The sequence below is a fragment of the Hydractinia symbiolongicarpus genome, chromosome 7, assembly GCF_029227915.1.
Source record: "Hydractinia symbiolongicarpus strain clone_291-10 chromosome 7, HSymV2.1, whole genome shotgun sequence".
NCBI lineage: Eukaryota > Metazoa > Cnidaria > Hydrozoa > Anthoathecata > Hydractiniidae > Hydractinia > Hydractinia symbiolongicarpus.
The window spans coordinates 7,095,509-7,239,687 of NC_079881.1; the positions used below are offsets into that span (position 1 = coordinate 7,095,509).

Consider the following 144,179-nt stretch of genomic DNA (forward strand, 5'->3'; position numbering starts at 1 on the left):
TTGGAAAACTGTAAACAATGGATATATATCTGGTATAATCCACAAAGTTGGTGAAAAAAATCAATCAAAATAACTTGTGAATATTCAAGTAAATCATAGAAATGATTTTCACGTAAAACATATACAGATCGAAACAAGAATTGCATGTTAAAAAACGTTCTGTTACAGACTGTAAACTAACAAAATGTCATGTCAACTTATGGGTATGAGTAGGATTTGTATATATGTTGCTTTTTATATGAGAATCTTCATAATTGGCTTATAGTTACTAAAACTTTCTTAAAGATTTTACAGTATTAAAATATTTTTTAAACATAGTTGACAGGGACATGTAAGGGTAAATAATATGAGACATGTTAAATGTTTTGATGTTATTTTTCTAATTTCTAACTCTTTTCTGGCTTAATAAACTGCCTTTCTCTTGTGGGAATTTCATAGCATTAAAATTAATGCTTAATAGAAATTGGTGCAAAACTACACCAGTAACCCTGATGCTAAACTGTATTAACTTCATGAAGAGGTGATTACTATATACTTTTTGTACACGTTTATTATATGTTGCGATCTTACACTGTAAGTCTAACTGGAAATCTTTCATTCTTTTATATGCTGGTTTTCTTTGTGCATTTGCAGGTTCTTAACACAGACTATAATTTTCCAAACAATATTTCTACGTTGCACTACTGTTGACTATCTATTCCTAAAATTGTCTTGTAATGTAATTTTTTGTTGTATTGTTAGTTATTAGACTTATTGCATGTTTTGAAATGAAGCAAATCCCCAACTTATTACTTGTTCTCGTATTATGTGCGTAAAACGAAAAAAGATGCTAAGATACTTAATACCAGTATGTGATTCAAAGAAATTATGGAAACGCTAACCCTGTTTTAAATCGAATTTGCTAACCGGACGCATTTTCCATCCGCATGTTTTAACAAGGATAAAGTGGTAAAACTACGGGGGTTACTGTTATTTGTTTGGCTATAAAGAAACTTTCGTTTCTAATCTAGAAGGATTCTTAATAACTAAAAACCTTACTTTTGGGAAAATTTTAGTTCCTTTTACAGCAAAAACACAAAACGGCCGATTTACCTCGTACAACACCACAACCCTTGACATTACTTTGCCAAAAAATCTATGAAATTTTGCCTAACCAAAAAAAATTCCTAGATCCGCCCCTGCTCGCGCATGTTTAAAAACTATCGCAAAGTTTTGTAACAAATAGCAACTTATCTATGTAAGACAGAAGAAATAATCCCTGGCATTTCACTGGAAAGTCTACGTAAAGTATGTAACGACACACAGAACCACTTGCTTTCCAAGAATGTTTTTGTTAATATTATAAATGATCTCACCGCTTTCAAAATGGAGAGTGTGGACAAATATTTCGACTATTTTTCAAGCCAGATTCCATCAACATCTATTTTGGAACACTTTCACGAAACCTTTACTTCAGCAACATTATTATTACTATCTCACCAAAAGAGTGTCCAAGTAGTTTAAAAGTATCTATTTCCTCTGGAACTTACCAAAACACAAATATCAAGAAAGGAATTCGTTAAACGATTTGTTTACTTTCCCTCAATACATAAAAACGCCTAATAAACCAGGTTAAAATCTGCTAAGATTTAATAAATAAATAATAAATAATAAAGATAGAATAGTATCAAATGAAATATAGGATGGCCTGATGAAATACTCTCTTTTAACAAGCAAATATTGACACAGTGAATACTTGTTTACTTTTAATACTTGGTATCATTTTGCAGGCTATACTTCAACACCTCTTACTAGAACACGATAAAGGTACTTGAAGAAGCTAGTTATGTGGAAACCAACATTACTGTCACCAAGGATCAAGCACTAATTTGTTTTCTTATTGGTTCTGTTATTGAAGAGGCTTCACGAAGGTGATCTACGTTTGAAGCTCCTATTTAAGCTACGAAATCCGTGTAAGCAGAGGAACCGCTCAACTAGACAATCATTTAAGATAATAATCGTACTCACATGCTTAACAGCAATCAATAGGAATCAATTTAAACTTTTGCAGTTTCAGACGGGTAGCGTTTGAACCCACCATAACACTACCAGCCAGGCCAGAATTTGCTTTGTTTTAAATTTATGCAAGGTCGAATTAAATCGAAAGTAAACAAGCAATGCAACTTTAATATTGCCTTCTGAAATTTTAAAGTGGAAATGGAGTAGCACAGACTCTCACAAACGAACTGGTGCACGTTTAAAAAAATAAAACGTCAAGGTTTGTAGCTGAGACGGTGAATTCAATTTCTATAAGCCATGCTAACTCGAAGACGCTTCAAAGTTATCAGAATTTTCATATTTTTTTTTTGCCTCCTTCCACACATAGGATTTCTCCTCTTTCGTCATGCTGCAGCAAGAGAGAGTTATCAAATTTTAGAAGAAACCAAAGAGGACAGGATTTACTTAGACTTGAGTTACACTACCTCGGTAGGAATGTACATAAAATATGCAATGTTTGCCTTGGATATTATTGTTATGGTTTGTTGTTGTTGTTTCTGTTCTACCAACACACGAACTGGATACCAGCTTTTTACCTTCTCCTACCTTGCAGACTTGATTTGTGGTCTTGTGATTATTATTAACGAATTTAAAGTCAGACACTGGCAATCTGGTGATTCTGCTGCAAAATCCTTGGAAGCTGTATTTATTTTTCTTGTATTTGTCATGGCACTTATCGACATAATTGCCATTTGGTTACACGTAACTGCAATAAGAAGAAAATTTTATGGCATTGACATGGATGAAATCACGGAGTTTGTTTTGGCGAATAGATTAACAACAAATCAAACGTTTCAAAAAGACTCGCCGTTACCAGTGTCCTCAGCTTTATCACAATACCGTGAGGTGAGTAGGTTAGAAAATTTTGAGTTAAGTATCGGGGGAGAGGATGATGAATTTCAAGTATTTCAAGATAGCGACGGTGATATATTTGCCGTAAAAAAAACCACAACAAGGCAATTGTGTGCGAATTCCGAGGGTGAAATCAATCTAGAAGGCATCGAACGTACACTAATCATTTTCATCGAAAAAGAAGATTTTGAGAGAAACCCAGAGAATCCTGAATACCGTGTTTTAACTACGACAGAGTCGACAAGAATAAATTTTGGTGCTGATGACGAAGCTATCAAAAGAGCTATCCTCAGCTAAAGCGAATAACTAGATATATGAAAGAACATTCTTTGTTTGTTGTTTTATGTCAGCTGCTTGATTTTTTTTTGTTCTTATTTCATTGTTAGTAATTATTTTTTACTTTATGATTATCTACTCGTTATATTTGTAATTGAATTAGCTAATAGAGGTTCGAGATAGCAGTATATGTATAATTAGGGATTTCGCACAAGTGCTTTGCGCTACTTAGTATACTAAGTATATAGAACTTGGCAAAAAGTTTAAATTATGTGTCAGTATAAGCAATTTTTGATACATGTTAACGTTGTGATTATTTTATAGAAGTTACAAAGTATCTTGGGAGCTGAAATGTTTCATGGAAGCTGTAATGTTTTTATGAAACATGACTAGAAGGTATCACGGAGCTTAACGTTGTCATTGTCACGTGCGTCATTTTTTCTAAAGAATACATATAACTGTTATCATATCATCTTATTATTTGTGATTATTTGTATAACTAATTTGTCGCTTAATAGATAGCTTAATTTCCTTACCTCAAATCACATCTGAAAGGTTATTCATTGTATTGCGATGCACAGTTCGACGAAGTACCAATTTATTCCTGTGTGATATTGCTAGGAAATATTAATTTTCTCTTGTACGATCACCTCTTAGAAGAAGAGCTAGAGGAAATAGAAAAGGGCATATTAAACTTAATAATGTATACCGTATCGAAAAATGTATTGCAGTATTTCATTATAACATTCCATTGTACGATAACGCCTTTCGTATTGTAACGTCTATGGGGGGGGGGGGGTCCACACTAGAATAAAGCATGCTTAGTATAAAAATAAAGCATGCTTTGACTAAAGCAAGTTGCCGGTAATATCAAAGGGAGAGTTGTGAACAAAATTCACTTTCAATACCCGCTCAAAATCTCACTTTTAATACTCATATATTTGCGCATAATTTTTATTCTATTGTTTCATGTACTTATAGCAGCTAAAGCAAAAATAAAGAGTGCCTCGAAGCACTTTTTATTTTTGCTTTATTTAAAGCATGTTTTAAGCAAGCAAACATAATTTGAAGGCATATTAATGAAGCTTGCGTTTACATTATTAAGCACGCTTTAAATCGTGCTTTAAATTTATAGCATGCTTTAAAAATTCTAGTGTGACCCCCCCCCCCTATGTATGGTAATGGCTTTTGCATTATAACGTCTATTGTATGGTAACGCCTTTTTCATTGTAACGCCTTTGGTATTGTAATGTCTGTTGTATGATAATGCCTTGTGCATTGGAACGTCCATTGTATGATAACGCCTTGTGCATTGGAACGTCTATTGTATGATAACGCCTTTTGCATGGTAACGCCTTTTGCATTTTGTATCGTAGTCCACAGTATTGCAAGTTTATTGAATTGTCTATTGCATTTGTAAAGTATAGTGCAATAAAAACAGTATTGCATTGCAAGGCCTCCTGTGTACAATAGTCCATTATAATCACTTTTGGTGGTATAATGTGAAATATTAAACAAGTACAAGCAAAAATTATAATAAGAAAAATTTCTGCGTTATACACTACGCACAAAGCCGATGGTACTGGTGTTATTAGGTTATTGAAAAAAATCTGGTGATTTTCTTTTCTTATTTATTATCTTGTTTTACCCCGAATTTATGTTTCTTCTTTATTTTCTATAGTTTCCAGAAAATAATTCTTAATGAGTCCTGAAATTTTGTTTGTTTTCGCTGGTGGAAAATAAATAATATTTTGCAAAAAAGAAAAACAAAATGTTACAAAGTTAAATCCAAAGTCAGGAGTAGATTTCCGGTTCTTTATTTGACAGAATCTACAATTTTAGACGATATATTATAATATTAGATAATTTTTTGCACACATCTCATTTTTGAGCATAAAAGAGAGGCAAATAAAACAAATAATGGAATTAAAGTCACTGAAGCGTGGAAGGCTAACATCGATATAAACGCTTAATGACAGGTTTAATGGCTCACCTTTATTTTTAAAGTGTTTAAATGACGTTAGCCAAAACAAAGAAAGGAGCTGTTCATATTGGTTATTAAGAAGTAAAGTGAGAAAAAAGTAATTCAGTAGTTAAGTAATTGGCTTTTTTGTATCTTTAATAGCCACTTCATCCTAGGTCGTCCCTGCTTTCCACACGCATGTACAAAGAGCTTCCACCTTTCGTAACCTTCCTGGAAACTATTGCTAAAATCTAAAAGCAACCATGACCACAATTGCGAAACCCTAAAGCAATTCCTCCTATAATGATGCGTATACGGGGGTTAAAATTAAACTTTAGCGGAAATCAATCTTAGCGACATATCTTCATATTATGGAAAGTATATGCACTAGCACATACGTGGTTCAGGCCTTCTTTAGCTAGTTCAAATTCTCGCTTAACAGTGCACACGAGAAATAGCAAACTTTGCTTTATGACACAGCAGCAAACCTCAAAAGCGCTGTTACATATTTCTATAATCCATATCATCCCACGATAATTAAATTTTTCATCTCGTGGGAATAATGTTTTGCCAATAAGATGTTTACAAATTTTCGCAGTTATTATTTTTCGCGTAATACTTGTATTGAAGATGATTAAAAAGAAGTTCGATGGTAACTTCTCATCCCTACCTATTTAAAGAGTAAGTGAAGACAATATTTATTTAATTGAATCTCTACAAAAGCTTGCGATAATCATTTTCGCAAATGGCTGACTTTTTGTGTATTTCGCGATAAATTTTCATGAAGGGAAACAAGAAAAATCCCCTAACTTCGCCAAAACTTCTTTCTGCGAAAATTACTTTTATCCTTACGATGATTGATACATTAGCAACCAACACAGGGTTATAGCTCTTTTATAGTCAAATTTGAGATTTTAGGACTTCTGGTGAGAAGGTTAAGGCTTTCATCACTAACATACTGCTTTGCAGTAAGCGAGATTCGATCCACAGTCGCCAGAACTGAGAGCCGCAGACGATACCACTACACTACGTGCGGCAATATGTTAGTGATGCACGCATATAGATTATCCAATTGGTGTGCACGCGGTAGCGGTAATTTTTTAAAAAAAATTGGAGAAATGGAGAATATTTGAAGGTAACGCCATATTTGAAGAACAAATTATTTCTGTACACATGTAGTATTTCAATGCATTTTGAAAATAAAAACATGGGACGAACCATATAGTTGAGAAAAATTGAGGAAAATTTGGCGCATATCAACGTACTTCGGGAAGTAAACCTTTCGTGCATGCATAGATTTAAAGATGCCGCTTTTTCTAACAAGCGGCATGGCACATCTGAAGTAAGAAATAATGTAGGTACTGTTTTCACGTTCACTTTAAGGTCTGTGCCCATAGTATTATAAAGCATTGTACCCACGTTCTTACAGTGTATATCGCGAAAAAGTTTCCTGGAGTATTTTTTTATCGTCATGCAATCTTGTCAATCAGGAAATATTGAGAGATAAACACAGAATTAAAACAGAACAGGGAACAAACTTTTAGCACTTCAAACCCACATTAGGACATAAATCTAACGGCAGCCGATTGTCATTATCATTTATACTCTGTACTGTGAAGACCAAACCTTCTTCGCAAACTTCTGGAACAAATAAATCAGTCACATAATACGCATCGGTGTATGCTCGTCCGATAAATTGTTCTCTAGATTTCATTGATACGCTTTGGTTATCTTTTTCACTAATTAATATATTTCCTTGACCACACATACCCTTTGAATATATATCATAGCATTTCGGAGCTGTTTCATTTGTTTTTAGTTTATAGTCCCAGGAAAGTGTAAAGCTGATGCATTTGACGGCCCCTTTTGAAAATACGTTAACATTACGGCACCGAGGATTGATGGGTGGTGGAATGGACGCGTTATGTTCGCATGATTTTTCCACCCAAAATATAAAATCCATTTAAAACGTTCCACATGAATACGTATGATGAATATTTTTTGCTTTTTAAACAATATATACCCTTTATAAGAATATCCGGCTGGGTTAAAAAAATATTGTTTTTGACAAAAGATTAGTGACAATTTTTTTGATAAAAAAGGGGTGTATTTGATGCGAATTAACACTGTTAGAATGTAAATATAAAATAATTTTTTATAAATACAAAATATTCTGCGTCTAAAAAATGTAGCAATCTTGCTTTTGACGGATTTATGTTTCAAAAAGACTCGCCGTTACCAGTGTCCTCAGCTTTATCACAAACACGTGAGGTGAGTAGGTTAGAAAATTTTGAGTTAAGTATCGGGGAGAGGATGATGAATTTTAAGTATTTCAAGATAGCAACGGTGATATATTTGCCGTAAAAAAACCACAACAAGGCAATTGTGTGCGAATTCCGAGGGTGAAATCAATCTAGAAGGCATCGAACGTACACTAATCATTTTCATCGAAAAAGAAGAATTTGAGAGAAACCCAGAGAATCCTGAATATCGTGTTTTTACTACGACAGAGTCGACAAGAATAAATTTTGGTGCTGATGACGAAGCTATCAAAAGAGCTATCCTCAGCTAAAGCGAATAATTAGATATATGAAAGCGACATTCTTTGCTTGTTGTTTTATGTCAGCTGCTTGATTTTTTTGTTTTTATTTCATTGTTAGTATTATTATTATTTTTTACTTTATGATTATCTACTCGTTATATTTGTAATTGAATTAGCTAATAGAGGTTCGAGATAGCAGTATATGTATAATTAGGGATTTCGCACAAGTGCTTTGCGCTACTTAGTATACTAAGTATATAGAACTTTGCAAAAAGTTTAAATTATGTATCGGTAGAAGCAATTTTTGATACATGTTAACGTTGCGATTATTTTATAGAAGTTGAAGTATCTTGGGAGTTGCAATGTTTCATGAAAGCTGTAATGTTTTTATGAAACATAAGTGAGTAGAAGGTATCACGGAGCTTAACGTTGTTATTGTCACGTGCACCATTTTTCCTAAAGAATACATATAACTGTTATCATATCATCTTATTATTTGTGATTATTTGTATAACTAATTTGTCGCTTAATAGATAGCTTAATTTCCTTACCTCAAATCACATCTGAAAGGTTATTCATTGTATTGCGATGCACAGTTCGACGAAGTACCAATTTATTCCTGTGTGATATTGCTAGGAAATATTAATTTTCTATTGTACGATCACCTCTTAGAAGAAGAGCTAGAGGAAATAGAAAAGGGCATATTAAACTTAATAATGTATACCGTATCGAAAAATGTATTGCAGTATTTCATTATAACATTCCATTGTACGATAACGGCTTTTGTATTGTAACGTCTATGGGGGGGGGGGCACACTAGAATAAAGCATGCTTAGTATAAAAATAAAGCATGCTTTGACTAAAGCAAGTTGCCGGTAACATCAAAGGGAGAGTTGTGAACAAAATTTAAAACGAAACGTTCATGTTGTTTTTCATATGAATGAACTTTCACTTTCAATACCCGCTCAAAATCTCACTTTTAATACTCATATATTTGCGCATAATTTTTATTCTATTGTTTCATGTACTTATAGCAGCTAAAGCAAAAATAAAGAGTGCCTCGAAGCACTCTTTATTTTTACTTTATTTAAAGCATGTTTTAAGCAAGCAAACATAATATGAAGGCATATTAATGAAGCTTGCGTTTACATTATTAAGCACGCTTTAAATCGTGCTTTAAATTTATAGCATGCTTTAAAAATTCTAGTGTGACCCCCCCCCCCCCCCCCCCCTATGTATGGTAATGGCTTTTGCATTATAACGTCTATTGTATGGTAACGCCTTTTTCATTGTAACGCCTTTGCATGGTAACGCCTTTGGTATTGTAATGTCTGTTGTATGATAACGCCTTGTGCATTGGAACGTCCATTGTATGATAACGCCTTGTGCATTGGAACGTCTATTGTATGATAACGCCTTTTGCATGGTAACGCCTTTTGCATTTTGTATCGTAGTCCACAGTATTGCAAGTTTATTGAATTGTCTATTGCATTTGTAAAGTATAGTGCAATAAAAACAGCATTGCATTGCAAGGCCTCCTGTGTACAATAGTCCATTATAATCACTTTTGGTGGTATAATGTGAAATATTAAACAAGTACAAGCAAAAATGATAATAAGAAAAATGTCTTCGTTTTACACACAAAGCCGATGGTAGTGGTGTTATTAAGGTTATTGAAAAAAAATCTGGTTATTTTCTTTTCTTATTAATTATCTTGTTTTACCCCGAATTTATGTTTCTTCTTTATTTTCTATAGTTTCCAGAAAAATAATTCTTAATGAGTCCTGAAATTTTGTTTGTTTTCGCTGGTGGAAAATAAATAATATTTTGCAAAAAAGAAAAACAAAATGTTACAAAGTTAAATCCAAAGTCAGGACTCTGTAGATTTCCGGTTATTTATTTGACAGAATCTACAATTTTAGACGATATATACAATATTAGATAATTTTTTGCACACATCTCATTTTTGAGCATAAAAGAGAGGCAAATAAAACAAATAATGGAATTAAAGTCACTCAAGCGTGGAAGGTTAACAGCGATATAAAAGTTCAATAACACGTATAATGGCTCACCTTTATTATTAAAGTGTTTAAATGACGTTAGCCATAAAACTGCTGTAAAGCCCAATGTGAAAATTATTTTAAAAGTATACTGGCCGATTTTAGTGTTGTATTGTGAGTCTGAGGTGAAAAGTACAGACCGAGCTTGGCTATTGTTTGTTAGCTATATTATTGGTACAAACATTTTGGCGTGCATTTAATTTGGCGATGGACCAAATTGATTTTTTTGGGGAGCATTTAATTTTGCGATAGCAAGAATATTTTAAATTAGACGTTCCACATTATACGGTAATTTGTTACGTGTTACTAAAGCAATGAACCACAGATTCTTGGTTAACTTGAGCAGAATACAAACAAACTCGTTCCAGGCAAAAAAAAGGAATGTTTAGGACGTCATTGGGATAACACTCTTATGGGATGTCAGCAGTTTTCAAAATACAAAAAAAAAAAATAATAATTAAGAAAAGTCAAGGAGCTGTTCATATTGGTTATTAAGAAGTAAAGTGAGAAAAAAGTAATTCAGTAGTTAAGAAGTAATTGGTATTTTTGTAGCCACTTCATCCTAGGTCGTCCCTGCTTTCCACACGCATGTACAAATAGCTTCCACCTTTCGTAACCTTCCTGGAAACTATTGCTAGAATCTAAAAGGAACCATGACCGCAATTGCGAAACCCTAAAAATAATTCCCCCTATAATGATGCGTATGCCGAGGTAAAATTAAATTTTAGCGAAAATCAATCTTAATGACATATCTTCATATTATGGAAAGTATATGCACTAGCACATACGTAGTTCAGGCCTTCTTTAGCTAGTTCAAATTCTCGCTTAACAGTGCACACGAGAAATAGCAAACTTTGCTTTATGACACAGCAGTAAACCTCAAGAGCGCTGTTACATATTTCTATAATCCATATCATCCCACGATAATTAAATTTTTCATCTCGTGGGAATAATGTTTTGCCAATAAGATGTTTACAAATTTTCGCAGTTATTATTTTTCGCGTAATCAAGTGTATCAGTGCAAATAGCATTTTGCAATTGAAGATGATTAAAAAGAAGTTCGATGGTAACTTCTCATCTCTACCTATTTAAACAGTAAGTGAAGACAATGTTTTATTTAATTGAATCTCTACAAAAGCTTGCGATAATCATTTTCGCAAATGGCTGACTTTTTGTGTATTTCGCGATAAATTTTCATGAAGTGAAACAAAAAAAACCCCTAACTTCGCCAAAATTTTTTTCTGCGAAAATTACTTTCATCATTACGATGATTGATACCTTAGCAACCAAACAGGGTTACTTATAGTCAAATTTGAGATTTTAGGACTTCTGGTGAGAAGTTTCAGGCTTTTATCACTAACGTACTGCCTGGCAGTAAGCGGGATTCGATCCACAGACCCCAGAACTGAGAGCCGCAGACGAAACCACTACACTCTGTGCGGCAATAAGTTAGTGATGCAGGCAGGTAGACTTTCCAATTGGTGTGTAGCGATGAAAATGTCTCTGATTCTTCAGCGCACTCTAATGGCTGGGATTGGTCCTACAGCACAAAATGACTTACATATCTAAATTGTTATATAAAACGCTTCCACAGCGCCTAGTGTAACTGCTGAGTTCAGGCAATCATGTCAAATTAAGAAGAATGCTGTTTCTTGGAGTTCAATGCGGTAGCGATAATTTTAAAAAAAAATTGGACAAATGGAGAGTAACGCCATATTTGAATAACAAATTATTTCTGTACCCATGTAGTATTTCAATGCATTTTGAAAATAAAAACATGGGACGAACCATATAGTATAAAAGAAAAATTAGGAAAATTTGGCGCATATCCCGGTACTTCGGGAAGTAAACCTTTCGTGCATGCATAAATTTAAAAATGCCGCTTTTTCTAACAAGCCGCAGTGCCACATCTGAAGTAAGAAATAATGTAGGTACTGTTTTTATGTTTACTTAAACGTTCGGACTTTTTCTTTTTCGCGATGTACAGTGTACATCGCGAAAAAGTTCCCTGGAGTATTTTTATTGTCATGCAATCAGGAAATATTGAAAGATGAACACAGAATTAGAACAGAACAAGGAACAAAATTTTACCACTTCAAACACACATTAGGGCATAAATCTAACGGCAGGCGATTGTCATTATCACCTATACTCTGTACTGTGAAGACCAAACCTTCTTCGCAAACTTCTGGAACAAATAAATCAGTGACATAATACGCAACGGTGTATGCTCGTCCGATAAATTGTTCTCCAGATTTCATTGATACGCTCTGGTCATCTTTTTCGCTAATTAATATGTTTTCATGGCCACACATACCCTTACAAAATATATCATAGCATTTCGGAGCTGTTTCATTTGTTTTTAGTTTATAGTCCCAGGAAAGTGTAAAGCTGATGCATTTGACGGCCCCTTTTGAAAAGACGTTAACATTACGGCACCGAGGATTGACGGGTGGCGGAATGGACGCGTTACGTTTGCATGATTTTTCCACCTAAAATATAAAATCCATTTAAAAAGTTCGACATGGACGCATATGATGAATATCTTTTGCTTCTATGAGCCTCCTACACGTTTTTGTTAAACACTCTTTATAAGAATATCAGGCTGGGGTAAACAAAATGGGCTTATTGTTTAAAACAATAGAGAAATAAAAATAAAGACCAATTTTTTTCAAAAATAAAAAAGGGTGTATTTCATGCGAATCAACACTCCGTTATATTGTACACATTAAATATTTTTTTATGAATACAAAATATTCTGCGTGTAAAAAATGTAACCATCTTGTTTTTGACAGATTTATCAAGTGGTTATTACGAACACAAAATACACCTTTACACAAGACACACTTACATAGTACACCGTTTTCAAGACCATGTGTTATTTAAGTGAGTACTTACATACGAAAAAATAATTCATAGAACAATAAAACTATTCAAACGTTTTCATCTCGTATTAATGAAGCACGAGGCATCACTTTTTTGATGCAGCGTTTAAAGATTGTACAAAGTAATTCATTTTTGCTAAACGCATCACTTATTCCAAGGACAATCTTTGTGGATGTAATATTATTTGTCGAAGTATGACTACCAACCCGTGAGCTGATGCTCAAATATATGTTTTTTTGTCCATACGAAAAAAACAAAACAAAAAAAAACAATTGAAATCATCCTCACCCTGAGTTCTCCGAATCTCACTGCAAAAGCATGTTTTTCTATCTCTACAACACAAAAATGAAAGTCAACAGAGATGTATATGTGAATTTCGTCACGATAAAAAACAGTTATGTAGGTAGTACAATACCTTCACTATGCCCACCAGTTGTACAAGCCAACCGAATTTCTTGTAGATCACGTAGTTGCTCAACACGAAAAGTAAAATCTCTAAATTAAAGTAATTGAGATTATATTATCTTTACCAAATAAGACATACTCGTATGGTATGTATCGACATATATGATTAACACCAAAAACCTTTTCCTCCTGAAAAAAATTCTGGATCCATCATGTGCTCACTTCCTTTTCAATTTATACTTGAATGGACGCAAAGTTTAACAGCGGATGATCTTGCTTATTCAGCAAAATAAAAAAATAAAAAACAAATAAAAACTTATAGGTGAAACCTTAACTCTTTAGGCTTTACCTTGTGTTCCATTGATCTATATCTTCTTTGCTTACTTCTGAGCATCTACTTTGCTCAACGAATGTGTAATTATCATTTTGATCTTCTGGCACGGTGTACGAATCATTTGAATACTTAATCACTACAGCAAAAAAGAAAATTTGCGGAATTAAATTTCGCGCTTGTTACAGTAGTCAAGATTATGTGAGGGCGAATTCAGAAAAAGTCATGCAAAACTGCGGCACTTTTTTCTTGTGAAAATTCAGACATGGATAAAAGAAACTTTTCTTTTGAAATAGTCGATCTTAGCCGATCACATTTATTTTGTTGCGCCTCTCTAGAAAAAGAAGGGCCTTCATTTTATTTCGTCAGCATTTTTTCTGTCAATATTTTATGAAGAAAGAATAGTAAAAAAAATGTAAATCAAAATTTATTACGGTTAAAGTACGTTGATACGTTTCATAAAAATACTTATTGGTAGACACAGACGTTCCAATAAATATATTCATATATTTATAGAAATTTAAAAAAAAAACAAAAACAGTTCTTCTAACGAACAAACTACTCTCTTTTCACTGCAAACTACATCTTCTGATTTAGCATCTGGGGTAAAGCCTTTATGTAAACATACACCCATCAGTTACAACTATCAAGTCTCTTTCTCAATTTACTTCATTTTTTATAAGCAACTCGTGTATAAGCAACTGAAATAGATTCAGTTCTGTACAAATATAAGCAGAAGCAACAGAAAAGATATATTTGTTGCGAAAAGAGAAAGATGCACACTTTTACCATTAAGTAAGCAAGCATTAACTACAGTGAATAACTACAATAATCTCTTTGTTGCACACTTCCATTTATTTTCAAGAACTTTCTATGTCCAAAAATAAGCCTTCTTTTTTTTTTTTTCCCTTCTTACATAAGGTAGGAAAATTAGTTAAATAAAAATAAGCAACAAAATTAAGCAATTACGGTGGAAGGTTTATCATTTCTTAAACATGATAGTTTAGTAGGCGATCATGTCCAAGAAATGATACACTTTCCACAGTAATATGAATACTGAACAGACAAGCCGAAATAATATCTTCAATAAAATTAAGCAACTTTAGATCTAGAAATCACACATTGCAAATTGTTTTTAGATTTAGAATATAAACCTCTATGATTCTAACTGTATTAAACTTACCATTTTCTTTTTTTGGAGTGAAGACGATATAAATAGGATGATTTTTGCATATCAACAGCAAAAAGACTTGCATATGGGGTGAAGATGTTTTAAATGTATATGAAACAAAATATTCTTCATCAGGTTGAAGAGTGATGGCTGCTTTATATAATCTGTAACATGGAGAATGGAGAAATATAATAAACACGAACAGAAAATAGTTTTATGGAAATGACGAGTACTATTCAAAAAAAAAACAGCTTGACCAGGTTATATATAAAACAGAACAAATTCTAACATCTCAAGAAAATATTGTTAAAAAGCAAAGACCTTGACATTGAGGTTGTTTTCTTGCTGAGAAACAGACAAGTTACTGTGTAAGTCAGTTACAAGAAAGGAGTACGAAACAAATACTTGTTTTTGTACTTGTTTTTATTTTACTGACTTACACGAAAGTCGGAAGTGAAGCGTGTAAAAAATATAAGTGAAATACATTGACAACTTAAAATAAGCAGACTTTAACCGTCGTTTTTCTGCCGAAATGGATAGCAACTATCAATAATTACCTAAACACTGTCCTTGTCTGCTCCTCCTTTGGTGATACAAACCCATTAATTTCGATGCATCCTCCCCCGTTAAAGCCATCTGAAGTACAGTAATTCAGACTTTCTATCGACATTCCTGATTTTGGTCCCAGTTGGTAAAAAGAACTTGAAAAGGTTGGTTGCAAGGATTGTGCACTGAGATTGGTCCAAGGTTTGCTTGACAACTTCTAAAACACAAGTTTGACAACCTAGCTAAAAATCCACATATAAAAAAAAAATTATTAATTGTTATTTATTTTATGATTTGGACCCTAATGCTGAAAAACAGCCTAAATTTTACGTTTAAAGTTAATGTCAGCATTTCTGTGTTAAATCTTCAACATCAAAAACAACAGTTCAATCATTTGAAAAGAAAAGAAAGCTGTTTTTAAATATATACCATATGTAAATATAAACCATAGGTTTTCTATTATGCTATTTGTCGTTATTCCATGTTAAAAAAATGTTAAAAACTTTGCTGAGTTAGTGCATTCTTTTGGCAAGCACCCAACCATTAGGTTCTTGTGACTATGCCCGCAGAAACAAACAAACAAACTAACAAATAAACAAAAAACACATGCTCAAAAGTCATACCATGCCGTCTCGAAAAACGTATGTACCATAGCCACGACAAAACGACGAAACTACCGGTAACGATGAAACATAATGGGGGTAGAGATATGATGATAACACTTCCCAGAATCTAAATAAAAAAATATTAATCTAAACAAGTCCAGCTTGACAAGAAAAAATGTTGGCATTTTTTTGCCAATAATGCAAACGAATGTTGGAAGCAATGAGATCATACAGCTAAATGCATTACAGGTTAATTTGGTTGCAAGGAAGAATATTTTTTAGCTAATGGGAATTCACATTTCCGTGTAACTTTTATAAATTTATTCTATTACAAAAAATTGGAAAAAAATCGACAAAATAAAACGATGGTTGAAAAAAAAAATATTTGTATTGTGCAAAGAAGTAATCCAGGACGTACTTTTGATTATTTTTAGGAAATTCGTCTTCTCCAAATTTCTCCATTACCCAGCCAGGTGCAAAGATAGCCGCAGACAATCTTTTATCTCTGATCACTGGCAGTGCCTAGATCATCAAAAACTTGTAAATTGTGATTGGCATATGGTTAAAAGAGACAACAGGAAAATAAAAAAATTCCGACAGGACAAAACTTTACCCAGACTTTGTTTTTTGTGTTTCTTAATTTATTCTGTCAAAAGAATTCCTTGATTTCTTAAAAGTCCATATTTATAAATAAAAACTGTCGAAAAAATTGGTTCGTAATGTCGACAAATCCTTATTTCTTCATACACGAATTACAATTATGTTTGTTAAATAAAAGTTAATGACCTATACTTCTGACTTTATCTAACCTTGTAAGTGTTCCATCCTCCGCCACCAAAACAACCACGCCCAAAGACATCAACGCCCACATATACATCTAATTGGCGTTCTGCACCACTCAAATATAAAGATTCTTGCAGGTCATGAATTGACCAATTATAATTCAAAAATATTCCGTCACATACATCGAAGAAGATTCTAAACGTAATAAAGATATGATTAAATATATTGAGAATATACACTGGTTTTAATGTGAAAATGTTTTAATTTCGTCACATAGATCGAAGAAGATTCTAAACGTAATAAAGATATGATTAAATATATTGCGAATATACACTGGTTTTAATGTGAAAATTTTTTAATTTCGTCACATAGATCGAAGAAGATTCTAAACGTAATAAAGATATGATTAAATATATTGCGAATATACACTAGCTTTAATGTGAAATATTTTTAGTTTCGACAATATTTCATTTTGGGGCCTGTGTCACGTGGGTGAAGGTTCAAGGGTAGGTAAATTACTGCTAATACTGTACAAATAAAATTAGCAAAATGGCTGCTTAGTTTTCATGATAGACACCCCACTACAAGAATCTCAATGTTAGGATTGCAGTGAGATGTTCTTTGTGTAGAAGCCACGAATTTGAATGCACATCAAATTATTTTATTACAGGAAAAGTATATTGATTCTGCATCGGAATTGGATAAAAAATTACATTTCTTCGAAGATATAATATTTAGTCTAAACACTCCTACGCGGATCTAAATGATCTTTATCGCAGAACTAAAAACATGGAAAAAAATACAAAAAGAACATCGGTATATTACACGCCAACATGGCGTAGTGTGTTCCTGGGCGTAACTAGAAATGCTAAAATTTTACAAAGAAAGAGAAAAGGCATAGAGATGTTTTTTGCGGATAACATATCCTGTATTTTCTCCATCATAGTCAAAAAAAAAATTATTTTTTTTTTACTTTCTTTGTCTTCAAAAAGGGCGTAGCTGATCACCTACTGAGACGATTTTTAAATTTCAACACCTCATTGGTAAAAAAAACGTCTCAAGAATTACAGACAAAAAAACCGTGGGGTGGATCATTCTGTCACCTCAGAAAAAAAAAGAGATGGAAAAGCTTAGGTAACTTGTCAACATCCCGTGGAAAAATCCACGGCGGAACGCCCATCCACGGCAGAACGCCCATCGTCCATATTTCCGGCATCGTTATTTCGTGCATTATGGTTGCCTGTTTACATGAAGTAATGAAATTCACTTGGACGGGGGTTATTACTATGATTATAGGTTAATTATATTGGCGTTTTTGATTACAATACCCCCCCCCCGGTTTTTAAATTAGTTCACAGATAGACAACCAATGTTATAATATAGAAATTTTCATTTCATTTCTAAATAATCAACTTCCACTTCTAACCCCCGTCGGTTAAAACTTAAACCAACATATTCCTACAACATGATTCCCCTGGAGTTTTACTGTATACTCTTTACTATTGTTCAAACATAAGAACTTCAACTTATATTATATCAACAAAAACTCAATCAGTATACCTATTAACCGAACAAAGTTTGTTTTGCCACTTCAATTGACCAGTATTGATAACACTATCATACCAAATCACTTCTGAACCTTTGATCGCCTGGTGCATGGATTCGGTTAGCATTTTCAAGAATAACACAACATTCTGGACTCTGTCTGGCTAAAAAAATTAAATAAAAAATATGTACTAATGATTACATTAATTATACAATAAATAGAAAATATGCAAGCAAAAAGAAAGAAGTAAATAGGCACAGACTTAGAGATGCAACAGAAGGGTTCTTATATTATTTTGCATTGTATGTTGAAGTCAAACAACATGAAAAAATGCACTTTTTTACACAGATAGCGGAAGTCTCTTCAATTAACATCCTGCAAATATGGTAGAAACTTCTTATCCAAAAAACAAAAGAATTTTTGTCCGCGAAATTTAATTACTGCAAAAATTTAATGTTAGTTACATCTACAGCCTTTTCCTACCTGCTTCTTTTCTTAATTTTCTGCCAGTCATGTAAAAGTACAATTGACAAAAACGTAAGCTTATTTTATATAGGTACAGCCAAAAGAGCGTTAATAGCCTTGAAGGGAACCCAAGGTATGAAAAGATGTTGGACTTATATTACAGAGCCTAAAAAGTCAGTTAACAAGTCTTTTTAAATATTTTAAAAAGCTCTTTTTGTTCTCAAGATAATCACATTTAAAGAATTTCAGATTAAATTATGTTGCATAAATTATGATGTCATATTTAAGCAATAGCAAATTTTCACATTTTATGTCATTAGTAATTTTAGACCTGATAAGGGATATGCATTCAAACTTTATCGATCCATAGATATTATAAAGGTGAATATATTAACAAAAACTACTTTGCCAAAATGACACTTGTTTGAGCGTCCCAGGCCTCTTATTTTTTTTGCTGACGATCCAGCAACTTGGGTTCTGCATGTTGTTTTAAATTAATAATTTTGTGACTGAACATATAGAACCTATACATGCTTACAATTCGATTTCAATGCTTTTTATACTTTTTGAGAGGTATGGTATTGCGGTTTGACAATAATTTAATGATTTTGCCGCATAAATTATTACGATTTTGATAATTTTATCAACATTTTCAGAGATCTTTTTCTCAATAATATTTCTTTAAGACTACCCCGGCATATTTCGTATGAAATTTTTACCGTTTCAAAAGACACAAGATTCTTATTCCATTAAACTTAAATAATATACAGTTAAAAGTGAAATTTATTTAATTATTTATTTATTAGTACGGAATACTCTTTTGTGAAAAATGATAAGCTAAAAAAAATTCACGACATGTTACGAATTCATGTTCTGCCGAAACTAAAGTAAACCTGAAGCGACTTGTTTTTACTCCTCGCCGGTGTAAATACAACGTTCTTAGATTACCCCTTTTAGCCCATCATAGACTGGAGCACAAAGGTGAAGCAATTCACTAAATATCAAGCTCTTACTCTAGCAAAAATTTACTTCTTTATAGTTGGATGCGAATGTGTATTTCGCGTGGATTAAAAACTCGCTATTTTACATAATAATTTGCGTCGGATTAATTTATTAAAGAGATTTTTTCGTGGCAGAAAAAAGCGATCATATAAATCTTTTCGAAAGAAATGACATTAAATAGGCAAAAATTGACCCCACGAATGCTATTTTTCACAAAATAAGGAAATAAAAAATTTCTTTGTTATATTTTGTGACATTATAGTGTTTTGGCATTTTTCAATAAACTTTGCGACACAAATTATGGCGGTTTTGAGCAAAAATCGTAATAATTTATCTGACAATAACTTATGCGACAATAATTTATGCGACAATAACTTATGCAACAATAATTTATGCGACAATAATTTTGATGTTTGCAACGGTATGAACATTAGACTTATTTCATGATGAAGATAGAAAACAGGAACCCGAATTCATAAATGATGTCAGACATATCTTAAAGAGCTTAAAATGTTGTTCAACTGGTCGTGAGGTCGTTTTTAAAAAGCTCTGTTTGTTCCAATATATTCACAATTCGAGATTTTCAGATTAAATATGCTGTAAAATTACAATGTCATATTTAATCATGCTGCATGAATTATGTCATTTAAGGAATAATAATTTTTGACCTAGATGAGAATATATTGAAAACGATAAATGCTTTTTTTTTTAAATAAAAAAGACTTGTTATACACCTTTTCAAGCTATTTAATAAAAGTAGGTGCAATACAATTTATCGTCTTGAAACTTCTTTTATGCAATAACGACTTCATGCACTCAAGATTATAAGAGAATTAACGCAATGGTAGACGAAAAAAAATTGAAAATTTGAGTGTAGTCTCCAAGGCTAAAAGTCTTAAATGGGAAATGGCCTTCGTAACTAAAAATAATAATCTCATTAGATTTTTCTCGTATTGTACTTTTTTGAATATTAGGAACAAGTAAGGGATAGAACCTCATTACCAGGACCTTGTTCATAGCGGTAAAAGCCTTCTATTTTTCAGTTGACCATTCAATGTCTTGTTTTATAAGCAAATGGTTGTACCAAGTCGGGTATTTGCTGTATAATCTTAAATCTTTCCGCATTGAGTGGGTCACCACCGGGAGCTGATGTCACAATAAAACGGCACTCGTGCAAACGCGTCATATGATTAAAAGTTAGGCTAAAAAATGATCTTATTATGAACGCTACGAATATGAATAATACGGATTTTGGTGTGATAATGATGTTTTTATTTTTATAGATTTATTTATTCATTTTTTTCTCACTATTTTTCTAATTATTTTTTCAGAGCAAGCGAAACATTAGCTAAAATTATTCCAGGCCTCGAACAGAACTAAACAGATCACGTAATTGTTTATGTGGACAATACTAATGGCTTATAAACCGTTGAGCCGGGCGCACTGCGTTCGGTCCATGACGTCACAACCTCGGTCGCTAAGTCATTTATTACCTGGTAGCTTGATGTAAACATAGAAATTAAGTCTAAGACTTTAACAAAAATAATGACATTTGGACGAAGAATGAAATACATGTTTATGTATGTAGAAACCATGTGTTCTGACATTAGTAACGTTCGATTAACTGAAGGAAAAGAATTCTTTTCGAACACAGTGAAAAAATTCTTGAAGTTCTGTGTTGAAAGTTTTTTCATTTGCCGTTGATGGAGTGGTTGTGTTTGTTGTGAAATTAAACGAGCAATTATTGAAATTACCCAGAAATAAAAGAAAAAAATATAGCTAGATAGAGACATCGCATTGAACTTATTTTTTTATAGAAAGAGTTGATGATAATTCGGGAGTAGTGTTAAGTGGATTTATTTTATCCTTGTTTGAAGAACTAAGATGTGGGACATTCGAAAAAGGTGAGTTATGTGAGCTGGTAGCCAATGAAAGCGTCAGATATAAAGAAGACAATAACTGCCAGGTTCTAACGGAGAATCTTATTCCATGAAATTAACGAGTCATAAAATTAACGTGGTTTTTTAAAATTCGCGTTAATTTAATGACCGTTAATTAAATGCAGTGTTAATAAAATACTGTAAATTTGGTGACTTTTTTATAATATATACATTATACTCCTGATAACTCGAACCCGCAATAACTCGAACTTCCAGTAACTCGAACTGTTTTTGAATTCCCGTTGAACCTTCACAATACTTTCTAACAAAAAACACTTGATAACTCGAAAAATCGTTACGTCGAACCTTTTTTTCTGTCCCATGGACAGAAATTCCCCCGATAACTCCCGATAACTCGAACTACAGAGGAAAAATCTCAGTAAAAAGTGACTACTTTTCTTTCAATAATATAAATTGTTCTTCCAAAGTTGACAAAAACTTTCTTGTTAGAATAGAAAAGAAAAAAACTTTTAATAACTCTAACTATTTTCACTTAACGGCCTAAGTTCGAGCTATTGAATGCCCCGGTAAGTCGAACAATCGATAACTCGGACTATTTTTTTGGTCTCTTGGAGGTTCTAGTTATCGGGAGTATACTGTAAAAGCCTTAAAAACTTTTTTTTGTACAAATTTTCCACTACGTCCTCCTTATCGTACGATAGCTCGACGGTGTTTTTTTTTCAGCGATCTTTTTTAAAATAACATTTGTATCATCTTCATACTCTAATTCAAGTAAAAAATTAACTGAAAGCACTTTTTCTTCCATGATTTTTAAATTTTTCACATTGTCTTTCCAAAAAACGAAAACTTTTAATTCGATTTCCAAACTGCCTTGTAATAAAAAGACCGCTACTATCTAAACTCCGATCGTGACGTGGCAACCATTTGAAGTAGATCTTAGCTTGTCAACTTCAAAAACGGAACATGCGAAACTAATAAAGAGCATCTACGAGTTTTTCCAAACTGAAAAAGGATGTAACCTCATCACTATGGTTGAGGGGCTGCTGGGATAACAGAAACATTAAACAGCGCCAGAGAAACGACCCATTTTTGTAAAATTACAAGTCCATATCATACGAAAAAAGTTACTTACTGTTAAAACTAATTTTTCTGCTTAAAATTTGTTTTTTCTTTTTTCTCAAATTCGCGTTAATTAAAAGCATTTTTGAAAACAACCTTGCTCAACCGCATTAATTCAATGTGTTTTTCAAAATAATTTCATTAAATCGCGTTAATTTAATTCGCGTTAAATTCTGGACTCGTTAATTTTATGGAATAGGTATTGACCGACGTCAAAATACGTCACAATATTCGAAGGTATTGCCCGAAATAAACAGTTATTATCCGAGTACTGCATTTTACGACAAAAATATAACATTATAAGCAGAATGTAGAAATCATTTCCATATGGAACGTACATTTAAACTAAAAATATATTATTTAAAATCGAATATCGTGTAAAATTTTTATTGTAGCTACAATATGGAATTCTTCAAAAACAAAAGTTTAACTCCTGTTTCGCGTTTTTTTTTTACTTTTTTCCGTGTTTATTTACATTTACTGCTACCATAAACTTTAAACACGGTTTCTATGGTAGGGGGCAATATCGTGGAGACAGATTTCCACAATATTGATGCCGCCCTTTTACCAGGGTATTAAGCATCCTTATCTTCCAAGTTAACACATGCGAAAAATCTTTATTTTGTTTTTTTTTTAAAGAAGACGAGCTTTAAAGTGAGAAGAATTAGAACGTTCCAGTCCAGTAAGCTTGTAAAACAATTAATTGCTTTGTTTAGCGTGCAAAAATTAAAAGGTTGTTTTTAACATATAATTCTCACAAGTCGTTCTAGAAAGACGGCCAATTTGCGCGTTGACATTATGATGACAATATTTGACACACCACGTGTGGAATAAATAAAGTTCAAGCAAGGCAGTTAATTGCTATGTTACGGGAGATATATTCCTAATTATACGAATAAAGGGCTAGCAAAGTAATCGTTCAATATTCAAAATTCTATAATTTATCACAATCCCCGTAACACCCACACCAAGTCATCAAATCCCATAACATGTTTTAAGGCTTAGCATTTTCATCATAACCACAATTCGGTGAAAATATTTTACGCAATTAACGAGTAATTAATTAACTGTTTTAATTCTGATTGGTTACATCAATTAATTGTATCAGAAAGTAATTAATGATCTAATGTCACCGCGAGTGATGCGTTCGAAGTGTCGAAAATAGACTTTCATGGCATTGACGAAACAACGCAATGTTACTTGACATTTGTGCGAATGTTAAATATAAAATTCAGTGCGAATGTTAAATATAAAATTCACAAGTGTATACATGTATGCAAGTAGTTGACTTGTGTGTCAACAATGTTATTTCCTCCATCTGAACATAAAGAAATAACATTTACTACGACGGGGGTTATTACTATTATTATAGGTGTGACTATAATGGTCTGTTTGATAAAAAAACCGGGTTTTAAAGAAAAAATTTAATGTAATTTACACGTGTCAATAAATTGCGTTCTTTTTCACAAATTATTGCCTTTTCGTTACTTTTACCGGTAATAATTTTCGTGAATTGTATTTTGAAGAACGGTGCGCGGGTACTTGAATTCGCGAGTTTAATAAAATCAATCAGTAACATTATTATATATACTGTCTTATTTTTCTATTTAAAACATGAAATATATGCTACTAGTAGTATTAATAATAATGACACAATAAAATAAGGGTTATTTTCCAAAAAACTCTTTAGCACTTATATTGGTATACTCTGAATCTAAACTAGACACCGACTCTTCTTTCTTATCTGGCGAAGGTGTAGGCTGCGTCACTTCGATTTGTGGTACACTCTGCTTACGTTTCGTAGAAGGAATTACAAGCTTCGATAGGTCTTTCTTTCTTTTTTTTCTTCGTTTAGGTTTAATAGAGCTAACGTCACTATTATCATCTGTTAGTGCCATTGCTTCAGCAGAGATTTCAAACGCCTGTGGCTGCTGCATACGCACCTCTGTAATACCTATTGGTAAATATTGCTTTTGTTCGTGATCGTACGTTTTTAAAGGACTATGGTAATATGACATTGATTGCTGGTGTTTTCTGATTTCACCATATTCACTTTCTTCGTCACTTACAATATCAAAGAATCTGTCTTCTTCTGATCGAAACAGCATAACAATATCATGTAGCTTGTTGTATCTGAACAATATAAAAACTGAATACACCAACAAATATATGGACAGCATACTGATGAAGTAAACAAAGGACATGACAAATGCAACAATATGATGCTCCCAGTCCTGGAATGAAACAAAGTCTGTGTTTGAGTCTACCGTCATGATCAAATTCAACATGGCTACCAAGCCAGATAAATAGGTATCGTGGTTAAACAGTGTCATTAACGCAAATAAGAACACAATCAACATCAGCATGACTGCAGAGATCGCTACCACTTTTAACTTTTCGTATAAATCTCTTTCATCCATCGTCCAGCCGTTAGATTCTCTTTTAAAGATCGTCACAGCGCAGTATGCGAAAACTTCGAAGAGTTCCACAACGATTACATGACACATGATAAGATAGAGCAGAACACCAATCGGTGCTGTGAAAAAGTAGAACAATTGACCTTTCCATGTTTGTAACTTAAGTCCATAACTTCCTAAACGTAAATTAGATGGAAACACAGTGAATCAAGAAAAGGTGAAACTTTTTAAAAAGTGTATTAAAGCAATTGAATACATTCGCATTAACACGGACTGATTAACCAATTGAGATTTATAAAAGATTTTTCTGATAATTGTACAGTGACAGCGTAAAATACTCTATTTTTAACTCCAATAAGCAACAGAAAATTAAAACATTTATTAATCTTTTTTTCATTAATTAATATTTAGCTAAACGTGCATTGATGCAGAGAATTCTGAACCTGAGTTGTGAGTTTTAAAAGTGACAATACAGTTTAATATGTGATTTAGTTTTTGTGGAGCTTTCGCGTTACTTTTTGCTGTCATTTTTCCTCAATTAACTTAAAATACAGATGATTAGTGAGCACACTAGATTCTCTGAAGAAAATTTTGTAAGAAGGCATTTTCGTACATCCTGTTAGCTTTTATTGATATAATAAAAAATAAAATCAAACAGTAATTAATTTGTAAAAACAAAATAATACTTTGGTAAGTAAGGAAAAAAAATTAATTTTGTAAGACCAATTTAAGCATGTTTTAAGCAATTTTCTCTGATATGCATTAGCTAATGCCACAAGTGAAGAAACACCGCAGCAAAAGTTATACTAAACAACCAACCAACCAACAAACCAGCCATCAAACAAACAAACAAGTCAGCAAACAAACAAATAAACAAACATTCTGTACTTACCAACAGTCGTGTGTGTGGACAATACAAACAAATAAACTTTCGATATATCATTAAATTTCTTTCTATGCTTCCAATATTGAGATTTATCAATTATTTCATTGTATCGTCGTTTAAATTCTTTATATAATTTCGTATTAGATCTTGAAAACCGGTTAGTTTGTTTGGAAAATGTTTTCACAAAAAATTTATCCAGTTCATCGTCACTATAAGTAGATTTGTCGTATCCTTCCAACGTCACATAAATAATGGAACAAGAAATAATCCAGAAGTGAGCGAGACAAATCCATACGGTTATTTTAGCTGCTGTAGGAATGTAACTGTTCATTCTCACGATTTAGAATAAAAATCAAAGCTACAAGTCTACATCAGAAGCCATTAGCGAAAAACAAAACAACATTACATCACACTCCTTTGAACAGAACTGACAAAATACTTTCTATAGCCTTATAAAATATTCTTCCTCTTAACTAAATGTCGTCTCAGATTAAAACTAATCACAACTAATTAGAGAACATAATCAAGACAAAGAATCTGCATAGCAACTATATGAACTTTTGCTTTAAATTGTATAATGATCACCGGTATGTGACAAAATGTTCCTGTTTGAGAATTGATCTCCAGAAACGGAAAAAAAATAAATGTTAACTCGTTATGATCTCTGACGAATGTTTGTTCTTCCCAATCGAATTAAAACAAAATAATCCGATAGAATTGTTGATATAATGTAAAAACTAACAAAACATATTATTTTGTCGGCTAACTTTCTCAGTTTGATTTATCTTGCGCCTTTTTATTTGGATTATTAGAAGACAATATCTTCACCATAAAACAAAATATTGATGTCTAAATACTATCCTCTTTTTAACTCTCGTGATCAGGCACCTAGACAGCTGCAAGCCATCGCTTTGCCTGCAGGAAGATCACATTTGTTCCGGATTCAGTATTATCGATGAAAACTGGGTTTTAGGACATTCAGACTGAGATTTGACGGAAAGTTATTCCTACTCTAAAGCGATATTTTTGTATTTTGTGGAAAATAAAAGTTGTTTATCAAATCACTAAAATATTAACTTATAATGTCATAGCTACGAAAGTTCTGAAAAAAGCTGACAATACATTCCTTAGATGTAATTAAAGATAAGATCATTCTTAAACTACAAAGTTATTTCTGCTTGTATTTTGTGGAGAATAAAAGGTGTTTAGCAAGTCATTTGTAATTTTTTAAAACTTTTTCTTCGTTCTCAAGTATTTAAAATTAAACTAGTCGTTAGCCCGTGGAAAAATCCACGGGTTTGCCCGTCCTTTATATACCGCATTGCGTGCGTCTCGCTACCTGCGCAGCTAAGCTACCATTTTGCGTGACAGACAGACGGACGGACAGACGTATATGGGTATTATAATATAGATATTAACATATGATGTCATAGCTAAGTAAGTTCTGAAAAAATGCTGACAATACATTTCTACATATAATTAAAGATGAGATCATTTTTAAACTACAAAACTTAAAACATATCAAGATATCTCCTAGTCCACACTGCTTAAAAGTTCTACTATTATATCAGTTTCCAAGTATTAATTTATACATTATATCGTCAATAAAGATGACATAAGGTCAGATGGAATCTTTGAAGCTGAATATCTTACGAACGAAAAATAGTTAGGTTTAGGTTTAATTTCTAGCCTTTCAAATTCACATCGGTAAATGGTGAGATGAATGCCGAGGTAATTTGAAAAGAAACAAGTTTACGTAGGCAAAATTTTGCCGAAGCGAATTTGTTCTTCGCAATTTATAGAATTCTGCAATTGTAAATACCTTAAGGGAAGAAATTTTCGCGGGAAGAAAATTTCGCGGTTTTCGCGGTTTTTGGAAAAAACCGCGAAATTTTCTTCCCGCGAAAATTTTAAAAATTCACCGACCGCGAAATTAAATTCCCGCGAAATTTTTCGAAATTTGTTGACCGCGAAATTAAATTCTCGCGAAAATTTTTGATTTTATTTGCATTGGAATTATAAATTCAGTGAAAACTGAGAATGGAGAAATGGCATATACATAAAAGTATCTTTTCTAACATAAGAGATGCTCTAAGAATTACAATAATCAATAAAACTTTCATTAATCAATCAGAGTCAATCGTGATAATCTTTTCCGTTTTCTTCTTGCCATCTCGCCTTTTAGTAGTTGTTTTAATGCTAATGGTCTTGCTAAAAAAACTTCGGATATCTTTCTGATTGCTCGCTTCATCTTTGGACTTGCTCTTCTTCGATTGGGATGAAGTGGAAGGTAAATTGATGCTTTCCTCGGTCACATTATTAGGTTGTAAAAAGGATCCCAGATTTTCCTCATTCTTGGGTTCAATGTACAATTCCTCTATAAGTTGTTTATATTTTTCCATCAACAGAAGGTTAATACAAATACCAGCAATTTTCACTGTGATTTTACATGGAATCTCCATACCGCCTTGAACGATGGGAGAAGTTCAGGTAACACTACTTTTTATTATTAACTTTCATATTGTAATACTTACTTTTTAAGCAAAAATCTTCCGAGTTTAAAGCCTTGTTAGAATTATTAAAATTCTAAAGCAGTTGATATTTATTTGATACAAATGTAATACCCAGATATCCCTTTAATTTTTCAGAATCGTCGCGTAACTTGCAGAGAGAATCAGGTTTAGGACCGTTAGATTTCCAAGCTGCTGCCCAAGCCGCATCTACTCCTCGAAAGACCAACAGAAAGTCCTACCAAAAATGGTCAAACGAAGACAGATTTAATATCGGCAAATATGCTGCAATCCACGGCCCCGCTGCTGCTACGAGGAAATTTTCATCAAGAAGCCAACCATTGAACGAAAGTACTGTTAGAGGGTGGTGTAAACTGTATCAAGACGAGGTAAAAAAGGCGAGTAAGGAGAAGCGTTCTGTCGGACGTGAGTTGGCAGTTCTCAGAAGAGGTCGACCACTTTTACTAGGAACTTTGGACCAAATGGTCCAAAAATTTCTACTGGCGGTGCGAAACAGAGGGGGGATAATTACGTCTGCCATTGCGGTATCAGTTGCCAAAGCTCTAATTGCACGAAACCCACAGTTAAATTTAGCACACATCGATCTCGATTCGTCATCTTGGGCTAAGAGCTTATTTCAAAGAATGGGGTTTGTAAAACGCAGGAGCGAAAAAAGAAGCACAACTACTCTATTTGCATGATATCGTATCCCTTGTCGAAGAACATAACATTCCAGACAGTCTCGTAATGAATTTGGACCAAACTCCACTCAAGTACGTACCAAGCGGCAACCATACATTGGCCAAAAAAGGCACAAAGTCTATCGGAATCGCAGGCTCATCTGATAAACGTTGCATAACAGCTACCTTTGTGGTCACATTGGATGGAAGCTTCCTACCAATCCAACTTATTTACGGCGGAAAGACTACCCAAAGTCTCCCAAGATTCAAATTCCCTGATTCATTTAGCTTGAGTGTTAACCCAAAACACTTCAGTAATACAGCAGAATCAATAAAAGTTATCGATGAGGTTATTCTACCATATGTCAAGGCTCAGCGAGAAGCACTGGGAAAGCCAGACCAAGCAGCTCTCTTGGTATTCGATGTGTTTCGTGGCCAAATCACCGACGAAGTCACGTCTCACTTAACACGAAATAACATATTTTTCATCATGGTACCCAACAATATGACCCATCTATTCCAGCCGCTGGATTTAACAGTAAACGGCCATTGCAAGAAATTCATGAAAAGCAAGTTTTCTGATTGGTACACACAACAGGTTCAGAACGCCCTTGATGCTGGAGTAAAAGTGGAAAACATCAACATTGAGTTCAAACTAACGACTATGAAACCATTACATGCAAGTTGGATTGTGGACTACTACAATCACATCGCCTCAGTAGCTGGTGTTGATGTTATTGTTAAAGGTTGGAAAATTGCTGGAATTTATGATGCGATAAAGAAAGGAAAGTTGAATCTACCAAGCGTCGACCCGTTTAATGAGATAGCGCCGTTGGCTATGTCACCGGATGAGATTGCTAACCAGCCCAGCTTCATCGAAGTATCGGACGAGATACGGGAAGGATACGTAAACGAAATCGTAGAAAATGATGAAGATGACGACGACAATGATGATGATGCAGAATGGGGGTTCGAAGAAGACTTTGATAGAAACGCATTTGACTTCATTATCGATGATGAATGTAACGAGTAATTAACAATTTAGAAAGACTATTTTTTCTCGACCGCGAAAATTATATTTTTTTCTCGACCGCGAAATTAAATTCCGCGAAAAAAATCGTTTTGATCAACCGCGAAATTAAATTCCCGCGAAAATTTCTTCCCTTAAGGTATATAGAAAGTATAAATAGAAAAGCGTAGAAAGTATTCCTTACATACAAAAATTAAATTTGCCGACGTCAGACACCGAAATTAAAGTTCAAGTCACCGTTTTTGCCGACGTGAAATGGTGAATTGCCGACGCGAATCATAAAAACGAAAATTCACTTTGAGATTTATTTGCCGACGTGAAATAGGCTCAGGGCGACCCAAAAAAAATATAATGAAGGTTTGGATTAGAAAGACTGAATTTCTCAAATTTTTTTTACAAGTTAAAGTAAAATGACTTCATCTAAATTTTTCGATATATAATGATATTTAGTTCGTCCGTCCGTCCGAAAACACCATTATAATCGCAATTATATTCATAGATATAACCCCATAGCAAGTAAATTCCATTACTTCTTGAGCTTTTTACAATATTCCGATTCCTCAGACTGTATACCTGCACACGATTTAAAACACTTTAGGGTAAAGTCAGAAATTCTTAACTCTTTTTCTTTTCATTGCGTCAGAATTATGTTAATATTGTAGAATTAAAATGTTAGCTGCAAATTGATATATTGATACAAGACATAAGCAGTGAGATAAGACCTACTCATAAAACATTAGACATTAGGAGATATAATAGCAACCATAATGGCTAAATTTTTTTTTTTTTTTTGACATTTGTAACAATCTTGTAATATTTTTTAAGCTGCTTATTGGTTGATTATTTGCGGTTTCCCCGAAAAAATTATTTTAACACGAAGGTAATATTAACTGTTGACGTGATCTTTTAACTATATATCGTGTTAGCGAAAACATTTAATAGGCAACGTTTCAGGAGATCCTTTTCCAATCAACGCTGGATTTCAAGAACTGGACACAGCTTTTTGTCATATCTATATTCCGTATTTCGAAATATAAATATGCACAGTGACTGTTATTTACCTTATTGGACTTAATAATTATTTAATTGGATGTACATTTTTGTGGCAAAAGGCTATATAAAAGCAACTTCCTAGGCATAGCAGTATAATCAACATTTTACACCTTTTACATCCATTTATTATTGACTAAAAATAATAATAATTATAAAATCTTACCTTAATTTCATTTTCGATGTTAACTAACCATCCATCGAATTGGTAGTATTCTGCAATTCGCACCAACTGGTCAACACTTCTCTTTATTTGCTTCTCACTTTCTAACATTTCTTCACAGATGACAGCACCTTCATTCCATTCGGTAATAACAGTCCCTAAACTTTTAACTCCATGGATATGAGCAGCATTAGTCCAACAGGGAGGCGGTATGGTAATAAAATTGTGGGAAAAATAACAAAAAGTATCAATTAGATTCCAATAATGTAAATGGTAGCATTTGTCTGATTGATAACCTTGACAGAATCTAAACATGAGGTTTTCATTTTTGTTTCATTACATCTATATAGTAAAGTTATAATTTAATTAACAACGTTATTTTATAGGAACACTCCTAGGATTATGTTGCAGTGTGCAGTGAGGAATGATGAAATAACCAAGATGAATAAATAAAATAAAAATAAAAAAGGCTTAGAGAAAAATTACATTGAAGAGATTTGGACAATTTATATAAAATAAACCTTGGTAAAATATTGGTTGAGAATTTTTTAGCGTCAAAAAATATGAGAAAGGACAGAGAAAAAAAACATAACACAAAAAAATTAGGCAAAAGACATATGTGCTATGTACTAAATGCAAGTTATATATATTAAATACAGCCATAAAACTAATAGTTTTCTCCAAATATTTCTATCAAAACTTACCTATCTTCTAAATAACCACCCTTCATATCATGACACACTAGAGTTTTCGGTTTCCCATCATTTTGAACAGAACGAATAGATATCCTCGCAACTGCGAATTCCTCATAGCCAGGTATCCAAGTTAACAATTTCTCAAGAGATGATATAGGCTCTATAACAGGTTGTGAAGCAATGTGTACATCCTTCAACAATGAAGATGAAATATCAACCTAAAGGTTAGAAAATAGGAAAAAATGACTCTTATTGTTTCATAGATAAAATTATAACCATCCTAAAAATGTTTTAAAATGAAATATATAATGTTTTTTGTGTGGTTTAGTTTGGGCGGATTAGTTTGGGCACCCATACCGTTCTAACAGTATCAAAATACGCCTGAGTATGGTGGTGTTAAAATACATATAAGAATAAACTCTTTGAATTTTGTATTGTTTTTAAAGTCACAAAGAACATTATATATAAAAAGGTTCACTTTCTAAAAAAATTATATTCTAGAATAATCAAAAGCTAATTAACTATCACACCATCCTTACAACAAGAGTTGATTTATAGTTAGGTTAACTAGTGTAAATACATCAGTTAGGAATTTGGCTGATGAAAAAAGGTGTCTCTTTAGAAAGCTATGTGTTGCACATTATGAACACATCCGCATGTTACTTTAAAGTCAACAAGAGATATCACCCTCTGTCTTGTTTCAGTTTTCTGGTTCGTTACACATTCTTCAGCACTTAATGCTTTTTCACAGAAACTCATTTTTACAGAAATCCGTTACCCATTTTTCAGCCCCTAATATTTTTTACAGAAATTCAAAATAAGGCTATCATGAGATTTTTCTGGTTTGGGAAAATTTTGCAAGAAAAATATGACCCTCCTATTTATACAAGGATATGTAGTGTGCATGCTAACCACTTCATGCACAAACCCTTTTCATTTTAGTAGTTTTCCAATCACAAAACCATTTCCCATATTTCTTGCCTGTTTAGGGTAACAGCTACCTAAATAGGAAACAGTAAGTTTCCTATAACTAGGAGCTGTTTTTAAAACGAGCTGTTTGCTTAAGAACAGCTCCTTCAGTCTAATCGATATCCAAAACTGGATATGTTTTGAATATATCCACTTTTGGATATAATTATGATGTTCATCCAGGCTCCTTCGCAATGGGCGCCGCAACGCAAGCAGCTAACCGGGCGAAACAGGATAAAACATAATTGGGGAAGATATATAACAGTGTACTTCTGGAGACAACGAAACTTTAATCAATATTTTTTTTTAAAAAAAAGTTGATAAATTAGAAATTTTCAGATATGTGTGTGACGTACAGAGTGTGGTTCCAACATTTGGTTATCCATATACTTCACTGATTTTGGTTTATACCTATACCCAAAGTAATATACACAAGATAGTTTTTGCCCACCTCCAGCTAACGGGCCATCTTTAAATAAAATGTCCTGTATAAAACGCATCAATATTTCATATGTTGCCTGTTTCAATTCCATGTGAAAATAGTTGTGATAAGTAAGCAGGCACTTTGCCAATACACAAATCCCAGCTACTTCTCGAACTATTTTTTGTCCAGGATGGCCCCAGTCTTAAGATCCCATAATTCCCGTCGATTTCATTTAATGAAACAACACAAACTTTTAATATCTGACAATCGTATCTGTTGTCTGGTTCTCTGACCAAATATTAACCAAGTATTAACGCCCTATTAAAGGTATGTTGCGAAAAAAATGGTATCCTGTTATTTTGTACAATACAGTAACAATGTTAGTCCACATAGTTGGTTCCGCAACCGACCACCCTGCGTTTTGAAGTTGTTATTTTGTTGATTAAAAATCATTACGCCCTTGTTGTGACAATATGCAGTAATAATCCATATTTATAAACAATAACCTAATTGAAGAACAAAAAATAAATAAGGGAATTAAATCTTGCGGATTTTGGCCATTTTCCAAAAATAAGTTCTCGCGAAAAATCCAAAGTCATTAATATATAATTTTTTATCAACAAATAAAGATTTTCGCCTAAAAAGGACAATTGTTACTACAAGACTACATATGATTATTATCATTGTAAATTGGATTAATTTTTTGATAAAAATTTTTTCCGCAAAAATAAATTCTTCAACAACGAATCCGCGAAAATAAAATACTTTTTTATCAGCAAAATTCACAAAATAATTTACAACGAAAAAAAAATTCCCTTTAAGGTATTTTTGTCTACGTCTATAAATGTCCAACGCCATTACCATCCTACGCAGAACACGGGAAAATAGACAGATGTTTAGGGCGGTTTGATATTACAAATCTGTTATACTTGATTTTCTAAAAGCGTACCTTGGAGCAAAAAAAGCGTACCTAATACGAATCCAACACTATGTTAAAGAAGAAACTCTTGGCTTAAGTATAGATAGTACATATACCTTCAAAACCACGGAACCAATCTAATTTTTATGAAATACAACTAAAATGACGATTTTTGAAAAATATTACGCTCGCTGTTAACCAACTTGATAATTAATTTCTGTTTGATTGAAACAAGCTACGAACAAGCGGAAAACTGAAAAAAAACCATTGGAAAATATCCTTTTTGGTGGCATATTTTGTAACAATTTTTATCCAGTTTAACATATTATATTAGAGGAAATTGTCAAAAAAAGAAGGTAAAATATGTTTTTTTCATGAAATACGACATATATATATATCCACATCTAGGTATAATTGACAAATCCATTTTTGGATATTGATCAGACTGTGTCAGCTGAGGAAATTGATAAAATTAATGTCAAATGGTTTTATCATGTCAATAAAATATAATTTTTTACACAAATAAATTTTAGTAATAATATGCTCTTTACGTGGGTGCTCAATCCCAGGCAAGCAGTGAACAAAAAGCTGTGATGTAATTTCACTCTTACAGCTGTTTCACTACAGTAAAACAGCAGACAGAGCTCTCTGAAAGTAACAGATCAGAATTTAATTTAACAACGCATAAATAAAGTAGGCAATGCTAGAAAATTACATGCATTATTTATATATTTAAAAGAAAAAATGCTACTTACAACAGCACTGCAGTGCTTATTAGATTCATTTGTTTCATTTTTAGAAATAATTTTAACTTTTAGATCATCACTTTCTACATTTTCTTGAGGTATTATAGCCGCTCCCTTCTTTTGTTTACTTGACTGGTCAGCAAAATACTTCTGCCTGGTATTTAAAAGCTCTCTATGAGATATAACTCTTCTAGGTTTTCGGGATAGTACAGACACAATATAAATTACCAAAAGTCCAAATGCCACAGTTAATAAAATTACTACAACCTCCGCCATTTTTACTTGTTTTGATTATGAGCCTTAAAACATATAACAAAAATGCGGGTGAAGATAAGAACGCTATGAACAGTGTAAAATTTTTATAGAAAACTAAATATTGAATTAAATCTCAAATACAAAAATAACTTAAAAAAGTAATTTTCAGATAATGATCGTAGACTCGTTAAAATATAGAGTTTTAAAGTTAAATGTACAGTTTTACTAGTTCTTGTAACCCCCCGACTTAATATCCACCATCTTGATCACGTTCTGAAAGTATGCCGAGATAAATTTTTTTTAGTGCTGGAGTTGATTGGCTGAAACTTTCGCTTAATCGTGTTTGATTGGTTTTCTATCTCCTTGATGACCTCATTTGTCCATTATTGCATCATACCGGCCGCGGAAAAAGTTTCTACGTACGCTGTTATCAACATTCGAGATATTTCTCAGAGAAAACAAGATGGAGTAATTGTATAGCTACAATTTTTACCTAAGAAAGGCGAGTGCCTTGCACTTGATAAAGACAAAGAATAAAACATGGCGTAAGTTTTTCTTTTGCTTTTTTTGGCTTTGCTTAGCACGTCGTGTTAATTTTTATTACATCTGTTAGCTAAGCTCTAAAGATAGCTAAATAAAAAGATGTTATTTTTTAAAATGATTGTTTTTTGTGACTTTTTAAAATGTTAACTAGCAAAGTAAGTCACTCCCAAATGTGCTTAAGTATGGTTGCCCATTCGTATCAACGTAAATATACGATGGATATGCCAAACTAAAAAGAAAATATAAAAAGATTAAAGCACTTAAAAAAACAATATTAAAAAAAAATAACCTAATTTTTATAATAAAAAATATGATGAACAGTTTATTAAGATTCTTTTTTAAAAAAATCAGTCCTTGTTACTCGCTAAAAATGGAAGAACTTCCCAATCAAGCAATACTTCCCAATTGGAAAGTTTTTTAATTGTCTTATCTGGAAGTAACTTCTCCATAGAGAGGTTAAGAATTATAATAGGATGTGCAACCCCAGTAATACAAACAGGATGATAGTAAGACCCTGCACTTTTCATTAATTATTTTATCAACTGGTCTTGCAAATCCTTTCACTTTCTTTCTATTTTGTTACAGGTTGATTTCCCTTACTCAATAGACTTACTGCTGTCGTCTAGATTGCAGGATTTGCCAACTAAGTATGCATGTATCGATGCCATTACTTCAGTCTTGCTTCCACAATCCATGCGTAAATACATAAACAATTTCTTTGTTTCAGAAGAAGATAGTCAGTGTAGAATTTTTTATTCAAATTTGGGTCAGAGTTTGATGTCCATACTTTAAGAAAAAAAAATTTGGGGAGGAAACATGTCTAGACAACCATACACGAGAAAAAAAATGTGGATTTCTATTAACCCATTATTTTGTCATGCCCATCAAAAGAAAAAGTTCATCTTGGCCCATTGGAAATAAACAGTCTTTTCAGAGGTTTTTTTCTAATAACACATCTCCTACAAGATTTCTAGGTATATGTTGTTCCGTTCTGAGTTTATGATTCATGACGCGATATCTAAGTAATTTGTCTGGTCCTAGAACTTACATTGAACATCCCCAACAACTGTTAAAGGCATTGCATTGTCAACATACTTTATTTCAAAAAATTTCAACTGCCTGCCTAAGGTTGGAACACTCCAGGAAACTTCCTTTAAACAACGTTACCTATTTTTGTCTGTTTCTTGTTCTGTTCCACGTAACATTCAAGTTCTTCATGCGAAGAAATATCTTTGCGCCAATCTGCCATGTTGTTTCATTTAAACAAGCCCTGCATAAAAGTTGACACGTAAAACGCAGACTAGGGATGGACTGGAAATTCCTGGTAATCTAGAGTTTGGTACTCATGGGCAACGTCGACGCTTTTTATAATAAAATAAAAGAAAAACAATACCACAATTTTGTTTTTATTTTATATATAATAAGAAATAATATAGAAAACAATAAAATTAAAATAATATTGAAAAACAAAACTATTAACAACAATTTTTCTTAGCATTTATTCATTTTACTGCTTTGTTTTCACGTTGATACCAATGGGCCACCATACCCAAGACAAGATTTTCTTGTTTTCATAAAATATTGCTTGACACTGAATTATCTTTAAACACCTTTTAGGTTAATTGGCTGGTAAAAACTGAGCATTACCTTCTGTCTATTTTTGTCTTGCTTGCCTGACCTATTTAAAAAGAATACAAGAATCCTGGGGACGATTTTGACACCTTGTTTGTATATTTCTGTACATGGTCACCTGGAGCTTCTGGAACATTGTCTTTTGTGTTGTTTCAATTAACAAACTCTTAGATGACATTTTTTAAAGCATGGCATTTATAAGCATCCATATGTTTAAATTTGATCATTTTCTAAGCATGCCAACAATTTTTAAAGCCTAGGAACATATGTGAAGTTTTTTCGTTTTATTCTTTGCAGTGAAAAATAAAAAGACTTTCAGGAACAAGATTACAGCGATATAAATAACCCCCCCCCCAAAAAAAAAAAACACTAATTTTTTGAAAATTTTGTGAAAAAATAACGCTTTTCGCAGGATTTTAGTTGCGAATTCGCGAAAGTTTCTTCCTTTAAAGTAGATAGACTGTAATATGCGTTCTTTTTGACTAAAAAAAGTTCTGCAATATTAATGCCCGTATTCTGTCTCTGCCTGATTTTTTAACCATGCTAATGGTCACGCGAAATGTATATCTCAAGAGCTGGTGGACCTGTGGATTTTTCCATGGGCTAACGGTTGAAAAGTCTAGCATATAAAAAAGAATTTGTTTTCGTTTTTATACTCACTGTAAAACAATTAATAAAATCCTATGTGCATTATTACTTTTAGGTTTCAAAATGGACTTCAAAATACCTTAGCTTTCTTCTACAATAATGAGCAGAACAAAAATTTACATAATGATGGAAAACAAAGAAATCAATCTGTCAAATGGCAGCAATGCCTTTGATAATTTATTATTTAATGGTGCTGGATTCTTCGAAAATCTCACTGACAAGAATGCGGACCAAGAAATCCCAAATGATTTTTCATTTGAAGGTGCGTAAACTTTTTGTGTATAAAAATAATAAACTGTATTGTATAGTAATTTACCCTTCGGTGCTTATGATATCCCCTCATTTTTGGATAAAATTTCAACATCACTCTTCTCCCTGCAAAGTAAGTGCCAGAGAGTACCTAAAGATCAGAAGAAAACATTTTCTAACTGAAGATTGGATTTTATATTAAATATAAATAATTTTCTTGTTTTACTCTTAGGATTTGATACACCTAATTGGTTTATGGAAAATGACAACTCAAAACTTGTTGATATTGACTACCTTTCATCCATAAACGAAACATACTCATTAGATGACTTACTTGATGCTGATGCATTGATGTCTCCAGAAGGTAGTAATTTCTCATCAGAATTTATGGAAACCCCACTTGGTTCCCCAATGTCTTCGAGCGACGAAACTTCATACGATTTGAACGACTTGTTTCTGCCAGCCGCGCCTGACGCTGTGTTGAAAAACAACCAAGTTATTGAGAAGCCATCCCCATTATCTGAACACACTTATGCGGCATCTAATCTTCCGTTGGTCGATTTCACAGTGGCAGTTGGTAATGCTGAAATAGAATCTGATTCATGTGGCGAATCATTATCCGGATCCGATGATATGTTGGCCCATTTTTTAAACGGGCAATTTGATCTTATCACTTCATCATTGGAAGCACCTGTTGCCAATACCACTGTTGATATCACTGCTATTTTAGATCCCTTAAGCGTGAACAGTCCATTAGAAGTCAAAGATGTGCCCAGCAAGACAAATTCCACGCGGTTTTCTCCTTACAAAAAGAAAAGGAAAACCACTGAGCAGAAGCAACGGAAGAAAATGCAGAATCGTAATGCAGCTTCGAAGTATCGTTGCCGAAAGAAGGATGAAATGAACGAAATGTTTACGGAGGCTGAAGAGTTGGAAGGTAAGAATCGAGAACTGAAGGGGAAAGTGGATGGGCTGAAAAAAGAGATAGATTACCTAAAAAATTTGATGTTGGACGTCATAAAGGTACGACTTGCAAAAAATAACACAAGTCTAGATGATGTATTGAGTAAGACTTTGATGAGTGTATCGTAATGAAGAGTTGTATATTAATAAGTTTTGAATTATTTTTTTTCCTATTTGTACATAGCATTAAACTTGTTCAGTGAGTTTTTCATTAGGTCAGCTGAGTTTTCTTTTCAGGAGTGTAAAAGCATTTAAATAAAATATAGTCTGGGCAAAACCTTTGTAGTTGTTTGTTTATGTTACAATGGTGCTTATTTTTCCAATGATTCTCACTTTAATTATTATAAAGCGCAAAAGGAAAATAAACGGCTAAAGTTAAGATTTTTTTTTCTTTTTCGAACCTATACTGTCAAGGATTAGCGAGAGATCCTGCCTGTCATGCTTAAAAGCCAGACAAATGTTTTCAAATTTTTCTGCTATAATTTCGATTGTTGCAAAATGTAGTGGCTCGGCAATGAGACGAAAGCTATGGTTTGTCTCCAATAAATCTTGTAATTAAAACCTGGTAACTAATTTAAACTAAGTTTATTCGTCTGAAAAATGTTTGAACCTGGAATTTTATGGACACCTTAGAATATAGAGCCCTTAAACGTGGTTCAGTTGTTCACTTTTCATAGTGTGATACAAAAATGATTGCTGGATTGTGTAAAAATGTCTCGTGCCTGTGAAATAATTCAGCAAAGACCGCATGAGTGCAAAGATTCTCCTACAACTTGTTACAAATTAGCAATTCACCATTAAATAATTAATCTATAAGAGTGCCTGACTGAAAACATGTTCGTACGTGACTAAAGCTTCAACACTTGCGAACTATTGTAAAGTGTTGGAAAATCAGCGTTGAAGTGTCTTCCGTAGGATTTTTATAGATCTCATTTCGTGGATGTTACACGAAAACGCTGTCTTCAGTTGATGGAACAACAAAAGAAATGGAAGTAAACGTTATAGTTTATCGGCCCTTTTATTAAACGCCTGCCTTTATTTCTCTACCCCTGAATTTCAACTTAACGGCGTGAAGGCCGTGTTTTACGGCACTATCTTTTAATCTATATTAAAGTACCCGTGTGCGTCTGTCTGTCACCCAAAATAGTAGCTTAGCTGCGCAAGTAGCGAGACGCACGCTATGCGGTATAAATAGGACGGGCGAACCCGTGGATTCTTCCACAGGCTAACGACTACATTTCTATAAAAACACTCGCATATTAATTTTATTTATAACCTGTCTATTAATACTGTTTCCAATAGTCTTTCGTCTGAGTGGACTTCTATTATACTGTCAATTCTTTCGGTTGTTATTCTGCAACAGTAAGGATATCAATCAAGATATCATTGACCTCTTATAACACCTTTTAGATGTAGCTAAATGTTATTCATGTCGAGTTTTAAAAAGCATGGTAACAATTGAACCCTATGATTGTGCAGTGAATGAGTGCATGACTCATAAAATGGTCTCATAAATTTACACGAAATTAATTATTAAGTCAGTCACCATCATAAAAAATTACAGCGAAATAGACCTACAGCCCGAGCAAGGTTGGGGGGTGGGAAGGTACGGAGGGAAGAAATAAATTTTGCTTTACTAAGGTTGAAAACGAGTAAGTCAGAATATACCTTTTTCTATCCTAAATAAGTCAAAATATTTCGACCCATTTTACGCCGGCCCTAATTTAATTATCCTTCAATGTGTTAGCAAACATTTGTGTCTTGTTTTGTGGCAATGTGATGTCTTCTATCCTTTTTTATCATCCCTGACTTTACCGTCCCGGTATAAATAGTGCTAAAGCTCGGTAAGTTTTTTTAAATAAAGCTACACAAGTATCACCTATGTTTGACCATTCTTTTAAACAATTTTGATAGAAGTTCCAATTAGAATTGTCTGATTAACCGTTTTTTGAAAATTCAATATTTGGAAAAAGAAGAAGGTTTAAAATTCGAATATTAGCACGCCGGTGCAAGTCATTGGTGGCTCAGTGGTTTAATTTCTACTTGGAACGCAGAGAGATCTCTGTTTAAACCATAATGGTTGACATTTTTTCATTTCTTTTTAGTTCTACCTGACTGGCTAACTATTTGCTGGCAATAAATGATGATTATTTTCGATTTCAAATTTGTGAATCCACCTTTGGACGAAAAATCACCTTTTTGTTACCCGACCGCCACCAACACCGACGAACGCAGATGAAACCAAACGCGCACATCTACCAAATGTGTGAATAGTTTTCGTACACGACTATTACAATACGATTTTTGCGAAAATAACCTTTATATAGGGGTAGGTGTTTTATTATTTATCCATGGGGATCGTGAAATACCGTGTGAAATCACCAAAATGCTAAAAAGAGGCATGACTTTGAATCGATTCAAAGTGTTAGTTAACGGTTACTCAAAATTTAAAACAACGATAAAAGCGATATATGTAGGAAACTTTTTATCCCCACAAAATAAAATACAGAATTAAAAAAAAATCGGGCAAATTAACTTCCTGAAAAGCCTCTTTCAAAATTTTTCAGGGAATAGACTTTCTTCATCAAGCTTTATTTTGGACGTTCAAATTTTTCGCTTTCGGGTAAAAATGAAGAATTTGCGAAAATAAATGAACAAAAGGAAATTGTGATAGCTACTTATACTAAATTTTAAAATAAAGTTAGCCAATTATTACCACCACAATTTTTCAAACCTTATCTTAGGGACAGGAGAAAAACAACACTGGAATTTAGATAATAATTTTACATCATAGTAAAAATGTACTCTTACAAAAGTTAAACTTTATTAACTTAAATAAATCAATAAATTCAGAATAAAGTTCGAATAAATGTTCCACATATATCTTTTAATTATTATTTATACGTTATTCTACTGTTACACTTATTTAATGTATTATTATACTTAACTTTTATATACTTTAATTTTTATATTTACTTCATTTTTTATATACTTTTTATAATTTAATTTTAATATTTATATTACTTCTGCTCATTTGTGACTTTTATATGATAATATTACGTTTTATACTTATTTTTTTATATATGTATATTTATGTGATACTTATATTCTTTTATTTATACATTTATTGATATACTTATTAAATAAATATTAAATATGTATTAAATAATAGTAAATAATTAATAAAAATGTTGCAATGAATATTTAGACATTCTTTAGTTTGAATAATTCTTTGCAAATTGAATGCGATAATCCAGAAATCCAAAAAAGAAAAAATAATATTAAAATAATTTAAATAAATTACAAGTGTTATAATACGTCATCGAAATTACACAAATTATGATTACCTTAAATAAAATATATGAGCAATATCTTACTGTTGATGGTTTCTTAAAACGTTTGAAATATTGTTTTCTTTCCATGTCCTTCATTGGATCGTTAGCTTCACGTCGATTTTCTACTCCAGTACAGTATTATCTGGCTCCACCCATTTGATGCATCTTGTGCAGCTCCAACAGCATTTTGCTCTTCGCAAGTTCGAATCTGGTTCCTTGCTGTATCCTGCCGGACAAGGTCTACTGCAAATGGCTGTCATTTTCTTCGCCATGTGTCCCACTTTCCATCCTTTGTTGAAATACAAAACTGGTCTTTCTTTTTGCAACATTTCTTCCGCACTTTTTGCAGTATCGTTTGGTTTCAAGGATATTGACCATCTCCCAATAAAATTTCTTTTGAAATTCCCATCCACCTTCACGAATTGATGGAAGTCGTATCTGACTTGTTGCTTTTGATCTGTAATCAATTTGTTTTGATGAAGAATCGTCCCATCAGGAGTAATATTAGACACTCGATTGGCTATCTTCATTGCAAATCCACTGTACACATGCGTCTCTGCGGGTTTTAGAACACACTCGCTTTCATTTTCCATGTGCCTTCGTTCACTATTACAAGCGATTGATGCCATTGCCTGAATTGTGTCAGCAAAGGCACCGACAGCGTTGACAACTGTTGCAACAGGTGTCAAGGGATGATAATGCTCTTCTGACAAGTGTTCTTTTCCAGAACACGTACGAGAGTAACCCGCAGATCTCCTTGGATTTAAATGGCATTTGAAGACACTTTCCCAGTACTTCTTAAAATATTCAGGAGATGCTGGAGTCGGCTTTTGTTTCATGAAATACTCTTTGAATCCAGTCACTTCTGAATAATGGATATCAAGACTGATCACACCCGTGGCAACGTCTTCTACACCATCAGTAACTTCAACATAGTTTGTGCAACCATACATGCACAGGATATAAAATCGTTTGGCAAGCTTCTTGTTTTTTATCTCTGATAGAATTTGGTGGGAATCTTCGTTTGTTGTAAAAAGGACTATGACCTTTAACCTTTTGTCAAGGTTCATTTGATCAATGGCTTTAGCATAATCCTTTTTCTCTGGCATTTCTGGTAATACATTGTGTTCAGCGAAGCAAGCATCGGCAGTGGATAATTTTTCAACAAATTTTTCTGCATCTCTTTCGCCATCAAAGTTGTAGGAGCTGATTACACCAACATAGTTCCACTTCATCTTTTTCAGAAAATCAAGGCCAGCACTTACTCGAAACAAATCTGATGGAACAGTGCGAAACATGTATCCATTATGCAGCCCATTTTTGAAATCGCTGTATGTTGCAGAGTAGCTGATGGACAGTAAATGGTAATTTCCAGTCAGTGTTCTTGCAGTGTGAGAAGTTTGAGATGAGTATGGTCCAATAAGAAAAGGAATTTCGTCGAGAAAGACATTCAATACGCCAGTTTCCACATCCAATTCGGTCTTGTAGTCATAGATCTCATGGCCAAGATTGTATCCATGCAAATTATATGATTGGTTAAAGGTTTCCACAGCATATTTCATTGCTAAGGCCATCATTATTCCGGACTGATGGTTTATCTTACCATCTGAGTTGGTTATTTTCATAATACCAGCAATTCTAAATGTCCCTGTTCCTAAAAAAATGGATACCATAATAATATATATTGGTTGGAAAGATGAAATCATACAGAATGCCTAGAAAGTGATGTGCTGTCATAGGTTGGCTAAAATAAGTGACAATTGTTTTGGTATTCTGGTGTGCGAAAATATATAAATACTATAGTTGGTAGTCCGTGGATACATGGCCGTTGTTTATATACCGCATTTCGTGTGTCTTGCTACGGTGATCGATAAACGTATACAGGTATTATAATATAGAGAAAATATAGAGAAAATAAATAATTTAGAAAAGGCGAATTTGGCGTAGGTGAACTCCTTGCGTAAGAAAATAAGTGTAACACAATAAATATTAGCTAAGGTTGCCTTAAGGGAAGTATTGAATGCGAAAAACAAGATTGCATTGGAACGAAATTTAGTATTAAATTTGCTTAACAATATCATCAAAACCATAGATATTGAAAGTTAGTGAGTCGTAACGTTATATTCGGTATTTTGGTAGATTCTTTAAGGTCCTTTGTTAATTCCGCAAAGAGTTTATTCCCTTCAGGCATCTTACGTTAAAATAAGAGTATCATATATGTACGAAATCAATTATGTGATATCGTTCTTACCGTTAACCACGCTGCCAGTTTTACTTGTAGCAATGGTCATTGGCATAATCAAAAATAATTTGAACATAACAACAAAACGTCGATTCTGTAACATGATAGCTTCTTGTCTAAGAAAAAGAATAATAGTTCTAAAGATTTTGACATGGCGATTATTATCAGTTTAATGTTGTCAACATTAAGTACCTTTTCACAGCGTTTTTTTCTTGTCTTATAATTTTTCTTCTTCTTCTTCTTGTTTTTCTTCTCCCAATTCTTTGCTTCTCTTTCTTCTTTGCTTCTCCTTCTTCTTTCTTCCTCTTCTTCGAACTAATGTTTCATTTGAACGAGAACTGCTTATGTAGAAACAATTCACCACCACAAATGAAATATTAAAGTATTGGCATATAGCAGCATAAAAAATGCAGTGAAAATGGAGTCATCATCATTATAGTACCTGCAATCAAGATGTGTATAATCAATTGGTGGCATGGTTGCGTGTGTTCCAAAATGACATTCTTGGTTTTGAACAGCTCAGATACTACGTGTCTTATTCTGTACTTTCAATGCCTTTTCATGAATGAGATAATAATTTACGTTGTTTGGCTACACCTTGTTTGTCATTTTTCCTTAAATGGATGCTTTCCAAATAAGATAAAGTCAGATTCTAAAATGGGAAGCATTACTTTGTTTTTTAAAGAAATGACGCAAATCTGAGTTTTATCTTGATGTCACCAACACAAAATCAACGAGTAAGCGATGTGCAAGTTACATGATCTAATAGAACAGAAAAGGAAATTCAAAAATGGCTGCATAATGTTAGCAAACAAGTTTAGAGAAAAATAGTTTTTTTTTCATTAAGAAATCACACAAAGTACAGTGTCGGTACATCAAGACGCAAAGAAATTTTAAACAAGAAACTTTCCATTTTATGAATTTTAAGATATAAGTTGCCAACTTATGTTTTTAGGAAACTTGCTGAACAGAAAGTTATAGATATATATATACAAAAACATTTATGTTAAAAATAAAATTTTTTAAAATAAATTTTTAACATAGTTTTTTAGTTTAATTATAAACAGGGCAAGCTATTCTTAAAATATTAAATTTCGTTATTATTCAAACAGAGGGGTAAAAGAAAAGCTTACGGTTCCTTGTTACCCGTCTGGATTTTGCAAGCGGGCAATACGGGTTTTAGGCATTCTGATTAATTTAGCGCTCTTGTCGACGGGAAGCGGTATTACCAGTCGTCAAGAAAAATGAAAGCGTTAAATGTAAATAAGTACGAAAAAACAAGCTTCAAGAAGCATTGAAATGATTATACAGTTGAACTCATGTAATTCGACACTTCAGGGGGTCTCACGATTTGGTCGAATTACATGAGTTGTTGAATTAAAGGGGTTTTGTTGTTTCATTCTGAAGGGACTGAAGAATTTAGTCGATTTACATGATTTGTCGATTTATGGGAGGTCAATTTGCATGAGTTCAACTGTATATCTAACTCCAAAATACATTTATCGATAAAAACATTCTTATAGGATAGAAACAACAACAATGTCAAGTTTAACTGTTAGAATTCGAGTACTTCTTTGCACTTAATTTCGCAAATTCTAAACTTTCAAAAAAATGTTCAAAAACTCAAATCTAACATTTTACGAACGAATGTTGGCTATGCCTATTAGTGCTGTTAACTGAATAATAAAAAAAATTTTTTTGGCTAATCACAAGAAATCCTTACTACCCTTAGTTTTAACATATTGACGCTTGAACACTTATCAATGTATTTCTAAAGGCTCACTCGACTAGGCGGAACATCAGAACAAAACGATTGCCAGGATTTTAATTGGCTGGCGATCATTTCCCGTCCGCTATCAATACGAATATCAACTCATAAACAATCCTAAACATATTATTACTTTACTAAAATCGCGTTGAGGCTTTAGCTGAAAGTTTTCCCCCACGAATTTAACACGACTATGAATCCATAGAGAACTTTGGTATCGATATTTTTATCGGGATATTCCAATTTTGTTCAATTGACTAGGTTTCACATTAAGCAATTAAATTTAATGATAACAGAAGAGAGACAGATAAGAAGGAACTTCATTGTCGGAATTCTTTGCGGAAAAAACATCGCCTTCTTTTGCAAAATCGAGAACTTTAATTCAAGCAAAATCACAAACAAGTATTTTCCCGCGATTTTTATTTTCACAAATTCTCCATTATCGGACAATTAACTTTTATTCCCTCGATGTAGCTTTTTTGTTAGTAAATGCACGGACAAGGTTACGGTCGATAAACGTCGCGTTGTCTATTTCATTAAAAAAGTTTTTAGCGCCTTTTTCAAGAAATTAACAAAAAACAACTTATGATGAGATGAACATCAAATTTTAAGAAGTTTTTGTAAGTGCAGCTTTTTTGTTGTTAACTATTTTCCGGGTTTTAATGGTAAAAAGATGTTTTTTTTACAAATTTATTGGGTAAAACTTTGTTTATTTAGCTGTAGCTATGCTTATTCTTTATCGAAAAATTTTCTTAATGTATGCAACTGAACAACAACGAAGAAAATATCATATTTAGCTCTTTAAAAGCTAATTACAACTTATTTTTCTATCCGGGGCAAAAATGCGTTAATTATTGTTACATATGTGTCTTCCTAAAAAGCGGCGTAACACCACTTTGTTGTTTTTTATCGCAAATTCTTATAAGCTTAAAAATTAGTTTCATTAGCCTAAATTTTCAATTGAACTAGGTTCCGATAACGTGTGTTTACTATACTCCAGTGGCTATAAGTGTATTTTTCCAGGGACCATATGACTACAGCAGAGTAGTACAGGGCAAAGATGCACGAAATACAAATGCAGGAAGTATATACGACAGAGGTATGTTTCTATGGACTAACAACTAGTTTAATTCTTATCCATATAAAAATTAAGAGTGCGCGTTGTGTAGAGAAATCATGAAGAAATCATTCCAAATGTAATGTGGGAGGCTAACTAGAAAATGGTCAGCTCATTCGAAGTAAAAACTTTAGCGTTTGCTTACCTTTAAATGTCGCCATTTTTGTTTCAGTTTTGTTGTTAACACAATTCTATTGCAGTATTAAAATAATATCATTTTACTTTTCTTATTGAAACAGCTAATATAATTTCGCGTGAACAGATCCCGATACGAAACTCGTTTCATACAACGATCTCTATTCATAACGTGTAAGCAAGATCAAAATCTAGCGTATTTTACTTCTTCATCAACTGAATAATTTGATTTTGCTAAACCGTAAATACTTCGCGAGTTTTATGTACCTTGAAATTTTCTTTGCGCTTTCGACGCAACTCATAAAACGTATGTGTAAATACGGTTCTGGACAATATATTTTTAACGGAATAAAAGAGGAAATAAGGACCCTGATTTTTAGGCTCATTATATAAGCTGTGCTATGCCCAATCGAAATCCCACAAAAATTTTCAAGATGGTAGCTGTATTTAACAATAATTCTTTGCTAAACAAGCAGTTTAAAACATTAAGGCTCGGCTTAGCATTTAGTTTTTTTACAGTCGTGCCAAGTCGTAACGGGGCGTGCGGCACGTGTCGTTTCAATACGGCTGGATTTTGGTTTTATAAGGCGTCCTGAGTCGAACTAAGTAAAGAATTGTGAATTCGATTCGGCACTGCACGAATTATGATATTGACCATACCAACGTTAAGTTGGCTAGTTTTTTTCCTTGCGTTTTTAGATTCTGACTAAACATAATCGATAACTTTATAAATGCGAGGATGTTAGAAAGTGCTTCACGATTTTAGCTACTAGTTTGAAGTATTATTTCATTTATTGTTTCTAGTAACTTTAAAAAATATTTAAACATTTTTTTGCCTTTAACACGCAACAGTGAACCATTTAAGAAATCGAATTTGCTCCTAACTTTGTGACTGCTTGAACTTTGAAGAAAAAAATCGCTAACGCGCGAATTCATTTGTAGTTTAAAGTTTTGTGTATAGCAAACGTTTTCTAATTTTAAAAATTTAAAGCAGAAAGTTGCATGCTAAATTTTGTACATTATTTTTTCACTTTACGCAGGAATATGATATCGTCGAAAATCTGATTACTGGATAAAATTTTTAATACAACTTTGTTTTTTTACTAATAGCGTGAATTGAAAGTATTAAACAAATCCGTAATATAACACAACATTTACATATTATGTAAAACACTACAAATAATAATAAAAATCGTACATAAATATTTAAAAGGAAAGGCTGTGCATTTTGTTGTTACAAAAATTCAGTTTTGACAAAAGTAAAGGTTGTCTATGAGATGGTAAAAAAGGAAACAAATACTCTATGGTATTAGATTAAAACGCACTACAAATGATTACTTGCTATTTGCCAAATGCGAGGTATTTTCAAAACGATTGAAACCATAAAAGTAATAAAAAGTAAAAATTTTTCTACTAAATCATTAGCATATCACATATAAAATATGAAATCATTTTTGTCTCCTCAAAAGAAGCTAATAAAAAGCCTTAACAAAAAAAATCAACTTGACAAACTCCTCGTGGTAGAATCTTAAACCTTTGAAATATTCTAGAAAACATAGGCTCTTTCTGTCATCACATACTCACATAGAAGTGCACCAAGACCTAAATATACATTCTAACCTTTATGTTATTTTCAACATATATATATGACGTAGCAAAAACCTATATATAAATTCGAGAGTTTATTTGGATAAATGAATTAATTAAAAAAGAATTAAATTCCACAATATTACGTGGATTTTATTTAAAAAAACTACTTAAAAAAATTACGTATATATAATAAAAATGACATAGTAATGACAATGTTGTTAAGCGTTGTCAGATAGGTCAGTATTTAGTAGCTACAAGAAGGTGGAATGTGTTCTGTCATATTTATAACTCTTAAAGACATTTAATTTTTTTCTTTACTTGGTTCACTTGTCAGAAAAAACACAGAATCTTTGCTTATACTGTGTTGGTATGAAAACAGAATCTTGACTTATACTCTTTTTTGTATACATAAAATTGTGTATCCTAAACAATCCAGATTGAGATAGGATAAACAATATGGATCCTATATTGGCACATGTTTCACTCACTTGGTTTTTCTTTAAAAAATTCTGTTAATTAATTTATTAGGTGTCATTTTACCTGTACTTATAATATATTAAGCCATACATAAATAAGTAAATAAATAAATAAAATCCGTTAAATGATCCATTAAATATTTAATGAGATTGTTACTAATAGCAGCAATCTTTGTGCATTAGAGCAAATTAATAATTAATATTAGCACTGTATGTAGCATTAAATTATAATATTTAAATCAAATACCATAGTATGTCATCTATTGTGAAAGTTATCAGTGATTGACACATCACTGGTAAATGTCAATCAACCAAGTGACATTAGCGAATGTCCAGTTGAAGCGGATCTCTGTGATGATCTTTCACCATTGTAACTGCTGTGACTCATATACCAAGTGGGTAAATTTTCGTTGCCAGCTTTTAGCAAGTTCTGGTTGCATAGCAATCGTACTTTATACCCAAATAATCCCGAAACTGTTATGAACCCAATAACAATACATATAGTACTCATGAAGTATTCCCTTACAAAGTTTTCCCCGGGTATAAGAAAATACGCGGGCAAAAATATCGACCACGCAATGCAAGTAACGTAGAGCGTGATTCCAATGTGCTTTGCTTCGTTGTAATTTTTGGGGTATTTCCTTGTCTTGAACGCAAGCACTGTGCATGCAGACATAAAAAAAACACTTGTAGCCAAATTCAAAAACATCAAAACGGGACTGCCTGCTCCTGCACAATGTATCATGATGTATTCCCTATTCGCAGAAATGTCTTCGATAGGCTTAGGTACATTAGACAAAAACCAGACCCCAACAAGCAAAATCTGAACAAAAATTATACCAAGAGAAAGAAGAAGAAGAGATCTCGAACTAACCATAGCTGGTCGTGATACAGATGTTTTAGCATGTGTGAAGATTCTAAATATGCGATGCACTTTTAGAAATAACGGAGCATAACAACACAAGAATGACACACCTGGTAGTCCTTCTCGAAAGAGACAGACCGGTAGTGTTGGCTTAGTTAGAAATAAAAAGGGACAAATAAATATCATGGTGATACCAAAGAGAATAAGATAGCAAAGGTCTCTTCCCGATGCTCTGATCACCCGGAATTTATCATATCTTATGAAGAAGCCTACAACACAAGCGACACAACACAATCCAACAACACAGGCAATAGCAACACAATTTGGCAGTACCTTGCCATTGAAAGTAATGAACCTTTTTGATAATGGTGAACATTCACTAAGAAATAAATTCGCTTTATCTGTTTTCTTGCATGGGAAACAGGAATTGTTACGAACTATGTTGTTGCTTGGGCATTTTAAACATCTCCAACAGCACATTTTTCTTTGTGGATGAGAGTCTTTTTCTTGGATATATCCCAATGGACAGACCTCACTGCATATACTTCTCATTGGGTGTTCCCCTGTAGTTTCGTTAAACCATTTTGCAGTGATACTAAAATCATTTTTAATCAACTTGAAATGCTTTCCTACTTGATAGACTTTTTCGGAATTTCCAATAAGCACATTTTTAAATGTTCCATTTACTTTTGAATATTGATAAAAATTATATATCTGCTGATGAAGACCAGTTCTAGGTATAATGTTGCCGGATTTTGTTATAGAAATTGATCTAGTATTAAAAGCGAATTGATACAAACGAGAATTAAAGTTTGCGAAATGTCGAATTGGATTAAATGTGCAATTTGTACCATTTGCAAACTCGGATTTGGGATTATAATAACAAATATCCGATATTGCATAGTGACTAATTTTACCAATAGAATGGGCAGCATCAATGATAGTTGCTATTGGTGTTTCTGAGTCGTAATGCTCGTTAGATAACCTTTCGTCACCGGTACAGTTGTTTGGATATTTAGGAGTCTTTCTCGAAAGTACGTTACATTGGAAAAACCGTTCCCAGGCTTTTTTAAAGTACAATTTGGAGTTTGATGTAAGACGTTGATTTAAATAATATTCCTTAAAACCTTTATTATCCTTGTAGGGAATCTTTATGCTTATTATGCCTACAGCATGTTGTTCAATGCCGTCTACAACCTCCGCCATATTTGTGCAACCGTACATACATAAAATGTAAAATCGAGAAGTTAAGTTATGCTGACCCAAAGACTTAATAAAGTTTCGAGTATCAGTCTTTGTTGTAAACAAAACAATCACCTTGATCTTTGGATCTGTGTCTAGGCTATAGATAGTATTCTCAAAATCCGTCTTTTGTGGATTGCTAGGCAAGGATTTGCTTTCAGCAAGGCATGCTTTAATAATGTGTAAATAGGTGGCAAAAATAGCTGCATCTTTTTCCCCGTTGTAGCTAAACGAACTCACCATACTGATGTAATTCCATCCCATACGTTTTAAGAAATTAAGAGCAACGTTCATGCGTATAAGAGCAGATGGTACATTTCGAAGCATGAATCCTTTACTTAAACCATGCTTTCGGAAGTCAACGTATGTTGCAGAATAACTAATCACCAGTGTTTTAAACGTGCCTGTCAAGATACTATTGATGTAAGAGCTCTCAGATGAGTATGAACCAATGATAAATGGGACTTTTTGCAAAAACGAATCCAGAACAGCATTTTTGCCTGCGTTTATATTATTACAGTCTGCTACATCGTACGCCATTTTATATCCATTTAGGTCATTCTTTTCATTGATTTTATCCACTGCATACCGTAAGGCGCTTGCCATCATAAATCCAGATTGATAATTTAATTTGTTTTCTTCGTTTAAAATTTCCATGATTCCAGTTATTCGAAAGGTACCGTTTCCTTTAAAGAAGTAAAGGTGAAAGTAAATGTTTGGAAAGATTGGTAGCTGCAAGATTTTTGCCACCAATGGTTATCTCTCACGTAGTACTTATAAATCGTGCATCAAATGATAACAGCATTAATTATTGTTGATGTCAGAATTTCATTAAATTATATTTTTTAAATATCAGTTATTTTATATTTATGGAGACACTTACGTGAAAATTTATAATGAGAGTTTATTCAACAAGAAAAAGTATATCTTCTATTTAAACGCCGATCTTTGATACTACGAAAAACTTACCTGACAAAATAACAGAAACAACCAGCTGGCAAGTTAAAGATATTATCACAAAAATTGAGAACATCTTTTCAGCTTCGTTAAACCTGAAAATATTTTTTTAATAAAATAGGATGTTAGTTCTTCATTTATATATAGTATATTTTATAAATAAAATGTCTAAAACAGAAACTATCGAATATAAAAGCGATAGAAAAAGGTTATTAGAATATTTGGTTTGCTTTTAAATTAATTACTTCCGATTGCATGGGAAAATTGCTACAAAAATTGGAAAAGAAAATAACAAAACCTTAAAGTATTCTTGACGTCAATTTGTTTACTACTTGGCAAACAAGACAAAATTAGAAAGTGCTGGTAAAAACAAAATAATCGATCTTACCTTGCTTGTGCCACAAATTACACTTTGGTATTTCAATTTAAAGTTGTTTAAGATCGAATTTGAAAGCAAGACTTCCAATTGGTGACATTTAACCTGTTATTCTAATCCATTTAATACGTCAAGTTTCTTTCACATTTGACCTTTTAATCGTTCTTTATAACTTTACTAATAGGCCTACGATATGACTAGGGTTATTTGTCACTTTCTGACATCTTTGACAATGAGATCCCCATTATGAATAGTGTGTGGGAAAAAGAAATATTTAATTTAATATAAAATAAATGTTTAATAACGTTGGGTATTTCTGTTTCTCTTGCATCAAGAAATGTGTCATTGCAGTGGTAAAAGATATGATCAAAGATGACTAAAAGTGATGAAAAGTGAGGTGAAATATTAGCAAATTGTTTAGTCAACAAGATACACACGTTTTGATATGTGGTAATAAACCGACTTGGGGTTATAAATTGACATTTCCTGCATAAGTCTGATTGGCGGTGCCGCAGCTTTTTGTAAACAAATTTTCTAAAGCTATAGCGAAAGAATGATAAACTCTGGAATTTTGGGTATCAAAATAGATAAGCTGTGTTTTACTGAAGAAAAATTTCAGCACTTTAAATTCATGTCAAAATGATCAAAAAATTTAACACGTATTGATTTAGTTATGAATAGCCGTATTAATTGTCTATCCAAAGGTAATAAGAATTTTTTATGAATGTTAAGATAAAAAAAAATGTTCTTGGGATAGTGTTTTATTTACTAATACTTTGATTGATAAAACGTGTGTGTAACCTCGCTTGTTAACCACGCCCCAAAGTAAATTGATTTATTTAAACAGACTTTTTAGTTATGGTAGGATCATTGTAAGTATATCTTGCTTGTACATGGCGACATTTTTTATAATAGCATGTGCGGTTTTACTGGATTTAACTGACTGGGAGACGTTTTAATTTTTAAACAAAATTGGCGTAGTTGCTAAAAAAATCATTGAACCCGAAAACGATTGATTCGTAAAATGCCCTATTTCTTGTCTTCGTTGTCTGTTAGGCGTAAATTGTTCCAAAAGTTATTGTTTCCACCAAAGTTTGACACAGATAATAAACAGCCATACTGAAAAACATAATCAAGATGTTCACTTTGCGTGACGTAAAAGATACCAATTTAGGTCAAGCTAGTGTGTGAGTGAGTGAGTGAGTGGAAAAATAATGTCCTTTGGGATTCTCGCCTAATGACTGCCTCCTTCTCCCCTCCGTTAGTATGTCACATAAGCGACAGAGATACGTATAGCATTGCTCTAACTTGCTTCTCTGCAACACAAACCGATTAGGGATCAGTAGATGGCATCAAATGGGCTGACAACAGTGCACTCTAAGTACATCGGAGTCGGTACCCGAACCTGAAACATTATGATTACAAGCTGAATAGGAATGCGTTAAATAGGTAAACGCTTCTTATGAAAAAAGGGGGATAAAAATAGCTTCCAAACGACACTTTGTGGGGCTACTTCTATCAAATAAAAAGATATATATTTGCACAGATTTTTTTAATATTTTTAGCAAAAAATGTTTTGGAACGTGAAAAAATTTTATTGTTCCTTTCACCGAACAATCAGGGTGAACTGATGTATTAGTTTGTAATAGAATATATAGTTAGCCGATGCAGGATAATTAGACTTTGCGCATAGTATAATTAGCTGTTAAATATTGTTGTATTTTAACATTGAAAATTAGTTACAATAATAATTGAGAACTGGGATACTCAATGATTTGTTTACCACATAATTCTTCGTTTTCAAGGTCTACTTTTAATTTTAAAATCTTCAGGCTGATGACGAAAATTTTCAAGCCGCAGCGCTAAATTGCTGAAAAATAGGATTTAGCGCTGCTTCACCCCCTTTTAAACCAGAGCGCAGGGTAAATTTTAAATTTTCAAAATAAGCATTCCTCACCACGCAAGTATGCAAACACATGACATGAGCGCATATATGACATACACAGGTTTAAAAATATTTTATAAACATTGATGATTTTTCTTTGGAACTCCAACAAAACGAGGATCTTGTTTACAGTTTTAAAAGAATGAAAATATAAATAAATATAGGTAAAGTTAAGATGATATTTACATTGGCATTTGTACACAATAGCCTTGTTTTTTATTTTTGCATTTGCAGACTTTAAGATCAGCAGCAGATAAGACAGCTTTCAATGCTGAATTTGACACATATTTCAATCTCTTCTTTCTGTGTAACACACATTCTTGGGACAGGGGTAGTTCTCTGCTGATACAGTCAATGCAAAAGGCGTGTACTCATCTTCAGTTTTGCGAATTTGTAATTCTCATTTTTATCAGTTGCGCTATGAATTCTCAATGAATATTATTATTCCGAACATTTATACAGGATAGCCACTTCAGTGTTTGGAAACACTGTTATCAATGCAGATCCTGTGTTCTGAATTTTTACATTAATTATACACCTGCGATACCTACCTAATTTCCCTCACATGGCGTGGGTTGATCCGTAAATGTGGTAAAGGCACTTACTAAACATGCCTGCGCTGTGGACCGAACCACGGACCGTGTGATTACGAAGCAACCTCCATAACCACAAGGCCACGCGCCATATCAATATCAATTAAGCTTGCTGAAAACTCCAATGGAACTCTCTTCTGTGATATAAGTCAGTCCATTAATCACCGGAGAGCTCTAAGGGGCGGTTAATGAAAAGTGGCCGCTAAATTAGGCACTAACTTTATGCGAGTTATACATTACAACTGAACAGATTTGTTTAAATGCCCAAACAAGTTTAATACCTGGTGCAGTGTCTAAAATCCTTCTGTTACTGTATTTCCTCAAACGATTTTCATAACAAAGAATTACTTCCAATTTTTGACAAAATCGGAACACTGGGTCTAAGTTTCTCTTTTATAAACTCGCATTCGAATGTGAATCTAACCTCCTGACATGACGCATTGAGCAAAATGGTAGCTGAAAGTGCCATTGCATTCTCTGTTATGTAAAATTGCTTTTTGAGCCTCACTGGCGAAATTCAGTGGTTTAAAACTATTTTTAAAACAATTCATAGGAATATTGTCATAGAAACCTAATGCTGAATCAATCATTCAGGGACAGTTAGCTGATAAGATTCATTTAAAAAATTTAACGCTTCTTTTAATCTGCCTTTGTCAATCATCCATTTAAATAGCCATTAAGTTATTATGGCATTTCCAGCTGATTAATAGTGTATTTTTTAAATGAATAATGCTTCAACGAAAGGTCATACAATTTTTATTAAAATTAAGTTCTACAAAATCAAAATCAAAAATAACAAAAAATATTAAATCCAATCTAGTTAGGTGTCCGCCTAAGAATATTTTCATATCACAAAAAAACTGTTGAAAAATAATGTCGCAGGCACCAAACAAGATGACCATATTTTCATTGCGTTTTGTATCCATTTAAAAAAGAAGGTTAGACGTGAAGTTTTCACTTTCAAATTATTTATCATGACAGTTGAAGTACACAGAATTGATTGTAATTCTACTAGGACACTCTCTCTTGTTCAACAATATAAATAATTATTCTTCTTCGTTATACTTTTATAAACACCGCTCGACTTGAAACAAAAACGGCAAAGATATTCTTTTACTTTCTTCGCTAAACTTTCATTCTATGCGAAGTTAATCCTGCTTTGTACCATGCTATTTTGACCCGCATATAATTTAAACAATTTTGTTAAGGCGGAAAATTATAATTAGTTTAAAGGAACAGTATAAACTGACATTTGTTCATCTATTAAAATGGATGAAACGCACCTGTTTACACGATTCGTGGTTGTGGCTGTCATATTAGCAGCAGTAGAACAACCTCGTTCCCAGGGTATGTTGCCGTTTTTGATTTCTTTTTGTGGTAGCAGCAGTCATTATTGGCCGCTTCTTTATAAAATTTCAAGAGAACTGGGGACGAAGATGAGCGAAAAAAGAAGAAAAAAACTTTGCTTAGCAGGTCAAAAAGCATTGTTAAAGGAGTTTAGTTTAATTTTACAATAGATTTTTTCATAAAACATAAAATATTTTCGACATTCTTTTGATCTTCAGAGAACACTAGTTGTCACAAATGAATGAAAAAGATTTAATTCTGCAATGGTCATCGCAAAATTTACGTGGTGCGATTTCGCTAAGACCATTTTTATGTATGTGGACATCAAGCTTGTGGTGCTCGCTTAAACATTAATTTAAAATTTGTAGGTTTGATAACACCATATTAGATGCTCATCGATCTTCCTATTTTTTAAGAATTAAAAGCTTATCTAACAATTCTAGGCTAGAAAAATATTAAAATATACATAACGGCCGTTATTGCAAAATCGATATAAATATCGATATCTTCCACCTTTTTTAATTTAACAAAAAATTATTGCTAGCCTTGTTCCAAATAAACAAAACAGCTAGGAAGAAATATTAAAAAAATCTGCATATTATACTCGTACTATAGTATTAGCTACAAAAAAGTTAAAAAAACAACGAACTAATCATCTACAAATTCTAAGAAGTAAAAACATTCTTTCAAAATCCATGTGATTCCAACTTTTCCAGCATTCTTCCCATGGACAGTCTCAGGCGTCAGTCCTAGAAAAGCTGTTACTAGAAATCGAAAAGTTTGACTTGTGTGAGATTACATCCCACTCTGTACGAAAATTTGGTTAACTTTTCGGAACAAGCACACATCAATAGTCATTCTTATTTCATTTTACATCACAACCACGAATCGTTTGACTGAAAACTGCTTTCTGTAGAACATTGTGATTGTTTGAGACGATTCGTTGAGCTGTTTTGACTCAAATGCCAAGAGGGGAGGTTTTCGTTAGCACATTGTAAATCACGTTGACAGATCAACAATCGAATTTTAGGTCCAAACAAACCAACCAGCGTGATATAACCTATAACAATGCAGATACCGCTCATAAAATATTCCCTTAAATAATCTCTGTTTGGTAAAAGAAAGTAGGCAGGCACAAAAATGGACCATGCAACGCAAGTTATGTAAAGCGAGATCCCAATATACTTTGCTTCGTTGTAGTTCTTTGGATAGTGTCTTGTTTTGAAGGCAAGAACAGTGCATGCAAGCATAAAAAAGACACTAATAGCTAAGTTTAGAAGCAACAATAAAGGGCTTGCGGTATCTTTACAGCTTAGCGTGATGTAACTCTTGTGACTAGAAATAATTTGTATTGGTTGTGGAACATTTGATATAAACCATACTGCCATTAATGCTATTTGAACGGAAACAATAATGGAAGCTGTAATCAGTAATGATCTGGAGCTTACCATTACCGGTTTAGTTACCGATTTGGTAGCATGATTAAAAATCCGGTATATCCGATTGACTTTTAAAAACAAAGGAGCGTAACAGCACAAAAACGCCACTCCCGGCAATCCTTCACGTACGATGCATACGAACAGTGTTGGTCGTACGAGAAATATGATTGGACAGGAAAGCACAAGAAATATACCCATCAGCATCATATAGCATAAATCACGACCGGATGCACGGATAATACGGAAGCTGTCATATTTGATGAAAAAACCAACAACGCTCAAAACTAAGCAATGTCCAATAACACAAATAATAACAACGACATAAGGTAGAACACTGGTGTCAAAATCAATAAATTTTACTGGTAGCTTTAAGCATATATTCCGATTGATTTGTGCTTTTTCTGTTTCCTTGCAAGGGTGACACGTGTCATTTACCACAATTGTATTCCGTGGACATATTTGGCACCTCCAGCAACATCTTGATATTTGAATGTTTGCATCTCTGTCTTTGATAAAGCCTGGTGGGCAATCACTACTGCAAGTAGCTTTCATTGCGGACAGATTTTGATTGTTATATAGAACTAGCTTTGAAATTTTATTTGCATCACCGTAGTAAGTCACCCAACGACCTATTAATTGGTTTTCGAATGAACCACTGTTGTTGGTAAACTGATGGAAATCATATTTTATAGCGAGTTGTGGATCAAAACTGTCTACCAATGGACTGTTGTCTAAGATTTTCCCATCTTCAGTCACATGGAGATAATAGATTGCAATTATGTACAACTGTATATCATAATATTTAAGATCTCTTTTTGGGTGTAAAGTACAAGTGTCATTTTTAATAAAATCTGTACCACTCCGACAGGCATGTTGTATCAAATATTTAACTATTTCACCAATAGAATGCGCTGCATTCACAACCAGTGACACCGGGCTCAAAGGAAAATAGTGCTTATCTGACAACTGTTCCTTGTCAGAGCAGTTCCTATCATACTTTCGGTTTGTACTATACTTAAGATTGCAGGAAAATACGTCCTGCCAATATTTTTTGAAATAATCTGCAGACGTATTTGAAGGTCTTTGATTTAAAAAATATTTCTTCAACCCTTTTACTTTGGGGTAATTTACATCTAAGCTAATTACCCCTAGCGCACTATGTTCCACTCCATGCGTAACTTCAAAAAAGTTAGTACATCCGTACATGCACAAGATATAAAACCGGCCTCTTAAGTTCAATTCTCCAATAGCTTTGAACATATTTCTAGAGTCTCTTAAAGTGGTAAACAGGATTAAAACTTTAATTCTAGTGTATCTATTCAAACGATTCAAAATGTCATTATAGTCATCTTTCGTTCCGTTTGAAGGGATATTTAAATTCATACTCAAGCAAGCATCAATTGAACTCAACTTGTTTACGAATTTGGCACCTTCTCTTTGTCCGTCATTACCATATGAACCAACAACCCCTACGTAATTCCATTTAATTTTCTTTAGAAATTCTAGAGCTGCATCAATGCGGTAAGAGTCAGATGGTACTGTTCGAAGCATATTTCCTTTGGACATACCATGATTGGCAAATTCGCTATATGTTGCACCATAGCTTATTGATAAAATTTTAAATGTGCTTGTCAGAACGGTTGCTGTATAGGATGTTTCGGATGAAAAAGGACCAATGACGAAAGCACCACTGTCTAAAAATGCTTTTAAGAAACCTCTATTTACTTCATCTCTATTATTGGCGTCGATTATTTCATAGTCGAAATTATAGCCATCTGAGGTTTTGTTGTTTAAATGTTCGATAGCATATTGCATCGCCATTGCCATCATGAATCCAGATTGATAATTCAGTTTGCTTTCTTCGTTCCATATTGGCATTATTCCCACTATTTTGAAAGTACCTTTACCTATGACGACAAAAGATAGATAAATTATAACGCTAAAAATACATAATTAAAGTTTCCAAACATGCCTACGATAGAAAACTCTCATGATTAATTTGATAGATATATGTACGAAACAGGCTTTGCAATAATAACTTTTGAATTGTCCATGTTCAGTGCGTGATAACGCATTTAGGCGCATGTTAACACAAGTTTAAAAAATGTGTATTACCTGGAAATAATTGGGCCCATACACTACTAACTGACATAAACGTCAGCACTGCCATAGCATGCATTTCTAGCTTTCAATAATTCCACCAGCCTACACAAATATATCAACATATCATTAGGATGAATGGGCAATTGAGAGTAGCAAAATGTCTCATTTTTCATTTTTTAAAAGCACAACACAAAAAATGGGGACTGCTATTTAAAGAAAGCTAATGAGTAACAAAAAGCTTGCAAATATTTGAAGCAAGTGTATATACGTACTGCCTAAAGTTTTATTAGGAACATTTAAACCAGCTAGTCGTGTTCACTTGATTACAAGATTTTAATAGTCCTTTATCTAAATTATACTACAATTTATACGTTTTGTTAATTTAAATTTGTGATGTAAGGATTGCAATACGCTCATCTTAGTTACTGAACTGATTATTTGTATACCAAAAGCAATTTTTAAAAGTGTGTAACATTTGTACTTTCTTTCTTTTTTTTTTACGTACATATCATTTGCTTTTATTTTACTTTAAATATCAAATTGACCTATTGATGACCTATTGATGTGTCGATTAATTATCTTCATTCTCAGTCGTCTGATTACGGTTTCTACTCTAGATAGCGACTAGTTTTGTTTGTTTGTTGTTTGCTTGTTTGTTTTTATCTAAGTTACATAAATATTTCTTACGCATTTCTACAAAAAGAACCATTGCTAATGGATGTTAGATATATATCGATTACTATTAAATTTATTATTATATCTCAGCAATTCTTTCTAGTATTTCACTGGAATAAAGACTTACCTACATTCGCTGAACAAGGATTGTGTAGTAGAAGGATGGTCATGTAATTTACATATATACTCTCGCTTGAAGATGCGTGTTTCTTTTTTTTGATCAAAAAGAGTATTACTCATGCAGAAAACTCATAGAATGAATGATTTAACATTGACCGTCATGTCAAAGGACAAATGTCATTTCACATCTGTTAAAGCTGTTTTGACATGGCAGGTCTATTCATGTTATATATATCACTTGTTAGGTAATGCATAAAAACCATTCGTGAGTAGAAGGAGAGTTTTTATCCAAATAGTTTATTGAGAGTATCTCTCAGTAGCGGAAAAGTTATGCCGGTGTTTTACAATTAAAATAATCAGGTGCAACTGAATGATAAAGCGTCGAGGTTCAATGATTTGCCATTTTGTGAATAGGTTCAAGAATACTAATAAATGCCTTTTCTACACATGTAACTTATGTACGACTCAAATACGACTCACACAACTCAAATACCACTCATACCTTATCGGTAAAAAAGTCGGCAAAACAATTAGTCAGCAAAAATAAAAAGTCGGCAAAAATATTAGTCACTTGGACAAAATTAAGTCACTTTTTGCCGACTAAATTTTTGAATTTAGTCACTAATAAAGAATAATTGTATAAAACTGATAAAAACTAGCAACAAGGAAGAAAAACAGGAAAAAAGGTCGTCGGAAAAAAAAATAGGTCGGTAATAAAAAAGTCAGCAAAAATTTTAGTCGGCAAAAAATATTAGTCACCTAGCCAAAATTTAGTCACTTTTTGCCGACTTCTTTTTTACCTATAAGGTATATCACTCATATGTTACTCTTAAAATACCACTCAAATATCTGTCAAATAGCAATCAAATGCATCTCATAAAACATTCATTTGCTACTCGTATAACATTTATACCACTCAAATATCAATCAAATACCAATCAAATGCATCTCATAAAACATTCATTTGCTACTCATATACCATTCATATATTACTCACACACCAGCATCAAGTGACATTGTGCAAAGTTTAACATTTTATACAAATTGTTAATAAAAAACGCTTACTAATTTTTTTGAACTTGTCTGATTTGTTCATATGAAAGTTCAGTCACGCGTTGTTATTGTCAACTATACTTTACAGGTTACTCTAAAATAAAGCAATCCATTCTTTCTTTATGCTACGTAATTTTTGTTTTCACTATATCAGAAGCTATGCTGAAAATATTCTACATTTGGAACACATAAATCAACAGCTTCCAATCAGTTATAATTATGCACAGACTTAGTTGCATTTCCTGATTAAAGCTTTATAGTTTGCAAAGGAATTTTCAATGTCTTTGAAGTTTGTTGGCAAAAAGCTGTAATCGTTACACTGTTACATTTTTGCAGATATGATGTTAAAGTTTTGTACCTTACAAACAAAGGCCAAAATCTAAAATTTTTTTTTTAATATATATATTTCAAGATTTTTTGTTTTTCCTCAGCAAAAGCAGCATACTTACCAACATTTGTATTTTCTTGACTGCTATGTTAAACGATACATCTCTAGAACAATGCCACCAATTGAAGTCAGTAGATAATAGCTAATATGTTGTACCTTCCACTCAGGTTTTTGTACATTTTTAAAGTGCAATTAGAATTTACATTTAAGCACAGGCTAAAAGAAAAATGATGAAATTTATTCTGAAGCAATAAGAAAATCCCAAACTATGTAGTCGTTGTCATTACAGTTGTAAATCCATATTTTCTGGTGTCAGTGTCAGAAAAATGTCAATTTTTTTGTGAAACGTTTTAGGACTTCCTCCAGTTTCGGATCATCATTTACCTGACTGGTTACACAGCTACAGATAAAGAGCACTTTATGTCTTCACACCAACCAGTTTATGCTTACATATTAACCTTATTCGATGCAGCGGGAGCGGATTCCGTACCCCTTTCTCTCTGACGGTTTTTTTAATACATTTTTTATGCTATGTTTGATGGCAATATTTATCTATTAGACAATTGCGTGCCAATTTTTTGGTCCCATAAATCTGAGGCTATTAGTCGAAACTACACCTAAAAGTCTCTATGAGAGATCCTTATTATCAAGAAAATATAATAACTTGATAGGATTATCCTTAGAACTTACAATACAACACACCTTTATTTCATCAGGTAGAATTCTTTTGTATGTTTTGGACTCGTGGTAATTCCGATTTCCTGATTTTTCGGATCTTACCCGAAAATCGGGAAAAACCGGATTTTCGGGCAATTTCTGGATTTTTTCAGGAAAACTATGCAAACACCCGAATATGCGTTAAATAACTTTTACTTGGCTTTCATAAACTGCAAACAGAATGTGAAAATTCGTTCTAGAACTAAAGTAATTGAATTTTAAGTACATAGCGGGATTATGATCAATTCTAAAACTTTCGTTGACGTCACCAAAAAGGTGCTGACATAAGCAAAAATTTATTTTGTTCCTTTTAAGACGTACTATCGTTATGGCAAGTTTGATTCAATTTGGAGAAGCCTATAAAACGTTTTATCATCTCTTTCGAGAAATTTTACCGGAGGTAAAAAATATGGACAGAGCTTGCGAGGTCGATACGCTGACCGAGGGTAATATTTTTCGGAAGGGATAGATAAAACAGATTATATTGTATTTATTAACTGATAGCACTTTTGTTTGGGTTTGTAGAAACCAGGATTATTTTCTAAAGTTTTACTTATGAGACATGGTTGTAAAAACAAGGTTTTGTTAAAAAAAGAAAACGTTCGTTCGATTTGAATTTTGTTGATTCAAATTTTCAAAACAAAACATCGAATAACCGTGTACAGAATCTTCTAAAATGTTTTTGAAACAAAGTTTATTCTTCGTCAGAGAAAGAATCTATAACACAAATTCGACGTCATTTTGCTTGTTGATCATTGAGTTGATTAAAAACGTAATATGTTTTTAATATGTTAATTATCAACATTTCTTTCTGTTTTTCTGGCGGAGTGGTTCGAGATTTGAATTTTACTACAACTTGATTTTTAAATCAGTATTTAGCTATGTTTTAATTCTCCAGCAACTTATTTGTTTACATTTATAGCTACCATTATGGCTGCTATAAGGTTAAAATTTATACTGTATAAAGCCTGAGTAAAGGTTTTTCGGCCATTAAGCGCTGCGATTTCCCGTATAAAACAATTGAAAATAGCTATCAGTCAATAACATGCTGTATTGCTTTGGCTCGTTATTTTTTGTGTTCACAATTTTTAAGTGTCTTTATAATCTTTGCGGCTGATGTGTTTACTCGAATGACCTAATTGATTGTCATGTCATAACCTGGCTAAAACAAATGAGAAAGAAAAAGTAAAAATACATCAACATAATTAATATTATTTTTCTATTCAAAAAATCTAAGCTTCAATATAACAATAAAGCATTTACATCACAAATATTTTTATAAATATTTTTATTAAAAAATCTAGTTTTGTTTCCACTAGGAAAGAATCAGTCTGCCAAAATAACAGCCGAATCGGAAGAGTGTAGTAAAATTCAAACTTGTCTGCTGGATCATGTTAAAATCAGGCTTTCGAAAATTATTGGTGACGCCCACGTCTGAATGAAGACGCACGCACAAGTAAACACAGAGAGTAAACACGAAAGAGATGTATAAAATAGCTAAGCTAATAGAATAGAAAGGAAGAGGTATTAAAAATTAAAACTAATAATGAATTATTGACCATATTTTACTTTTAAAAAAATCTTTACGGCTTAATTTTTTTTTAAATAAACGCTTCTATGCACAAATAAATGTCGGGGGATAAAACTTGATAATTAATTGAACGCCCAGATTTACAACGCTTCGACAAATGTAAAACCAAGTAGTCCCTGCAAAGTTTTTAATTTTAATTTCAACATTTCAAATTATCATATCTGATTATTTTCTTGATATCAAAGTAGTGCGTCTGTTAGTTGTCCATCAAAAGTTATTTCAACATTTCCCGTCGTATCTTGAACAGAGTTTGAGATCATAGCATCAGTTGCCATACGATATGTTTCAATGGTTGTGGCTTTTATGTGTACACCCTCTGAAACGCTCATTTGATTCTCTGCTGCTGTGTCTGCCTCATCTGTTGGTGCAATAATAAAGGATTTACCTCGATTTGTAATAACAGATTTGCTTTGACTTAAATTCCATGAGGGCGCGCTATTATTATCAGGTTTTAAATGTTTCTTATTGGCTAACATGTTAATTCGATAACCAAATATACCAATCAGCGTGATGAAACCTATTGCAATGCAAATCCCGCACATAAAGTACTCCCTGACAAAATCATTCTCTGGAAGCAAAAAATAGGCTGGGATAAAAACTGACCAGGTTATGCAGGTGATGTACAATGTAACACCAATATGTTTAGCTTCGTTGTAGTTCTTCGGAAAGTTGCGAGTCTTAAAAGCAAGCACGGTACATGCCAGGATGAAAAAAACACTAATGAATAAGTTCAGACACAACCAGATTGGATTTCTATCCCCTGTGCAATGCATTGTGATATGTTCTCTAATGGTTGAAATATGTGCAATCGGTTTCGGCAAGTTTGTAAGACACCACACTCCCATGATAGCGACCTGTGCCAACACCACTGCAATAGCTGATAATAGCAATGATCTGGAGCTTACCATCGTCGGACGCTTTACAGTTTTCTCAGCATGTGTGAAAATACGGTATATTCGATGTACTTTAAGAAACAATGGTACGTAGCAGCATAAAAATGATACTCCTGGTAGAGAGGAACGAAGTAAGCATATAGCAGGTGTTGGTTCACATAGGAATAACAATGGACTAACAAAAATAAAAAATATTCCTATTAAGATCATGTAGCACAAATCTCTTCCTGACGCTCTTATGATTTTATATTTGTCATATATGACGTAGCACAATACAACGATAATTGTACTCGATATTCCAATAATGCAGATAATTATTATAATACTGGGTGCAGCATCTTGATCAAACTGAATTACCTTTACTGATAACGGAACACAAGCATTAAAAAAACGATTAGGATTTTCTGTTTGTTTACACGGTCTGGTAAAGTTATATATAATTATATGATTATTAGGGATTTTTTTGCAGCTCCAACAACATTGTGCTTTCTCAATCTCCTTGTCTGGCTTGGCTATTTTCCCCAATGGACACTTGTTACTGCACTTGCTCTGCATAGACCTTTTTATTGATGAACTGCTATGTGTTGTTATCAGTTGACCTTTTCTGGTCTGTAGTAAATTTTCTGCCGTTTTTCTTTTGTCACTTTTGATTTTCCAAGTCGCAACTAATTTGTTGTTTCGGTGTTTGGTATACTGATTAATATCATATTGAATATATTGATCCTTGTCCTTTTGTATTGTGCCGTCAGCAGAGGAAAAAACTTCTCCAAGATAGTTAAAGATAGCACGATTCTTTATAAATGACTCCAGGAGCGTTATGTTAAAGTAGTGCATTTGAGAAAGCACAGAATATGATAAAGTCAATATATCTTCGATGACTTCAACAGATAGTACAGCTGTATGAACAGAGGTTGACGAGGCATAATGTTTATCTGATAGTGTTTCATTTCCACTACAATTTTTCTTGAATAGATTGCTAGAATCAAGGTTGCATTTGAATATAATTTCCCAGTAGTGTTTAAAATAATCAAATAAATTCGATTTTGGGTTTTGTTGTAAAAAGTATTTCTTAAATCCATCTACCTCCTTATATCGCAAATCAAGACTTAACACGTCCGCTACAACATTTGCTAAGCTTTTAGCCACTTCAACGTAATCTGTGCAGCCATACATGCATAGAATGTAAAATCTTTCTGACAAATTTCTTCTTGACATTGTAAAAAGTAAATGTCGAGAATCTAAGGTTGTTGTAAACATCACAAGAACTTTTAATCGTTTGTCACGATTTAAAGAATCGACTGCATCAAAATAGGAACTCTTTGTTGTATTTTTTGGTAAATTGATACTTTTTGCTAGGCAAATACCAAGTTTTTTTAATTGCAATATAAATTTAGATCCATCTCTAACACCATCATAGTTGTAGGAATTAATAACGCCTACATAATTCCATTCCATTTCTTGGATAAAATCTAAAGCCGCCTGAATGCGATACCAATCTGACGGTATAGACCGTAGCATATATGAATTACCCAAGCCATGTTGAGGGAAATCGGTATAGGATGCAGAATAAGAGATAGTAGCTATTTTGAATACAGATGTTAGTATACTAACTAAATACGAAGTTTCTGATGAATACGGTCCAATAAAGAAAGTTGCACCCTCCCTAAAAGAAACTAATGCAGCACGAAATACTTGAATGTTATCTTGACAATCAAGTATCTGTAACTTTACTTGATAGCCATAGTTTGTAAAAAAAGTATGATTTAAATTATGAACACGATATTGAATTGCCAGAGTCAACATGACTCCAGATTGAATTTTCAAATGGTTGTCACGATCTCGCGTTTGGACCAAAGCAGCTACAACGATTGTTTTTGTATCTAAAAATTAAATGTAATAAGTATATTATTATTATTCCGAATATTGATACAGGATATAGCCACTTTAGCATTTGTTGCCCCCTAGCTGTGGTGAAGACACGAAGCGAACTCCATAACCACAAGGCCACAAGCCACATAAAACTTTATAGGAAACTTTGTAGGGAAAAAAAAGAAATTAGTCGAGTTTTAACTTTTTATCTGTAAGATTAACTTTTTCCCGAAGTAGCACAGGATGGTCATTTAAATTCTATTACTAATTAAAGGCAGAACATATTCCAAATTTATTTTACTTATATTATCAATTTTTTAAAATCATACCGTTAATGAATAGCCTGCTACAAAATTTTGTTCTATCACGCTGTAATCATTGTTTAAAAGTAAGTCTCGTAGGAGGCATTAAAAATAAAAAATCGTATGACGGTAACAATAATGCCACAAAACAGTTCCATCCAAATCCCAAATGAGTTAAAAACTTCCACGCATGCTAACTTAACTATACTGAATTTAAAGATCAGAAATACAATTTATCAAGCAAAAGTTTCACAACCATGCAATTCAGAAAGGGTCTATATAAATAACATGATTTTGCTATGTATTGTGCCAACACATTTAAATTACCTGCTTGCAGATCAGCAACCATCAATGAAAGTATGATAGAGATCAGAAGTGAAGCCTTTATCCCCATTGTATATCGACAATAGTAGCAATTTACCATTAACTAGCTAGCTAGGTAACTTTTCTTAAATCTGTTCCGCATGAAAGCTATATGCTATATTCTACATTTTTTTTCTTACTTAACTATTTTAGATAAAAAATAATATATCATTTGAAACTTTAAAACCAATATTAAGTACCAGTATACCTTCCTGATAAATAATTCTGAAAGATGTCTCATCTGGTGTCACTTTGAATCGCCGGACTTTAAATTATTACTAGGAACAGAAGGATCCTTTAATTAAGTGCGTCTATTAACATTTTTTCTCCACCCATCAGAAATTACAGCAACAAAACTATAACGAGTGGAACAAGAGTCACATGAGACAATTTCATTCGGACAGGTAATTTAGCTTAAAAGACATCTATTGCATCACAATATGTAAAATATTGCACTGAATCGTTATGTATGCAATACAAAAACTATAGATTATTAATGGACCTTTTCTCCGGTGGTGAGGAGCCTCTTTATTATTTAAGGTTTGATAAAAGATGTATCAGTTATTGCGTTTAAACATGCCAATTCGTTAAATGTTAGAAAACACATAAGACAAGTGGTACTAGAGTAAAGTATAAGCTAGCTCATGTTGTTCGCACAAGGGTTAGGAGATAATCAAAATAAACTCTGTTTCTATATCTGCTACAACTGTTTTTCACATGAAAATTACTCCGCGGGTTCACCAATTAGCAATTTAGTTACTCTACGGGGGAATCTGAATGAAGCTGCGCTGAACCATTTTCAACACATAAAATAAGGCTATTATTATAGAGAAAGCGTGCCAGCGTTAACGAAACCAAACTTATTTTTTCGGTATAGTTATCCCTGGTCGCGACATATAAATTTTGAACATGATAGTCACTAGAATAGAGAATAATATTTTAATGTTAAAATGTAATAATATAATAGGAAGAACGTTTTATGAAATTAAAGATATATTTACACAAGGAATATAAACAGAAATTAATACACATTAGTCGTTACCCGTTGAACAATCCACGGTTCGCCCGTCTTTTATATTACACGCTATTTTATGTGCCCGTTGCAAGATACTTTTCTTGCGGATAGATAGAGAAAATACGGCTATTATTATGGAGGCTAGTCAATTACCCCGTGGAGGAATCCACGATCCGCCGCTTCTATTTGTGCATCCGTAGAACAAAATGGGGATCGGCTACCATTTTAAACAAAACATGTGATTATTAAATACAGAAGGAATTTATATATATATATATATATATTCTTAAATCTGCAAAAATAAATTTCACATTCTTTTTAATACGGACAAAATCTTATCTTTTGCATTTTACCTTTTTTCTTTTTTGTTTGCCATTTTCCTGTAGATTCATTAAAAAAATCCTCAGGACATAAGACTACAGCCATTTAGGGATACTGTTTCTTAATTTTTAATTTCGCAATTTCAATGTATTCAATGAATATGCGCTTTCCCAATTGTTTGTACTGCATTTTTCGCAAGTTTTGATAACTTATTTGCAAACTTTGAATCCACAATCCTCTTCTACGCAAATAAGTTTTTCTCTCAAAGTAGGTAGATATTTTATTCTGTAGAGAAATGATACTACTGCACACGCTTTACAAACAAAACGAGATTTTTACTTGCTTAATTGCCTAAGTTTCTGTTATTTACAGACAAACATTTTTTTTGCTTGTTGTCTGTCCAGCTAGGAAGTTCAAAACCACGCGTTTGTTTGGTCAGTTTGCGCGCAAATTAAAATGAAACTTTCTATTTTTATCGTATAAAACTTTTAGAAGTAAGAATTATAAGAAGGAAAGTGTTTTTGTTTATAAATCCTGTTGTTTGTTCTTTATCCTTTTTTTTACTTTTCCTACTTCAAGCCGCGCCTATTGCTTACAAGTTGTAGTGTTATGTTGGGAATGTATATAGAAGGTTTAAGAATGTAAAACAATTACTTTGTATTTATCATCTCTTGTGTTATCATCAAACTACTGTACAGTATTGCCATAGCCCAAAATGTAATGCCACAAAATTTGTCAATTGGTAACAGATATTTACAGACATCTAGAACCAAAAAGTTTTTTATTGGCAATGACTATAAGAATTAAAAGGCTTTAGAAATATAACACATGTGCATCTGCAAAAACAAAAACAAACAAACAAACAAACAAAAAACACAACAACACTGGAAAAGTAGTTAAGATAAAAAATTATTAATCAGTAAAATATCTTCGTGGTTCATGCAGAAACAACAAAAAATTATTGCAAAAGTTAACGAATTCGCCAACAAGTTATATAAGCTCCACCTTTAGTATTCTGTAAAATATACAACGTTAGTGCAGCATTTAATAGAGCGTCATCGAACAAGTTTTTCTCCTCTTATTAAGATAAATTATTATTTCACATTTTTACCGTGTTCCGTGATGCGAATAAAATCTTCAACCTATGGTTTCTCCTAAAAGCCTGTAATGACTTTATAGGACTTTTAAAAAGGTCGCAAATTTAAGAAATTTAAACATGACAAGAGATCACTATTAAGTTTTATACTAGTCGTTAGTCCGTGAAAAAAGCTGCGGTGGATCGCCCATCTCGCATCTTTGCCAACTGCTTACATGAAGTAATAGAATTTGTGGGAAGGGGTTATTACTATGAATAAAGGTTCGATTATAAGGGTATTTTCTATAACAAAACCCCGGTTTTTAAATTTGCTCACATAGAGACAGCGATTATTATAGAATAGATTGTTTTTTCTTTGTACGTGTTTTGAAATATTACCAAGTCAAAATTTTGTTCAACTGAAAAAACTATTACAATATAAAATATAATATATACAGTTTAAATAATATATATAGTTATAAAATGAGCAAAGTCGGTTAATTTATAGTGCAGCTGAGGCGTTTGATTGAAATGTATCCTCTGTAGGGAATTTTGGTTGTAAATTTCCATCATTCGAACAGTTTTGACTTAAAAACCAAGATTCCAAATTTTCATCCCCACGTTCAGTAGCATATTTATTCAACAACAAACGAATTTTATACCCAAACAAACCAATTACCGTAATGTAACCAATAACAACCGATATAGCACCCATAAAATACTCCCTAATGAAGTCTTTCTCTGGTAAAAGAAAATATGCTGGTACAAAGATGGACCATGCAACACAGGTAACATAAAGCGTGATCCCAATATACTTTGCCTCGTTGTAGTTCTTTGGGAAATGCCTTGTTTTGAATGCCAGCACTGTACAAGCTAACATAAAACATACACTTAGTGCGAGATTTAATATAAGAAATAACGGCGACGAATCCCCCTTGCAATGTATAGTCAGATAGTCATTGTTTGTAGACACAATAGCGTATGTCACAGGAGGATTGGTAGTGAGCCAAACTGCTACTAGCAAGAACTGGACACAAACAAAGCTACTTGATATAAAGAGCAACGATCTTGAACTGATAAGAATTGGACGTTCAACAGTTTTCTTAGCATGTGTGAATATTCTGTATACTCGATGCACTTTTAGAAACAACGGCGCATAGCAACATAAGAAAGCAATGCCAGGTAGTCCACTTCTTATTGCACAAAGGGATAAAGAAGGTTTTGCAAAAAAGAACAAAGGGTACAAGAATACAAGAAATGTCCCAGTTAAGATCATGTAGCATAAATCACGTCCAGATGCACGGATAATACGGAACTGATCATACTTGATGAAAAATATAACGACATTGATAACAAAACATTCTCCAATAAGGCATGCAAATAATAAGAAATACGGCGTCAAGCTGTTATCAAATTGAATAAATTTTCTCTTCAATGGGATGCAAATACTGCTCCTGAGATCTGCTAGTTCTGTTGATGCGCATGATATGCATGCGTCATTCACAACTATAGCATTCTCCTGACATCTTTTACATTTCCAACAACACATTGCTTTTTGCAGATGAGAATCTCTTTCTTTTACATAACCCAACGGACATTCCTTGCTGCACACAGAATTTAAAAGTTTATTTGATGTTCTCAAATTTCTAGACAATACTGACTTTTTTGAACCCCACGTTGCCATACTCCAGTTACCAACCATTAAATGTTCATAGCTTCCATGTTTGTTTCGTTTATACTGATGGAAGTCGTATCGATAAGTTACTTCCTGTCCACATTCAAAAAGTCTGCTGGAGTCACAGATTGTGCCATTAACTGACAAAAGAACCATGATTTGAAATATGGGTGAGGTTAAAACATCAGGTCTGGATGGATCAATAAAACATTTCGTGTGATTTGGTGTGACGGTAACATTGCAGTTCGCCGAAATTAGTATACTTAAGACTTCGGCAATAAGGTTTACAGAGTTAACAATCGTGGAAATTGGAGTTAATTGGTTGAAGTGACGCTCAGATAGTCTTTCGTAACCACTACATGTTTTAACATGTTCTGATCGATTTCGCAGTTTACAGGAAAATAAACTTTCCCAGTATTGTCGGAAAAATACTTCAGTGTTATCTATTGGGTTTTGTACTAGGAAGTATTCTTTGAAGCCTTTTACACTTGGATGGTGTATATCAATGCTTAACACGTTTTCTGCAGTTTCCTCTACTTCTCTTACAACTTCGATATAGTTTGTGCAACCATATACACAAATAAGGTAAAATCGATTGATAAACTTTCGTGCTTTCAATGCTTTTAGTAAACAACGTGAATTTGAATTTGTTGTAAAAAGTATTAAAATGTTTAATTTGTTATCAATGTTCAAGGTATCAATGGCATCTAAACAGTTGTCTGCGCTGGCTTGTTCCTGCAATGTTATATGATTAGCTAAGCAAACCCCGTATTGCTTTAATGAATTAATAAATTTGTGAGAATCTCTTTCTCCATTATAGTTAAATGAGCTGACAACACCAATGTAATTCCATTTCATTTCAGTTATCAAATCAAACAGGGCGAAAATGCGAACCGAATCATCTGGAACAGAACGCAACATGTAGCCCTTGTTGGGACCATACTTTTGAAAATCTGTATTACTTGCTGAGTAAGATACTGACGTGAGCTGAAATGTTCCAGTTAGGATACTGGTGACATAAGACGTTTCGGAAGAGTAAGGGCCAATCATAAAGTGATAGGAATTTTTAAAGGCATACAAAACAGCTTTGTTTACATCATTTTCATTCCTGCAGTTTATGATATGCAGACTAATGTTGTAACCGTAAAGTCTGGATGTTTTGGTCACTTCTTGGACTGCGTACTTCATAGCTAACCCCATAAGGACTCCAGATTGATCATTGATTCCATTATCCTCTTTTATTGCTTGAATAATTCCTAAAATCTTGAACGTACCATTTCCTAAAAAAATTTTTTTTCATTTCACATTAGAAAATGAATAAAAAATGCAAAGAATATTGTACAAAGATGAGAAAAATATCATATTAATTTAACTTGTTTTCGAAATTTCGCATTTAAACTTATTAGCTAAAAAATACCCAAAAGACTTGCTACATTTAAAAAATGTTTTCTTTGTACCTAGTAAAACTTTTCCAGAAAGAACACTCGCTCCTAATATAATTCCCACAATGCAACAAAAAGGTGCCATCATCTTAATTCTTCAACGTACAAATTCTTTATTCCATTTTTATTTCCAATATTTTATTTCCAATCTTAGGAAAACAAAAATTTAGCATTTACTCATCATATGAAATATAATAACAACATCAAGAGATTCTAAATACATGCGATTGTATTGTGTAGTCAAATAATAATACATGCAACTCAACTTAACCGCATCTCAATACTTATGTGTTGTGCTGTCTACCTGTTTACAATTCCCTTTCATTCAAATCATGTTATTGCTAACTTTTCTTGCCATATTGGAATACAACATGTTTTTGTTTCAATGCAAATGTTAAATTATAAATATTTGTATATGCTTCCATTTAATGTGTCGAATAAAAAAGAACCTGCTACTAGCACACCTGTGTTTTTTTCAATCATCCTGATATTTAATATTAAAGAAATAGTTACAGATGTTAAAGCTTGGAATATTTTCGCAGTTCAAGTTAACAAATACTCTAGCCATTGTCATATACATCAAAAAGATTATTGCGGTTGTTTTGTTGTCACTTTTCTCGGTTCTGTTTAGGTAGAAAGTAATTTTTTTGAAATAATTTGTTTTGCTTAGTTGCCTGCTCCTGATCCTGTTTGAATTCCCACAGGTACTTCACAACAACATGGGAATTTTGCAATCACTTATTCGGTCGAACTGGAGATGAACACTTCTTTTTTTACAGTGCACAATTTCAAAACATTTTTCTTTGTATTACACAATTTCAGAATTCAGGCTTATTTTGTTCTTATTATTGGAGTTTTTTCTCAATTTTTTTTCAAGTTTTTTTGTGTTTACATAAAATAGGTGTATATTGTTGCTAAAAAAACTTAATAATTGTGTCCATAAACAATCGTGCCAGAGAAGAAGAAACTCCCACTAGTAATGGTTAGCTTAAGAGGGTATTATAAGAAAATTTAATTCCTGGATTATTCCTATTTTTATGCCAAAATTAAAATAAAAGTAGAGCCTGAAGCTGTCGTTATTTTGTTGTTATTTTTACAGGCTCATGTTCTTATAAGATTTTTTTTAAAAAAGAGTGTATCAAAAAAAAAAACACGAGATCTGTTTATCCACCAGAGATCAGAATTTCACTGAGTATTTCTTATAAAGTTACTGGAAATTTGTTAACAAAAAAATTATTGTGAATTAAATTTTAAAATATTTTTTGAATAAATTTTTGTTTATTGTTGGTACGATGCATAATTAGAGTTACAGTAACTTGAACCATCTTTGATGCTAACAGACCATAAAATCAGGATAAAGAATATTTTAGTGTTGCGATCAATACAAATGCGCAGTTTTTTAATTCCTTTAATTCATGAACAACACAGAACTAGTAACTTTTTTTTAATACTGAATTTTTGTTTCTTTTTTTACATTTGTTCTAAAATCTGATATCAATTTTAACAAGATGCAAGATAAACTATCTCGCATAACAATGTCACCCACATCACTGCAACAAAATATTTTTAGTATATTAACAGGGTCATTTCACAGAATCTAAATATTGGTAAAAAAAGGATAAAAAATTGATACAGGTGAAGACATTTGTAATCCCAGCGAGTGTCATCAAATATACTTTTTAGTTACTTTCCATTTCATTGTATTTTATTCTAAAACGGCGTCTAGTTTTACGACCTAACCAGGAAATCTTAAGGGAATTAATTTTCGTGAACTCAGCAAGTCCTAATATTCCGTGTAAGAATTAAATGTCACAATTCCGCGAAATATGAAGTTAACGACATTCTTTCTTCCAATTTATATCTTATTTCAAGGGCTTTTAGACAGCCTTTTTTGAAGTTTTATTGCGGGGCAAAATGAATGTTTTATTTCGGTCTCTTTCGTTATCTTTATAAATGTTTACGTGATTAGTCATCTCGTCCTCAAAATATTATTGCAAACCCTATTCATTTAAAATGAAGCTAATGCGCATGTACACAAAACTGTGGCGCATGTGCAGTTTACACAACAAAACTCCATCTAGACAGAATGAGTTTTTATGCGGTTTTAAAGTCTTATTTATAGTTTTAAAGTCTTAGGTTCATGTAAAGGCTACATTATGTAGAAATCATAAAATAAAGGCAACAAAGATTTTACATATCTTTAGTGATAGGAAATGAGAACAATCGTTGTGAAAAAAAAAATTGTAAAAACTAATTTTCCCGAATTGTCTAAATCTCACGAAATTCGTAAAAATCAATCCCAAAAATTTGTTCAGGTGATACAACCCTACCTTAATATTTTTTTGCAGATAATTATATTTAATGTCTGTTATTTTTGTTGATTACATACGAAAAGAAAACCTTTTTTAAAGTCATTTCGACATTTATTACATTTAAATGAAGCTTAACGAAATGAAAACTAGACATTTTCAAATGATATCGTTCTAGAAGTCCAAGAAACCAACGAAAATAAAAGATCAAAAATAAAAGTTCTTACCTTCCTAATATTGCCAACTACTATTTAATCTAAATTTCTTAAGATGTAATTTAAGAGCTAAATGATAGGAAGCGCCAAACTTCTGGCATAATTGACATTTAACTGTCACTGGTTGCCGCATTTAAAAATTTGTTGAATAGAGTTTCGTTCTTTAAATTAAACAAGGTTTCGCTTTTGAAATCATCAAAATAAGTTTCTTTTTTAATTACAATAGTATGCAACGATACAATGGATGACTAATTTAACCTTTTTAAGGCTGATTATTTTTTATCTCGCTAACTTTAATACTTTCTTTTTTTCATTTATACGAACGGAAGTCTCTATAAGAATTAAAAAAAAATATATATATTTTTTCAAAATTATATTTACCATCCTGTGATCCTGCTGTCAGCTGCACAAAACTTTTTATCGAGCTGCATTTTTCGTTCCTTGAATCTTTCTGCCGTTCTCCATCTCTTACGCTGAGCACAATAACGGCTCGATATATTTTTAACGTCTTTAGAACATCTAGACCTTTTAATGACGGAATTTGTTAGCTTTTTTTAGCTTTAGAATACTTTTTTGACACGGTCCAGGGAGTAATTGGACTGGTGTATTGTTTTTGACCTCAAAATAGATTCAGAAAGTCCTCTTCTAACAAAAAATGCCAAAACAGAACTGTTTAATTTAGAAAATATTTATATCGACGCGTAAAACAGTTTTTTTCATGAGGTACTCTCTCCTTGCCAACAAAACTTAGCTACCTGGATTTTTTTTCGATATTTTATGTACATTTGTCATTACAAATTGTGATTTCTTTGCTTATGCATTTTTTTAAGTTAATGGACAACTGTTATAATCGTTTTTATGACTTTCAGCCAGGGTAGAAGGATATTTTTATAGGACCCTGGATGGATCCAGTCGATGGATAAGTCGTACCTAAAATCTTATACAGTCACGATGACAGTTCTATGTTTTAATTCATTAACGCAGGAGCGTGTGTTAACAGCAAAAAAAATTATTCCCCACATCGTCAAAATTCAAGAATCATCTATCATATATCTTAACATATGTCAAGAGAAGATTTGTTATTTCAGAGTACAGTACGAAAATGCTAACACTCTAGTTATCTTGCGGTGAGACATTCACAATTTCACTCAACTTTGGGTATATAGCTAGTCTAGTAAGCTTTCTTGGAGGCATGAATAAAATGAGTTTCCCTCATACAAAAGCTTACATGCAAACAAATGACAGAGCAAATCCTTAAAATTCCATTACAAAATAATAAGAGTTTTAATTATATTTGTTCAGGCGAGTGAGGCCATTAGCTGGCCAAACAAAGGATTTTTTCCGATATTGATCACGTGTGTAAAAGAACAATAGAAGTAACGAATCAAAAAGCAAGGTCAGTATTTTGACTGCAAAAAAATTCGATCGCGACCCAGCGTAATTTATTCCGCCTAAACAATTTCGATTTCTTATTGTTAAGAAAATTTCTACAACAAACGAGAATTACCTTAACCCTATTCCTGCCTCAATGCTGACGGAACTGATTCGACCCCTCCCCCTGTGTAATTTCAACGATTGTTGTCCATTGGACTTGAAATTTACAACAAGTGTTGTCCAGGTATTAAACACAATTTGGTAACAAAAAAATTTGAAAAATAAAGCTAAATAAAAGTTACGAAAACTCGGATAATTTGAAGGTGTAACTATAAACATAAAAAGTTATTAAAAATGTTCAAGACAGCACGAATAGGATCGAGTTGAAGGTGATAATTGTATGAATAAATTACTTCCAATATAAATGACAGTTAAATTAGTAGCTTATTAGTAGCTTACTAGTCGATAAGGCCCGTGGAAAAATCCACTTAGGCAGGATAACAGAGAAAAACAACCGTCATTAAAATTTTGATGACGTCAGCAGAGACATGTCAGAACACAAAATGTTTTTTTTCAGAAATTTGTATACCCGTTGCCTTCATCGTATAGATCTCAAAACGCTGATCAAGAAAATGTATAGGATCATGTACTTTTGACAAACGGTTGCAGAGATATTGAGGTTTAAAGATTTTCTGAGGACGTCATTAACCCGCCCATTCCGAAACGGATTGGGGGACCCTGGTTTGGGGAACTTACCCAAATTGATCCTAGGTGGTCCCTAGTTACCCACGCGGTGAAAAAACATTGACGTCACCACCTCGTTTCCAAGTTATTTGCCCTCAAAGTTTTAGGTGCACTGTAATGGCTTCACTAATCTTAATTAACTTACCTTTGACGTCAATACTATTTTATCGGTAAAGTTTGGTAAATTACAGAACAATTTCATAGGCGATGTTTTATAGAATTTGTTAAAGAAAATTTTGAAGAATGTAATCCACTTTGCAAAAGTGACAGACAGACACACGGAACTGGCGTATTATTATAGAGACTAGTCGATTAGGCCCGTGGAAAAATCCACTTAGGCAGAAAAACAATTGAAAAGTTCTGTCATTTGAATTTTGATGACATCAGCAAATATTCCAGTATATTGAATATGCCTTTTACTAAAAAAAATAATCTGAAAATGCATAAAAAGAAAGTATATAAGTCATAATTTAACAAAAAAGTTCTTAAAATCTAACACAAAATATCAAATGTCAAATTGCATGAAATCCTCCCAACAAAACTTCAGACAAATATGAAAAACAACGGCGTGCACGGTGTAAAATCTAGTTAGTAGAAAGTTACAACATTGACAGTCACAACCCAGACAGTTACGACAACAATAATAATAATGTCAGAAATAACACATATCTCAAATATGTATACATCTTATTATGTGATTATGTTGGAACGCATCAAATTTATAAAAAGAGAGGGATCAGTCATTTCGGTATGTTGTACAGAGTCCTGCCCAGTAAGAATTTATACAAAATATAAAAAAAACACAAGTTTTTTCGGTGTTGTACTCCCTCAAAAAAGTTGAAACTTTTCCTAATTGAGACAAAATGCCATAAACAAAAACATTTTAGTCAGAACATCTAGAACAACAAAAATCACTACACTTAAGGTACCAGAATTACTACATGTTAAATAAAAATCGTTTCGTCATATTGCATGTAACCGATGTATATAAGTTTAGTTACACAAAATGTGAAAAATACATTATTTGATATAAACAAACCTTACAGAAACCTTTCTATACTTCATTTATATACCATGCCCCTTTTTAAATGCTTTTGTAAAGATTTATTTTGAAGGAAAGAGTAGAAATTGCTTAAAAAGAACAGCCATCTTTTTTGCAAACACAATTTCCGTTACTTTGTGCTAGAACTTCATTTAACAAACCACATAAAACTCGCAGCTTTTCACGACAAAGAAGACATAACTTTTTCGGCGACTTCAAAGAGAATTTCGGCAACATCAAAGGAAAATGGCGATATCAACTTTGCCTGTCACAGAGACACGGAACTGGCGTATTATTATATAGATTAGAAGTAGCTTATTCATTGGACGGTCAAGGCAACTTTTTCGCTAAAAACAACGATGTAAGTCCGATAACTTCGGCAACAGAAACTTCATAAAACGCAAATAACATAACTTATATTCCATAACATGTAACTATTTCTCAACTCAAGGATTTGAGTTAATTATTGTCTTTGATGACTTCCTTGTTATAATGGTTAGCAAAAGTTCTTTCCCTCGATCATCCAGCACAATCAAGTATTTCACCGAACTCAACACCACGGGTTTTCGCCTTTGAGCTAGCAGCAGACCTAGACGAATGTGAAGTAAAAACGTTTGTATGAATACCAGAATTGATCAACATGTAATATACACCATCCAGAGATGGTGTCCCTTGAAACTTGTAAAGAAGTCATGCTTGGAAAGTCGTGGTTGTTTTAGTTTTACTATGATAGATGTAACTAACTTATTGTTCATGTTTATCATATTATTTATATCAATGGCATGTACAGTTTAGACCCCTTGTTCCCCAGCAGCTAGTGTGATAAGGAGCTTTGGTCCCAAAAGCGCTAACTCTAAGTCTTTTGGATGTGGTAGAGATTGGAAATAATCGAATAGAATAGAAACATCACATGTAAAATTGTTTCTTGGAAATACTGTTTTTCTCTCGAAGACACCCTTCATAAATCTTTTTACAATTGGTAATTGTCCAAAAGGGCAAGCACCAAACTGCAATATTGAAGATAATGCACTATGGGCAGTGTTTATTTCACTATAGGATTTTCCTGCTTCAAAAAGAAAGGACAGAAAATGAAGTGCATTCGGTATAGATGGTTAAAGGTAATCAATGTTATTTTCTGATGCGCTCTACTGTTTTTTTTTGTTCTAATCCACCAGCTAGACATTTGTAGGTTTATAGTTGTGCTGTCAAAGCCTTGTTTTAAATATTTTTCTCTTACACCAGACATGTTAAAAGAGTAAGTTTTTCCACAGGGGGTGTCCGGGGATATGGTTAATATCAGGTTGTTTTGATCTGGTGATATAAAAATCGGGTCCTTGACCATCGCTGAATACCGTGGCTGTGTTGGCCATTTTGGGGCAATCAGAATTGTTGTTGATTTGTCTCTTTGTAACGTTTGGAGGACTCTGCCTATAAGGCTGAGAGGTGGCAAAAGATAACAATTATATTGGTGCCAGTTTACAGTTAAAGCATTGATAAATATTGAATCTGGGTCAGGTTTAAACAAAATGTATTTTGTAATTAATTGTTTATTCTAGTTGCAAAGCAATTGCTATCAGGTAAAAAATTTAATGTTTTAGTTACGTTCAGAAAAATTTTGGGGTTTAATTTCCATTCACTGTCCTTGTAACATTTTCTTGAAGCACTATCAGCTTCGAAGATTTATGGAAAACAAGATCACACAACAGACTTTTGCTTATACCCATCTTATTGATAACACCAATAGTCGTTGCGTCATCACAATTAATTTTGATATGTTTGCCTTGCAAGTGCTTTATAAAAGATTTTATTGTAAGGTAAATAGCAAGCAGCACCTTTACATTTATGTGCAATAAAGCCTCATTTTTTGTCCAGGAGGCACTTATCTGATTTTTTACGAATACTCCTCCCCTTGCCAAATCAGATACATCAGTAAATATTTCGTTCGATATTGGCTGACCATGAATCCAATTTTCTAGGGTGTTTTTCAGCCACCACTGCAAATCAGTCAAACCCTCCGCGAAAATAGTTTGACTGGCATCAAAATCACCCTTATTATCCTTTAAGGCTGTTAGTTTGTCATTTTCTATTTTTCGGTAATATAGTGCTCCAAATTGACTAGCTGGTAAAGCGGATATCGCATGTCCTATTACCTTGGCTGATAATTTTATTGTAAGATTTCTCAATGACAATAAAGAATTTATTGACAGTTTTATAGCCTTTGTCCTTCTTTTAGTTAGGGTAGTTTTCATATTACCGAGTCACTAACATATGTCAAAAATTCAATATTTTGTGTGGAAGTAAATTGTTATTTGACTGGATGTATTACAAATCCATGTGAGTGAAAAAGAACGACAACTGTCAATATAAAAACGAGAACTGTCAAAATAAAAACGAGAACTGTCAAAATAAAAACGAGAACTGTCAAAGTAAGAACGAGAACTGTCAATACAAAAACGAGAACTGTCAATATAAAAACGAGAACTGTCAAAATAAAAAGAGAACTGTCAAAATAAAAACGAGAACTGTCAAAGTAAGAACTAGAACTGTCAATATAAAAACGAGAACTGTCAATATAAAAACGAGAACTGTCAAAATAAAAAATAAGAACTGTCAAAAAAAAGGAGAACTGTCAAAATAAAAATAAGAACTGTCAAAACAAGAATACTGAGTGCATTTAAAAATTAATTTAATTAGGGCACATCGCTAAATTAAAAGAGACAGAATGACATCTTTTTTATCTTAAGAACTTGAAGTTATTCTGCATTGTTATATTTGTTGCTGTATGTCGGGTTTATGTAGGCTGATGCGATTTTAGGATCCACATCTAAATTTTAAAGACAACTAATAAGTTATTACTAGAACGCTTTCTTCGCAGTTAGTAGCTTAAAAATAACAAACCTTGGTAAATATGTTCGTTGGAGATATTTCTTACATGCCTTGAAGCTTCGCTGTTGCACTGTCTACTGTCAGATTGCGAGCTAGATCTACCTGTTCATGCTATTTATGTTCTCGTTATAAACAAATATTTGTCATTAAATATATCTGTACTAGTCGATAACGCCCGTGGAAAAATCCACTTAAGCAGGGAAAAGAAAACCGTAACTTGCATTTTGCATAGACCTGTCAATACACAAAAGAATGTTTTAGAGATTGACTTTAAACGCTGATTAAAAAAATGTATAGATCATGTGTTTTTGGCGAACTGTTAATAAGATATTGCGGTATATAAATTTTTTAATAACGTCGTGAAACTGTCTGTTTTAAAACCGTTTAAATCACCCAACAACGTTAGGGACTTGTTTAATTTTAGACAGAGATGGCTAATACTCACACAGGTGAGAGTTAATGCTTGTTATTCTCACCAGCTCCCAAATTATTTGGCCTGAAACCTAGATTGGCGTTTAAATTACTTTAACGAAAACTAAACACTTCCAGTTTGGTTGTTACGGACGGACTGAGCTTAATATTACAAAGACTAGCCGGGGCACCCGGTGTCGAAACACTGGGTTAAATCACAAATAAATGTGTGACCCAGAATTAAATGCACGGTGAGCGATTAAGGAAAAATGTAAACTGTGCCACATATTCAGTTGCGGCGTCTAAGTACAGGTATGCAGTATGTCGTGAATCAAGTAGAGAGCACATATTTTTTTAAAAAAAATAACTTGAATTTTTAGCTGAAATATTGACATACTGCTTACATGTACTAATCTGTTGTTACCCTTGTCACATTATTCTAGTTTGCAGAGTAAGTTTCAGTACAAATTCCACAAAAAATAATCGCGCAACCGGGTTGAGTGCCTAGTACAGGCAAACCGTGTCGGACATCCGTATATAGGCGTAACACCCTTTTCTAAAAATGATCACAAGTTTGGTGTAAATAAAAGCACAGGAAACATCCGGCTGTTAACACAGGGCTTAGCACTTTATACAGGTATAAACACCAACTGCATTTAATTTAAGAAAGATTATTTAAAAATACAGCCAACTCTATTTGGCTACTTTTATATCTTAGACATGCTCCGATCTTATTACAAAATTTTTAAGTGCTTTTTGTTGCTAAGGAATCTAAAGAGCTCTTGTTTCTGATTGGTCATTTAGCTAAAACTCTGCTCCTGATTGGACCTTTATTTTAGCAGAAACACGTGTGTTGTGCCCGACTGGGTTTTCGTCCCTGTGCTAGCAGGATTGTATTTCGTGCGTGGTTAACACAAGTTGCACGAACAGACAGATGACGGCTGTTGATGTACAGATACCCAGGGTTTACTTAACCCTATGTAGTATGAGGGCATAAAGTGCACGCAATAAATTTATATTTTAATATCTTTTGAATTACTTGTTTAGTTGTTATGAAACTTTTATAATATTTTTCAACTGGACTATTTTTCAAAAATTGACACCACCTGTTCATGATGTCACGACTTATTAGACATTGCTCAAAACCACCATAGTAAAATCCCTAGCGCTTGTTTCTCTGGCGCTAAAATCTTCCCCAAAACTAACAAAAACAATAACGCATGTTAGAAATTTTGTACCATCTTTTCCCACAGAATGATAAAAGTAAAGAGCGCAATACAAAATCACACTTTTAGCAGTATTCTGAAACATATATGTAATACATCGCGTTAAACAACCCGCAGAAGTCGTTTTTGACGTTAACGATTTCGTAGATGACATTACAACAAAGCAGTATTTTTTTTACGTAAAAATACTGGCACTAGAAGCCACAGAATCTGCTGGAACAAATTTCGAAAACTCACGGGAAACAATTAAAACAAAAACAAACAAATAAAAACACTTTTTAACTTTATTAAGATTTATTAAACAGCTTCAATTTTAGGCAGAAAAAACAAAAACGGTTTTGCTTTTTTTTCACCACACGCATTGGGAGATTACATCACTCACTCCCATTTCACAATCTATAAGAAAAAGAAAACATTATCATAAAGTGAAGTTTCCAGTGCCTTTAAGGGATGGCCAAGTCAATGGAATTAAAAGTGCTGTTTTTCATCTCATAAATAATTAAGGTTAGTTCGGTAAAGTATAAAAGAAAAAATTAAACAATTTGGCAACTCTACTAATTCTAGATGCAAAGTTCCAATTATACCAACAGTTTCCAAATCGGACAAAATCATTTTGAAAGTGTTAATTCTTACAGGATTAAATAAGTTTATTTCCCTAGACACATTCAAAAACACAAGCTTGTCATCATTCGTTTTTTTTTCAACCAGCATTAATGCAATCATCCAGAGGAAATTATAATGTCTCTTGCCTGTGTCATCCAGTTTGCTTAAATCAATGCGCAACACAAAGTTTTAGAATCTAAGTACACAAATACAAAAATATTGCAAGTGCTCAAAATCATATTTTGCTATTAGACCCTTTTGAAAACTATGCTGAATAATATCTATTATTACATTCATCACAATAGAATAGCACCTTGGTTAGGATTCTTTGTTTAATCAATAAAATGACTGACAAATGGTTTATCGTAAATAAAATGGTAATTTCAAAATAATGAGCCTTTATATGTAGGTTGTTTTCAAACACACATGGGAGGTGGACAAGAAACTGTGATGTAATTTATCTTGTTCTATTGTTCCTGAGAATATTCTAAAATTACAAACAGTTTCAAAAAATGCCCACGCCTTTTACAGGACGTGTGCTGCTTGGGCATCCTTGGAGTTCTGTTTAATGACAGTGTTTTAATGTCGTTTTAAACCTTGTTCTCAGGGAGGGTGTACGGAAAACTAATTCCTATTGACAATTACATTGCTGTTGGTTTGATAGCAAAAGTGGATATTTTTTTAATTACTGTAACAGGTTACTTAATACAAGGATGCCGACTCGCTGAAAAGGCGTCACGGGCGTTTTTTTTTTTAATGTTTTCGTCTGTAACCGGCCGGAAAAGCCTGGTCCCGTCCGAAATGCGCCCGAAATGCAATGCATGCGAGCTTATTCTTATTATTATAGATAATAAGGAAGGGGCTATTTTGTCGTTGTACTATCAGTTTATTATTTGTGGAATTTTTTTTTTTAAGTCAATCATTTTGACCAAGTTTTGCTACCTGTCAAATCCATTTCTGCCTATTTTTATGATTCCGATATATAATATATAAAAAAATATTTTTATGTGCAAACAGAGGATTTTTAAAATCCATTACACTAAATTATATTAAAAGGCCAAAAAGTTGTTTGGAATGTTCACAAATGCGGTTTTAATAGGTTATGTTTTCCCTGATTTCAAAATTAGTGTACGAAAATAACTATGCTAATTATGCTAATTTATTTTTTTGTTTTATACTACAATTGTGTTGTATCACAAGTAATATATAGCGGCTATTTTATGTCCCAATACTTTCAAGACGCAAAGAAGTTCACATAAATCAAAATTAACTTACTTCCTTTAACCTGGTTTTTTTTCAATAACTCCTTATTGCTATATTATATGGCTATGAAACTTACTGAGTTTCAATATTTATCTATTAGACACCTGCATGCCAAATTTTTAGGTCCCATACCTTTCAGAGGCTTTGATATTGGCCATTACTCGAAACTACCCCTAGAAATCTCTATGAAATCCTTATAATGGGGTTTAAAATTTAATAACTCCTGTGAGGATTATCTTTAGAACTTCAAACTTGCAACACAACTTTGTTTTATTAAGAAGAATCAGTTTGCATAATTTGGACACGTGATCAATCCGATTACCCGATTTTGTCGGACTTTACCCGAAAATCGGAAAAAACCGGATTTTCGGGCAATTTTTTATGCAATCCACGTAAAAATCGGAAAATATGATAAATAACTTTCATTTAGCTTTCAGAAACTTCAAACAGAATGCAAAACTTCGCTCTGCAACAAAAGTAATTAAATTATAAGCGAATAGTGACATTTTTAACAAATTTCAAGCTTTTGACATCACAGAAAATGTGCTGACGCAAGCAAAAATTTATTACTGCCATTTTGTTCCATTTATGACGTACTATGAGTTTGCCAAGTGTGATTCAATTTGAACAGGGCGGGGGGTGGATCCCACCTCCCCTCCCGGTCATAGTATGTTCGAAAAACCCGGACTGAATAGGGTTAAGGGAATTAGCTCGCTTTAAATTCTTCAAGTATAGGATGAACACATAATTGCATCTCCTCAAGGACCATTTGCTTCGAAGACGGATCTGTTGTGTTGCATGTTTAAAATCTGTGGCGAAAAAAGCATTTTAATGTGAAGATTGTAGATTACGGGCCATCGAAAAAATGTGGTAAAAACAATAACAATGTTAGACTCATGTTTGCAGTTTCTGTCTTCCTAGTAATTGTCTCCTGCAAACCAGTGAACCAGCAAATATGTATCTGCGAGACGACGTTGCTTTAGTTGAAGTATCACATCTTGGAGGAAAATCGCATATACCGACAGATGTTATTTTAGTCTAACTTGCACTTGCTCTTGACACATCAAGTACCCCATATGATGTAGCTGAAGGGGGAGTGAAGCTTGCTGCTATTTCTGTAATCACATCTCTTCAATCCGTTATATTGGACAGGGTACAGTTGGAACCCAACCGTGATCCTGTAAAGAGTCGCCTTGTAGATCTAATTGAAACAGGCCTGCTGCCTGGCAGTCACGATCTTCCAGTTGAATAGCAGCAGTATAATGCCCTTATGGAGAACCTCTCTACAATTGATGGTGTCGCCATTTATAAGGACCGCATAATCTTTCCTTCATCTTTACGTGATAATGTCCTGAACACCATACATACTGCTCACCAAGGAGTTACATGAATGACTACCAAAGCCAAACCATATGTTTTTTCGGCGGGTCACATTTCAGCAATCATCAAACTTAAAAACAGCTGCAACCATTGTAAACGCCGTCACACCAAAGTGCTCTCCTGCACCTTCAGTCTATTCTGAGTACCCATTCAAGTTCATCTGCACTGACTTCTTCCACTACAAGGGTTGTCATTACCTTGTATCGGCGCTGATAGGTACTGTAACTGGCTGATTGTTGAACGTTCAGTTGGAGGAGCCAAGAGCTTGATCAGTTGTTTGCGCAGAAAAATTGTCCAGTACAGAATCCCTGATGAACTACCCTCAGATGGTAGACCTAAATATAAAGCATCAGCTACTGAACGCTTCTTGAATTATTGGGGTGTTCACCATCGCCTGTCATCCTTGACAATACCCACAGTAACTGTCGTGCTGTAATCAATCACTAACAACACTGGACCCAATGGTGGACTAGACGTGGATATATTCAAAATTGTCATGCTACAGTATCGCAAAACGCCCAAGCAAGAACCTAAATTGTCACCAGCCAAGTGCATCTTTGGTAGATCGATTAAAGAGTTTGTACCGATATACAACTTTGTTTCATAAATTAAAATTCTTCTGCATGTTGTTGCCACATGATTAACTCGATTTCCCGATTTTCGGATGTTAGCGGACATTCGGGCAATTTTTTGCATTTTTTTATTCGAACTATGTAAAATCCAGAAAATTTGTTAAATATCTTTTATTTATCTTTCAGAAACTTCAAAACAAAATTTGAAAATTCACTTTAGAACTAAAGTAATTCAATTTTAAACAGATATTGGTATTTGGAACAAGATTTAAGCTTTCGATGATGTCACAGAAAATGTGCTAACGTATGCAAAAACCTACTACTGCCATTTTGATCTTTTTGTGACGTACTATAGATGAGCCAAGTTAAATTCAATTTGGACAAGCCTATAAACAGTTATTGGAGGGAAGAGGACTTCGCCCCCAGTCATAATCTGTTCGGAAAACCCCCAGCCGAGTAGGGTTAAATTTTTAACTTGTACCAATTTTTATGTGGATTTTTTTAAAACAGGTGTTCCAAATGGTAAACTACAACTGTGAATTTGTTTGTGGGAAATCGTGAGTTTTGGCAGGAAACAAATAAATTGTAACTAACTGGGATTTTACCTAATGCTTCCCCTCCTCCAGGATGACATTCAACACCTGTAGATTTGTCGACGCTATAGAAATCTTCCTCCTTACATGAACATATCATATCACTGATAGGATATGCTTTATAAGTTTTCCATGTTAGGCTACTATGCCTTGTAAATTCATCATTGTCCTTTCGGTTAATAAATGTTTTGTAATTGATGGCAGCTACCAAACGGTTTATGATGCAAAAAATCACAATTTTCATGATACTTAAAACAGAAGTGAAGAATAATTAGCCATTAAACTACTGATTTGGTAAAATTTATGTCATCAGTGAATTCAAGTCGTTAAAATTAGACAAATACTTTTTACCGACGTTATTTACTGTCCAACCATATTTATCAAATTTATTCAGCCAATGTTCCTTTTTTTATTTTTAATACATAACTATTCGATAAGGCCGGTGAAAATTCCACTCAAGCAGAAGAGCAATGAAAGATTGCATCAATTTGTCTGACAACGTCAGTATTATTTCCATAAATTTATTTAACCGTTACACCAGCATTGTGTAAATCCAAGAACACTCATCAAAATAACACCTGTAAGAAGAAATGAGAGTTTTAAAAATTTTAGTGACATCAGAAATGACCCCTGGGTACCTAAAAAATCTTTTTTAGATGTTAATTTATTCATTTCCTCTGCTGTGCAATTCTTACAACGCTGATCAAGAAAATTTGTTTTTGACAAACGGTTACAGAGATAATGTGGTGTACAGGTTTTTGATGACGTCATTCGGCGTTTTAATTTTTAAAATTTTTTTTAACCTTGCTCCGAGCGCCTAAAGTCTAGGCGAGAAGAACATGGCCCTGGAGAAGGCTGGTCCAATATAAAACCTGATAGGCGTGTATCTATCGCATAATTATTACGTCATGTATAAACTTTGTGGCGTCGAAACAAAGACAAATCTTTTGCGACAGAATCTTTTCTAAATAGAAATGGCTGACGAAATAAAAAAAACGTTTTGCAAGATAAGTTTTTACTTTTTGTTATTGGCAACTATATTTTAATTTTATGGCTGTCAAAGACAAAGTTTTTTTTATTGTGTCAGCTATGGCTAAAGGAGATTATGTTGCAACAGAAAAATCTAAAAAAGCATTATTGTAGCAATTTAAGTCTAGTAGGTAGCTAAAAGCTATTTTGTAGGTATCTTACTTTAAAATTATTTGATGTGTTTATTACGACATAAGTTGCAACATAGTAATGAAGCTAAAGTTATGATAATTATGGTTTGTTTAGGGTAATGAATCCAACACAATCAACACCAAAAAAAAATTATCAACGGTCTGGTACGGCAAAAGAAGGCAAGTGTCGCTTGTGTAATGCGGACATCATGAAAAGTCATCTAATACGTATCTATTCAGTGCAAGGAAAGCAAAAGGAAATGGAGAGAAAAATATTACGAGCTTGTGGCATAGACTAAGCAGAAAATGATGGTTTGCGAAATTGTATATGCAGAACATGTGAAAACTTTGTTAATAAAATTTGGGAACACAGACAGCTTTACCAAAGGTCGCAGTTACAGCAAAGACAGAGTTTTTGAGTGAAAACATGTATGAAATTATCACCCTGCTCCAAGATATTACAAAAAAAATTAACAACAAAAGAAGTGAAAACTACCACTAAACTACCACTAAACATTTAAATAAAGCTCTATTAAAAGATATAACAAATATGCCAACTACAAAAAGTTCTCCAGCAACATTTACAGGTTCCATATACAACAAAAATGTGACAGAGAGCTTACTATCATCACCTTTATCAAAAAAAAAAAAAAAAACAGAATCTTTACGTAATGCGATAGATACATCAGATCCAACTGTGGTGGCACACATAATAAGGACAGATTGCAAATCAGTTTATGTTGATATAATAATAATATTGTTAGACGATTTGGCTATTTCGTGTGAGCAGTTATGCTAAAGAAAAAATACAAGCTCTTTACAATAACACCTATGCCGGAATGGCAAACTTCACATAATCCAGAACAACGGCCAGGAAGATTAAAGAAACCATCAACAGTGTAGAACGTAACAAACACATAAACAGCATCTCGTATCAACTTCCTGAGATATAGTTACCAACCCTACAGAAAAAGTAGTTACCTATATTTAGGTCCGAAAATGTTAATTACCGTAATTAACTGTAATTATCAGCTCGTTTCTGATTGGTTCATTTTTATGAATTTCGATCCTCTGCAGTTATATAAATACATGCTCAACATCATTTTACTTTGCCCGATGATGGGACTATATATACTAAACTACTACTATACTAAACTATCATGTTCAAGAAATGATAAACTTTCCACATATCTTTGTTGATTCAAAATTTACTCATAGGATGTAAATATTTGAGATGTGTAATTTCTGACTTTATTATTATTGTTGGTGTTGTACATGATCCTATACATTATTTTGATTAGCGTTTTAAACTCTACACATTGGAAGCAATGTGTCACCAAATTATAGGAAAAAAGTGTATTGACGGGTTCTGGCAGACGTCATCAAAATACAAGTTACGATTCTCTTTTCCAATTTACTCCTCTCTAAGTGGATTATCCATTGCTAATTTCTCACAAAAAATTTTTTTGTATACACTATGAAGGAGTTATTGAAGTCAGCAAAATTTTGAAAATTTTAAAACACTTATATCTCCTTATTTGTAAACACATATATATTTTTTATCACCTTTTCAATCTGTACGCATTACAGGCAACAGATAAACTACATTTTGCTAAATGTTTTTTGTATATGCCCTCCTGACGTTAGCAAAACCTCCAAAACAACCTATAATCTTCTGCCTAAGTGGATTCTTTCACGGGCCTTATCGACTAGTCTATATAATAATGCACCAGTTCCGTGTCTCTGTTGCAGGCAGAGTAGATGTGCTCATTTTCCTTTGATGTTGCCGAATAATGCATGTCTAATGCAAGCTATTCAGTGTACTTAAAACTTTGTGGCCAAATAACTTGGAAACGAGATGATGACGCCAACGATTTCTTACCGCGAGGCTAACTAGTGACCACATGGGACCAATTTGGGTAAGTACCCACACCTGTGTCCCTGATTCCATTTCGGAATAAACGGGTTGATGACGTCATCAAAAAACCTTTAAACCCAAATATCTCTGCAACCGTTTGTCAAAGGTACCTTATCCTATCAATTTTCTTGATCAGCGTTTTAATATCTATACAATGAAGGCAATAAGTATACAAAGTTGTTTAAGAATTTTTTTAAGTTTTGACGGGCCTTTGCTGACGTCATGGAAATGTTTTTAAACCCTTATATTAGGCGTTCGTCGATAACTAATGATCCTATGCATTATTTTGACCAGCGTTTTAACCTCTACACATTACAGACAAAGAAAAAACAAATTTCGCCAACGTATTTTTACCTTCACTGCGCTGCTGACATCAGGAATACATTTAAAACAACCTATTTTTCATTGTCCTTCTCCTAAGTGGATCAGCATAATTTTTAAACCCTTATATCTCATTAACCGTTCATCAAAAGAACATGATCATATGCATCATAATATACATTGTCTTGATAAAGCCTTTAAGCTCTACACAATAGAGGCAACGTGAAAACAAATTGATTGTCCTCTTATCAGTTCACCTTCACTTAATTTATATGACTTTCGTAGCATTTGATGCGTATGAATTTTGTATATTATTTGACAGTATTTCTTAAAAGTTGGTAAGAAAAGATATTTCTAGAACTATGAGGTTTTTTCTTGATATAAGTGTTAGCGATTATAAACACCTGGGTTCATAAACAGTAACCCTGCGTATTGATGATTTTATTTTTTTCTCTTTCTACAAAGGAAAAGTATTTAGGAAAGAGAAAGAATCTCTATTTTGCCTTTGTAGATTTAGAGAAAGCTTTTGATAGAGTGCCACGTAAAGTTATTTGGTGGGCTATGAGAAAATTACGTGTGGATGAGTGGCTAGTTACGATGGTTCAGTCTATGTACAGCAATGCTAGAAGTCGTGTCAGGATTAACGATTCACTTAGTAATGAATTTAGTGTAAATGTTGGTGTACATCAGGGTTCTGTACTTAGTCCTTTGTTGTTTATTCTAGTCTTAGAAGCGCTGTCGATGGAGTTCAGAACAGGTTGTCCATGGGAGTTATTGTATGCAGATGATTTGGTTCTCATAGCAGAGTCGATGGAAGAGTTAGTTGAAAAGTTTGAGAAGTGGAAGAAAGGACTAGAAGAGAAAGGGCTAAAGGTAAACACAGCAAAGTCTAAAGTCATGATAAGTAGCATTGCAGCCAAGTGTGACCTTGTAGTTGGAAAGTGGCCTTGTGGAGTTTGCAGGAAAGGGGTTGGTAGCAACTCAATTTTTTGTCAGACTTGCAAGCATTGGGTACATAAGAAGTGCAGTAGTATTAGTGAAAGGTTAAGAGCTGGCATACAGTTTGTATGCAAGCGTTGCAAAGGTGAGATTATAGAGAATGAAGTATTTCCAGCTTTAATGATGTACAACAGTGGCTCGTTAGAGATAGTTAAGAACTTCTGTTACTTAGGTGATATGTTGGGCAGTGAAGGGGGTGTTGGAAGAAGTGTTACTTGCAGGATAGGTTCTGCTTGGAAAAAGTTTAGAGAGTTACTTCCTTTATTGACTAGCAGAGTCCTGTCAATTGAGGTAAAAGGTAGGTTGTATGAGGCCTGTGTAAGAAGTGTTATGTTGTACAGTAGTGAGACATGGGCAGTGAAGCAGGAAGATCTTGACCGTTTAGAAAGGAATGATATGAGAATGGTTAGGTGGATGTGTAATGCCAGTCTGAGAGACAGAAAGAGTTCAGATGAGCTAAGAAGCAGGCTAAGTCTCCGTAGAATTAAAGATGTTATCCAGATAAGAAGATTGAATTGGCTGGGGCACTTGGAAAGAATGGAGGAGGATAATTGGGTAAGAAAGTGTAGAGACTTGATAGTTCCTGGGTCAAAGCCCAGAGGCAGACCGAGAAAGACTTGGCAGGAGGTTATAAGGACAGACTTGATAGAGAGGAAGTTGAGTTTAGATCTAACACAGTCTAGATCAGATTGGAAGAGGGTCATTAATATACCCCGTCCAACCCATGCTAGCATGGAAAACGGACGTTAAGCCGAGAATGATGATGATGATGATGACAAAAATAATGAAAATATTGTAATAGTGTTGTTGTTGAACGATGGCATTTTTTACAAGTTGAATTTTAGATATTAGCACAATAAAAATTATTTGGATAAGTTCTGTTTACAAATTTACAAGTTCTGGTAGTATATACGTGCAATTATCCAAAAACACTACGTATAAATTTTATAAGAGATGGTCATAACGATCCTATAATATAGCATTGCGTAACGGTACCTATTGTGCTAGAGGGCGTAAAAAGGCGTTAAAGGTCGTTGGTTTCTTGTTTACTAGGGCGCCACCCTGAACCCGATTTAACGTTAAATCAACGTTGATTTAACGTTATGTCAACGTAAGGACTCAGAAGTCTTTGAGACTATATTGCCAACAAAGAATTTTAAAAATTTGAGTTTATTTAACATTGAAAGAAACAAAATTGAACAAACAAATGAATGATTAACAAAATATGCACAAAATAAACACATGAATCGGAATACTTTGCTTTTTGCATTAAATACCATTGCCCATTGTGTACTTTTTTCTTTCCTTTTCTTTTTGATTGACTTTTCCGCCTGCATAATTTCAAATTGACAAAAGATGTTTATACCTTCCTCCTTTGTAAACGAAAGTCAAATCAAAATGACAGGATATCTAAGTTCCAAAGTTAACCCAAAAAAGCCAGTAATTATAGACAGAACTGTCCCGATCCATGCCATTTCATAACTCCAATCATGTCTAAAGTGATGTTCCACATTTTCCGTGTAAATAGCCAAAGCAAAACACATTAAACTGGCAGCAGCGAACGAAGCCATCGCAAAAAATGTCGCATCAATGTAAATGGTGCACAATCTTAAGAAAAATCCCATTACAACTGCGAGAAAACTCGACACGCAAGACACAACTACGCAAACTTGCACCGTGACGAGCCATGTGGACACTTGTCCCTTGTCTTTATTATTCGTCATGTTATGACTGTATATTTGGTTCCACAATCCAAGTTTGATTTCATTCGACTGTTTTGAAGTCCACCATTTGTTTGTGCAAATACTTGTAAGTAACATCACAAAGGAAGACAAAGCCATTAATAGCAGTATATTCTTTTCATAGTTCATGGTTTGTTTTGATATTTCCGAAAACTGTGCTAAAGACAGATAAAATAAAAAATTTGTCCTTTATTGTAACTAATATTGTTCTATTGAACGGAAATACTAATACGAGTAAAATATAATGGAGTACTCTATTTATTAAAACAACTTGAGGGAGATTAGAACATTTGAAAAGGTGATAAGATAAACAAAACAAGAGAAAACTGAAATTCAACTGTCACTCCTTGTTACAAACATGTCCAGAAAGGTAGTTTTATTTATCACAGAATTTATGTCGCCGCCGTTTACTTAGTGTGACAATTTTCCAAGTCCTAAGCAGTGACCTCCACGTGCAAGACAAACAAATGATATTATTTGAATTACGACAGCATTGGCTTTTAGGGTACATTAAAAAATATATTTTCCCAAAACAACATTTCATGTGCTTTAAGGGGATTAGGGAATAATGAATTAGGGAAATAATGCTTCCCGGTATGCTGTACTGGAATAGACTATCAGCGAATTCACAATTTGCATAAACAGTGAATTTGATTTTTGTCTAAAAATTTAACTGGTCAAAGTAAGAATGATTTAAAACGCTCGATTAAAGGCAAATTGATGTCTACAATCTTGGTCAAAATATGTTGAGACAAGACAGCTAGTTTTGAAGTTCCCACGACAAGTAATTGCGTAGGTTATTTCTGTTGACGTTGAGAGTGGACATAGAAAGTCGGATCTTAAATTACTTGAATGAAATATGCTAATTGTTGCTGACTTTAGCATGGTCATTTCAGAAAAGAACTCTTCGAATTATAGGGAAGTGCTTCTAAATTGGAAGAGAAGTGAGCCATAGTGACCATTGTATATAACTCCTCGATCTTATAAAAAAGGAGTAATTGATCAACCTTTCCAACACCAAAAAAAAACTTAAATGACCATTGGAGCGAGGTTGTGCTATCAATGCACTTGTGTTAACAAGTCATCTTAGTAGGCGTTTTTTTCATTCCTTTTCTTTTTAAAGATTCACAACATATCGTGATTTTTTTGCCCATTCGCAATATTCGGCATACAAATAAATTTATCGTTTTGATATTTCAGAGCTCTTTCTAGAGAGGTAACCAAAAATTTGAATTCAATTTGTCTAAAAAAGAATTTTAGAATGAAAAAAGGCGTTCGAAAGACCGCATTGAATAAACTTGTTGAGAGCATCGTTATGTTTCAACAAATGTTGACGTTTAGTATTGTACAGGAAAAGGTGTGCAAAAAAAAAACTTTGTGTTGCAAAAAACAAGAAATAAATAGCATAGCACAGAGCTGCACAAAAACGAGGTAAATGGACAAAGACGAAATTTCGCTGATTGAATGTAAAATATCTTTGATTATGATGTACTTTCTTGTGCGAAAACATTTGCGATTTTTATCTTTTTTCGCGGAAGATTATGCTCACAACTTACTCTGGTTCTAAAATTTGAGTGTATTTTTTTATATAGATATTTTGAAAAAGAATAGTTCGAATGAATACTTAATTTTAGCCACACTACCCTTCCCATCCAAGAGCACGAATAACATGTTCTAAAGTTTCAGACCTATAAACTTTATTCTTTTTAAAACCACAGCAGCTACTTAATGACTCAAATGCATCTTATCAAAGGGATGATTGGAATATACAACGTCAAAGAAAGCACAACATCCGACGTGCATACTATGGGACAGGCATAGCTTGCAAGCAGTGATAGCGAAAAGACATTGGCGCTGTTGTTTAGGATAACACAGCAGTTGAGCTTAATGCAGCTTAAGTTTTTCTGTTATAAAGGCTCGATTGTTGCTTACCTGTTGCTCATTGGTCATCTACTAAGAGAAGTCCAAATGCACATGCTTTCTCATGTTTATTGGGCCTACCTGTAGTTATTTTTTTTTAAATGATTGGATTATGTTTCTCTATTCCGTGCTCGAAACCTGTATTAATAAGATAAAAGTATACAATAATATATTTTACGGTTTCACAATAATGCAGGTATGTATCAGTATTAGATGTACTACATAAAATTAATTTACATTTTTTTTGAATTTTATTTACACTTGACCTTCCATATTCCTACCTGTTATTCAAAAGTTCAAGGTGTACTCTTGTATTCGCAAATTGCTTCCACTTTATTCCTCGGTTACCGCTATTTGTGTGACGTTGTGTTTTATAATGTTTTAAGACGAGGTGTGATTAGCACAGTTTTTGATGTGGTTATGTGTTTCAAAGTATATTGGACTGTGTTGTGAGTCAACAAAGAGTGTTTGATTTCATTCACATAGGCATAAAGTAAACAAGTCATGTGCGTCAAGGTCAAATTGACACGAGAACCACACAATGCAGATTTGAGAGTGTTTTCAAGCAAAAAGTGTGTAAGTATATGACAGCTAACACAATTCAATGCCACTGGAATTGAAAAAAATAAGAATGTTAAATATTAATCTACATTTTAATAACAGGTAAAAAAAGTGCTCGTCAGTCTTAGGTTTCAAAAACTTATATTTTAGGTGAAGTAACTACCAAAATGTATTCGACAATTTATCATACAACTTTGTATTAGACACATATAACTGTCGCTCTTAGAGTTGACCACAACACGAGCACAGAAAAGACGATCATTGGCCTTGATCAACAAACGTGATGTTGAATCAGTAACGAGATGTTGATGGGTATTTCAACCACGTCAATTTTCATAATAATTAGTAGGGTTTTGGGCAGAGCATTGTAGTGGATTTTTGTTTTACTACCTGTGGTTAAAGACATCAGGTTTATTTTCGCTACATCGCTATATCTTTATCAAGGTCGGATGGGCATGAAAACTGTTTGCACAGACGACAGTACTTTTAAACCAATCTGATAAAACATAATTTTACATGAGGTATTTGAGGATAAGTTAAAACTTTTGAGGAAATAAGAAAAAAACATCAGCAGATTTTTAGTAAAGATTTTAGAAAAATCCAATTGTAATTATATTTTAAGTCACACTGTAGTTAAGCGCTTAATCAAATCCAATCCAAGATAGAGTAAATAAAATAAAATACAGGTTCAGAAACTAACTTCAGAAATAGGTCATACAAGTTTTAACCTAATATTATGCCAGTTAATTATGCCTGTAAATAAAAAAATTGTTTACATGAAATATCTTTCTGCTGATATATTTTTGTAACTGGATGATGAGAATATAGATAACAAACAGAGACGTGTTTTTTAATAGCAGCATAATTTTGGTTAGCTCTAAAGGGTTGGATTTTGGAATTTAATTGGAACTTAATTTTGGTCCAAAATCTCCAAAATCAGTTCCTCACAAAATATAGTATGGTTTCGCCAGTTTTTTAGACTTTATTGCATTTGCTAAATGTAATTGCAAGCAGGGAGTTCATACAGCGTCATAGTTTAAACTAGTCTAAGAGCTCGTGACGAAATCGACCCATAAGGTTTGACCTAATACATCAAGTGTAATAAACTTGGAATGCAAAAAAAGTTCGTAAGTGTCATTGTGTTGGGGACGTTTGCCTCCCCAGGCCTCTTAAATTGTCCCAAATTAGTTTTCACCCCGTCGGGTACATGCATTAAATCTTGCTCAAAATATTCTTATGAGCTAAGTATTTGAAATTCTGAAAAACTTACCAAATTATAAGGGGCAAAGTGTAGGTCAGATTCTCCTTAAAGAGGCCTAAAAAGGCCCACAATGTACCCGATAAGGCACACGCTTTAATTTTTTGATTGTGCATTGATGTTATGGAGAAGTCTAAAAATGTAAGAACTTACAAAATTTCCGGTCTTGAAGCATGGTCATATTCCCCACCAAGTTTTTGTCTCCAAATTAAGTTAATCATTGTTTACTTAAATAACTTTTTTTGTTACGATTCTCTCGAGAAATGATAATAGGAAGATAATTGTGGTTAATTGGAAATATAAGGTACCCCAATCGGTGTAGTGGTTGAGGTAGGGTTTGTGTGGTAGTTTTATTTTAAAGACCAAATAATTACGTACTCTCCTTTGCTGCTGGCCAGTTTTACAGATGGAAGCCGCTCCATTACATTCGAACTGAATGGTTTCTATTAGAGATGGCTTCACACGTAAATAACTTGAAAAAACGCTTCTCCCATGTAAGGTTCTCGTAGCAAATCTTATGGTTATGCTCTTTGTCAATGATCAAATAACATAGAAACGAGGCTATAGCCATGTAGGAGTTTCATTATGGCATGCACGGTCAAAACCTTTATAGAAATGAAATATTGGTTAGGTTATATGTCTAGCAACCATCTTACGGAAACATGGGCAATGTTGTATCGCACCATTTTTCCGTAAAGGTGATCAGCTTCACACAGCAGCTCTGACCTTCAAAATATTATGTAAAAAAATATGACGGAGCTATGTGGTGTAAAACGAAGGTAAAAGTGAAACTTTTTTAAAAAACTAGGCACTGTATTGGTATGTTAAGCGAGCAAATTTCCTACGTATTGGAATAAAACTGAATGTATATTGACAAAATATCCGCTTTGAATGTAAAAATTAGCTACCGTAATTATTTTAATGTAGTGCGGCCTCCTCTAATTAGTGCGGATGGCCTTTTTTTCGAAAACTGAACAATTTATTTTTTCTTTTATTATTAGTACGGATGGAATGTTGGTAATTTTCAATTTTCCTCTTATTTAGTGCGGGAAGGGTCAAAAATTCTTCTAATTATAATGCGGACATTTTTCTTATCAGAGAGGAAATAAAATGGGCACATTTATAAGTTTCTTTTTTATCATCTTTTTCGTATCAAAATTTTTCTTCTTCTTCTTCGTTGTCATCATTTTGGAGATGTATGCATGCATTCTCCATGCAGCTGGTGTAAAAATAATCCTGATAATTGTTGTTAACTGACCATGTTAATAACGTACTAAATTTCATGCCATGAGACTAATTATTTCTTCAAAAGATGAGAAATATTCATAATGCCTTTACTTTCTTTTTGGAACACAAAAATAAGCGAACAACCTAAACTGTAAAGAGGGAAATTGTCTTCCCTTTCCAATGGCATTTCGTCAGAAATAATAATAAGGAAACAATTTTGGAATTCATATAGCAAAATCGTACGAGCTGCAATGAACACACGAAATGCACTTAGACATGCACTTAGATAGTTTAGAACTGCACTTAGATAGTTTTTTAGTTCACCTAAAAAAAATAAAGAAGAAAAAAATGTTACTATGAAGTTAAATTTCTGGCTAGCTACCTTCAGTCAGGCACCTAGAAACACATTATTGCTTGAAAAATTATGTAGCCATTTTTGCACCTTAAGAACCAAGTCAGATGGACAAATCGTTTACCAATCTCCAAGTTTCCCCTTTGGCAACCCAGTGTTTGCTAACCAAAACAAATTTAGTAAAATACACATTACCAAGTTGCTTGAATTTCAAGTAAAGAGCAGCCTTAACAAAATGATTGTATATTTATACAATTGTAGAACAATCTAGAGCAACTTTGTCTTCTTCGTATGAAAGGAATTAAAAAAACTCGCCGCAAATATCTGTGACGTAAGACGCCAAACTTGCTTATATTCAATGAGACTAATCTCTTAAATAGTACACTCAGAAAAGCTCTGCATTTAAGAGTCACGCGACGAGGCGTCCTCTGCTGTGATTATGGACGTAAATTTTTGTATTCCACAATGTGATTGAAGAGTAACGTCTTGCAGATGCCATATTAGTATTCGTTGTTTAACGAAAAAAGGGCCAGGAACTGATTATGATCGGAATACCAAAACAGGTTATTATGCCGAACATTTTTGGTGCAATGTGCTTCTTTTTTTGAAATTGCTTCCCTACAAATCTCATTTAACTGCTTAACTGCTATATATATACTGCTACCTCGTCATAGCACAAACAGGCAACCAACACTTTTTTTATTTGCAAAAACAAGTTTTCTTGAAAGTTCGAAATCTAATTGTTACATACTTGACTGAGCACTAAGTGCAGGTAAACCGTGTCAAAAATTCACATAGACGTAATAAACTTTTTAAAAATTGTTATTGCGGCTTCGCAATAGGCTATCATTATCCTGCCCAGCTAAAGTAATCACTCACCAGTTTTATTTTTCAAAAAAAGTTTTCTTGACAGTAATTCTTTGTATAAAAATTGTTGAATATAATTTTTCTTGAAACTTTTTATAGAGTTAGCTAGATAGTTATCAACCCAACAACCCAAATAAATAATGTTGGATAGGATAAAAAGCTCTAATATCAAACTGATTTAGAGCCTTAAGGAATAGTAATAAACTAGTGGATAAGGCCCATGGAAAAATTCACTCAGGTATACAAATAAAAACAACAACAAAAACAAGGTCTCTTATTCAAATTTTGATGACGCCAGTTAACTTCCGTCATCATGGACCACATAACTAAAAAGCTACGATAAATGACAAAAAAACAGGGCTAGCTAGCTAGGTACCTAAACGGTCCAGGGTAGCTAAAGTATTGATCCCCATTTACAGAATGAGTATCTAGGAGATGTAGTTTGTAGTTTACAGAATGAGTATCTAGGAGATGTAGTTTGTAGCAAATCATAAATGTGATATCTGTAACCAATTTTTACTTCTTTATTTAAATGCGCCAGCTGGTTCCGTGAAATAAAAAAGGCTAGATGACTGTTTCAGCTACACTTAACTACATAGGTAGCGTAGAAGTCTAAATTCTGCTACTGTTTTTATGTGAAAATGACACGTTTGTCTACGAAAGGTAAAAAAAAAATCTTCGAGGACTAAATTAACGTATTTCTCGTTCAAGTAAGTATCGTGGGTGTTGCTACACTTTTAGACTATAATCACCTTTCGTTATTGCCAGATTAGACGGGTTGGTGAAGTCTATTGTCAAGAAATATGACATATATACATTGTCCTTATCCGTGTTTTACCTTCTGCATAGTACAGGCAACAGGTTAACATCTTTTGTATGTAGGCAGGTCTTTAATGAGGTCATCAAAATTGTTTTTAGAATAAACTTCCCGTTGTTTCTTTGCCTAAGTTATTTCTTTCTACTATGCATTGAACTACTAACGTTATTATTAAGAAATGATTTTTTTTCTGTGTGATCGCTTTTTAAGAACTAATTATTGGAGGTAATAAGAAAGCCCGTAATTATCGTTATGTGGTCCCACTGTGCGCATACACCCAGGGTGAATTTACAGACTTTTGAATTTAAAGACATTTAATCACCCCCCCCCCCCTCTCTCTCTCTCTTTCTTCCTTTTTACCCAATGCCTTCTATTTCCAAATCTGTTTTAAATTTAAAAATTCCTTAAGTTGTTTGAAAAGCTGGGTTATCTATATACGTTAATTCGTGAACATTTACAAATCTTTACGAATTAGCCTTTAAATTTACAGAACTTTTTTATCGCGCAATTTAGCACGCTTATTTTTCGTACAATCTTTATGCGTAATTATGTGCATCATTTAAAATTAAGAGCTTCTAAATTTTAAATTTTGTTTCTAAATAAACACATCGTTTTTCATGGCTGATTGCCACTTAAAATCTTTACACCAACCAATATTTGTAATTTTATGATTATGAATGCTCTTTAATGTTATGATTAATATTGTGTGGAAAAAAATTCTTTTTTCTTCAGTTATGCGCATTGTAATTTCTTACTTAAGAAGAAATATTCAGGGAAAAGAAACTTTTTGTTCATACAAAAAATAATTTTGACAGGCAACCAATTGCTCTGCCCAATAATTAAAAATCCACGAAAATTTAAGGAATAAATGGATATTGCTAATAGTGAAAGTTTTCAAGACCTAACGCGTCTTGTTTCCGTTTAAAGACACGTAAAACGACACGCAACACATATTGATGCAAGCAGACAAATGATTTTATATCTAATTCCTATATATATCTATCGATAAAGAAATAAAGTGCTAAGATTGATCATCAGTATTCTGTCTGGAAGCTACTTTAACCTAGCTAACATATTTACCCATATTTTGTATGAGATACGATGATGTAATGTCTAGTTTTATACAAAATACTAAACCAAGGACGATACTTCTATAACACAAATACATTCCCATTACCCCTCATTTCTAAACTTAAAGTTCTTCAGCTTTTTAGAAACTCAGCTAATAAAAGAATTGTTGAACAACCCCATATTCTTGGCTATTCAGTGGAAAACTTAACTTCAATATTCGCTGCAACTAAACTTTAGATGCAGTTTTATTCAATTTTAATATAAGCAAATTAAAACTTCAATTCTTTTCTCAATTTTTTCTACAATTTTTCTTCATCATTTTTTATACAAATAACTGTATGCATCTTTGGCATCCAAATCTTCAGCATCAAAATCTTCAAACTTTCCAATTTTGTGGTAGAACTTCTTTAAGTCTATATCCTCTCTATAAACCCACATCTTTCTATCTTCTATGAATATTAGATTCGGATCTGATCTAGAGATAAATACCATGACAAATGAATCGACGTATCCCAAATTCATCTTTTTAGTTCCCGTACCTTTGTTGTTTGTACCCCAGTTTTCGAAGGAAATTTCTTTTTTTGGCGAACAGTTCGGAGATTTAGCTGTTAAGTACACTCCCTTTCCCGCATAAGTGGATTTTTTCTTCTTTGACACTTTTAATACCTTTGTCTGGCCAATTTTGTTTGCCAAAGAATGTTTTGTATAATGGAAAAGCGGTATGTATGAACTAGTGCAATGAGAAAAGCTAAACAAAGAAAAATTACTGGCTACATAACTGCAGCAAAAGTTAAAGTAATCCTTATTAAAAAATTTTCAAATGTTCATTGTTGTATCTTATCTCCTTCAGGCGAAACCTGTATTACATTTTTAGACATTCTGCAGATTAACAAAAATATACCTATGAGCAAGAGCACAACGCTGTTTCTTTTTACAGCCAGTCTTAAAATTATAATAGTTGCTGTCAACATAAGCCAATAATAATTTACATACCTCTTCAATAAACACTTCTGCATGTCTTACTTTGGCTAGTCTATTCTGATGATTCTTCTCAATGAAAACTGTAACTTTTCTTTCAGCTTAGGCTGCTTTTAAATGTTTGTGAAAGATTAAGTAGCATAAAGACATCTGTGTGAATTTCCGTTGCAAGTAATCTCAAAATTAATTTGGTCAATTTTTTGGATTTTTTGTCGTTCCTAGAACAAATGGACAAAAAATGACGTCATATTGTCATCTCAAGAGTTGTAAGTTAAAGATCAATATAATATTGACATCATTCTTGGAAATTAATATGAAACTCCAAAATTGATCCAAATGTCAAAAACGTCTTCGTTTTAGGCAAATTTAACGAAGTAAATACGGCAGCAGTAAAGAAAAGTGATACCTTTTGAATAAAACGCATAATTTTTATTATTTTTCCCGCCGAATTTTTTTAGCTTGTAATGACTGTTTATAAATATAAAATCATGGGACTTTAAAAGCAATTTTGAAATGGTAAAATTTTGATGCAATGATGTCCTTTTTTTAGAGAATTTCGTTTTGCCGCCCCGATTTAACGAGAAACGGGTTTCTAGAAGCCTTACTTGGCGAATAGGATAACCCATGGCAAAATTATGCTTGTTTAGATAAAAAAAACTTACTCAATTCGACCAAAATGTTTATTTATTTCAAACCTTCAATAGGACTGTGCTTGGTATTTTTTTGTATATTCTTCCGGTTTCACTGATCAGAGAGTATTTCTGGCAGCAAAAATCATTTCGTGCAACGAAAAAATGTTTGATATTTAGAATATCTCCTACAAGGTTATTACTGTGATTTTACTGGCACAATCCCTTGTATTAAATGGAACAGTCGGCTTTTCGAAGTCTGTTTATTGTAGTCTATATTATATTTTATTAGTTTCAGAGTAAATAAGACATAACAATGTTTTTTACTTATCTTGCCGTCTTTTTTACCAGCATACATTTTATATTAAAAGTTAATGAGTTTATGCTATTTAGGCAAAGTATCTATCTGATTTGATTAGAATATATGGCTGTGCAGCTAAATAGCCGTGGAATCAATGTTTTAACGAAGCTGGGTTTATTGTTCATAGATATACGAGTGAGTTATAGCTTCAGAGACGAAGACCAGCAATCAATATCTCCTACTCTAGGGTTCTTATATGTATATGGTCGCTTGTCTAATTACAAAAATCATTTTTTTCCTTACTACTTTTTACAAACGCTAGGCTGAAATATGAAATAAAAAGTTACATCATTTTGAGGGTTATTACGTTCCTAATAAAAGTTGCGCAAGTAAAAACATGTCAACCAAACAAAAATACCGTCAAAAGAGCTAATAACGATGGCCGGCGTAAAATGTTATGCCAAAAACATGGAAAAAACTTGGGAATAGAGCGCAAATCTGTCTATGGCTATCTACGGACACTTGCTAACTACTGATACTGACTACGTTTGTTGGTCTGCTATATACGTCATATATATAGCCAATACAATTAAAATGATTTATCCAACATTTAAATGGCTGAAATAATGAATAATTAATAGCTTATAGCTAGAAAGAGAGCAAAATATAAAGTATACACAAGAGAAAAGGATCAAAAAGGGACCTTTTCCAAACTTGAGCTATGCCATTTTTAAAATGGCACATTGACCATCAATTATACTGAACGCGTCCGGGGCACGTACATCTTTACTTAGTGTCAAATATCAAATTTTGTGCGAGCTTTTAGCCGAAACTAGAAGCTGTGTGTTCCAAAGCTAATTAGTAAATGCGATTTTCAGAGCTTAAAAACTCTGTCAATGTTTATAAGATTCTTGTGGTTCTATGTAAAGTGATGCATAAAATCATATCATTATGAGATATATGCCGAAAAACCAAGTTAACTGTTTTTACATCTAAATGGTAATGGCAACGGCTTAGCAACTTTGTAGAAAGGTGGACCATTGCTCACGTGATCAAACTTCAAAATCAATGACTTATTCCTTTGTTTCAGTGGATCATACACGGCTATACTTTTAGTTGTCCTATAACAGTATACTACTTCCTTGTGTGCTGCGTGTAAGTTTTGCAAATGAAATGTTTCTACCACCTAGGAGCTACCTTGTATTATAATAAAAAAAATTATCAAAAACTTTGATCCGCGGTTACAGCTCCATGTTAAAAAAGGAACGACGACTACACAATTTTTTAAAGAACCGTATTCGAGAAACCATATCAAAAGTTTAATAGTAAATTGTGTTGTTTATTTTTCGTTACCGTAATGGATTTTTCCATAGGCCTGATAAATAGTCTACATTATATGATCAACTTAGTGTTATTTATGAGATTTACTCCTAGAGATTAGTTTTTAAACATAGTCCGAAAACAACACGTCGTTTTTTGTCCATTTATTCTAAGAACGACAAAAAGTCTATGAATCGACCAAAACAATTAAGGGATCATACAAAACGGAACTTCATGCAGTTACCATTAAAATGCAAAGGATTTAAAAACGAGTGTGCTTTACTCACAGCTACAATCTTTTAGTTACTGCGACATTCGATGCACGGGAGAACATTGTCAGACAAGAGTTCAAATGGAAAAGTATGTATAATATTAACCCTATTCAGGTTAAAGGGAGCAAAATTGCACGAATCTAGGCTTCCCTAATTTCTGATTTCCTCACTGAAATCACTTTAAATTTGCAGTAGTTGGCATTTTTCACTATGGTACATTTTTGTAAGGTGAGAGAGGTGAAAATCTATAATTTTCTTTTTCTTGATTAAATGGGAATTCTCGTTATTTTACCAATAAATGATCCTTATGTATATTGCTTCTAGAACAATAAGCCCTCCTTACACCCTTCGTGTGCCCAGGCACAAAGTTTTACGCTATAAAACCTTAAAACTTTTAATACTATTGAAAAATTTTAAGCATTCCTAAAAATGCTATTGGAGCAAACGCAATTTATGTATTTTCTTTGACTTTTGCAATTTACCTCGTGATAGAATACAAAAATGAGGACATCAGTTCTGTTAATCTGTAATGGATGTTCCATCTGTCAAGTGACATAATTTACAGTGGTAGGGCACTTCTTCCCTTTCACAACTTTTAGCCAAGTCACTCAGACGTCACCTGAGTTGGATAAGACTGCTGAAATATCATTTTGTTATTTCATGGCGGTTAGTTGATATAAACACTTCTTATATATTGTATTTTCTTTCTTACAGCCATTGTGGAAATGCACAAAATGGATTATATACAAGCAATATTTTACTGTTTCATTATGCCACACGTGAGAAAGTAGAACAGTTTGAAGCTGGGAAACTTATAGATGCATATCAAGAAAGAGGATCGTACTGGACACCAATGCCTCCATTAATGTACGACAAAATGACAATTGCTCAAAAGTACTGGGGCCCAAAAGGCAAGATCACGGACAGCGATGACAAGAACAACGACAGGGTGGAGTCTTTCGTCCAAGTGCAAGTTCCCATGGAAGATAAAAATTTTGAAGAGACAGATGAGAAAGAAATGATAGTATATTTTTATAAAGGAAAGATAAATTTAAAAAATTTCAATCACATGATAAAGCCATGTGATAAATTTGATGCGTCGAAGTATCTTATTGATCTCCATGGAGAGTTGGATGCTAGTGATTTCGCTTGGATGGTAGACACAGATGATGAAGATGATGAAAAGGAAGAGGAGGAGGAGGAGAGTGAGAATGGTGAAAGTAATAAATAGGGGTGACAAATTTTGAGGAAATACTTTATATTATTTTGCTCTTCGTATTTTTCCATACGTAAATTTAAGAACAGAAAAAAAATTTCGACAAGAAGGAAACAAAATCTTTAACTTATATTGCAGTTTTTCCCATTTTTAAGTATGAAATATCCCAAAACACACAAACCTAATAAAAGTTAAGTAAAGTAAGTCCTTTTTATACTGCATTACGTGCGTCTCGCTACTTGCGATACCATTGTGAGTGACAGACTTATGCGAGTATAGACTAGCCGGGGACCGAGCGTGAAAACTGGTCAAGCCACAAATAACTGTGCGTCTTTCCCTGAATGCTTGACGGATCGCTTGATAAGAGCGGCAAAATTATAAATCGAGTAAAGCGCACACAACATAGTGTTTCGGGATTTCTTAAAAATAACTTTCTTGCAACTTTATATGAAATAAAGACACATTTCAATAACAGCAAAGATAATGGGCCACGATTTTTTTATTTGTCAAAAAAATCTTTCTTTATGTTACGTTCCATTTTTAAAAAAGTTGGCTTTGTGTTACATTTGTATCATACCATTTTGATTTTTTTCTAAGTAATTGCTTTCCAAAGTGCGGGTAGCATAAGTTATTTATAATAAGTAACATGAAGCAAAAAAAAAATTATTTCGTTTTAATCAATCTATTGCTTCCATGTAGATCCGTAATAGAGTTGATTACCTTAATTGCTGTGATCTGATTGGTTGATTTCGATCCTATAATTAAAAACTTGTTTGTTTGTTTTGGTTATGCAAAAAAATAGGAAAGTTTTCCTGTACAAGTCTCTGCATTCAGCTATAAGACAATTTATAAACATAAACAAAATTAATATTATAGTAAAAAAAAACAAAGAACACGTTAAAAAAACACGTTTTTTTAACTCAGTTACAAGATAAGGTCTTCTTCATTGGCTTTACAAATTAAATCAACACCACGTATCCTCTTTGCTGCTCAGTTTAATTGGTTGTATCGCCATAAACAATTTTCACAGTTTGGAGAGGATAGGAGTGAGAGATTTTAGAATCCAGTAAAATAGACAATTTTAAACAACTTAAATCCAGTGTGATAAAACTTTCCTAGCGCGACTAAAGGGTAAACCAATATATATCACAGTACTCCATGCGTGTAAATTTATAAAATCCGTAATGCATTTGTTTGTGCAACGGACGCACAAAATTTTCAAATGTGATAGATGATATGTAATATGTTTCCAAATTTGTTGTGATTGCTTGTACCAGTGAAACCAACCACGCATCCCAATTCGAAGAAGCAACAAGATTCCTGTCGTCTCAACATGCTGAAAAAGAAACTTTAGTGCTGAGAGGTAAGGTGACAACAGCCTTTTTAGATGCTGATAACACCTTAGTTCCTGGAAAGTGAAATAATCTGCAGTTGCCAGATTGCTAAGTTTTTACATTGGTAAGGAAACAAGCCATGTAAACAACGTTGGAAATGTGCATGCTAAGCGTTCACAATGTTTGCGTTTTTTTCCACAGCATGAATAGGCAGGAGAAATCACGAAATTGGGGCATGCTGACGTCGGCAAATATCAAGACATAAGATTATGGATATAATCAAATAACTAAAAAATAAAAACGGCAAATTACATGTGGGTACGATCTGCCGTCACTCCTTCCAGTAATTCAAGTCGACGCACTGATAAAGAAATAAACTCAAGGCTCACAAATTAATACCTAATTAGAATATGAAACGTCATAAAAATTACCAGGTGGGGGTTTCAGGGAAAAAAATTCGTGAACTGATTCCGCCACGGCGTAAGTTTTGGTATATCACTCTGTTGTAAATTTGGGTTCTGCAACCATGTTTTGCTGCCGATTTTGTTTCTGCATTTTTCACTTTCGCGAAATGTTCTTTATGAATGCAGAATACATGTTCAATAGTCTTGTACGAAACTTTAAGTACATTAATAAAGAAATATAGCCGGAATTAAAGTCAATTTCTTGTAAAGTTTAGTTGTGTACAAAATAATAATTCATTTTTCGTAATTAATAATTTAGGTCGGCAAGTTTCGTTAGAAGGGTTTGTGAATCTCGTAAAACTCGTTAAAATTGACGTCGATATATAAAGCCAGGGTCAGATCCAGGATTTTTATAAAACTAAGCAAAAAAATTTTTTCGAGATTACCGCCCAGAATGGGCGTTAAAGTACGCCTAACGGGCGTATGTATCTAATAGTAACTAAATTTCTCACCGGGTTGAGCTCTGTTCAGGCCTTTTCCAGCGTTAAAAAGAAGAAGAAGTAACAAAATATATAAATAAGATATAAGAGTACAAGAAGTAACAAAATATATAAAAAGTATACAGCTAAAATATATAAAAACATATAAACCATGTTTAAACGAACCTTATCTCTTCGATCATTTGTTCAATTACAAAATGCCCTTTAAGAAGGTCAGAATAAACTAGCCAAGGAAAGCTTTCAAACCAAGCATACTTAAACTTTCTGTTTGTTTTGATGTCTTTCTCGAAGTTATTTTGTGTTATATCTCTACCTATGAGTACCACAGGTACTTCTGTATCCATTTCTAAGGCTGTTGGTGTATATGTAATAGCCATTTCTAAAGATATTGATCGACTTGGTGATGACTGCATCGATACAGAAGAAGTTATAGCATTAAAGGTCACTATAAAAAAAAGATGTTGTATAGAAATACATATTTATAGAAAACCCAGTAGGAACCTAGTAAAAACAATCATGAGCAATAAAAAAAAATCAGGTCTGTATTTAAAAAATATGTTGAACGTAACCAGACCAACCCATGTCTTTACTTTCCTTAAGATCTATCTCTGTGGATTTAGATGAAATTGCAGAGTTTGAAGATAATAATTGACTTGGTGGAGATTGCATTGATGTGTCATCAGAAGAATTGAGGGTATCACAGATCTATATGAAGATTTTGACAATACAAATCGATTGATACATTAAAAATGACTTTTTACACAAACTCAGATAATAATAAAAAAGTCTGAAAATAATGTGGATAAAAGATTATGCTCACCCATGTCTCTACCTTGCTTGAAGTATGCATTGATTTTCGAACCAGGAAGTTTGTTCAGTACACGTGGTGTTGAAATTGTATTGCCTTCTTTTAGTATTGTTATCACATTACTTCTTGGAATTTTACAGGTTCCTATCTCCATCACTGGACAAAAATGATTTGGTCGATCAAAAACTGGTTCCCATCAATACATTGCGCCCTCCTTTTTTAAACCATAATACCTTCACAGGTACACCAGCAACACCTCTCCTAGGCTCAACAATTGTGTTAAATAAATTGTCCATTCGTTTATCTCCAAAGCTTTGATAGGTAATTTCAATAGGATGCTACAAAACTTAAAATACAGAGAATATATTTATATATATATATATAGAGTGAGACAAATTTTAAAGGTATTGCCTGCATCACATATGATTTACTCATGTCAGGAATCGAACCTGAACTATTTACGAAATTGTATCATAAATATCATACCATTTGATCACAGGAGTTTAGACATTTAGTAAAAAAAAATCAAATGTGCATATTCCATGAAAAACTCATCATACCTCAATAACATTGCAAATTGATAAAACGCACATAAACGATGACCAAATGAAGGATTTTGAAACATGCTTTACTTCCTCAATTATGGCCAGTTTTCTTGACTTTGTCTTTGTGTACACGTCACAACCAACATCCGATAAACATTGCACAAAAATATTGTTAGGAGATTGTTGGAGCATTAGATGTTCAGCATAATATGTTGCATTTTGATACATTTCCAAAGAGGTCAAAATTCTCAAAATTGAAGCTAGGGTTTCATCACCGATCAGCAACACGGAAATAGATCTGTAAAGACAGTTACCATCTCCACTGACACTGATGGGCATAACAAGAAAAAAATACATCAGCTCGGAAGGCAGTTATAAAATAAAAAATATTAGTAAGATTGCCAGATTAAAACTTTAATGATAGGCTTATGAAAAAAGCATGAACTATTATAGGTATACCTGACTGTCCTCAATGTTGAAAATAAAGCAGCACTTTTTCTAGCCATATTGTTATGTATAAGGTATGCCAAGTCGTCTTGGCGGAGAACACCACGATGACTTGGTTTGAAAATTGATGGATACGTTTTCCATCCTTCATACAACTTTTGTTTGCATTCATCATGCTGGCTCAATATTTTATAGAAATCCATCTACTAGTGTATCCTTGCTATTATGTATAAAATAACAAATGAAGCACCATATGAACACTTGAGAATATTTTTGAGTGTATTCTACCTCAACTTTTCATTTGATGTATTTATTTGTGTGGTGGGGAGGTTTGAGTATAACAATAACAAAGCAGTAGCTACACAAACTCATTTTTTCACAAAATATAGCACCAGAAATTTCATACAGAACAGAACCAGTGGGAAAACTTAGTTTACACACATTCTCAACTAGTGGCGTTGTGAATAATAAATAAGTATCTCATTCACTAGAGATATTATTGCCGAGAGGAACCTAGCCTAGGTAACCTAGAATAATCTTCCCGAGTCAAAAACTAAATCTGATATTTTAGGTCAGGGAACTACATACAACTACACACTGGGTACTTAAAATTCATAAGAAATAGTGAAAAAGACATCCAGAAACCTCAAAGTACCACAGTACCTCCGTCCATCTTCGGTTGATTGCTTATATACACGAACAAAGTGGACTTATGTTTGCATTAATATTGTTAAGGTTGAGAAATTCTGTCTACCTTGACTTTTTTTTGCTTATTTGCTTATACGCGATAGCAAAGTAGTTTTTCATCCCCGCATTCTCTCCATGCAAAAAAGCAAATATATCAACTTTGATACGCTTACTTGCTTATTTTTTAATAAGCGAGAAAGCAAAGTTGCTTTTCGTTTCGCTTCCTCAGAGTACTATCTATCTACTTTGTTTAGGAAACTGAATAAGCGCAATAAGCAAAAACACAACTTTCTTACCAGACTTCCTAAATAATGCAAGGAAAACTACACACGAGACGCGCGCGGGCTTTTTCTCTACGTTTTTGAAAGTAAGCGCGCGCTTATCTTGCTTATACCTCCATCCGACCCTGAAAGCGTATGGGAGAAATTATTTTTAGTAATTGCTAAGGGCGCACTTTTATACCATTATGGATTACTAGTTATTTAAACACGTGGAATAATCCACTTGAATTTATTTTATTCGTTCTTTTTAAACGAAATCCCGTGGAGATATCCACTCAAAAACATTTAAAATTTATTATATGTTTCTGATCACAAAATCATTTGTTGTCAGTTTCAGCAATAAAAACTTTTGAACGAAATTGACAACTATAATAACAACGTTAATTGCCTGTGACTTTGCTCGTATAACAATTTATAACAAAGCTCCCGTCACGGTAAATTTAAATTCGCATGCAATAAAATTTCTAACTAATGAAATCACTTTATTTTATCACATGATTTGTTTTAGCCAAACAGCGAAATTCATTGTTCTTTTCGTCAAAACGTTTTGATGTTAATTCCATTCAAGCAGGAATAAATAAAAACAATATGTTTTTCATTTCAGTAGACAATAGACACGTGCTTAAGGGAATTATAAAAATTAATTACCCGTGACTTTTGTGTAATAAAGTTTAAATAATTACACAAAGGTTTTTAGGAGAACAATGAAATAAATTAACCGTGACTTTACAACAGAAAGAACAAAATTAAATGTTTAGCAACAGTGACATGTTACCCCAGCTGTTTCCTTGAAAAAAACGCACATCTACTTTGCCTGTTACAGACACACGGACCTGGCGTATTATTATATAGATACCAATATCATTGTGGATTCTATCACAACTATTCCTTCATTGTCGAGCTGAGACAAAACAATTTACAAGGTTAAACTCTCCAGATAATTGTAAACCAATTTTACCATGAGGTTTGTGTCCGCTATTACTGATAAAATTGGTTTTATTAATACCACAGACCAGGATGTTCTAAAACAAGCGTTAAATTGCGAAAATTTATTACGAATTCTAAATCTGCGACAAACAGCAACAAAATGATATTTCGGCCAGTAAATTCGCGGAAGAATCATTTTAGGTGTTCTGACTCTGGTTCTGGTTGATAGCAAAGGGCATAAAAAGGATAGATAAAGGTGAAATCGGGAACAAAAGTTGAATAAGAGTGTCGTTAAGGTACAACATTGACTTTATGTTTCTACTAAGCCCAGTGTTAAAAGTTTCTTCAAGAAAAATTTGCAATTTCAGGCACTGAAACTATCTGAAGACAAAGAATTTACAAATTGCAAAATGATTTTCTGATGCCATTACCGTTTGATGATTTCGTTCATATTTTTCTTTACAAAGATGCCATATTGTTGGTGAGAAATGGGATAAAAAAACTGAAAATGATCCTTAGTAGGAAACTATTTTTACAAGAACATACCAGCATACTTCGGAAAATTCTTGAATTTATCATACATTTTGTTTAGTCATCTAGATGACCAAACAAAATGTATGCTAAATTCAATTCTGTTTTAAGGAGAAACTAACAAATCTTACCTACACTACTTTTCTGTTCACATCATCATCTCTATTATTAATGAACGTTACTGTTCTAAATAATTTTAATCTGTTTTACTTTCGGAGGCACGGGTTTAGTTTCTGAAGCGTAATTAGGTTTTTAAAAGTGTAGAGGTATCCACTGGAAGAGAAAGAAAACTTTGGTAAAATTTCTGGGCAGTCTATATTCATGTTGCACAGAACTGCTACACTAAATATTAGGCATGGCAGATACATTTTTAAAACTGTGGGCAGGTCACATTATTATAAAAGAAGTTTGTAGCATATTAGACATCATCGCGCAAACATAACATAATTGCCATAGAAGAAAGATTTGATAAAATTTAAGATAACCCTTAGAGGTGTACTCTCTGCTAACATTTACTCTTTTTTTGAAACTGATGATTAACTGGCTAATGACATTGTTACGTGATTAGTAATATCTTAATAACTTGAAATTTTTTTCTTAACCACGATTTCTAATTATTAAGCCAAATTTTTCGACTTAAAATGCAACAAAAAAAATCATTTGGGCAGAGCATTTAGCCATCTCAAGCGGTATCACACACGTCCCCTATACCGCCGCATTAACGAGGTTAACGAAATGGGAAACATCAGATTTAAATACATACTCCATAGTGACAAGGCAAAAAAGGAGCATTTTCGCCTATACCTTAAATAAAAGAGAAAGTTCAAAGTGAAAATTTTTAAAGTAGCAAAAAAATCTTATAACTTTTTCCTTTATTCACACTCTTACAATTCATTATTGTTTGAATTTTTCTTTCAATAAAATAGTTTCATTTAATTCTGTGTAGTTTCATGTAATAATACCAAATGCTTTTTGCCAGATCAATGATGACACATTCCTTTAATCCAGCAAATGATACTTGAAATATGGTGACAACAATAACAGAGAAAGAAAACATGATGAGACTTAAAAGAAGTCACGAAAAAAATTATACTAAAAATGTTAGAATAAAGTCTATAATATTTTGAATGCGCAACATTGATACAATCCTTAAGCAGGGGCGGATCTAGGGTTAGGCAGCCTAGGCAATTGCCTAAGCCTAGTTTTGTGAACTAGAAAAAAAATTCTCTATAGATAGAATAATCTATAAAAAAAACTAAATCATTTTTATCAATTTATTTTTGGCATCCGCCGATTTCGACTATGACGATGCGCGGCGTGCGTGTTTTATTTTACTCAAATAAGCAAACCCGGGGCGATCTTAGGCAAAATGTCTATTCGCCTAAAACGTCCGCGGGTTTTAAAGTTCCGAATGAATGAAAATCACAGATGGAAGAAAAAACGCCTAAAACGTCCGCAGGTTTTCAAGTTCCAATGAATGAAATTCTGGAATGTGAAGAAAAAACGCCTAAAACGTCCGTGGGTTTTAAAGTTTAAACGCCTAAAACGACCACGGGTACGGTTACATGGAGTGGATGTTTCTTTTTCAACATGGTTTACCTGGATCAGGTCCAATTGCAGGGAGCACTTCAAATGTCTAGAATATTAAAGCAATTGTATGCCACCTAAGTTAAATAAAGAAGTTTTGAATTTGGAAACCTTTTCAGATATTGAAAGGATTGGAAATGCTGGAGAGAAGTATTTTGGCCACGTGTGCCGTGTTGTTGTCTCAAACCAAACCTTTATCTTCCTCTGCAAGAGACAATAAATTCAGTAATACTTGAAATATTTTAGTTTTAGCTGCTCCTGAATTTTAGGCACTTTTGTGTCAAGAACTATTCTTAAAAGTGGTAAACCACCAGATGTTCTTACAAAACGTGTAATTTAAATCTTTTTCTTATCAAAACAAAAGGTTTTAACTTGGCCTTGATCAAATGCATTGTTTATAAACATAAAAGCCCAATGCTAAACGAGATAGCTAACTGAGGCAATTTATGTCAACACTGTCTTGGCGGTCGAGAGATGTTTTGATGTGTATGTTAAATTCGGTATAGAGTATTACTAGCTACCTGTATGTGTATTAGTTGGAATTTTGTTAGTTTTTTTTCTTTAACGTCTAAGGGTCACTGGCTTCGTGTAGGCTTTGTGTAGCCGTTTATGCAACTGTGTATCTTTGTTTCTGTTAGGGAGAGAATACATTCTTGTAAGATAACTAAGGGACAGCTCTTTCATGAACGCAAAAGTCCAAGCTAAATGTTAATAGATCTGCAGATCCCCTTTCCCTCCCCTAAACATCAAATCAGAAAAGGTAATCTTTGAATGTTGTCAGTCCTTGAAACCATAAGCACTCGGCCATGTGTCCCTGCTAAGCAGGTAGACACTAAAAGTTATTAATACTTTCTGTTCTCTAAGAAATCGATGTATACAGTATAAGATATAATTAAACGGCAAAGGATTCTACCTCGTCCCACCGCCAAATTTATACGCTTAGCATATACTTTTTTATTGTGATTGTCCCTAAGAACTTTGACTTTGTGGGAACTTTTAAACAGTGCATTTTATATGCAACATCCCACTGCTCATTTTAAAACTTTTAAGAACACGAGAAGATCTCTTTGACTTTCCCATGTTACTTTTAATTGTAATAAAATTGCTAAAAACAAAAGAATGAAGCAATACCTAATCTAAGAATAGTCCAAGTTTGTTTTATAATATTTCTTATTCTCATCTTGCTGAGCAATACAACGTATATAATTTTGTTTTAGGATAAGATATTTTGATGTCACCCTGGTACCTAAGATGAATATTCTTCTAACAACGAAAATCACCATCAATTAAAAGAACACAGATTTGTTAATCCTTATAATATTGGAAAACTGTAAACAATGGATATTTATCTGGTATAATCCACAAAGTTGTGTTTCATAAGAGGAACTAAGAAGGTGAAAAAAAATCAATCAAAATAACTTGTATTTTGATGTCACCCTGGTACCTATGATGAATATTCAAGTAAATAACACAGAAGATTTGTTCTGAATCCTTATAATATTGGAAAACTGTAAACAATAGATATATATCTGGTATAATCCACAAAGTTGTGTTTCATAAGAGGAACTAAGAAGGTGAAAAAAATCAATCAAAATAACTTGTATTTTGATGTCACCCTGGTACCTATGATGAATATTCAAGTAAATAACACAGAAGATTTGTTCTGAATCCTTATAATATTGGAAAACTGTAAACAATGGATATATATCTGGTATAATCCACAAAGTTGGTGAAAAAAATCAATCAAAATAACTTGTGAATATTCAAGTAAATCATAGAAATGATTTTCACGTAAAACATATACAGATCGAAACAAAAATTGCATGTTAAAAAACGTTCTGTTACAGACTGTAAACTAACAAATGTCATGTCAACTTATGGGTATGAGTAGGATTTGTATATATGTTGCTTTTTATATGAGAATCTTCATAATTGGCTTATAGTTACTAAAACTTTCTTAAAGATTTTACAGTATTAAAATATTTTTTAAACATAGTTGACAGGGACATGTAAGGGTAAATAATATGAGACATGTTAAATGTTTTGATGTTATTTTTCTAATTTCTAACTCTTTTCTGGCTTAATAAACTGCCTTTCTCTTGTGGGAATTTCATAGCATTAAAATTAATGCTTAATAGAAATTGGTGCAAAACTACACCAGTAACCCTAATGCTAAACTGTATTAACTTCATGAAGAGGTGATTACTATATACTTTTTGTACACGTTTATTATATGTTGCGATCTTACACTGTAAGTCTAACTGGAAATCTTTCATTCTTTTATATGCTGGTTTTCTTTGTGCATTTGCAGGTTCTTAACACAGACTATAATTTTCCAAACAATATTTCTACGTTGCACTACTGTTGACTATCTATTCCTAAAATTGTCTTGTAATGTAATTTTTTGTTGTATTGTTAGTTATTAGACTTATTGCATGTTTTGAAATGAAGCAAATCCCCAACTTATTACTTGTTCTCGTATTATGTGCGTAAAACGAAAAAAGATGCTAAGATACTTAATACCAGTATGTGATTCAAAGAAATTATGGAAACGCTAACCCTGTTTCAAATCGAATTTGCTAACCGGACGCATTTTCCATCCGCATGTTTTAACAAGGATAAAGTGGTAAAACTACGGGGGTTACTGTTATTTGTTTGGCTATAAAGAAACTTTCGTTTCTAATCTAGAAGGATTCTTAATAACTAAAAACCTTACTTTTGGGAAAATTTTAGTTCCTTTTACAGCAAAAACACAAAACGGCCGATTTACCTCGTACAACACCACAACCCTTGACATTACTTTGCCAAAAAATCTATGAAATTTTGCCTAACCAAAAAAAATTCCTAGATCCGCCCCTGTTAAGGTGCATGTTTTATGTTAACACTGGCTCGTCGATTAATATCCATAGCATAGAAATATTGATTATGTAAAAATAGTATACGCAAAATGGTAACAGCAGTACCAAGATACGCGAAATGCGGATAATAAAGAACGGCTTACGGACGGGCGAATTAATCAACGGACTTATTGATCCATGGGCCACCGACTGTTCCATTATTGCTTGTATTATTTTATCAGATATTTCTTTTACATTTCTAAGTTCTATCGGGATGACATAACTTACCAAAAACTTTTAATTTTGATATGTGATGTATCTGTGAATATACGTGTCCACTTTTGGGACATGAGACGATATAATATTTGTTTAAATAACTTGTTTAAATAATCAAGCTAAAATTACTTTTAAAATGTAAGGCATCTGGAACAGGTTAACACTTTGTTTAAAACAGAACAGTTATCGTTAGAACTACGTTTTATTTTTGAGAAAAACAATTCTATCCATCCTGTAAGAAGTAACTTATCAATTAACAAATTTAAGCATAATGTAATAGGGGCTTAAAACCAAAAAAGACGAAAATGAAACGCTTATTTTATAAGAATTTCCAAAAACATAAAAGACACAAGTTTTGAAAAGGAATAGTACAGTATGAAGGATAACATCATGATCATTATCATAGTTTTAATTTTATCAATTTTGGCATTAAAAATAGAAAGAAAACAAGATGGCGACATTGTAAAAAGCGAATAAATATGTAACAGATTTAAACAAACCAAATGGACGGGAAAGAATTGTCGTTGTAAGACAAACTATACAACTTTTTACTCTACCAGTAATGACGTGTTTGGTTGCTACACTGCAGATGAAATAAAAAGTAAGATGCTTGTACTTATTCGACTCACTAACTATAAACAAACAGTAGAAGTGAAATTAGTATAATCTTTTTTTGTCGAGATATGATTGTCAGAAAAAACAAACAGAACAGATACCTATTCTGTTTAAATCGCCCTATATACGTTTAAGGCGAGTGTAAAGGAAAAAAAAAATTTTTTTTCGTTTATTTTTTTTTCGTGAAATCAGGGCAAAGTATACTAAACTTTTTAATCATGACTTTTTTTTTCAAAAATTTTATGTGGATCTCGGTTTATTTTGTTTGATTATGTTTACTCACTAATAACGCTGAGAAGATCTTTGTAACACTCTTCCTGTGTCATTGTGCTCACGTGCGTATGTTTCCTTCAAACAAAAAACAATTTTGAAGAGCCGATATTTTTCTCACCTTTCAAAGAGAAAAATATCACGCTTTTAAAAATAGAAAACCTGTCAAGTGTAATTTCAATGCCGCAAGTAGCTGCATGTGAGTAAAAACTTCAAAACTTTAAAACTCTTTTTGTCAGTGTTTATTTTTTGATAAAATGGTATCTACATCAGAACTTTCTCTTACAAAACTAAATAACGTTTGTGTAGGAAAGTTGTTTTGAAATAAAGCTAAATAATCTAACTAAAAAGGTTTTTTTTATTTTTTTGTAAAAACATGTTTAAATTTTTTTACAGCCGTCTATGTGAAAGAAAGCAAGTTGAAAAAGTAGCATTTGGAAAAATATGCAATAGTAAGAAAACTATAAAATTTTGAACAAAATAGTAAAAACCCTTTTTAGATACAGCACAGCTGGGAAGAGCAGCTGTGCTGTATCTCCCACAGCCTGGGAAGTCAAAAAAATTTTGAAAAAAAATCCGGCCGTTTTGTAAGAGAAACATCAGTTAGGAGAGACTGGGGTAAATTTTGTATACACCTAAACCTCAAACAACCTTAATATTTTTCCAAAAAAAATTTATCACTAAATTGAGAAAAATAAGAGCTTCCAAAATATCTACATATCAGGTAATAAAAATGTTATTTAGAGATAATATTTGGATTATAAAAATCATGCGCACTTTCCTTTACACTCGCCTTAAAACAATAACAATATTTAGAAATTTTTTCCTTAATAATTAAGCAAGTATTTCTAGTGGGATACAGAATGACTTTCGCAACTATTGGTAGCAGAAGAGCGCGCCAAAATGTTAAACAAATCGTGAGCATAAATGAGCCCCAGTATTAAAAAATAGTTTAAGTTCCTCTAAGTATAATTATTCCGAATATTTATACAGGATAGCCACTTCAGTGTTGGAAACACCAGGGGCGGATCTAGGATTTTTTTCTGGTTAGGCAAAATTTCATAGATTTTTTGGCAAAGTAATGTCAAGGGTTGTGGTGTTGTACGAGGTAAATCGGCCGTTTTGTGTTTTTGCTGTAAAAGGAACTAAAATTTTCCTAAAAGTAAGGTTTTTAGTTATTAAGAATCCTTCTAGATTAGAAACGAAAGTTTCTTTATAGCCAAACAAATAACAGTAACCCCCGTAGTTTTACCACTTTATCCTTGTTAAAACATGCGGATGGAAAATGCGTCTGGTTAGCAAATTCGATTTGAAACAGGGTTAGCGTTTCCATAATTTCTTTGAATCACATATTGGTATTAAGTATCTTAGCATCTTTTTTCGTTTTGCGCACATAATACGAGTACAAGTAATAAGTTGGGGATTTGCTTCATTTCAAAACATGCAATAAGTCTAATAACTAACAATACAACAAAAAATTACATTACAAGACAATTTTAGGAATAGATAGTCAACAGTAGTGCAACGTAGAAATATTGTTTGGAAAATTATAGTCTGTGTTAAGAACCTGCAAATGCACAAAGAAAACCAGCATATAAAAGAATGAAAGATTTCCAGTTAGACTTACAGTGTAAGATCGCAACATATAATAAACGTGTACAAAAAGTATATAGTAATCACCTCTTCATGAAGTTAATACAGTTTAGCATTAGGGTTACTGGTGTAGTTTTGCACCAATTTCTATTAAGCATTAATTTTAATGCTATGAAATTCCCACAAGAGAAAGGCAGTTTATTAAGCCAGAAAAGAGTTAGAAATTAGAAAAATAACATCAAAACATTTAAGATGTCTCATATTATTTACCCTTACATGTCCCTGTCAACTATGTTTAAAAAATATTTTAATACTGTAAAATCTTTAAGAAAGTTTTAGTAACTATAAGCCAATTATGAAGATTCTCATATAAAAAGCAACATATATACAAATCCTACTCATATCCATAAGTTGACATGACATTTTGTTAGTTTACAGTCTGTAACAGAACGTTTTTTAACATGCAATTCTTGTTTCGATCTGTATATGTTTTACGTGAAAATCATTTCTATGATTTACTTGAATATTCACAAGTTATTTTGATTGATTTTTTTCACCAACTTTGTGGATTATACCAGATATATATCCATTGTTTACAGTTTTCCAATATTATAAGGATTCAGAACAAATCTTCTGTGTTATTTACTTGAATATTCATCATAGGTACCAGGGTGACATCAAAATACAAGTTATTTTGATTGATTTTTTTCACCTTCTTAGTTCCTCTTATGAAACACAACTTTGTGGATTATACCAGATATATATCCATTGTTTACAGTTTTCCAATATTATAAGGATTAACAAATCTGTGTTCTTTTAATTGATGGTGATTTTCATTGTCAGAAGAATATTCATCTTAGGTACCAGGGTGACATAAAAATATCTTATCCTAAAACAAAATTATATCAATGTATTGCTCAGCAAGATGAGAATAAGAAATATTATAAAACAAACTTGGACTATTCTTAGATTAGGTATTGCTTCATTCTTTTGTTTTTAGCAATATTATTACAATTAAAAGTAACATGGGAAAGTCAAAGAGATCTTCTCGTGTTCTTAAAAGTTTTAAAATGAGCAGTGGGATGTTGCATATAAAATGCACTGTTTAAAAGTTCCCACAAAGTCAAAGTTCTTAGGGACAATCACAATAAAAAAGTATATGCTAAGCGTATAAATTTGGCGGTGGGACGAGGTAGAATCCTTTGACGTTTAATTATATCTCATACTGTATACATCGATTTCTTAGAGAACAGAAAGAATTAATAACTTTTAGTGTCTACCTGCTTAGCAGGGACACATGGATGAGTGCTTATGGTTTCAAGGACTGACAACATTCAAAGATTACCTTTTCTGATTTGATGTTTAGGGGAGGGAAAGGGGATCTGCAGATCTATTAACATTTAGCTTGGACTTTTGTGTTCATGAAAGAGCTGTCCCTTAGTTATCTTACAAGAATGTATTCTCTCCCAAACAGAAACAAAGATACACAGTTGCATAAACGGCTACACGAAGCCTACACGAAGCCAGTGACCCTTAAGACGTTAAAGAAAAAAAACTAACAAAATTCCAACTAATACACATACAGGTAGCTAGTAATACTCTATACCGAATTTAACATACACATCAAAACATCTTTCGACCGCCAAGACAGTGTTTACATAAATTGCCTCCGTTAGCTATCTCGTTTGGCATTGGGCTTTTATGTTTTTAAACAATGCATTTGATCAAGGCCAAGTTAAAACCTTTTGTTTTGATAAGAAAAAGATTTAAATTACACGTTTTGTAAGAACATCTGGTGGTTTACCACTTTTAAGAATAGTTCTTGACACAAAAGTGCCTAAAATTCAGGAGCAGCTAAAACTAAAATATTTCAAGTATTACTGAATTTATTTTCTCTTGCAGAGGAAGATAAAGGTTTGGTTTGAGACCACAACACGGCACACGTGGCCAAAATACTTCTCTCCAGCATTTCCAATCCTTTTAATATCTGAAAAGGTTTCCAAATTCAAAACTTCTTTATTTAACTTAGGTGGCATACAATTGCTTTAATATTCTAGACATTTGAAGTGCTCCCTGCAATTGGACCTGATCCAGGTAAACCATGTTGAAAAAGAAACATCCACTCCATGTAACCGTACCCGTGGTCGTTTTAGGCGTTTAAACTTTAAAACCCACGGACGTTTTAGGCGTTTTTTCTTCACATTCCAGAATTTCATTCATTGGAACTTGAAAACCCGCGGACGTTTTAGGCGTTTTTTCTTCCATCTGTGATTTTCATTCATTCGGAACTTTAAAACCCGCGGACGTTTTAGGCGAATAGACATTTTGCCTAAGATCGCCCCGGGTTTGCTTATTTGAGTAAAATAAAACACGCACGCCGCGCATCGTCATAGTCGAAATCGGCGGATGCCAAAAATAAATTGATAAAAATAATTTAGTTTTTTTTTAGATTATTCTATCTATAGAGAATTTTTTTTCTAGTTCACAAAACTAGGCTTAGGCAATTGCCTAGGCTGCCTAACCCTAGATCCGCCCCTGAACACTATTACAGATGTGGGTCCTGTGTTCGGAATGTATACATAAACAGTTTTTTATGTAATATTCTGCAGTAGGCAAAATAATGTGCCTGTTAAATTGGTGTGTAGAAAAGTGCAGCATTAAAATCAATGCATTAAAATGAATATAAATTTATAAAGCAAATTGAGTGACTAGTATCTATTGTGGGTTGTTTCCGTGTCTAATCTATCTAAGTTACTTATATGTACCCAATCCCATCGAGTCGTTAAAAACATCAAATATTTTTGTCTAATTAACCGTGAAAATTCACCAGATGCTACAAATAAATATACTTTGGCCACCGTTGCTTCTAATGTAAATGGCATTGGGTGTGCACATACTCTAAAGATGATTGGCTAATAAAATTTATAAACCAATTGAACCATAGCCTTCAAGGAATATATAATTGAAAAGATTTCTAAAAATGCAGATTAATACTAGCGTGTTCGCACACCTATGCATATGTAGTGAGAAGACACTTAGGCGCTTGGCTGCTTTGGTAGTTGAATCTTCTTATCTTTTATACCTTTATGATATTACGTAACTCTTTAGAATGCAACATTAAAACATCTCAATTTGGATTGAAGAAGCAAGTTGTCACTATACTTGACTGAAAGATTATCTTGCAAAAAAGACGCCCTCGCATTTATAACACGGCGAAATAACGATGATCATATGTGGAAGTCGACAGCAGTAATATTTGCAGACTACCTAGATCGAAACAAAGTAATAAAGGTAATCTTCGTAGATTTTGGTTTGCCATTGATTTGAACATGTGATGTTTCATGTCATTATAGAAAGTGTTGTAAAGCGGAGGGCAGAATCACCTAGGTTCACAACCAAATATTTTTAGTGAGTCTTATTCTGAAAAGATGATTTGAGATATGGCAAGACAAACAAATGCATATAGCTGCCTTTTTTGACTTGGCAGTTTTGTGTTCTATAAATGAAAGTATTGTTGAGGGTGCACAATAACTATATTTTTTTATGCTCTGTCCTGGATTTGAAACTGGATCTCTCATTTGCATGAGTGTCATAACCATTAAATCAACAGGGCTTGACTATATATACAATACTTTACAGGTGAATATTGTATATATACACTTAGGGATTTACAGCAAAAACAGCCTAATTAATCTTCTTTGTTTTTTACAAGTGACGGTGTTATTCGGCGTTAAAAGTCTGGTGAAACGATTAATAAGATCTGTAAACTAAAAAAACCACACGTTCAGGTGGAGCGCTTAAGTACAGGTATGCAGTATGTCGTAAATCGAGGGAAGCAACGTTAAGGTGTTTCGGGTAAATACATTTTTCAAAAAATAACTTGCAACTTAAGCTAAAATAAAAGTACAGTTTACATATGGTGCTCCTGTCATAGAAAATAGTCGGCAAAACCTTTTTTATTTTTCAAAAAATGTTTCCAGTGAAATTTCAAAAATAAATTCATAGTGAGCGCTTAATACAGGTAAACAATGTCGTACATTCATTTAGGTTTAAACTCTAACAAAAAAAACTTTAGTGCAGCTTCAGTTAAATAGAAACACAGGTAACAGCCTGACGTTAACACTAGGCTAAGCACTTAGTACAGGTCCCACATACATATAAGCATAATACCCATTTCCAAAAAACTATCCTAACTTTGGTTGAAAAAAACAGAGCCTGTTGTACCCTACGCAGCTAAAACAATCACTTAGCAATTTTATCATGTGGAAAAGTTTTTGTAACATTTAAAAATGAGAAACACATTTTATAACCTGTTCATGCCCTGTTAAAGCAAAAGGAATCATGTAACATTTCTTTATTTCATGGGAAGAGTTCCAGCGAAAGGTCGAAAATTAATTGTGACATCAGATAGGCGTAATACAATTTCCAAAAAAATTTTTATGGCAATTCCGGTTTAAATAAAAACAGTGGAAACAGCCAGTTGTTACTCTGTCCAGCTAAAAATCACACACCAGTTTTAGTTTGTAAAACAAGTTTTCATGACAGAAGGATAAAAAGGTCTTATTTCAAACTAAACAAAAACTTCGCTAGAGCTAGACTTAGGCATGATATCGCGCATGGTGTAAAGATCAGGTGAAGTTATAGAAATAGAAGTTATCGGGATATTATCTATATTATAATGCCCGTATACGTCTGTCCGTCCGTCCGTCTGTCTGTCCCGCAAAATGGTAGCTTAGCTGCGACGGGCGAACCCGTGGCTTTTACCACGGGGTAACGACTAGTTTGTTTAAATACTGAGAAATTATATAAGAAATAATGAATATATTTGAAGATTTTTATTACGCGTTGACGATTGAGAACCACTTGTCAGAATTTAAAAGGTCTCAGTAATAAGAAATGTTAATGTTGAAAAATCTCCCCATATTTTGAAAGAATTTCCGTAGCTAAGAATAGGAATTGTAAATATTGGTTCAAGAATAGGCAGCTGATAATAGTAGAAAAAAAACGTCAAAGAATAACAAATCAAAAGCAGGCCTTAAAAATTTATCCAAAAAATCCAATATGACTTTTTTAAAAAATAGGAAAAGCAACTCAATGGAATTAAAAAAAATAATACATAAAAGAAAAGAAAAATATCGACAATAATGAAGAAGTCTAATTTTATCAATGGTCCAATTAATATTAATTGCCTGGCTGATAGAAAATGTATGGTGTCATTGATGTTAAGTTACCCCACAAAAATCTTTTTTAATCGGAACACCTATTGACGAACATCATTATAACATTATCCAGAACTACTTGGCGAACTTCTGTTGACAAAAACATGGTACCTATCCATGAACAAGTTATACATGCAAAGGACAGAGTTGCTGTAGTTGATCCTAACCTTAAGCAAGAGAACAGGACTATCTCCTTCACATTTTACTTAAACGCAAGAATAGTATCATTGTATTTTCATTGCATAATAAACACCACACTTAGCAGTATCGTAACTTCATAATTAGTAAAAGGATTTATTATTGCATACGGATTTCCACCATTCCCGCGATTGCTGTTTTTTCTTCTTTTTTTAGGTACCACAGGACAAAGAACAACGTAGGTTATAGATTTTATCTTATATATTAATTCCCTTGCGTGAGTAAAACTGTGAGTCCACGACACGGAAATCACGGGTCACTTTCTTATGACGTGGCTGTACGCTAAAATTTAACTAAAAAGATTAGGGATGTACTTCATAGAAATCGCACATAAGGTGTAAATATATAACCCGCTGCTAATAACGATATAAATATATATACCCTTATGCCAAAAAACTCTATGTTAGCATATATATATAGGTATCGCTACATATGAAACGGTATTAGATATTTACAAAGCATACGGACTGTTAATTGAAGTTCCTAGCATAAAACGGAAATTGTGTTTACGAAAAAGATGGCTGTTCTTTTTGAGTATTCTCTACTCTTTCATTGAAAATAAATCTTTAAAAAAACATTTGAAGAAGAGCATGGTTTTATAAATTAATCATAGCAAGGTTCTGTAAGGTTTTTTCATGTTTTATTTTCAGTTTTGATTATATTATTGTTTCCAGACATGTTTTATAGCTAGCATCATAAAAAGCCAACCACCACCAACAACTAGCTAGCTAGCTAGGAATATATATATATATATGTAGCCATGTTCTTTATACCTAGCTAAGTCTCCAGTTTATATTTAAGTGACTAGCTATTAGCTGCTGTAGCTAGCTAATGCTAGCTTTAAACTAAAGATTCCCAGTATATATATTCCCACAAAACACATCAAACGTTATTAACCCTGAAAATTTTAAACATTTTCCTGGGTTTTTTTTGGTTTGCGAAGTTCTTTTCCTCCAAATATTCTGAAAATAAAGTTCAGAAATTACTTATTTTTAAAATGTAAATTTAATTTGTTTCAAATTGTGGGCAAAAACCTTAATCAGCAGGCTAAAAGAACTGACTTTTCTTAATTTAGAATTACTAAACACAACCATTTTCTTACATTTAGTGTAAACTTTTGTGCGTATGGCTTATATTTAATACACCAAAAGAGCTACTTTGTTGATTTCAATTTTATACTCTTTGTAAGCTATTTTTTTCTTCTTTTTGACATTTCTGTTTTACCACTCAATTTTCACATTTTACAAATTATTTGGAACAGAATGGTATGAAATAGACCAAAATACCTGATCTTAGTTGTTTTTAATTTACAGGCTGTGTCTGTGAAACTTTAAGGGAAACATTTGGTGGAAGACAATGGCATGACATATACTGATAGAACTGATTTTTGTTGTGTTAGATGTTATATCTGAACCTTTTTGACATTCTATGTTAATTTTGCGAGGAAGGACCATATATATATATATATACACGGAAGAAGAATTCAATTTTACACCTTGCAAGCTTTGTTTTTCTATATTTTGTATAAATTCTTACTGGGGAGGACTCCGTGCAATATATCGAAATGACTGATCCTTCTCGATTTAAATTTGATGTGTTCTAAATCGTATATAGTTTTGGAAATTTTGTGTAAGATTTAATGGGTAAGGGCTAGATGCAATACGTCAAAAAAACTTTTTTTGTTGAATCAAAAGCACTCCCTACAACCATTCTTTTTTTTACAGTTTGTGAAGCTTTTGTGAGGAAAGAGTGTATGCAATATTATCGAAATAACTGATTTTTGTTGCAAACTGTTTTTCTTTGGCATTTTGGATTAAAATATTGTTTTAGAGGGCATATGCAGTAGATATATGTACTGAAATAGTTAAATTTTGCAAACTTTGATTTTGTCGTTACCTCTCATTTTTTACATTTTGATTAAACTTTTGTGGGAGACCGTCGGTATGCGAAGGACCAAAATAAGAGATTTTAGTATTATTTAGAATTTGTATTTTGTGTTGCAAAATTGGTGCAAAAATTGACATAAAATGAACTTATATACAGATTGATTGCTGTTGTTTAACATGACTCATTATGACTTATATATATATTTTATGAAAATTTGTGACAGAATACTATGTGAGATTTGAAATTTTGTTTACTTTATTGATGATAAAACAGCATGCAAATTGCTAAAAGGACTTTATTAATTTTAGATTTAAACACCGTTATTTTGTTGGCATTTTGTCTAAAGTTTGGTGAGGAAGGACCGTATGCAATATATCAAATAATGTTTTATTGCATTATAATTTATCCTTGCAAATCCCTTTTTAACACCTTGGATAAAAATTTCTACTTACACAAAATGTAATGTTTATTTTTCACATTTTGTATCAACCTTTGGCAGGGTTTGCAATAAACTAACTGATTTTAACATATACAATGAGAGAGATTTGTGTTTGACATTGATCAGCTTTTTTGTATATATGTGGCGTTTTGAGTGATTTAAATTTTATGGGTGAGATGTATGTTGAAATGCTTTTAAAAACTTCTTTCCGAATAATTTTCGCATTTGTCAGATGGTCAGAGCAAGTAATTTTAGTAGTTTTAGATTTTAAATGTCACATATATACTGCAGTGGTTGAAAATCTTTAATTTTTTTGGTCATTTATATAATAATGCAGATGTAAGATGCGCACTGCTGTATTGTTTGTTTTTTGATGGACATATATCTGCTAAATAAATTAAATGGAATACAGTGGATTCTTCCACGGGAAACAGCTAGTTGTTATTAAAAGCTCTCTCTGCAGTCCCCATTGGTATTGCTATTAATAAGAATAATACGAGGGGGTCCTAATGCATGCAAAACTCAATTGTTTGAAAAATCACTGCTATTCTCATGCTAAACGCTAAGCAAAAAATAATGATTCGCATTATAAGTCTCCTGCATGTCTTGTTGCTGGTTTAAATCAAAGACCGTTCGCATAAGAAGCGAAGGTTCTACCACAAGTCTACCAACCTCAAATTTGTTAAAGTATTGTACGGCAAAAAGCACAACATTCTAGATACGTTTCATGACAATTGAGTCCCCTGTAAAATAATTTAATAACCTCTAATCAAGCTATAACGCGCTGAAGGCATAAAAATGTCTACTCTAGTGTTACAGTAAAGTATTTCGCGTGGTCAACTCGTGAAATTGGCTTGTGAACCTTGTTCCGGGTCATTTTAGAAAATTAAGCTACTGAAAATGTGCTCATAATTTCTTTTTCATATTGCAGTCTCCTCAAAGCAATGCATCGATTAAAATAGAGCAAGCTTTTGTGTTGCTAACATTTTTGTCCCATTTTGAAAATTGCTAATACTTTTTTGGCGGATATTAGAAATAAAGCCCCGACGGTATCAATTATGCCACAGGTATATAATTTAAGAAAATTCTTCGTAATGGCTAAAATACACGGTTAGTTTAGTTGTAAGAAAAACTTATAAGTTTATTGCTGGTAATAAACCTGTCTACACGTTATGATAAAATGTATAATTTTTGTAACACTAGCACAGGTTTTGATTGGACGCCGAAAAAATATGTTTAAAACTTTTAATTTAAACAATAGCTCCTGAAACAGTCTGTTAATTTCAATAGAAAAAAACTTGAAAAAAAGTTGAACATGTCAAATTTTTAAAAAAACTCATAAAATCGAAAAAAATCGAAAAACGGACCGTTTAAAATAGTTATGTGTATAAAAACGATGGTAACAATAAAACACGTAATACTAGAATATACCTTCAAATACAAGTCACCTTACATGTAAGTAAAGAAATTGTTTTTAGACGGACATGCCCGAACAGAGCCATTACACTAGTCTGACTGTTACATCTGACCTGACAGAAATTTATGATACACTAAATGAAAGACCGATATCAGTGATGATTCCATTTATGAGGTTACAAAGTATGTTAATGTGTGAAGAGCGCATTCAGTTATTAAATTGGGTACATAAAGATTTTTTGATATTTTTTATATCCATTCACGTATTCGTGCCTTTTTATCAGTTATCATGTAGTTGAGTTTTCCAGTATTGTGATTGGCTAATCTCCCTTAAACAATCATTAGGGAGCCAGTGCTCTCCACCGCCGAAAATGGGTAGTTCACCCGTGGCTTCAGAGATAATTAAACCTTTGTGAAGGAGACTTGTTTTTCTACACAATCAAATATATTATCTTGAAATAACTTTATTCGCTGTTGAACAAAGAACTTCATCAACCATGACTGAGATTGTGCAGTAAGTTAGTAATCTAGCAGTAATCTAGTATATCAAATACAGTGATTTATATACTCGGCTTATATGACCAACAAGTTATCGCATTTGTTCTCAAAAAATATTGTCATAACATTTTCGTTTTTTAGTTCTTGTATATTTTTATTCACCTAAAGTCTCGTGAAATACGTAACGAGAACATTTTATTTTCCTTGGCACTATATTTGTAAACATTGAATAAAGTATTAACCTAAGGTAACGTTTCCCAACTTTCCAAACATCGTTCGTTTGGCAGCCAGCATTATAATATAGACTAGTCGTAAGCTTGTAAAAAATCCACTGGAATACGTCGTCACACCTGATTGGAGATTTCGTGCGTAGTTGGCACCACTAGGTTATGTAGAACTCTACAATTCTACATCGCGAAAATTACATCAAATGATAGGAAAACAAAAACTAAGAATGGTCAACATCAATGTAATTTTATAGCAGCTGCAATCTTTTCTGTAATAAACTCATTCTAACACTGTGTTTTCTGAGATCATATATATCGTTTAATTCCTTATTAGGATTTCCCTTTTTGCATGTCCTACGGCTGTGAGGGTACCAGCGTCCTGCACAATGGTATCCAAATCGACAACCACACTTACCTTGCATTGCAATATTCTAAAAAAATGAAATTTATTGGTAGAAACAAAAAGAATTGATCTAAGCGATGCTAAAATAATAATAAAACAACATGACGTGGCATCCAAAATTAACATAACGCGTATTTTGCTTACCAAAGAGTCGCTTTACAATTCTATGCAGCATTCGCGTGTTTTTGTCGATTTTGGCAAATTTTAAGATTTCAATTTTTCAATATTTTTTTAAAGATCTCAATGTATTTTATTTCCAATAATCGAATTTTATTTTACGCTTCCTACAAATGAAAACTGTAAATGGCTTTACCATAAATAAACCGTGGAAAACGCACATTCAAAACAAGTGCCTTTACCACAGCTACGAGTCAACCCATGCCATATGAGGGAAATTGGGTAAGTATTGCCGGTGTATACTTAATGTATACATTCAGAACACAGGACCCACATTGATAACAGTGTTTCCAACACTGAAGTGGCTATCCTGTATAAATATTTGGAATAATAAATAATAATAATGTTTCAATGTCAAGCTTCACGAAGCCTTATAATGTTTTCTTAACATGTTATTAGATTGCAAGACTTATGTTCTTATGTACTTGTCTTTGGAGGCCAAAAAAACGTTTCGGACCTAAAAAATATCGTCTACCATTGTTGGTTGATTAAGAAAATTTCACACTGAAAATGCATCCAGCGGTGCGGCGCTTTGCCGCATGACATCTGCGTTTTTTCACCACATTTTATTTTAATTTTTGCATACAATAAAAAAAACACATGATTTTAGAATAGCAATGATATATGCTTATATCCTTTTGTATAAACACATTCAAAAGTAGCCAGGAGATCCATCATGGTTTTTTTTAAGGAAATCGGAAGATAGGAAGGTGGAAAATTACGCTAGATCGCAAACCAATTCTCTGCGGTCGCCAAAATTCTTTTTCTTGATTGGTAAGAAATAAGGTTTTTTGATTTTAGTATTTTACGACGCAGGCAACTTTCTTTTTACCTATCTTTGTTATTGTAGTTGCAACTATTTTAGTGATATACAGGGAATTTAACTAGGGGCGGTTAAGCGAGCTGTATATCAAGATAACTTTAACAAATCTGACTATTCAATTCTCATATAATAAGAACATTCGGGACTAAAAAAGTGTTTAAAAGAAGCAAATAGCCTCTACTAGTATGTGTAAGTTTTTAGATAAGAAAGGTGTGATTTGTGGCTAACGTGCAAAGAAGATTACGAGAAAACTTACGTGCACAAAGATGCGGTCAAAATCACATTCTTCATCTTCATCTTTTCTTTTTGCACAATATCCACATTTCTGTTTTGGAAACACTTTGCAGCAGCTACTTCGGCATTGTTTCCAATGATAGCACTTCTCTCCATTTTGTAACTGTATATAAGGGCAATTTTAATTCATTTGAATGTTCCAATCAACAGTAAGTAATTCGCGGATTTCCAATTTACCTTGTAACTGGAGGCAGTTTGACTCTCGTTCTCGATATCTAAGCTTGCAGAAAATGCTAAAAATGCGGGTGCTTTTTGAGATTGTTACAGCTTACCCTGAGATGTATTTGCTTATTCTGATATATCAGCACCGTATTTTTAACCTTAAGATTTTTTTCTTTAGCAAAATTATATAACGTTCCAAAAAATATACCAAATCCAAAGTGAATCGAAAATCCGCGAAATACAATATGATACGAGGTGCAATATAGGCGATAAATCTTTCAAAAGCGTCTCTTCTTTTTCACACTCTTTGTACTTTTCGCTATCAAGAATGGGTTCAAAGTCCAACTTGCATCACTTTCGGGAAATTAACATGGCTCCGCTAAAGTCCGATGAGGCGTATGTGACGTTTATCTATTTCCTGTTATGCTTAGCATGTAAAATACAATAGTGAATGACTCTAATCCGCTAACAAGCTATTTTTTTTTAGAAGTATAATGGAAGAGATATGTTAAGATAAATAAAACACCTACTGTGTTATTTTTGTTTACTTTTGTTGGATTAAACATTTTTTCTAAAAGTAAAAAAAAACTGTAAGCAATGCAATGTAAGTAAGAAAATTTAAAGGACTAATCTTTCGAAGAATGGATAATGTAAATGCTATTCAAAAGAAACTTCTCATTCATAATACGTTCTTCATAACACATTTACCTATTAACTTGTACCTTTTCTTATCTTTTGCCAAAGAAAAAAGAAAAGCAAAGAAGAAGATATATATCAATAATACGTTCATAATTTTCCTTGTGCTTCCTGTGTGCTTCCTGGAAGAAATGGTAAAATTACAGAAATACATTTTAAAAGGAACATTATTCTAGGTATGGAAGTTAGCTATGCAATGCAAGAAAAAAGATGTATGCAACAAAATTTATGCCGAAAGTGAAGAGGAATGTTACGATTATGAAATACCTCATATACAATTTTGAATATTTAGCGCTAAATATAGTATAAATTTGCCCTCAAATAAGAAGAAAAATTGTCTATTTTTGAAGCGCAAACATTCAGTAAGCAAGTATGCGAACATATTTCATTTTTCTGTATTATACAGAGTTACAATTGATGAGTGCTATTTGCAAAAATATTTTGAATAAGATTGTTTCTTTGGAAGAGTTACATACATACATGCAAACCTTCACTCTTTTTAGAACCCAAAATTCATGTTACAAAAACATCCCTGATTATCTACAGCACCAAATAATTTTGCTGACAATTTAGAAAGTTGCAGGAATCAAATTAGTTCCTCATGACTACTATCTTTAAAATTTCCTTAAAAAAAATTAATTAGAAAGACATTCACAAGAAATAAATTTTTATTGAGGTCAACTGATTTTTAAAATGTTATAAGTTAGGAAAAATTTGAAAGTTTTAGTAATATAATATGATATAATATAATATGAAACATTTCAGATATCCTGTCACTATGCATCGACGGAGTCAATTCTACACATTCCCAAGTCGCTCAAGATGTATCAAATTAAATTACAGGAAAGAATTACGTATGACTCAGTCTCCAAGAAAACTCTAGAACAATATTTATACGTGAACAAACATTAAATGGCATTATAATAAAGTAAGAAAAAATATTCTGTGCTTGTTATAAATAAATTCTAGCCGTGTCCTTACCCATCTACTACCCAGGCCTTTTTACACTCGCTTTTTGGTATTAATGTTACAAGACTTCCTTACTGTCATAAATTATACCCCGCGAAAAGATTGACTTTTTTCAATCTTTTTTCCCAATCTTTTAATTAAGTTTGGCATAATTAGAAAATTCGGGAAAGGGTATTACTACTAGTTAACGCTTTGATTAAATCCGCCACCTTCAACTATTCACACTTGCTGAGAGAAAGCATTGGAATCAGGATTGATAGTAAAGGAAATTTAAAACTACTATCTGCCTATAGTGCTTCTGAACTTTATTTCAAATTTATATTATGCACTTCTAAATAGATTCATTTGCAAATAAAAGTCTTCCCTTTTTATCTTCCTCTTCGCCTACCATCTTTAAAATGAATTTATTCTTTCTACATGTTAGAAGTACTTCATGCTGACTTTATATGATTTTAAAAAACACTATATCATATTATTCTTAAACTTCTTCGTAATATGTATTGAAGTGCTATAAGTATTTATTCGCACTGTATAGATAATACAAATAGTACACACCCTTTGTTATAACCATCCATTTGCGCCCTGGGCGTTGATATTTCCTATAAATTAGATTTTTTTCATTCGTTGGTAGTTTTTGTGAGCTTGGTCTACTGCTCTTTTCCCCCTGGTACCGATAGGGTTAAGACAACTGATTGAATTTGCTGGAAACAAAAAGACAAAAACGTAAATGGACATATATTAAAAAAATTAGCGTTTCCTGGGAGTGATTTAACTGCTTCTTCAGCAAGAAATGAAAAAAAGGTGACACATTTGTCAGGGAAAATATGCGTGGACTACCAAATGACTTTTCACTTGTTTTAAAGGTTTTTTTTAACTCTGTTTAGGTTGGCATCAAAATGACTCTGCAAGGATTGTCTGTGATTTTCTCAAATCTCCGTACTTGTCCTTCTCTATAATAATAACCGTCGTCTGTCTGTTTGTCTGTCTGTTACGGAAACACGAAATGCGATATTTACGGGACAGAGATCCCTTGGATTATTTTACGGGTTGACGGCTAGTCTCTTTAATAATACCCGTATTCTGTGTGTTCAAAATAGTTGCGCGCAGCTTTTTCAAAAAATTCGTAAAATCCCCACAGAAAATCCCCGATTTTTACGGACGAAGGAATATAAAACAACCTGAGCTAGCTTGAGTACGGCCATTTCGAAAGCTGTGGCGTTGATGTTAGCGAGTCTTGTTTTCTTCCATTTTTGACTTTTTATTTTTGTTTTTTTATGTGTTTTTACATCTAAAGTTTAATATATTGTCACGTTTTTAGCCATGTAACTACACATCTTAAATCACCAATTTTAAGATTTTGGCGACAAACGTAGTTTTTGAGGGAGCAACCAAAAAGCCAGCTAGCTATTCCTATTTATTTAAGGGTCTTTTTCAGTTCAATGTAAAAGCTTTATAAGAGCTTTTTACCTTAGCCAATATAATTTATTTTTATGTTGTCTTCACTAATCTAATTTTTAATCAACTGCACCGGAGGTTGTGGCTGTGCCTCTGGCTAAAAAGTAAAAGTAGCCGAATACAGTAGCTACAACAAAATTTTCAATAATTTTTCTTATGTCTAGGAGAATAGCTTAATGTTAAGTGCAGAGTTTGTAGGTAGCTAGCTACACCTTTTACTGTAATATATCACAGGCTTTTGTATCTTTTTTTATTCAAACTGACAATGAATTTTGCAATTAATTCTGCAAAATATAATTGGCGAGTTATTGTTTCAGCTGTACGGCTTAATGACGGGCTGTAACCGAAGTTGTTTTTTATATGGGTATTACTACGCTTATGCACATGTGCAATGTCATTTGCCTGTACTAAGCGCTCAGTCCGGTGTTAACAACGGGCTGTTTCCTCTGTTTTTAATTAAGCAAGAGTTGCGATAAATTTTTAAAAAAAATTACGCCTAAACGGATGTGCAACATTGTTCACCTGTACTGAGCACTTAGCCAGGTGTCACAATTAATTTTAAAACTTTTACGAAAACTATCGCGAATAAATTAAACTTGAACGTTTAAAGCTGGGTCACGTACTTGCTTAACCCGGTATTTTGACGCTGACTTCCCTGGCTATATCTTTAAAATAATAGCCTTTATCTGTCTGTTTGTGCGCAAGAAAAAAGTCGTGCTACGGAAACACAAAATGCGATATATATTTTATTTTCCCTTTTTTTTGGTTTTACGAAAGCTTTGTTTAATCTAAAAACTCCTATACAAAAGTCATGGGCAGTTAGCTTTTATTGTTCCCTCCACGCAGTCTTTGTTAGGAATACATGCACGGTCAAAGTTACGGACAATTAACATTGCGTTGTCTATTTTGTTAAGTTACCTATTCGCGCCATTTTTTAAGAAATTACCTAAAACAAATTTTGTGATAAAAAAAAAGAGAACAATAAATTATAAATATATTTTGTAGGTGATTTTTTTTTTGTTCTAAACACGTTTTTTAGTTTTATTTCGTAAATTTTTGTTTCATCTCATCATTTACATTTTTTATAGCACTTTTGTCTAAAGCTGGACGTGGTTATTTTTTGCTAAAATTGTTCCTATTATGTTTTTAACTGAACAGAAAGTGTAAGAAAATGTGAAATTTAGCTTTTTTAAACATTACTTACAAGAGGAGCCTCTTTCTTTAACCCAACCTAGCAGTAAAAATGCGCGAATAATAGTTAAACATATGAATTTTATAAGGAAGCGGCGCAACACTACTTTCGATAAACTATGGTATAAGAAACAGAAAAATGTATAGTTTATACTGATTCCGTGCCTATAAGTGTATTTTTCCAGCAATCGTGACTTCCGCAGAGAACTTTCACACCAGGCTTGCTTAAAATAATTACGATGCGAATTCCTGTGGATTGGTCGAAGGACTAACGATACACAATACAAATAGGAAAACGCAGCATTAACATCAACTCAATTAGGGAAATTAACGACGCTTCAAGCCACCTGTAAGATCGCCAATATCTGAAGCCAATTTTCTAAAGGATACTTTCTCTCCCAGTGATATATGTTGTCTCAAAAGTATCAAACAAGATGTCCAACCTGCAATGCGGTTTTCAACAATTTTTTATCAACAAATGCTTCTGAAAATGTATTGGTTATTAACATTTAAAACATAAGCATTGTCTATCTTCGTTCGACTTACGTGTGTCATTTGGTGGACTTTTTAAAGTTACATTTAGTGCCACAAATAAGCCTAAGACGACATAAAATCGCACTCTCCCTCTTAAACCTTTAAAGATGCATGAAAAATAACACCTATTCACTGTCTAAGCCACTTAAAATCACTATGTCTCTTCTTTCTACAATTCAATGGAAATGGATATGGTAACCATTTGATGGGCTTTTTTTTCAATTTGAGAATAGTCCTGAAACCAGTGGCTAAATCCACACACATGAATTATTATGTGAATTATCATGAGTTGGTTGGAAACGAAAACGGTAACTCCTGAACTGTGTGTAGAGAAATATGAACAATAGGTTGACTCCTCGAGTCGCTGTTGTTGATAAACAAATGCAAAACCATTGCATTTGCTTGATGTGGAAATGTCTGATATAAAGCCTGATTGGCATTTAAAATGATGCATTCTGGATGTGTTTTCGGGGTAACATAATGGTTACATGACACACCATTCACAGTGCAGAGTAGTGTGGACTTATTTAGGAATTGTTCGAATCCAGTGCTAAAGCGAAAATTGGTGTATTTTTTTTTCTTAGGTGATACAGGATTATTGCATATGGCGAAAACTGGAAATTGCATTTATGAATTTGATACCTGCATGACATCCTTCGTAATGTCACGCTTTGTGAAGTTAAGACAGATCTGATAAAGAAAAATGGACGTAAGTGTCGTCATTGCACATACGATAGTAATCCAGAATGAACGTTCAATCACCGATTCTTGAAACGCTCTTGGTAATCCATGACTTGTTAGGTTGTGAAACTTTTCGGGCGATTTTGTGTTTGCTATGTACAAAAATGATGACTTAATGTTCTCCTTGTAATCCAAGTCCTTGAAGTCTTTCTGCTGTAAAACTTAAACTAGGTCACAAATGGAGTCATAAAAACATTATTTCATTTTTTAATATATGTATAATTAAACATAAATTATTTATAAAAGTAATAAAGGTCTTCAATAACTTTGAGAGCTCAATGATCATTCTTAACCCCAGAGCTCTTTGACGAGAATAATCAATGGCGAAAAAAAGAAAAAGAAAAGAAGAATAGGAAAATCAAATATATTCATGTAAATAACTCAACAGAAAATTTAGAATCAATTTAATTAGAATATTCGATGATAAACATGATTTCCATACATATTTAGCGAGTGGCGTAGATTTTTGGTGTTCAAGATAACGATAGAAAAATCAAATTTTATTTAAGTTAAACGTGAAAAACGTCATATGTTTAAAAGGATAATGCCACGCAACATTTTGCTCTAAGAACTTCGAAACACGTTGTGAGTATGGGCATTGGCATTTCTTGATTTTCCTTTTAAACTTCTTAACTTTCTGTTTATTCAAGACTCAGTAGAAATGCTTTAACTCGTATTCAAAATTGAAAAGAGATATTATTATGTGTTCAATCAAAAGTCGTAGAATTTGCTGATGGTGCAATAATAGAAAAACAATTCTTGAAAGACTGCAACGCACCTTATAGACGACATATCTATGGTGGCCGACAACTGCCATGCAAAAAAAATAATCTAAAAATGAAACAATAAATCAACTTTCTTTAGAACAAATGAAATGAAACGAAATGAAACCAACTTTGCTTTAAATTAAAGTGAAATGAAACGAAATGAAATCAATTTTGCTTCAAATCAAAGTGAAATAAAATGAAATGAATTTGTTTTTATAAATCTAAAAGTAATTGCTCAAATCAACGATTTTTTTTAAAAATACGATATTTTTACCTCAGAAAATAAAGAAATGTGATGTTTTGGCTTATGAATTGTTTATTGTCAAAAATGTGGTTTCGACTTATAGCTATTGACTCCAAAATTCACGAACCAAATGTAATACTCTCAAACTTTGAATGTGCACTAAGACAAAATGGCGGCGAATAAACTGAAAGCACTTCGCATGGACAAGTGGAAGCACTTCGCATGTATAATGAAAAAGAAAAGAACTAAAAAGCCCGTCAATGGAAAAAGGAAAAGTCAAGAAGCCGGGGCTACAATTGGTAACAACAGAGGTAACATACTGGCGAAAAAAAATGATTGTTCAGAGTTGTGCCAGTAAAACAACAGGTCAAATGATATGAATATGCAAATATTGGTCCTCTTGAGTTTGTACCTAATCCTTTCAAAGAAATAATATTTGATAATGTCAAAATTACAGGCTATGCAATAGAAATATGGAGTGTGATATTTGAAAATCAGTATAAATGGACCATCTTGTGTTAGAATAGATCAAATTAAATCAATTAATTTGATTCATGTTAAATTTTTCAGAACACTTCAAGAAACTATCCTATGAATAAGGAAAATGATTCAGATCAAGAAGTGCTAAGCAAACTCATGATGAACGTCCTAATAAATTTTAACAAGAAAAGACAAAGAATGAATACAATCAAAGTTTATCATAATTTTCAACCAAGTCATGCCAGAGACTATAAAAGTGTGAATCGATCCTTTCTGCTTAACATTCACTATGAGATCTAAGGTGGTTGTCTAGTTAGGCAGTTGTTGTGCTAAGCACGCTTTCCGTTGCTCAAATGGGAGCTTTGATGCAATCCCCTTCGCAGGACACTCATTAATAACAATTTTTACAAAACTGAAGAGGCTATCCTGGGTAAATAATAGTAACAATAAGTGGTCATGAAGAAGATTTTAAAGAAATCATACGATGCTATTCACATGGTGAACAAAGCTTCGCCAATTCAGTAAAAATGTATATGTTACACTAAACTTTGCTTAGCAGTTCAAGTTGAAATTAACCGGTGATGTTAGAAAAGAATTTGGTAGAACTTTTCATATCGCATAGCAAAATTAGGAAAACTATTAGAACAGTCGGGAATATTCCTTTTTAATGGTAGAGAATTCTATCGAAGGTGAAATTTCCAAATATGTCAACAATGATGGAAACAGTACATTAGTACAATTCATTGTTGATACCGAACTAATTCAAAACGCTGAATGTTTAGCTCACTTTACATTTATTGTTATTATTTATGCATTGATATTATAAACTGTTACTTTTTGTTCTTAGATTACTGAAATATATACATTTTGGATAAAGTTTCTTACTTGATTTAAAGTAGTCACTATGTATATAACAAAGTCTGTAGCATCCTGTATGTCTAGATCCATATGGGTTTGTTTGTCGCTGTGCCCTTGTCTAATCTTAAAAAAATTTGGAATTCTCCTAGAATATAGATACTCAAGATACCACCTACCAACTCTCTTGAATTTAAATTTAAGGTCCATACTTTTAAGAATAGTATTTTTACCTATACAGCCATAAACAGCTAGTGGATATTTACTGTTCTGATAACCCACAAAACTTGTCATGACCATACATTGAAAAAACCCAATTACAATAAGAACGAAAATTTTCGGACGGAAAAACTTTCCGATTTTTTTTGTCCAAAAGTTTTTCCGTCCAAAATTTGTGTCTGCCGAAAGTTTTGTCAGAAAATTTTGGTTTTTCTAAACTTTTTTAAAGGACCAGTGCATAAAAAATTATATAAAGGGTAATCAGAAAATCAATAAAAACTGTAGTTTTTAAACTTCTTATTTTCGTTATTTTTCCATTTGGCTGAGAGTCTATCTGTAAAGTTGGATCCTGAAGACCCTTTTTTAGATCTTAATTAACTATAAATGCTTCTAGCCTTCTTTTTGTGTCTTTTCCCGTATCATTACGTTTGAAATTTGGTTAAAATTCGTTTAAAAAACTTTCCGAAACATTTTTTGACTTTATAAATCTTGTCCGAAAATTTTTCCGCTGAAATAAAAAAAATCTGTCCAAAAGTTTTTTCGCCGATACATTTTTCGACAATTTAAGTTCTTAATGTAGTTCCTTTTGACATAAAGTTTGATTTTTTTCTTTCTTTTTTTTTTACTTGAGGCCTCGTCGCACATTAGGTCATAAACTCTATCACGAGGTGCATTAATGCCATGTTTTTGTCTCAATTTTAGATACACAATTTCCATTTTTCCATAAGCCAAAACATCACATTTCATCTATTGCATTCCAAAGTCACATAAATACAATTATCTTCAGATAATTGTAATAATGTGACTTTGAAATTCCATATTCATCATTCTCACGGAAAAAATATTGTATTATTTTAAAAAAACGTTGTTTTAAGCAATTACTTTTAGATTTAAAAAAACAAATTCATTTCACTTTGATTTGAAGCAAAGTTGATTTCATTTCGTTTCATCTCATTTGTTTTATTTCGTTTTATTTCATTTAATCTCAATTGATTTAATTTAATTTCGCTTTGAATTGATTTATTTTTTTTAATTTAGATTCTTTTTTTTTGCATGGCAGTTCTCGACCACCATACATATCTTTTGTTGAAATTTTAAAAAAATTATTAAAATTAACTAAACCCGAAATAAATAAACCTTAAATAAAATAAATAAAAATAAAAAAATTTTGTAAAAAGAATTGTGAAAACGATATCAGTGATATCAATTTGTCAATGTCATTTAAAATGCGCGGGAAAAAAATAGACAACAGTAGACAATGGGCATTTGTATAATTTCTAATTTCTTGGTGGCATTTGTTTTTGAGGACAATATATTATAAAGAAGATAGATAACAAGTTGTTATCTATTAAAGTTTAACTTGTCTTTGTTTTAACTTGAATAAAAAAAAAGAACGGCGTTTTTTGTGTATTTTACCATTCGTATTGTTTTCTAGCAGAAATATTTTGATCGAAATATTAGTCATCAAATCAGCGCTTTAGTAAAAACATGCTGTAAAAATGAACAATATATAAAGACGAAATATACCCTGGTTCCCATTTTATATGCAGCAAAAATATAAGCCACATTAACATCACTTTACCCTACATACATCAAACTTTCTACATATCTTACCAGCTTTTTTTAGGGATTACCAAATTAAATCAACCCTCACGTTTTTAGTTATAAAAGGAACAAAAAGGTAGAGATAAACTTTTTCTTAATGATAGAACATTTCCCGTTGCGTTATCAGAAAGTTGAAATTATTAAAAAACATCACTGTAAGTTAAAAATACAAACGTTTGAAGTTTTTGATAGCCAAATAAACAAGCTAACATATATAACAAACTTACTTATTTCGTATGATAACATGGGCATGAAGGGCAAAAAAGGGAAATTTGAAAATAACATTACAAACAAGGTTTTTTATATGTCAAAACTTTATGCATGATTTCTCTTGATTTATAATGTAAGTTTAAACTTACAATCTTAACTCTGCTAAGAGTTATTTTGTTTTCCCATTTATAGGGAGTTGGTGGAACTTTTAAGGGTAACAAATGTGTTAGCAAACGTCAAAATCATCCTTTAATTAAGCATAGATAAACAAAGTTTCTAAAGGTAATGAAAGGGTTCAGAAATTTGCAAGGGCTATCGACTAGTTTATTATAAATATCAAATGAAAAGAAGTTATCATTAACAATTCATTTGATTAAATATTAAGCACTGAAACTTTAAAACGCCTACAAAACTCATAATTTGAAAAATTTTGAGTTTTGCTTAGGTTTTGATATCGAGCAACATAATATTCTCATTTCTTTTGTTGCGTTTCGAAGACTGAAACGAATTCACAATCGATTCTTTAAATGTTTTACGAAAGTCGCGTGTGCGAAGTGCATACAACACTGGATTTATAAACGACGTAACGTATCGTAAGATGTATATAGTCTCGAAAACACTAACAGAAATGCTGTTAAAAAGAGTACTGTGAAACACAATAATTATACGCATAATAAAGAACGGTGTAGACAGCATAACAAAGCATGAAAACATTAGCGAGTATGTTATCAATGCTTTTCTTGCTTTGTGAAATCCTGCTGTTTGTCGTGAAGGTGTATGTTTCGATAGGTTATTGACCAACGTAATTATTGATACATACTGTATAGATAATACTATGAAAGGAAACAAAACAAATGCAATCAACAAAATACAGGTATAAACTTTGTTGTATGGTAATTTGTCTTTCTCATTCCACCATATCAAATCTAAAAGTACCAGAAATGTTGAAGACATCCAAACAGTGACAACAGCTAATATTGTTC

At 32.9% G+C, this 144,179-nt stretch overlaps 10 protein-coding genes across 12 annotated transcripts in view; 2 read left to right on the forward strand and 8 right to left on the reverse strand.

Annotated features, from left to right (window-relative positions):
* Positions 1-282: 282 nt before the first annotated feature.
* Positions 283-35,278, reverse strand: LOC130649287 (cytosolic endo-beta-N-acetylglucosaminidase-like). Of its 3 annotated transcripts, XR_008983032.1 has the most exons (15): positions 34,989-35,278; positions 31,931-32,139; positions 31,230-31,533; positions 18,018-18,166; positions 16,484-16,652; positions 16,093-16,196; positions 15,693-15,801; positions 15,081-15,286; positions 14,536-14,687; positions 13,371-13,491; positions 13,032-13,111; positions 12,905-12,948; positions 11,822-12,222; positions 3,702-3,830; positions 283-2,743 (listed from the first exon to the last, which is right to left on the reverse strand). XR_008983032.1 is itself a non-coding variant. In XM_057455541.1 (14 exons), the coding sequence occupies exons 1-14, from the start codon at positions 35,253-35,255 to the stop codon at positions 8,332-8,334; spliced, it is 2,334 nt and encodes a 777-aa protein (XP_057311524.1). In that variant the 5' UTR covers positions 35,256-35,278; the 3' UTR covers positions 8,317-8,331. The 3 variants fall into 3 exon arrangements, 2 of the variants coding, with proteins under 2 accessions (XP_057311524.1, XP_057311525.1); XM_057455541.1 differs by lacking the exons at positions 283-2,743; positions 3,702-3,830 and adding an exon at positions 8,317-8,350; XM_057455542.1 differs by lacking the exons at positions 283-2,743; positions 3,702-3,830 and having other exon boundaries at positions 11,793-12,222.
* Positions 24,069-27,595, reverse strand: LOC130649289 (uncharacterized). Its single transcript, XM_057455544.1, has 2 exons — positions 25,800-27,595; positions 24,069-25,083 (listed from the first exon to the last, which is right to left on the reverse strand). Exons 1-2 carry the CDS (start codon positions 26,122-26,124, stop codon positions 24,158-24,160), a joined length of 1,251 nt encoding a protein of 416 aa, XP_057311527.1. The 5' UTR covers positions 26,125-27,595; the 3' UTR covers positions 24,069-24,157.
* A 344-nt stretch (positions 35,279-35,622) lies between the features above and the next one.
* Positions 35,623-39,550, forward strand: LOC130649290 (uncharacterized). Its single transcript, XM_057455545.1, has 3 exons — positions 35,623-35,779; positions 38,113-38,319; positions 38,539-39,550. Exons 2-3 carry the CDS (start codon positions 38,157-38,159, stop codon positions 39,396-39,398), a joined length of 1,023 nt encoding a protein of 340 aa, XP_057311528.1. The 5' UTR covers positions 35,623-35,779; positions 38,113-38,156; the 3' UTR covers positions 39,399-39,550.
* Positions 39,551-42,726: 3,176 nt separating this feature from the next.
* On the reverse strand, positions 42,727-45,323 carry LOC130648457 (metabotropic glutamate receptor-like). The gene is made up of 5 exons (XM_057454510.1): positions 45,289-45,323; positions 45,039-45,161; positions 44,856-44,962; positions 44,445-44,462; positions 42,727-44,258 (listed from the first exon to the last, which is right to left on the reverse strand). The coding sequence occupies exons 1-5, from the start codon at positions 45,321-45,323 to the stop codon at positions 42,727-42,729; spliced, it is 1,815 nt and encodes a 604-aa protein (XP_057310493.1).
* A 3,722-nt stretch (positions 45,324-49,045) lies between these two features.
* On the reverse strand, positions 49,046-53,138 carry LOC130648802 (metabotropic glutamate receptor 3-like). Its single transcript, XM_057454903.1, has one exon. The coding sequence runs from the start codon at positions 52,694-52,696 to the stop codon at positions 50,240-50,242; it is 2,457 nt and encodes an 818-aa protein (XP_057310886.1). The 5' UTR covers positions 52,697-53,138; the 3' UTR covers positions 49,046-50,239.
* A 4,654-nt stretch (positions 53,139-57,792) lies between these two features.
* On the reverse strand, positions 57,793-61,305 carry LOC130648803 (metabotropic glutamate receptor 3-like). Its single transcript, XM_057454904.1, has one exon. The coding sequence runs from the start codon at positions 60,572-60,574 to the stop codon at positions 58,133-58,135; it is 2,442 nt and encodes an 813-aa protein (XP_057310887.1). The 5' UTR covers positions 60,575-61,305; the 3' UTR covers positions 57,793-58,132.
* Positions 61,306-65,514: 4,209 nt separating this feature from the next.
* LOC130648458 (metabotropic glutamate receptor 3-like) lies at positions 65,515-68,801 on the reverse strand. Its single transcript, XM_057454511.1, has 2 exons — positions 68,735-68,801; positions 65,515-68,116 (listed from the first exon to the last, which is right to left on the reverse strand). Exons 1-2 carry the CDS (start codon positions 68,799-68,801, stop codon positions 65,523-65,525), a joined length of 2,661 nt encoding a protein of 886 aa, XP_057310494.1. The 3' UTR covers positions 65,515-65,522.
* Positions 68,802-70,760: 1,959 nt separating this feature from the next.
* LOC130648804 (metabotropic glutamate receptor 3-like) lies at positions 70,761-76,947 on the reverse strand. The gene is made up of 2 exons (XM_057454905.1): positions 76,835-76,947; positions 70,761-74,136 (listed from the first exon to the last, which is right to left on the reverse strand). Exon 2 carries the CDS (start codon positions 74,054-74,056, stop codon positions 71,684-71,686), a length of 2,373 nt encoding a protein of 790 aa, XP_057310888.1. The 5' UTR covers positions 74,057-74,136; positions 76,835-76,947; the 3' UTR covers positions 70,761-71,683.
* Positions 76,948-106,625: 29,678 nt separating this feature from the next.
* On the forward strand, positions 106,626-108,158 carry LOC130648805 (uncharacterized). Its single transcript, XM_057454906.1, has 2 exons — positions 106,626-106,717; positions 107,344-108,158. The coding sequence occupies exons 1-2, from the start codon at positions 106,710-106,712 to the stop codon at positions 107,858-107,860; spliced, it is 525 nt and encodes a 174-aa protein (XP_057310889.1). The 5' UTR covers positions 106,626-106,709; the 3' UTR covers positions 107,861-108,158.
* Positions 108,159-143,419: 35,261 nt separating this feature from the next.
* Positions 143,420-144,179, reverse strand: part of LOC130649338 (galanin receptor 2b-like) — a 1,371-nt gene continuing 611 nt past the window's right edge. Inside the window, exon 2 of the mRNA XM_057455601.1 lies at positions 143,420-144,122. Within this exon, the coding sequence (XP_057311584.1) occupies positions 143,638-144,122 (485 nt within the window). The 3' untranslated portion in view covers positions 143,420-143,637. The remainder of the gene's footprint in view (positions 144,123-144,179) is intronic.

What these genes read in the sequence shown, in the direction of transcription:
- LOC130649287 (XM_057455541.1), bottom strand. Translation starts at nt 35,255, where the DNA reads ATGGCGGAGGTTGTAGTAATTTTATTAACTGTGGCATTTGGACTTTTG. An exon ending in GGTGGTTATTTAGAAGATAG is followed by an intron (nt 31,534 to 31,930) that starts GTAAGTTTTGAT and finishes CCTCATGTTTAG; the next exon opens with ATTCTGTCAAGGTTATCAAT. An exon ending in ACGTTTTTCGAGACGGCATG is followed by an intron (nt 15,287 to 15,692) that starts GTATGACTTTTG and finishes CTTGTGTTTTAG; the next exon opens with AAGTTGTCAAGCAAACCTTG.
- LOC130648457 (XM_057454510.1), bottom strand. Translation starts at nt 45,323, where the DNA reads ATGCCACCAATTGATTATACACATCTTGATTGCAG. An exon ending in TATACACATCTTGATTGCAG is followed by an intron (nt 45,162 to 45,288) that starts GTACTATAATGA and finishes ATGAAACATTAG; the next exon opens with TTCGAAGAAGAGGAAGAAAG. An exon ending in GAAAAAAACGCTGTGAAAAG is followed by an intron (nt 44,963 to 45,038) that starts GTACTTAATGTT and finishes TCTTTTTCTTAG; the next exon opens with ACAAGAAGCTATCATGTTAC.
- LOC130648804 (XM_057454905.1), bottom strand. Translation starts at nt 74,056, where the DNA reads ATGGGGTTAGCTATGAAGTACGCAGTCCAAGAAGTGACCAAAACATCC.
- LOC130649290 (XM_057455545.1), top strand. Translation starts at nt 38,157, where the DNA reads ATGAGCAGAACAAAAATTTACATAATGATGGAAAACAAAGAAATCAAT. An exon ending in AAATGATTTTTCATTTGAAG is followed by an intron (nt 38,320 to 38,538) that starts GTGCGTAAACTT and finishes TTTTACTCTTAG; the next exon opens with GATTTGATACACCTAATTGG.
- LOC130648803 (XM_057454904.1), bottom strand. Translation starts at nt 60,574, where the DNA reads ATGCCAATATGGAACGAAGAAAGCAAACTGAATTATCAATCTGGATTC.
- LOC130649289 (XM_057455544.1), bottom strand. Translation starts at nt 26,124, where the DNA reads ATGAACAGTTACATTCCTACAGCAGCTAAAATAACCGTATGGATTTGT. An exon ending in GTCCACACACACGACTGTTG is followed by an intron (nt 25,084 to 25,799) that starts GTAAGTACAGAA and finishes ATTTACGTTTAG; the next exon opens with GAAGTTATGGACTTAAGTTA.
- LOC130648802 (XM_057454903.1), bottom strand. Translation starts at nt 52,696, where the DNA reads ATGGAAATTTTAAACGAAGAAAACAAATTAAATTATCAATCTGGATTT.
- LOC130648458 (XM_057454511.1), bottom strand. Translation starts at nt 68,801, where the DNA reads ATGGGGATAAAGGCTTCACTTCTGATCTCTATCATACTTTCATTGATG. An exon ending in GGTTGCTGATCTGCAAGCAG is followed by an intron (nt 68,117 to 68,734) that starts GTAATTTAAATG and finishes TTTAATTTTTAG; the next exon opens with ATACAAAAACAATCGTTGTA.